Below are 144179 nucleotides of genomic sequence, written 5' to 3'. Positions count from 1 at the left end.
GTTTGTGCATACCCTTTTTGGCAAAAACAACTAAAACATACCTTATAATTCGTAAGCATCTCAGGTGACTTAGCATGTTGCTTCTTACACAATCCCGAATTTTCTACATCCGACGTAGAACAATTTGTGTCACTTAGAGCAACTGTTATGTTGATCTCAGTCCACATCCGTCATCGTAACAACAAACCACTTTTTACACATTTCTTTTTAATATTTCACTAGGGTCTCAGAGCATACGATCTGGCTAAAGTCACCCCCACAACTTTAAATTGCAAAATTTCAGAGAAATAATGATAAACGTACCAAACTCATCTCCTTTGGGTAACATATTTGTCTAGAGCACACTGTATGTATATGTGTGTACAACTAATAACTAGTACAAACACATCTTCAAATACTTGGAAGATTATACGAAATGGACAAGAAAATAAGAGTGGCAAACCTTGCCTTTTCGCCCTTTTGCTTTGAGAAAATAGTGGCGCCCAACGTTTTATTGAAAATATTTGTTTCCTTTCCGAAAAAGTATAAAACTGATCGTTTTAAGTAAAAATCAAATAGTTTGACAAATATAAAATAATAATAAATACCTGGCAAAAATCTGTCGGATATTCTGTTTGTCTGGAACATAGCTCATCACCACCTTAAATTATTTATCGAACGATAAAAATTTTAAATTGGCATATCTTGCCATTAGCTTACTTACTTTCAATAATTATAAACTTGTCACCATTACTTGGTATTCAAAAAGAAAACTTGCACTTTCCCATAGAACTTTAAATCAAAGCCGTCCCACCCCCTTTTTATATAAATTAATAAAGTCATTAAGACAATTTCGTATGCAAAAACAAAAAACTAAATCCGCCGGACTTTCCTAGTCATTAACTTGGGGTTTCATGTGGGAAAAATGTGGCAATTTTACACTCGCTCAGTAAGAACAACAACTGAAACTCAACTGCTGGTTGATTAATGCAAATATCCAACTAATTGACCTCTCTCGCTCTCTCTCTCTGCAAAAAAGCACGTTTTAACTTTTAATTTGATTTTATTGACCAGTAAAAATCCCACTTATTGTTGTTGAGCACCACCCGCATTTATGGTTGTTGTGTTTTTTGTCTGAGCTCTTGTTCTGGTCACTATTGAACTATTAATTACTGAACTTGAACAAAGGAATAAAACAACCGGCAACAACAAAACAAAGTTACAGAACAACAATGCCATTAACTTTGTTTTTTTTACCACAATCGAGTGCTACTTGACGATAACAACAAACACTAGATTATAAGTTAATATAGTGTAACATATAATTTGCCATATACGCCAGTGGCAGTTGCAATTGCCCACTGGCTATTAAAAATTTGCCTACCACCGGCGAGAAGCAAAAAATAACAAGAACTTTGAAAATCCATTTTTATGAATACTTAATTTACAATGGTCATTTACAGTAGGGGATAAAAAAGGAACAATGTTGCAGTGATTTAAAGATCAGTTTGACCAAGTGAACTAGGAAAGAGGAGGTCTTGCGACATGAGCGGGTTCCTTCCAAAATTAAAATACTGTTATAAACGTTATACTGTCATATTGTTAAAGAATGAATCTGCTGACTCGCAGTTTATTAAGATTTGGTAAAATTAGTAACTTTTCTTTGGCTACTTTCCCATATAAAATGTTTTAATTTTCCTCCCTAACTTCGAAACATCTCTATCACTATCTTTACCAATATACATTCCAGTGGCGCCCAACGTTTTTTTTTAAGTTCGTCAAAACCCAAGAAGTGTTGCAATTGGTTTTTTTGTTTACGTTCCCATAGAAAACCTGTTAAACGCCTTCCCCAACTTGGAAATTTAGCCTTACTTACAATTCAAACTTTCAGTGGCGCCCAACGTTTTTACAATTTATTTATTTATTTATTTTATTTATTTTTTTTTTGTCGTAATTTTTTCGCTAAACTAGCTTTTTTGGAAAAAGGAATCTTGGCCAGGAATATGGCAACGAATTTTTAAGTGACGTTCCTAGAGAAAACGATTTCATCTTCTCAATAACTTTGAACCATTTCCATAAAAATAACTTTCTTTAAATTTAAATATTCAATGGCATCCAACGTTCATAAAAATTCAAGAAATATGGCAACAACTCTTTGACCTACATCCCCATAGAAAAAGTCGTAATTTTCTTTCCTATCTTCAAGCTATAGAAGCTATAGCTACAGAATCATTCCCAAGCATACGTCGAAATAACTTATTTTGAATTCAAAGACTTTCTTTACAGTTCATCAAAATCCAAAAAATGTCGCAATATCTTTTTAGGTTATATTCTATGGGAGCGTCTTAATTTTCTTCTCTTCTAACAGTATCATTCCCAAACATACATGAAAATAACTTTGCTAAAATTTAAATATTCAACATTTTTACAGTTTATCAAGTCCAAGAAATGGCTAGCAATAACATTCCTAAACGTTCATAAGGCACATATTTTTAGAATGTTACTCAATTGCATAGATTTCAATCTTCAACGGTGCTCAACGTTTTTACTATGGAACTTCATAATTAATAAAATACTGCTATTTTTATACCCACAAGTGTTGATTTTTTTGTGACTGCTAATTCACTACAAAATGTAAATTTACTGCTGCAAGTGAATTTTTATTGTAAAACCTGCAAAAGCGACACGAAATGCAGCACGCATTCACCATTCCAACAACAAACAGGAAATCTGCAAATGGTGGCAACAAAATTTGCAACATCACGACCACTGAACCTCCTATTTTATATACTTTTCGTTTATCATGCAAATCATAAAATGTGAAAAGTTTCTTGGGATTTTAGTTAATATGATTGACATAATTACATTAACTAGAACAATATAACACTATACCTTCGTTGGGGTATGAAAACCATCGCTATCTTCATTGTGTATATTTATCCTTAATTAAATATCCATTCCATTAAATATACATGATGAAGATAGCGGCTTGTATGCACAATTAAAACGTGAAAACAAATATATAAGCATTTATTTTTATTTTAACTTTCCATACATCCATATTTAATGTTTATTAGTGGATACACTTTGGGCGTCACTATCACTATAGTAGCCGAACGTCATTAGCAGATGGTGGTGTCCATTTAAACTCTTTCTTATCACTTATTAATCTTTTCAAATATTAATATACACAATAAGTTGTAATAAATTTTAATTTGTGTGGCGCCCAACGGGGTGTCCTTTGTATTTTTAGAAATATTGCATAATGATTTTTTTAGGATTTTTATTCTTTTTTTACAGCGTGTGAATTATATGCATTCTTTTTATTGAATATTCCGTTTCGCTTCTAAAACGCTTTTTTCGGAATGACTTTAATTTAGTGACATTCTTTAGAAGTTTTATCGGCCATATTTAGAAGTTAATTTTTGGTTCCTTTTTTGAACGTTCAACTCATATAGTGAGCTGCTAATTATATAAATATTTTTTTAAAATTTTCTAGAGCATACTATCGAATTAAGGCTATTGTAATTCATAATTACTGTTCGAAAATGTTCTTCATATCCAAAATTATTGGTGGCGCCCAACGCGGGGTCATATAAACATTATAAACATTCGTTTATTTAGTGTTCAGTGTCATATTTTTATTGAAAGCAACACTAGCGTTTATGGCACCCAACAGAGCTCATTTTAACCCATAATTGTTGGTGCCCAAAGCATCCCCCGAAAAGTCAATTCATTATTTTTATTAAATATTCTACAGCATTTCTTGCAAATAATGCCAACCAAAGCCGTTGCAGTCTTTCAAATTATAGTTTAAGTGTTTAGTGGCACCCATGCGGTGTCATGAGTTTCTGAAGGAAAAATGGAATTATTTAGTTTTCGGCTAATTCGGAAGAAAGACTTTCTTGTTCCGTGGTGTTGGCGGGTATTTTAAAAGAGTGGTGTAAAGAGTTTTTGGATGAATGAAGCAATTCATGGATTAATTTTAAATTTTAGCCCGACTGAAGTTTAGTAGAATACCTCCTGCATTCAATACTAAACGACCTGCGAATTTAGGTATGGATCTTCCATATTACACCAAAGATATTTTTTGTTGGTCAGTATAAAAAGTTCTTATCACTGCAATATCTGCCTTTTTGGTAAAAACGAAGCCATTAGCTTATTATGGGCAAGAATCTCAATTTCAGTCATGTCAATAAAGACTACAAGTATGTAGAAAGTCGTCAAAAAACCCATCAAGCATTGAATGAACACAAACCTTGAATATAGATTTTTTCCACCATCCGTCTCCACAAAAAATTTTGGTAGGTAGATTTTACCAAAGTTCTATATGAACCATTATCATGATCTTAAAAGAATTCAAAAAATGTAAAGTCTGGAGGTCAAACTTGGCTAATATTTCGAATTCCAAGTGAGTGCTGCAAAACCCACAGTAATAATATACGCCTCCCTCACAGCATTCAGGACAGGGGCATGGGAAACACTTGTAATTAATTTATTTTGTTATCATTGAACTTGAAAACCTTTGTACAATTATAGCTTACATCTCACTGGAACACATATAAACTAGCGAAGCAACGGACCAAAAAAAAAGTGAGGACACATGTTCCGATACGCTCGACAAAACATAATTAAATGTTTATTAGAAAAATACACACACACACCCTCTCACAAGTGAAGGCAAATAAAAAATGTTACACCCTTAATGATCATTACAGACCAAAATATCCTCGGGGGATGATTTCCACACTTATGGAAAGGTAACACACACACAGCCACATAAATAAAGGCTGGCAGAGAAAACAAAAGGAATCCTAATACAAAATGTCCTTTCGACTAAAGCTCGCTCAGGGCAGGTCAGGAGGCTATATTTACAATAAGTGTGTGACAGTGTGTGTATGTCTTTGTGCGTGTGAAATGAAAATTGCAAAATAAGGATTTCATTAAAAAGAAGAAACACGACAGTAGCGATTGAAATCTCTCTCACCACCCCCTTCTCCCCAGCAATTGTAAAATTTCAAATGTTTAATTTAAACGGGGAAAAAAATTATCTGCTTTCTCTGATAAAAGGTATTGCAAAAGAGTTTCCAGTATACGCAAAGAACTAAACGGTTATTTGAATCCATCGACCCAACCGAAAAAGGGGTAACGTTTTAATAAACCCGTTTCGCATTGCCTCATTTTGAGTGCCTTGTTGATTTTAATATCAATTTTCATTTCATTGGTGTGGTGTGGTGTGGGGGTTTTGAAATACAAAACTCTCGCGCCCAAGAGAAATGGAAATTGAAAAACGCTTAGACATTATGCTGCTGTTGTTGTTCTTGTTGTAAATAAACACACAGGGAAATTTGTCTTAAGACGTCTGTGTCTGAATGGAGTTTTAAAATTAAAATGTAAAAAAACTCAATTCAATGCCATTAAAAATGATAATTTATTTGTTTTGTTGTCCGCTGATGTTGTTGTTTTATTTATTTATATAATTTGTGATATTTGTTGTTGTTGTCGTTGCTATTTCTAGCTTTGTCTCCCTCCACTGCTTTCTTTAGTTATTATTTATTCATTTATTCTAATTATTATTCCATAGCTGTTTTGTTTTGGGTATTTTCTCATCAGGCGTAGAAGACGCAGAAGAAGAAGAAAAAAACATTTGGAATTTTTGAAATTCCTCAAATGTAACGCATCAGCGTCGTCTGTCATTCAAACTGGTGGCAGTCAACCAGTTAGTAGTTAGCTAGGTAGGGTCTAGTAGCTTTACAAACAGCTTTATTTTGTAAACCAACAACAAAAAATATATTGTTTTTTATTCCCTTTAAAAAAAACGCGGTTTTGTTTTGACTATTTTCTGTCTTGTTAGACAAACATACGCTTAGTCCGTCTGTCTATCTGACGTCCAGCCATTCAATTATGTATTCTTCAAAGTGCCGTTTGTTTTTTGTTGTCATTCACCTGATTTGCTTTTTTAAATTCCATAAACGTTCAAAAAATCAATCTTCAATTTGTTAACTGTTTCTTAGCATTTTGCTGAGACTTGCGTTCTGACTTGGTATTCATCAGATCGAACCTAAAGGGATTGGGCAGAGCTGGCTGTAAAAGTAACAACAGATTTAACCTTATTTGAATAACACAAACGTTATAGCCATGCTCTGTTAACTGGAAAGCAGAATCACCTGTAAATTCTGGACAGCGGCATGAAACGAGAATAAAGATGGGAAATAATAGAGAAAAACGACAAATCATTATAATTTTTCTAAATTTTTAGCTACAAAATTCGATAGGAGACTGTAGGAGGTGTCCTGTCGATGCAAGCCGGTTACAAGGCGTTTTTCCTAAAAGAAATCTTCTGTATATAGTACATTCAGAACGTCTTCACCTCATAAAAGACCTCCGGAGGGTCTTCTTTCCATTAAAGAGTTTTAGAAGGTCTAAGAAGTCTTCCAAAGGAGGGATTTTTGAAGGACTTCTACTTATATAGAAGACTCAGAAAATCCTTGGTCTATTGGAGACCTTTACAAGTCTGTCTAAAAGGTGTAGGCAAGAGGCATATATCAATAGAAAACCACAACATTGTCCTCAGAAAACCTGTAGCCAGTCCTTGGAAAATCTACAATAATTCTTTTGTCCATAGAAACCCTGGGAAGTCCCCTCTGTCCCTAAAACAATCTTATGAATGTCTATAAAGAATGGGATACATATAAGACCGTTTAAAAGTCTTCTGTCTACAAAATACCTGTCTGCCTATACTATATATATTTTCCCAGAACACTTGTGAATTTCTTCCGAATAGAAAATTTAAGTTGACTTGGATCATAAAAGATCTTTGGGAGATCTCTGGTCATTTCAATACATTTCAAAAAAACTAAGGGTTCCTTTTTCGACCAACAAGCTTTCTTAATCATTTATGGACATGGCGTTAACTTAAATCTTGATGGTCTCCAGTCCACAGAAGACCTACAAAAGGTCTTCGGAGCTCTGAAGAGCTTTAGTTTTTTTAAGATTATTTAAATACTTAGATCTCCTATTTTCAATATTTGTAAGGAATCATTTTTATAAGATCCACAAGGCCTTAAATCGTGGATTTTAAGAAATATCCAAGGCCATTTATTGGTTAATATTGAAGAAATTTTTGAGGAATCCCTTTGGACTTTAAATATTGAATTTTTAAAGACTTTTATAAGAACTCTCAAAGGCCTAAAATCGTGGAAGTTAAATTTTTTTCCCTTTTAGACAATTTTTAAGTACACCTCGAGATTCTCTTTAGGGCTTTAAATCGTAATTTTTCCAAGAATTTTTAGACTCAAATCTATAATTTCAATTTTTAGCATGAAGTTTTTAAAGAGCTTCCAAGAACCTTACTAAAGTCCTGTTTCATGTCATTTTAGGGGCTTAAATATCGGATTTTTTTTAAGAATTTCCCAGGACTTCTTTAAGGTCTTTAATCTTGGATTTTACAGAAATTAAGGACTTTTTTGTAGCCTTAAATGGTGGATTTTAAGGACTTTTTTGAAGTCATAAATCGTGGATTTTTTAAAGACTCTTGTTTTAGAAAATTTTTAAGACTCCTCAAGGTATTTAAAGCAGTTGTTTTTAAATAGATAATTTTACATGAATTTTTACAGACTTTTTAAGACGTCTAATCTTGGATTTATCACATAATTTTAAGGACTTTTTTAAGGTGTTACATTAAGATTTCGAAAGGGGTTTTAAAGGCACTTGTTTTCGAACATTTTCAAGGACTCCTCAAGGCTTTAAATCATTGTTTGTAAACAAGACAATTTTTTAAGAATATTTAAAGGCTTCTGTAAGGATTCGAAAGTAGATTTTGAAACGGTTGTTAAGGACTTTTTGAGGGCCTTAAATAGTGAATCGTGGATTTATAATGAATTTTCAAGGACTCATTTTAGATAATTTTTAAGGAAACTTCACGACTTAAAAAAACTCCTTTTAAAGTTAGTACTGGCTTTAATCATCAATCATGTATTTTGAAAAGAGTATTTAAGGACTTTTTAAGACTTTATGTTCTTAAGATTTTATATCCTCAGTTTGTAAGTGTTTGTAACATCTTTATTTTTTTATTCTAAGGAGATATGATCTTTAGATGGAACGCCTTTGATCTTACATTATTGAAGAATTTTTAAAGACTCCTTTAAGATCATTTTCAAAGTGTATCTCAGAATTTTCAAGGACTCTTCTAAGGCCTTAATGAATTTTGAAGGAATCTTTATAGGACCTGGATTTTTTAAACTTTCCAATAGCATTTTTAAGGATCTTTTAAATGTGTCTTAAGGCCTAAAATCATCGATTTTTCAAGGATTTTTGAAAACTTATTTAAGAGTTTAAACCGTTTTCTAACCATAGATATTGTTTTTAGAGTGATCAATTGAAAACCTTGATAATTTTTTGTATCCATACAAAAGACTTGGATGTCTATAAAGAATAAGAAATAACCATTATTTCGTCTTTTGTTTCCTTCTCTCTCTCTCTTACTCTCCCAACCCCATTATTTTTATACGACTTCATAATCAACCGCATAAATCTTTCAGCTTTCCACCTTCTACCATGCAATATATCAATATATCGTTCTCGAAGCACCACCACCACCAGCTACCCCCCATAAAAATTATACATATAGAATACTAAACTTGATTATTAAAAAACATTTTTGCATAAATTTTGCAAAAACAATGTATTGTTGTGGTGGCGCCAAAACAGAAGGGGAAAGACAGAAACTCCTAAAAAGCCAAGACCAAAAATGGTAGTCTAGTTTTTGCTTGGATCATGGACAGAGGTATCAGACGCACATAAGCGTTTGGAAGCACAGCAATAGATATACCTTAAGAAATAGTAGAAAACTAGAATGGTCGTCTCCAGACAACATTGTAAAGTGCGTAGTCGACTTTGAAGCGTGGATGGACTGTCGTTTAGATAACCAAATACTCTTGACTTCAGCACCAAACTCTTTTACTAGAACAAATGAAAAAAAAAACAAACCAAAGAAGCATTAGAAGCAACAGTAAAAAAACCGAAAATAATTTATTCATTAGACCAACTTATTGTTGCTGCCACCAGGGCAGCTACTGTTGCGGCTTCGTGTTTCTTTTTTTCTAAAAGAAAAGTATTTTTTTCCTTTTACAAAATACTTCTTTCATACATGCGAGTATGTATGTCTGTATATATGTCTCTGATATGTGTGCCATGTTGCATATACAATGTGGGGGATTGTTTTCTATGCAACAAATAAAAACCAACAACATTGTCGTTTTGTGTGTGTGTTCGAGTTTGAGTGCTGACTTGAATATTATTGCGTTGTGCTAAGTACTTCATTTGTTGCTGTTGTTGTTATTATTTTCGGTGTTTTTTTCTTCTCCCCAAATTCAATAACTTTCAACAATGTTGCCAGAGCTGCTGCCCCATCTAAAAAAAACTTTACACAATGCCATACATCATTGTCACACATTTGCTGACACCGGTTATGGTTGAACGAAGTTGTACAACCCTAACAAACAAAACCAGACATTATTTTACGATTTCTTAGTTGTTATTGGAAAATTTTCATGTGAGATTAGAGGGAAATTTTGGAAAAGAAGATGAAATTGTACCTGATGCCTGAAGGTCGAAAGAGCTGTGGAAGCTCATGCTGGAGGAAATGTCCCATATGGTCCTTTCATTTATTTTCATTATTTTTTATAGTTTTAATGCGATTCTTTTTAATTATCTCAATAAGTAAAATCGGGGAATTTACCAAAATTTAAATTTTTAACAAATAGAACAAATGGATTTTTTATAATTTTCCATTTCAATTAATTTTTTTAGTTTTAAGATATATTTGTACACCCTCAGCCATATGAATAGAGAGGGTATATATCATTTGATACTGCCAAATCGTGCCTCATCGAAATACGGTTTTAGACCCTAGGTCTGTTTGGACTAAATCCGTTTCAGGATATTTGAAGTCAATCTAGCGATGTCGGTTCGTCCGCCTGTCTGTCGGGCTGACTGGTGCGCACGATAACTCTCGAAGGGAGTATCCGATTTGGTCCACACTTGGTACATCGTAATATTATATTGTCAAATTTAGTTCGAGTACGGAAATGGGCAATATTGGTCCACTCATTCTAATACCTCCCCCACAAAAGGTCGACATTTTCGAAGAAAATATTTCACTGTACAGAAAGGAAAGGCTAACCCGATTTTGTTCCACCTTTGCAAATCCTTATATTTGCATCAGTTCAACGTCAGGCGCAATATACAACAACATTTTGAATAATTATACCTCTTAAAAAAGAGTTCCATTGTCATTAAATTTCACACATCAAAATAATTTTATTTACCCAAGGTCTGGTGTGAAGATGGAATATATCGGTCCACTCCTTCTGGTACCTCCCCCACAAAGGCAAGGGAATTTTGAATATCCATGAAGCTCATAAAACACGAAATTAACAATCTATTTCATTCAGACTTGGTAGATCTCAACATTTTCAATAACACAAGATCTATTATAAAGATGGCAGAGATCGGACAATTTTTTTGGTACCTCACCCATAAAGGGTCAAAATTTTGAATAACCAAAAACATTATTAAATCCGAAATAAGCATTTAACTCTCTTCAAATTTCACACATCCAAACATTTTTGTTAACGCAAAATCAGTTGTAAAGATAATAGATATCTGCCAAACCGTTTTGGTACCTCAACCACAAAGGGTCACTATTTCCAATACTTATATCTGTCATAACTTGCGAAACAAGTCGGCGATTCTATACAACTTGCTATATTTAAATGTTACCCTTAGCCAGAAATCTGATATGAATATGTAATTAATCGAATTGGACAATATTGGTCAACTGCTTCGGAACCTCCCCCGTTATAACTCAAGCCTGGGGGTATACATCTGTCGGCAAAAAACAATAACTCTATTTAAATTATTTAAAAAAAAATGTTCGGGGTTTGAACTTTATTTAAAATATTTTTTGTGAGATTTTTCAGACCTTAGATTAGGTATTTACTCGTATTTTAGAATCTTTCCAGGCCCGCTATCGTTTATAGAACTATTTAACATTATTTCAGGCCTAACATCGCGGAATTCTTAGAAAAGTTTTAATTTTTAATTTGTCTGTTAAATATTTCAAATATTTTTGGCTTAGAAACAAATTTTACACATTTTAGTCTGAAAACAAAGCCATCCTAGACACTAATAGCAATCCCAATTGAAATAACACTACTTCTATTTTTTTCTTCCTTGTGAATGGCCTATTCATAACTCTTAAGTTAATAACCCAAACATTTCGTAGAAACGTGACGGGCATATTAAAATACAAACAATTATTAACCATAATCATAGAGTGAAGTGACAAGAATTTTGATATATAGCAACATATTCAGGCCCTACCTATATTTTTTTAAATAAAAAAACATTAAGTTTTTATTGCTTTGCCAACATTCCAGGCCTATTTGCATACGTCATTGTGGTAGTGACTAATATTTTCAAGACGCTCAATAATTTTTGTTTTCTATGAGGAATCAAGAAATTAATTTTCAAACCCCTTCCATAATCACTAAGAGCAAGGCGTTTTTAAATAATGTTTATAATATTCCCAGAGGTTGGATAATACTTTGAGAATTTTCCCTTGTAGAATAAACATTTTCATATAATCATTTTTTTATTAGGAATTCTGTCGACTTTCATCACAGCTGCCTTTTTACTATTATTTGTCATCTCTAAACGTTATTTCTCATATAAAATATATATTTTAGAAATATTTTCCCAACAAGTTCAACATCCATCATTTATACAGTATCCGAATCAACCACAAAATTAATGGAGTGCAAATTAAAACGGATTTAAGCTCTCTAAAAACCAATAAGCCACCAACCAACCAAACGCGGCAGCGAACACAAAGTAAAAATCTCAAATATGTGGCATTAGAGTTATAAATAATCGTTTCAAAATGACATTTTGCAAAAAAAAAACTAATAATGTCCGGACATCGGTTGTATACGTGTGTGTGTATGTCAGATGTCCTTTCAGATTATATTCACACTCACACTTACAACACTCTCCATCATTTATAGGATTTAATTATACATTTCGTTTCGTTTCAACACAGGCGTTATCGTAAAATTAAAATGTACTCAACTGAAATGCCAATAACAATTATTCTGTTTGGAAGGCGTTTAATAAACGCTCAATAATAAATCAAATGATTCGAGAGGGAGAGAGAGAGAGAAAAACTCGACATGAAAATAGAAAACAAATCCTTAAATTTGTGTGACTATCACATACACACACACACACTTCATTGCAAATGTGTCATGGGATGTTTGACAAGCAATGAGGGGGGAGAAAGTGTGACATTTCTGTGACTAATATCTAGATATAAATGTTTGGTACATGTCCCATACCCAATCAATCCACACATACATTTCGGTGTAGTATTGAAATTGCCCTTACTCTGTGTGACACTACATCAATCAAGGATCACAGGGACGTGACAAAGAATATATTTTGTTGCATTGGACAATTAATTTCCCCCCATTTCGTATATAAATGAATTTTCCTTCATTATGCCGAAATTCCAAAAATTTTATATAGAGAAATCATAATATCTAGTTCTTTCTCAGATTAATTGACAGATGTCAATATTATTATAACTGTGCCGAATTTAGACAAATGTCACATTGACTTGAAGTCGAATTAACAATTTAACAATTGGTTAATGAGAGTCATAAATACCAAAAATTATTTTCATTAGAACTAAAGTTTACTCAAATTTAAAGCTAGGAAGTTTCGCACATATAGGAGGCTATGCCAAAAATTTCGGTATTTTGGACCAGAATTTTTTTTCTTCCAAGGAGCCCATAGCAGTCATACTGACAAGATGTCATAACGACTGGATGTCGTGGTGACTAGAAGTTATAGTGACTGGAGACATACTGACAGAATTCATAGTGGCTAGAATTCATACTGACTAGAAGTCATAGTGTCATAGTCATAGTGGAAGTCATGGTGACTGGAAGTCATGGTGACTGGAAGTCATGTTGGCTGGAAATCATGTTGACTGGAAGTCATGATGACTAGTAGTCATAGTGACATGGGAGTCATAGTGACTAAAAGTCAATGACTAAAAGTCAAATGACTAGAAGTCATACTGACTAGAGACCATAGTGACAAGAAGTCTCATAGTGACAAGAAGTCTCATAGTGACTAGAAGTCATAGTGACAAAAAGTCTCATAGTGATTAGAAATCATACTGAGTAGAAGTCATAGTGACTGGAAGTCATGGTGACTAGTAGTCATAGTGCCTGGGAGTCATAGTGACAAAAAGTCAAATGAATTTTTTTTCTTCCAAGGAGCCCATAGCAGTCATACTGACAAGATGTCATAACGACTGGATGTCATGGTGACTGGAAGTCTTATAGTGACTGGAAGTCATAGTGACTAGAAGTCATACATACTTGTGACTTGAAGTCATACTTACGTATGACTGTACTAAACGTAACACATTGTCTGGAAGTCATGCAAACAAGAAGTTACACTGACAAAAAAAAATAATAGCGACTTGACGCGTACTAGGAATGTAAACCCAAATAACTTAAAGTCTTCTTCTTGCAGGAGTCAATAAGAAATAAATTCCTCAATTTGCTCTCACAAACTGTGCCGACCGACTCATCTAAATATAATCAACCCCTTGCCTCTCACTATATTCCACCATTAAAATCATTGTAATTTAAATAATATCTGCATTTTTCTATCGGGAAATGGCCCCAATAATAAAATTAAATAATATCATAAATTGTATTTTGTTTCCCATTTGAAACTAAAAATACATCCCTCGAATATCTCACACAACAGTAGAACAGTCACCCATAGGCTAAGCCTTATGTATGCACTTACGTATGCGTGTGTGTGTGTGTTGAAGTACCATCTATCACGTCAGTGATAAATGTTGTAATCACGGTATTTTAAAATGATACCGCCGCGTTTTTGTTTTTTTTTTGGATAAATTGCACCCACAGAGACAAAAGCCAACAACAACAAAACAAATACCGACAACAAAACTGTGGTTTAAATTAGTTGCAATTTGATAGCTCTTCGTATGGTCGGGGTGTGTGTAGTGTGTGTGTTGAGCTCCAATCTCTGTTGCTGTTGGTCTCCATTCAACTCCACCTTCTCCTCTAGATCCCTTTACTGCTTGGAAATAAATTGTCAAAAAAGTGCATCCATCCTATATATACGTGTGTTTGTGTTTCTGTGTGCAATACTCTTCATACACACACACACACACTTTTCAACATGGCAAAACCACGAAAAACACATTGGTTTCGGCGTGTTTATGCTGCGGTCCCTGGGTCTGGTTGTTGTCACGCTTTTATGGAGGAAAGAAGACAAAAAACTGCATAGGCCCACCAAACTCATGCATAAAATGCGGAGAGGTGTGCATTTCATATGGAAATGTGGGTGCCCGGACAATGGCGTAGATAGGTCTTTCTACAGACAGGATCAGATCATCCTTGATGTTATCAAACTACACTTATGTCTGATGGTGATATTGGTTTGAAAGAAGAGTTTTGATGGGTAACATATTTTGGTCTGTTTTTTTTTTTTTTGTGGGATATACATAAAACATCAAAAGGTATATTGGTGGAATAGAGTTGGCCAGACTTGTCGGATATATTTTTTGATGACTGTCGTTGGCACTTTTACTTTTTTCTGTTTTTTTTCATACGAGGTATGTTAAGTAAATCAAGGAAATTCACAAAGAATTGTGTCTGTCATACTTCTAAGAAACCACTAGGGAAGAATAGCACATAAGTCTACTCGCTCTGCACTGTCAGTTAGTCAGTCAGTCAGCCAGTTGTATGCAAAATGTCAGCTCGTTTTTATGAGTTTACACACAATGTTCGCCGACAACATAAAAATAATAAACAGGATATCCTTGCTCCTCAGCTCTTGTTTGATATACAAATGCAAATAACCACCCACAATGTCACGCGAAGAAGCATGGGTTCCCATGAATGTGTCCATGCATGTGCGTATGGCATTTTACAGGATTATAAATTTTACCAAATAGTAGTTTGTGATTTGTTTCATTCAACATTCTTTACATATTTGCGGTTTATGTTTTTCACATCAGCATCACATTCCTTTTTTGCGACACATCAGAACAACTGCAACAGCAATAACAACGACAAGAACTATGTTGCACAGTTTGTAAATCAATGTCAAATTTTTGGAGTATATGGGTAGACTTAATTTAATTTTGTTGCAGTTATTGTGATTTTTTGTTGTTGTATTTGTGATTGCCTTTTAAATAAATGGTTTTAAATGTTAATATTTATATATATTTTTTCTTTTTTTTTTTGCAGACGGTATAGTCGGCCCTGGCACAATAACCTCACCGTGGACGCCAGTGAGCGCCGGTCCCCCAGGAGCCCTGGGACCGGGCGACTCCAATGGCAGTATGGTTGACAGTAAAAATCTCGATGTGGGCGATATGAGTGATGTAAGTATGAGAAAAAAAAAACAAGTAAAAAAGCTGTAAGTTCGGCCGGGCCGAACTTTTAATACCCTCCACCATTTAGACCGAATTTGAAAATTTTCGAAAAAGATAACATTCGCCAAAAATTCTGTTAACATTTTAAAAATACAGAATACAGCCGTTATATTAGGGCCCGTACGACGTGCACCTCTGCATAGGCATTGTTTGTCACAAGCCATTACCATATTCAAATTCGAAACTTGAAATAAACGGTGAATAATGTAGCCAAAATCATCAAAATACCGTACTTAAGGAGGTATCGTTATATAGAAGCTATACGAAGACCTGGACCTGCATAGAAAATTTTCTATCACAGGCTGTAGCTTCCATTACTAACTTAAAATACGACATCTCAAACAATTTCGGTGAGTATTGTACCTAAAATCGTCAAAGTACCGAATATAAAGAGGTACTGATATATGGGTCTCATACGAAGACCTAGACCTGCATAGGCAATTTTCTGTCACGGACTGTAGATCCCATTACGAACTCAAAATACGTAATTTGAAAATAACACGGTGAATAATGACGCTAAAATCATCAAAATACCGAATGTTGGGAGGTACCGTTATATGGGGGCTATACGAAGACGTGGACCTGCATAGAAAATTTTCTGTCTCAGGCTGTAGTATCCATGTCGAACTTCAAATACCAAATTTGAAACAATTCCTGTGAATAATGTCGCTAAAATCATCAAAATACCGAATATAGGGAGGTACCGTTATATGGGGGCTATACGAAGACGTGGACCTACACAGATTAGTTTCTGTCTTAGGCTGTAGTATCCATTACGAACTTTAAATGCCAAATTTAAAACAATTCCGGTGAATAATGTCGTTAATATCATCAAAATACCGAATGTTGGGAGGTACCGTTATATGGGGGCTATACGAAGACGTGGACCTGCATAGAAAATTTTCTGTCTCAGGCTGTAGTATCCATGTCGAACTTCAAATACCAAATTTGAAACAATCCCTGTGAATAATGTCGCTAAAATCATCAAAATACCGAATATAGGGAGGTACCGTTATATGGGGGCTATACGAAGACGTGGACCTACACAGATTAGTTTCTGTCTTAGGCTGTAGTATCCATTACGAACTTTAAATGCCAAATTTAAAACAATTCCGGTGAATAATGACGCTAAAATCATCAAAATACCGAATGTTGGGAGGTACCGTTATATGGGGGCTATACGAAGACGTGGACCTGCATAGAAAATTTTCTGTCTCAGGCTGTAGTATCCATGTCGAACTTCAAATACCAAATTTGAAACAATTCCTGTGAATAATGTCGCTAAAATCATCAAAATACCGAATATAGGGAGGTACCGTTATATGGGGGCTATACGAAGACGTGGACCTACACAGATTAGTTTCTGTCTTAGGCTGTAGTATCCATTACGAACTTTAAATGCCAAATTTAAAACAATTCCGGTGAATAATGTCGTTAATATCATCAAAATACCGAATATCGGGAGGTATCGTTATATGGGGGCTATATGATAACTTAGACGTAAATGGCCCATTTACGAACTTAACCTGCCTACTGGCAAAATATACATGTGTGCAAAATTTTAGCCTTCTATCTCAATTTGTTCGAAAGATAGCGTGATTACAACAGACAGACAGACGGGCAGACAGACAGACGGACAGACAGGCAGACAGACGGACGGACGGACATGGCTAAATCGTCTTAGAATTTTACGCTGATCAAGAATATATATACTTTGTTAGGTCTGACATGAGTATTTCGAGGAGTTACAAACGTAATGACAATATTAATATACCCTCCAAAGTATGGTGGTGGGTATAAAAAACAAAATTATAAATAGGCAAATTAAAGAGTATCAGTCGATTTTGTCAATAGATGTATACTCTCAGCCAATGTGTAAATAAAACCTAAGAAAGATTAGTTAAATATAATATAAATGACCGTTTATTGAGACGTTGTGAGTGTTTGTCAACCCGAGTCGATAGATTACCTTTTTATGCGAGAGAGTGTCAATAAGCTAACAAAGTCGCAATGCACCAAGGTGGCTGGAAGCAGCGATGCTTCCCGGAAATCTCTAACAGCAACTCGGGCTGAGAGAGTACCCAGAGAGAGAGTTGTAGAGAAATGACTTGGAAAAGCTGCCTACGGTCCGAGCTGTGCGAACGTAGGTCCCATGGAGAGTTGTAGGGAAAATCTTCAGACTAGGAAGGCTTTCTCCCTACGGTCCGTGCCAAGCGAACGTAGGCTCCAAGGGAAGTTGCAGGCAACCTTTTAACCCAAGAACATATCTCTCTACGCTCCGTACTAAGCGAACGTAGGCTCTTTGGATCCTTTGCCAATATGCAATTCTAACTTAAATACTTACTAAGAGTCATATTTACTGTTAGTCATATGGACTAAAAGTCATATTTATTAGAAGTCAAATTGACTAGAAATCATATTGAGTAAAGTCATTGAATAAGAGCCGTATTGACTAGGAGTCACATTGAACAACAACACATTGTCTGAGATCAATATGATTTTATGTCTATTTTAATATTTGAAATCAAATGAATAAGAAGTCAATTTAGCCATTGATTCGCAATCAAAAAGAGTAGCACTGCAATTTATTTGTAAACAACTTAGCCCGAAGTAATGTTGGTTATGAGTCAATTTGATCAAAAGTAAAATATGCAAAATCTTGTCTAAATTGACGCCAAAATGAAGCCGAACTGACTACAAGGTTCAAAAGAAACAGGAGTCATATTGGCTATTGAATAGAAGACAAATTGAATATTAATAATTTTGGCCCATACAGGGTGAGATAAAAAAATTCAATCAACTTCAGACTGCTGTCATTTCAAGGCCACCTGTCCGACAGCTGTTAAAATTATTCCAGTGACAGATCATTATATTTTTTTCAAGCGTACAAAAGCATTTTGGTGAGAATTTTCCAGAAAAAAAAGTTATTCGTGAAGAAATTTAAGTGTGATTTCTTTATATTTGGCTGGAAAACCACATGTGGCTATCGTTAGAGAACTCCAGCATTTAAATCTTTTGTGTCTCGTACCATCTCTCGTTACCGTAGCGTAGCCCGACGTCAAGGAAGTGGACGGACGAAAAGTGCCACATCTGCAGAAATGTTTCGAAAAGTAAATAAACGGCTTGATCGAAACCCGCGTCGCAGTGGCCGAAAAATGCCTCGTGATCTGAACATATCGCAATATTCCATTCGGTAAATATTAAAAAATGAGCTCGGGGTAAAGCCATTGAAATTCCAAAAAGTGCAAGAACTTACACCGCAGCAGAAAGAAAATAGACTTCAAAGAGCTAAAGAGTTGCTTTGCTTGGCCGAAAATGGGTGAACTGCCGAATTTGGTTCTGGAGGGTGTATTAAAGCCTTGGGCACCCAAACATTTTGGCCGCCGACCATGGACATTCCAACAGGACTTAGCACCCAGCACACTCAGCACGCGCCACCCAAGAATAGTTACAAAATGAGGTTCCTCGCTCCATTTCCAGCCTACAATGACCCCCAAAATCTCCGGATACCAATCCGTTGGACTATTGTGTCTGGTGTATTTTGGAAAGCAAGGTTGGCACTAAATAATGCCAAAGTGTCGATGAACTCAAGCAGGCGCTTCGCCGGGATGGGGCCAAAATACCGCAGAGCAACATTCGGACAGCGTGTGACGGTTTCATTGGCCGTTTGAAGGCCATAATTCGTGCAAATCTAAACTTATTCTAAAATTTGATGCTATTTCCGACATATATATATATATATATATATATATATATATATATATATATATATATTTATTTATTTATATACAGGGTGAGATAAAAAACTGTAACAAAGTCAAACGCCATAATTTTTATATATTTTTTTAATTTTATTGAATGAGAGCAGAAAATGTCGGAAATAGCATCAAATTTTAGAATAAGTATAGATTTTTATATATATATATATATATATATATATATATATATATATATATATATATATATATATATATATATATATATATATATGCCTCTACTTAAAATGCTCCAGAGTCCAATTAACTAGGACCCAATTTGAAGTCGATTATGGGCAGATAGCTCATAAAGGTCGTCTTATGTTCTCCCATTAAGAAAGGAACCATCTAAATCTGGGCGACCTCACGGAAAGGAACCATCTAATTCTATGTAATCTCATAGGAAGGATAATAAATCAAGGCCATATTGAAAATACACAAGGCATCTAATAACAATTGATTTATTATCAAAATACACCCCCCCCCCCCCCCCCCCTACTTTCTTAAGAATCCAATCAATTCGTGAAAATATCTCTTGTTCCGAATGTGTGATTTTCACACATAGACACACACTTGCCTAGACAAATAAATTAATAAATGACAAGGTACTTGAAATTACACTCCTTTGTACTTCTCTCTCCCTCCTTAAGACTCACACACCATTCACATTGTATGTCCTTTAGGCATGCCTCTAAATAGTTTTGAAGATATCGAGACTTTCTTGAGATAATATTCCTGTTTAAAGCAGCTTCTTCACACATCATACAAATCAATATTAAGTACTCTCACTTATTCACTTTTACTCTGAGCACAAGACCAAGGATATTACGATACAATATGTGGGTACGTCCATTGTGTAGAGGATGGGAGTGGGGGGGGGACGTATAATGAGAATAGCATTTCATTGTCAGGATAATAACAACGCTGCCGTTGTTGTTCTTGTGTGTAATATGAAACTTTGTTTTCAAAATTTGTGTGTTGCGTTCATTGTTATTGGTATCAATGAGATGCTTTGTTGTTGCTGTAAGAGGGAGAGAGAGAGGTATCTATATACACATACATATATGGTTCAGTGGCAGGTTTAATCCTCAAAAAGACTTCCTTTTCCGACCGACTCACTACTGTTGCAGCCTGTTCCTCCTTCCAACATCTTTTGTCCCTTCCCCTTTGTGACAGTCAGCCAGATTCGGTAGTCAGCGCTATTTTCACTTGACTTCCCTCGAACGTGGAGTACAACGAAGCGGCACAAGCATTGCTTATTTAAGTACTTTTATGTGACACTTGACAATTAAAAATCACTTGTAATGGCAGTCAAGTGTATCGTGTTCAGTCTTTTGACACACCAACGCAGAGTATGTGTCACTGTGTTGCTCTTTATTAATATCGACGAAGTTTTGGCTGGTTGGCTGGTTGGTTGGTTGGCAGCCTAGAGAACTTGTTGGCCATCCTCTTTGAACGAGGTGGAGGAAAGTAATTTATCTTTAAATCGAAGGAGCCATTGCGTCAGCGAAAAGTCCACCTCTCAATTTTAGATTCGTTCCAACAGTTCGTGTTAGGTCTTTTTAGAACTCAAACTGCACATTTTTAATCTCAACTTTATACATCGTACTAAATTTTCAGACTTTCAAAGTTTTATATATTAGCTGTATTCAAGATTCTCCTTTTTGCGGAAACAATAATAGGAAAATGTTTATCTTTTACATGGACGTGTTTTCAAAATCTTTCGTTTTGACTAGAACCATTACACAATGAACTCACATCCATTTTTCTGTCCAAAACTATTTAAAGGTCCCAATATGTAACCTCTACAAAAAAAACCGTTCCATATCTCAATCCTAGACACCAACAGTTATCACAATATAAAATTTCGCGTTTGCATTACTATTCCTTTACCAAAATCCAAAATTAGTTAAATTGAAACTTTTCGAACAACTATAGTAGATATTTCCAAAACCACCTCCTTCTTTCTACCCTAGACATCAACAGTGATCCAAAATTAGTACCATTCAATACTTTTCGAACAATCATAAAGAGTGATTTGTTAAGAGCTTGATAACTTTTTTTAAAAAAAAAACGCATAAAATTTGCAAAATCTCATCGGTTCTTTATTTGAAACGTTAGATTGGTCCATGACATTTACTTTTTGAAGGTAATTTCATTTAAATGTTGACCGCGGCTGCGTCTTAGGTGGTCCATTCGGAAAGTCCAATTTTGGGCAACTTTTTCGAGCATTTCGGCCGGAATAGCCCGAATTTCTTCGGAAATGTTGTCTTCCAAAGCTGGAATAGTTGCTGGCTTATTTCTGTAGACTTTAGACTTGACGTAGCCCCACAAAAAATAGTCTAAAGGCGTCAAATCGCATGATCGTGGTGGCCAACTTACCGGTCCATTTCTTGAGATGAATTGTTCTCCGAAGTTTTCCCTCAAAATGGCCATAGAATCGCGAGCTGTGTGGCATGTAGCGCCATCTTGTTGAAACCACATGTCAACCAAGTTCAGTTCTTCCATTTTTGGCAACAAAAAGTTTGTTAGCATCGAACGATAGCGATCGCCATTCACCGTAACGTTGCGTCCAACAGCATCTTTGAAAAAATACGGTCCAATGATTCCACCAGCGTACAAACCACACCAAACAGTACATTTTTCGGGATGCATGGGCAGTTCTTGAACGGCTTCTGGTTGCTCTTCACTCTAAATGAGGCAATTTTGCTTATTTACGTAGCCATTCAACCAGAAATGAGCCTCATCGCTGAACAAAATTTGTCGATAAAAACACATTTCGAACCGAACACTGATTTTGGTAATAAAATTCAATGATTTGCAAGCGTTACTCGTTAGTAAGTCTATTCATGATGAAATGTCAAAGCATACTGAGCATCTTTCTCTTTGACACCATGTCTGAAATTCCACGCGATCTGTCAAATACTAATGCATGAAAATCCTAACCTCAAAAAAATCACCCTTTATTACACATTTTGTGCAAGTGCAAATCAAACCACCTCCTTCTCTACACTACAGACACCAACAGTGGCATTCATAACAATTTGAGGATTTCCGTTCTATCCCCTCACCCAATGTCAAATATAGTAGTATTTAGTTTTTTTTTTTACAGTTTAAGTGCGAATTTTCAACACTATCATCATATCTCAACTCAGACGCCTACAGTTATTTGAATGTGAATTTTTTTTAGTACCATTCGTACACTTATAGTTCACATTTCCAAAACCTCCTCTAATTCTCAATTCCTGATTCAAACAAAGACCTTAATATAAAATTTCGGGACTCCAGCTCATTCTCTTCAACCAATAACCAATTTAGTACTTCTTGTACAATTATAGTACACATTTCCAAAACCACCTCCATATCTCAATGCTAGATACCAAGAGAGACCTTAATATGAAATTTAAGGTTTCCAGCCCTATCCCTTCAACCAATACTGAATTTTGACATTTCGTACAATTATAGTACACATTCCCAAAATCACCTCCTTATCTCAATTCCAGATATCATCACAGACCTTAATATCAAATTTAAGGATTTCAGCCCTACCCTTTCAACCAATACCAAATTTAATACCATTTAGTACTTTTCGTACAATAATAGTACACATTACAGCAACAACAGCAACCCTAATACCAAATTTTAAATTTGAAGCATAATCTGTTCACCAAATAGCAAATTGTACCAAATATAGTACCATTTAGTACTTTCCGTGCACTTGTAGTACACATTTTCAAAATCACTTCATTATTAGAAACTTAACACCAAAAGGTGATTATCCGTTCACCCTAAACAAAACTGTTCCAAATTTAGTACCATTTAGTATAGTTCGCGCACTTAGTAATCATTCCCAAAACCACCTCCATATCTCAATACCAGATACCAACGGAGACCTTAATATGAAATTGAAGGATTCCAGCCCTATCCCTTCACCCAATACCAAATTAAGACATTTCGTACAATTATGGTGCACATTCCCAAAACCACCTCCTTATCTCAATTCCAGATACACAGACCTTAATATCAAATTTAAGGATTTCAGCCCTACCCTTTCAAACAATACCAAAATTTAATATCATTTAGTACTTTTCGTACAATAATAATACACATTACCGAACAGCAACAACAGCAACCTTAATACCAAATTTCAGATTTGAATCCTAACCTGTTCACCAAATACCAAATTGTACCAAATATAGTACCATTTAGTACTTTCCGTGCACTTGTAGTACACATCCCTAAAATCACCTCTTTATCAGAAACTTACCACCAACAGAATGTCAAAATTTCAGCTTCATCCGTTCACCCTAAACAAAACTGTTCCAAATTTAGTACCATTTAGTACAGTTCGCGCACTTAGTACTCATTCCCATAACCACCTTCATATATCGAACTAAATTTCCAACCGTGATCAAATTTCAAATTTTAGCTGTATCTGTTCAAATAATACCTAATGGTACTATTTTTGGAGTTTAGTACCATATTAGAATTTTTCGTAACCGTAAAGTTTGTATTTCTAACAAACCCTTTGGTACATCTATACTGCACTCCATCGTTGGGTCTGATTCTAAATTCTAGCTCATTCCCATTGTCAAATGGAAAGTATTCAACTTTTTTTTATATTTTAGTAATTTTCGTATCCTTAAGTACGAATTTCCAAAAATCCACCAAGTCTGCCCCTCGCGCAAAAATTCAAGATTCTACCTTAGCTACGTCTGGGCGTTCATTTTCTCGGTTGGTAATTTTATCAAGCCTGATAAATTAGGAAACCCCAGAAGGTCTTCCAGACCTAGTTCGCCCGTTCCTGGAATTTTCAATCTTCCTTGAATTTGTGCATGGTTGGAGGTGTTCAGCCGTTTCCTCCGCTTCTTGGTTTCCGTAACTGCGTAAGGAGTTATTGTGCTTATCAATTATGCCTACCAATTTCCCAATTTCGTTGGAGGTGTTCAGCCGTTTCCTCCGCTTCCTTGTTTCCGTAGCTGCGTCAAGAGTCATTGTGCTTACCAATTATGCCTACCAATTTCCCAATTTCGCAATTTGTATTGCAAGGTTCAGTTGATTTTTTAAAATCCGAAACCATGTACGTATAAATATTCTGTATGTAGATTTTGATATTTAAAAATTTCGGTCTTGAACTCTGAATTTCGGTCTTAAATACTCCCATTGATATTGCGTCTGATGGACTTTGGCAGTTTGTTAAAAGCTGTTCCGCTCTAGCTAGCCTAGATTTTTGCTACCAAAAGGCTCCTAATGACCTGGGTCCAAGAACATCTCAGCTTTGAGGTAAATGAATGTTCTTTTTTTCTTCAATTTAAAAATATCCCAACGTGACACACTATACCTTCCTCGTAAATTGCCTATAATAATCTCCAACAACAACAAGCCCTCTTCTTATGCGTGAGAATTATATTGCAATCTATTAATCTAATACTTAAGAAATGGTACACCATACTGACGATTACACACTTGCCAATGCATATGTCTGAAAATATATGACAATTATTGACAATTTACGATGATTTATTGTATTAAGGATCATTTAATTTGATTTATGATTGCTGGTATGTAAGTGTGTGCGTGTGTGTTTAAAATACCATAAAGGAACACCTTACATGAGTACTTTCTATTACTGATAGTTTTTTTCTATTGCCTTTTTCTTTGCAGGACGAAAAAGATCTCTCAAATGCCGATGCTGAAGGTGTTTGGAGTCCAGACATTGAACAGAGTTTTCAAGAGGCCCTCTCCATATATCCGCCATGTGGTCGACGAAAAATTATACTCTCAGACGAGGGTAAAATGTATGGTAAGTAAAGTGAAAATAACCACAAGAATAGCTAAGAAGAGATAGTTCCACCGAAGTTACTTCGGCAGAGACATATAAAATATCGAGTTTGGGGTTAAAATTTAAAACCAAGAAACTTTATTAAATTCAAGTAAACGGGCTTTCCTAAAAAAAAGTCGGGCTCGGAAATTTCCCATGGAAGGAAAATTGCTTAGTATGAGTATGAGGCTTTAAACGAGCTTATATCCTTCCCTTCAAAAGGTACGTTTCTAGAAAATTTTCACTGTCGGTAGATTCCATGAAACAAAACCAACTGCTCTCCTCAAATACGAATTGACAGATTTGTATCGATAAGATATGAGAAAGTTAATTAAGGTAAACTTAAAAAAAAAAAGAAGAGAACCCAACGCAAAAAAAAATCATAAATCAAAACCAAAAAGATACAGTGACATCATGCCTCCATGCCGCCAGTATCTCCGGTCTTTAAACCCAAGATATGATTAAGAGCTGAAAGAGGGAGGAGTAGAGGAGTTATGGTAGCAGTAGGTAATCGTTTGAAATGCAATGAAGTGATACCCACGTAATATATGTCATTCTATCCTTGGCAGACAGACTACAGACAAATACAGCGACTTTCATTCATGCCTCCTCATCCATCCATTGTCATATCAAACGTCGTGTGGTAGCTCGTTTGTGATCCGTGCCGAGATTTCCAACTCGTCTTTAGTGTTTTTCGTTTCTTCTTTTTGCCATTGCGTGCACATGATTGCATTGCCTCGAATTTCGTCGGTCTTCATCAACTTCTCATTACAAGCAGCGATTTTTGTTCCTCTTCAGATGGTTATCATCATTGAGGCAGATGAAGCAGCATGGCCTCTGCAGCACTCAGTCAGTTACTACCTTTACAGCAATGAATGTGATGTGTAGCTGCATTTCCATGACATGCAATGAGCTCTCTATCTCTCTCCCTCTCTCTTTCGGCTCGGCGCGAGGGCTTCAGCTGCTGCGGTTGTTGTCATTGTTCTTGTTAACTTGATTCCGGCTGTGGGCCATTTTTCGTATTCATTCTATCATCGTTGTTGTCGGTTTATTGTTTTCCATTTCTTTACGAAAGAAGCAACGAAGGTTATGCATATGTCTGTGTTTTATACTAATTATGTCTCCGAAATAAATCTCAATTTACCTGTTGTCTGTCTGTCCATCAATTTTCATTGATAGACAGTCCGTTTTTCATGTGGCTGGTATCATGGGGAGTGTTCTTTAATTTTTTTCCCATAAAAACGGGCAGATGCATCTTACTTTTATTACACTGCCAGTGTTGCCAAGGAGTGTGAGCGGTGGCCACTTAAGTACATTTTTTCTGAAATTTGATTTTCATGGTGATATGACCAGTGATGGGTATGTCTGTATCATATGTTGCTGATGAGGCCATCTTTACATCATTTACAAGACATTAGTCTCATATTACATGGGGCAAGTGGAGAATTGTAATTCTGACTTGATGACTGCATTTTGGAGAAGAACGGTTTATGAGAACTTAATCGATTTTTAAATAGGTAATTATAAGGGGAGTGGTGCTAGCGCCACAAATTACTTTATTCACGAGATTTGGAAAAAACTTGTTTCAACTTCTAGGAGAAAATGTCATTCCCTAGATAACGTGCATCGACAATTTTTGTTAATTTGATAACGTGGATGAGCCATTTTCATTAGCTGGTTAGACTTATTAACCAATTATATTAAATAGATACGTTTTTAATTGTTTGGAAAATGGGAAAAATGAATTAATATTTCTTCAGACAGCTCACGTGGGGACTTGAGGTGTATTCATTCAATTGGATAACTCAGATAAACTATTTTTATTTATTATGTAGAGTGGATAAGATGTTTTCATAATATGGATAAATTGGATAACTTGGATAAAAATTGCAATAAACTTGACAGCTTGGATATGTTTTTTTCTTTGGATGAAGTGAAGACTTTTATTTATCCACACCTTTAAAGTGAAGAATATTATTTATCCATTCCTTCAAAATTAAGACTTTTATTTATCCACACCTTCAACATTAAGACTATTATTTATAACCGTCAAAATGAAGGCTATTATTTATCTACGCCTTGAAAATTAAGATATATATTTATCTACGTCTTCAAAATTAATACTCTTATTTATCCACGCCGATAAGACGACTATCCACGTATCCAAAATGAAGAATTAAATTTCAATGCAATTTATCCACGCCTTTAAAATGATGACTATTATTTATCCACGCCTTCAAAATAAAGACTACTGTTTACACTCATCTTCAAAATGAAGATTATTATTTATCCACGCCTTCAAAATGAAGAAAAATCCACGTCCTCAGCATGATGAAAATAAGTTATCCACGGCATCAAATAGGGAATAAGTAAATTTAGCATGGTGGATATAAATGATCGACGTCATCGAAATTAAAAGATAATTTTATTCCGCGAGTTCGAAATGTATAATATGTCCGTATCTGAGTCTACATTTGCTACGACCTTGAAATGACAAATATCGTTTATTCATGTCCTTTAAATTCAATAAAAGGATTATCTACATCATTCCGATTGTAGATTAATAGTATAGATTTTCTATATATCTTTCAACTACAAATATAGACTAGCCGTGCCCTTTCAACTACAAACATAGATTATCCACGTTTTAGTTTTTTATTCTTTCCAAATATAGGTCCTTTTCTTATCCACGTCGTTCCGATTGGAAATATAGATTATCCACGCCCTTTTAATGACACATATAGATTATCCACGCCCTTTTATTGACACAAATAGATTATCCACGCCCTTTTAATGACACATATAGATTATCCACGCCCTTTTAATGACGCGTATAGATTATCCACGCCCTTTTATTGACACATATAGATTATCCACGCCCTTTTATTGACACAAATAGATTATCCACGCCCTTTTAATGACACATATAGATTATCCACGCCCTTTTATTGACACATATAGATTATCCACGCCCTTTTATTGATACATATTGATTATCCACGCCCTTTTAATGACACATATAGATTATCCACGCCCTTTTAATGACACATATAGATTATCCACGCTCTTTTAATGACACATATAGATTATCCACGGCTTTTTAATGACACATATAGATTATCCACGCCCTTTTAATGAGACATATAGATTATCCACGGCTTTTTAATGACACATATAGATTATCCACGCCCTTTTAATGAGACATATAAATTATCCACGCCCTTTTAATGAGACATATAAATTATCCACGGATTTTTAATGACAAATATCGATTATCCACGCCCTTTTAATGAAACATATAGATTATCCACGCCCTTTTTATGACACATATAGATTATCCACGCCCTTTTATTGACACATATAGATTATCCACGCCCTTTTATTGGCACATATAGATTATCCACGCCCTTTTAATGACACATATAGATTATCCACGCCCTTTTATTGACACATATAGATTATCCACGCCCTTTTAATGACACATATAGATTATCCACGCCCTTTTAATGACACATATAGATTATCCACGCCCTTTTAATGACACATATAGATTATCCACGCCCTTTTATTGACACATATAGATTATCCACGCCCTTTTATTGATACATATTGATTATCCACGCCCTTTTAATGACACATATAGATTATCCACGCCCTTTTAATGACACATATAGATTATCCACGCTCTTTTAATGACACATATAGATTATCCACGGCTTTTTAATGACACATATAGATTATCCACGCCCTTTTAATGAGACATATAGATTATCCACGGCTTTTTAATGACACATATAGATTATCCACGCCCTTTTAATGAGACATATAAATTATCCACGGATTTTTAATGACAAATATCGATTATCCACGCCCTTTTAATGACACATATAGATTATCCACGCCCTTTTTATGACACATATAGATTATCCACGCCCTTTTATTGACACATATAGATTATCCACGCCCTTTTATTGGCACATATAGATTATCCACGCCCTTTTAATGACACATATAGATTATCCACGCCCTTTTATTGACACATATAGATTATCCACGCCCTTTTAATGACACATATAGATTATCCACGCCCTTTTAATGACACATATAGATTATCCACGCCCTTTTAATGACACATATAGATTATTAACGCCCTTTTAATGACACATATAGATTATCCACGCCCATTTTATGACACATAGATTATCCACGTCTTTTAAATTTGCAAATATAGATTATCCACGTCCTTTCAATAGCAAACATGTATTATCCACGTCAATTTAATTCAAAATAATAATATACCACGTCCTTCCAATTCAAAATATAGATTATCCCCGCCCTTTTAAAAGGCAAATATATATTATCCACATCCTATGTAGTTCAAATATCGAGAATCAGGAATTACAAACTTTTTAAATTAAAACACACAATTAAATTACCTGCCTGTAACTTTACATCAAATAATTGTCAAAAGCTTTCAACAGAACTTTTCCTAACAGGCTATCTATATACATCAACAGCTTAAGGCACACACACAATTTATTTTAGAACATTTGTTGACGAATTACAAACCATGTTTAAATAAAAGATTAAAGATATGTATCTCTACCATCCTAAATATTGAGAGTACTCCACAAGAATATCATAGCAAGAAAAAAACTTAACCTGAGATATGGAAGACGTTGTATGTGGTCGTTTATCCCATAAGCGATTTGAGGTTTCAAACAACGCCCGCCCACACATTTCCTTTGTTTGGAATTGTTTTTTTGCTTAGTTCAAATAAACTTTTTATTATGCTTAATTTGTTTTAGTTATTTGTCAGAAACTACACCAACCAACCAAGCAACCATCCGCCATAGGTAGTAAAATCAGAGTAAACATTGCCTAGTAAATAAATAGCATAAATATGACTAGCTGCCTAGGATTAGAGACATATTGTCAGTGCTATTGCAGTGATTAATTCTTATTGCACAATAATGTTTGGGAGTCTGCCAACTCTCTCCCCCACCACTCACCAGCTCTCGGACTGGTGCATTCGGAGTACAAAAATCTATCCAACAGCCACCGTTTTAACGAAAAACAACTATTTATTATAATGATGATGAGGAGGATAATGATGATGTGATATCATCACAGGCAGAGAAGGAAAACAAGAAAAACCCATTCATATGACAGCAATGCTAGCTGCTCGAGAAAACAACAGCAACAGTTTTCAAATTGCATTGCAGAAGTGCACCCGCCTTTTAGCATTTTTAACGATTTGTCTTTTGGCCTTCCTTGTGTTGTGGTCGTCCCGTCTTCGGTATCTGAGGTTTCTGCATATTAAACGGCCAACAACAATGATATGATGCTTTTGAGAAACATTTTTCAAGTTTGCTGTTTTTTTTTTTTTTTTTTTTTTTTTTTGTGGAACTCTAATAGTGCTGGCGGCGGGTGTTACTCCATAGGTTCATTCATTCATCTATGTGTCCATCCCAGCGGATGGTAATGGGTTTTTTTCTTCTTCTCCCCTGCTCCAAGACAAATGGTCAAGCGTTAACGTGGTCTTTTGCGGTGGACATTAAGCGGGTTAGCTGGTCGTTGGCTTTGTGGTAGCATAAATTTTCTTCCCAAATGACTTTTGTCATAAATACCAGTTAGGGAGTGTATTTATGCTAATTCATACAGTTTACACAATGTGACGGTGTGGTTTCGGGTATATTATTTACAGCTGAATACTTGAAATTTGTCAAATAAATTTGTCACAAGTAAGCGAAAAAAAAATAATAAGCAATGGGTTATATATTTTAGTATTTTAATATATTTATACCCTCAGTCATATGGTTACATGGGGTATATATCAATTGATACGGCCAGAACGTGCCTCATCGAAATAACGGTTTTAGACTCTAAGTCTTTTTGGACCAAATCTGTTTCAGAACATTTGGAGTCGATCTAGCGATGTCCGTCCGTCCGTGCCTCTGCCTGTCTGGCTGGTCCTCACGATAATTTTGAAGGGAGTATCAGATTTGGTCCAAACATGGTACATCGTGATATTATTATCAAGCTTTGATCGAGTTCGGAGATGGGCAACATTAAATAAAATATATTTTACTGCGCAGAAGGAGAAAGGATAATTCGAATTTGATCCAACTTCTAATGTTTGAATCAGTCCTACGTCAGGTGTGAAAATGGGCAATATCGTTCCACTACACCAAGTACTTCCCCCACAAAGGGCCAACATTTAGAATAATTATAACTCTTATTAAAATATGATGTAAGAATCTAATTGTCTTCACAATATTTTTATAAGCCCAAAGTCTGGTGTGAAGATGGTATATATCGGTCAACTCCTTCCCGTGCCTCCCCCACAAAAATGGTCAAAATTTTGAATATCCATGAAGCTCATATAATGCGAATTTAACATCCGATTCCATTCAGACTTGGTGCATCTTGATATTTCCATTAACCTAAGATCTGTTATAACCCCCACCCCCTCATAGGGTTCAAGATTATGAAAAACTAGAAACCTGATATGAATATGGAATTTATCGGAATTGATGATTTCGCATAAAATTGGATATAAATCTTCGATTTTCTTGTAATTTTGCCGGTACCAATATTTTTATCCTTATGAAAATTAAATACTTCGATCGACTATATCCGGCACCTAACGCACATTTTCTAACGCACATTTTCTAAAATTATCACATATCTCATATAAAGTAAAGAAAGTAACCGATATAGTTCAAACCTAGCACATCGTAATATTTATATCATATTTTTTATGTCCAATACGAAATGGACAATATTGGACCATTCCTTCGGAGCCTACTCCATAGAGGGTTAACAATTTGAATAATCATAACAGAAGTCAACATATATTTAAAATCTACATTGCTTTCATTTCCCCCTTCAATATCTAAGGAGATCCGTTTGCCATAATGTGCTGCATCATAAATCGTTTGTATTTCCTTTCTTTTTAGATGGCTCCAATAAATGAAACTCTTAAATCCTTTTGTTGAAAAATAAAATGAAAGTGTCAAGTCATTTGATTTGTAAAAATGAAAACATTTTCCTGTAGAATTTTACAAATTGTTATTATTGTTGTCCTCTTTCTTCTCCTTGTTTTCCTTAATAAATACATAGGCAAATAAAGGCGAATATGTTAAACAAACAAGTCTGTCAAGCACATCCAAAAAAAAAAACTCATAGAAATTCAACAGAAAATGATAGGCAAAGGATCAAAAGGCATTCAAAGGACACAGATACACATTCAGCAGGCTTCGAACGCACCATTGCTGGCATACTCAACATGACTTTTATATTATTGGCTTTTGGGCATGTCGTGCCTTATGGTGGGGGAAATGGTTATCCTGGCTAGGCAAGTGTATGTGTCTGTCTAAAGGACGAACAGCAACAGCAAAAAGTGTGACAAAAAAGTATTTAAAATTTATAACTTGTAAGGTTAAACAATTTTCAGCAAAACTATATGTTTCAGTGGAAATACAATGAGACATGGATTGCCGGAAAAGGACAATACCATGGCACGACGACCATTACACCACCACCAGTACCACCACAATGCCAACTTGAATGGATATAACTGCTACGCAATATAGTCCAAAAGAAGGAGAGATTATGTGTGTGTATGTGGCCAAAATCCAACATGTCCTTATAGCATAATACATATGCAAATGTGTGAAAACTTTTATATTACACACACTCACACATAGACACTTGCTAGATAACATTACCAGCCACAGATACACACACAAACACACAAATATGTACAATAAGTATTTCCTTGCTGGCTTTGCAACTCCGAATCCTAGTTCCCAGGAAAATCCGACTATTTGTGTCTTTGCCTGGCAAGCGGGTACCCCAAAAAAAGGATATCTGTTATGGGTATTAAAACAAAATACTTTCTCTTTAACTCCATCCTCTTGCTGCCCCTCATGGGCCTTAACCATATACCCAACGACTGAGTTTGTATAATTTATGTCCTTTTTCATTTAAACATTCGTTTTTCGTTTCGTTTCGTGTCTTTTTTTTTTTTTTTCATTTCATTGAAATGCTCTAAAAGTTTATGCACCAGCACCAATATTACCAAAAACCGACCAGCAGCAATGGACGGAAATGTTTTGTTTTGCGAACGCCAGCAAGGATATACGCCATGCTCAACACATACACATGCAAATTTAAGTGACTGCTTGGTCTAAAATGGAAAATTTATAGCATAAATTGTTAAGGGTTTTTGAATTTGATTTTTATGGGAACAATTTTCGAAAGAAGTAATTAATTTTACAAAGTTCAAAATTGTGGAGAAGAGGGTAGAGATGGACTGGAGTTACCTCTAATATATGAATAGGTTTTATAAGGAACGACTGGTTAAAGTTAAAACTTGGGGAAATATGGAGAAATTTCCAATGCAAACAAGTAAAAAGCTGTAAGTTCGGCCGGGCCGAACTTTTAATACCCTCCACTATTTGGTAAAAATTTGACAATTTCCAAAAAAAAAAAAAAAAAATAAATAAAATAAAATCCCTTAAAAATTCTGTTACAATCTTAAAAATACCGAATGCCTATACGACTACGTGGACCTGCATAGGCAACTTTTGTCATAAATTATTACAATATTTAAATGCGAAACTTGAAGAAAAATCTATTTATAATGTAGCTAAAATCATCAAAACACCGAATATAGGGGGTACCGTTATATGGGGGCTATACGAAGACGTGGACCTACATGATCCATTTTCTGTTTTATGCTGCAGAATCTATTACGAACTTCAAATGCCAAATTTGAAACAATTCCGGTGAATAATGTCGCTAAAATCATCAAAATACCGAATATCGGGAGGTACCGTTATATGGGGGCTATATGATAACTTGGACCTACATGGCCCATTTACGAACTTAACCTGCCTACTGGCAAAATATACATGTGTGCAAAATTTTAGGATTCTATCTCAATTTGTTCGAAAGATAGCGTGATTACAATAGACAGACGGACAGACACACAGACAGACAGACGGACATGGCTAAATCGTCTTAGAATTTTACGCTGATCAAGAATATATATACTTTGTTGGGTCTGACATGAGTATTTCGAGGAGTTACAAACGGAATGACAAAATTAATATACCCTCCATAATATGGTGGAGAGTATAAAAATAGAGGAGACTGTTGCATATGTGTTATACTCTGAAGTCAGAGTAGGTTTCTAGGTTGCCTAAGATGCATTAATTACTCGGAAGGGAGAAGCTCTATACAACCTTACGAGTATAGATATTGGGTTCTTATGTATTCCGGGACCTACCGTATAATCTTATCAGAAATAATTTTTTGGAATATTTTGACTTGCTACGATTCAGTCTAAATGGAGGTTGTAAACATTTTTAGGAAAAAAGATAGAAGTTTATTTTTTTTTACCAAAAAAAAAATATCTTCTTGCTATCAGCACTAAATGTATCGACTGACCGATAATCAGAAACAGCTGAAGCTAGAATCTTGAAATTTTGACAATTGGCCTGTCGCGGTTTTTGGAAATTCGTGTCAAAAGGATACAAAAATTACTTACAATTTAATACTTTGTATTGGACAAACGAAATGAGCCGGATTTCTGAACTTTAGAATGAGAGTCACTCACGGAGTGCAGGATGCATGTACCAAAGGGTTTTTGGAAATTCGGACTGAAAGATTACGATAAGCTCTAAAATTATACTAAACTTCTAAAGTGATACTATTTGATATTATTTTAACGAATAGGTCTAAAAGATTGTAATTTGATATGAGAATCAATGTTAGGTCAAGTAAGTTTGACATTTGAAGGTAGTTTTTTGAAGTGTATTATAATTTTACTAAAAGAACTAAATTTGGAACAGTTTGGTTTAGGGTGAACGGATGAAGAAGGCTTTTTGGAAATTTTTATTGAAGTCCGTATTGTTGGTTGTTTTGTGATAAAGAAGTGGTTTTCGAACAATTTGGTATTAGGCAAACAGATATTGGTGGTAGGTTTATAATAAAGAGGTGGTTTTACTTGCTAGTAGAATCAAAATTTGCTTCAATTCCTAGTAATTCAAAAAAAAAAATCAAAAACCTGCAAATTTTTAGAGGAAAAAAGTGCGAATATTGAAAAACTATATACGAAAAATGCTCATTAATTTAAAACCATAGTACACTTTTCGGTTTGTATCCCAAAAAAATTGCCCACTTTTACGTTTCTCCCATTTTACAAAGAATATTGTTTTCGCTTCTCAGCCGGGTGTAAATGTTGCTTTTACGGTTTTCACTTCTTTTAATTTAATTTCTCACTGCTTAACTCTCCCCTGCTCTTCTTTCTTCATCTCCCCTCCCTTAGCAATGTTTAGTGGAACATGAATCTGATCCCAGTCAAAGTTCATTCATTCGTTTTATAAAAGCCAAAAAGTTATTATAACAAAATGTAACGAAGAACAGATCCTTTGGATGGTTGGGGTGAGAGAGAGAGAGAGAGGGAGTTGGGGGCAACTGTTGCCAAAGGTTGCTATCATATATTGTTGTTGCTGCTGTTATTCTTGTCGTCACCATCATTGTTTGTTACTTAACTTCCGTTTAGTTTTCACACCTTTTCATACATTTCACCCCTTTTCGTTTCCTTCCCCTCTTCGCTACTCATTATCCTGCTCTATACAAATGACGTTGACATCCTGGCTGCCGTTTGCTGGTACGCTTGTTGGCAATGCCTATTAAGGAATGGCACGGTTGGCCATCTTCCTTTCTTGTTCTACCAATCTACCATCTACCGACAGAACATGCTTTTGTTTGTGTAGCCATCTCCCCTCTGTACAGGTCGTAAAGCCATTTTCCGACCATCCAACCAACCTCTTTGGCACGCGAATGAACTGAGAACTTCTATGTTCGCTCGGAAGTAGAGAAGGAAAAGTTTAAAATTTTGTTTACTTTTGTAATGATAGTCTTTTGAGTCGTCATATAAAGGAAACGGCCAACATTGTTTGCTCATTGTATAAAGTTGCCAAAAGAGGATTTTTAAAATACTGTAATTGTTTTTACCAGTTTTATGAGAGTGTATACACAAATACACTGACACACACACACACGCATTCAAATTAAACACAGACAACAATGGGACGTAATACGGGAGCCATAGCCGTTCATCCAATGTCGACATTATGAATGTCTCTACTACTGGCCCCAGCCATTATGCTCTAATCCATGGACAAGTGCAAACCATTATCACCATCTACCCTACCCTCCCCTCCACACCTTACCAACTCCTTGTCAATGTTCTTTTGTTGTTGCTACTGCTGCCGCTCGGCTTGTTTTGGGATGTGAAAGTGTAAACAATTTGTGCTGTTTTAATGTCTGACTTTTTGTTTACATTTATGTTGTGTAAACACACATAGTTTGTTGTTCTCTGACTTCATCCTGTGTCTTCCTTGGGCCTTCGCCCCCTTTTCCTCTTTCTGCCAATATTTATTGCTATGAAATCTTGGGTGGGTGACCCCTTGCTACTGGTGTTGTTATGTCCAACTATCCTTGTTTTTTGCTCCTCATTTTTTTTTATTTTGCATGTAAACATTTGGCTAGTAGTAAGTTCTTAGTGCTTGCTATTGTAGCAGCTTGCAACATAAACATTAACGCAAGAAAACCTAGAGCGAAAAACGATCAACTTAACTTTATGTAGATATTTTTGTTTAGTATTTGTGGCATGTTCAAGCGTTGTGTTCTACCTACCAAGTACAGTGTTATGGCACAAATGCTCCGTCCGGTAGGGACAGCGATTCGGGAAATAATTTATTAAGTTATTGGATAAGAAATTTTGAAAATTTGCAATGCGAGACTTTTTTTAATTTATTGAAAATTAAAAAATGTATCTTTATATCAAATGTACAGGGTGAGATTAAGAAACTGCAACAAAATCAAACGCCATAATTTTTACATTTCTTTTTTTAATTTTTATTGAATAAAAGCAAAAATTTCGGAAATAGCATCAAATTTAAGAATAAGTTTGGATTTGTTCGAATTGGTCACCTTTGTTACAAATTATGGCATTCAAACGGCCAATGAACCCGTCACAAGCTGCCCAAATGTTGTTCTGCGGTATTTTGGCCCATTCCCGGCGAAGCGCTTGCTTGAGGCGATCGACACTTTGGTATTTTTTAGCGCCAGCATTGCTTTGTAAACATTTTTAGGAAAAAAGATATAAGTTTAATTTTTTTACCAAAAAAAAAAAAAATATCGTATTGCTATCAGCACTAAATGTATCGACTGGCCGATAATCAGAAACGGCTGAAGCTATAATCTTGAAATTGTGACAATTGGCCTGTCGGGGTTTTTAGGAATTCGTGTCAAAAGGATATAAAAATTACTTACAATTTAATACTTTGTATTGGACAAACGAAATGAGCTGGATTTCTGAAATTTGGAATGAGAGTCACTAACGGAGTGCAGGATACATGTACCAAAGAGTTTTTGGAAATTCGGACTGAAAGGTTACGATAAACTCTAAAATTATACTAAACTATTTGATATTTGTAACGGATAGGGCTAAAAGCTTGAAATTTGATATGAGAATCATTGTTAGGTCAAGTAAGTTTGACCTTTGAAGGTACTTTTTGGAAGTGTATTATAATTTGAACGGATGGAGAAGCCTTTTGGGAAATTTTTATTGGAAGCGCTTGCTTGAGGTGATCGACACTTTGGTATTTTTTAGCGCCAGCCTTGCTTCCAAAATACTCCTGAAACAATAGTTCAACGGATTGGTGTCTGGAAGTTTTGGTGTCCATTGTACGCTGAAAATGAAGAAAGGAACCTCATTTTGTAACCATTCTGGGGTGGCGCGCTGAGTGCGATTATGCTGAGTCCTGTTGGAATGTCCAAGGTCTGCGGCCAGATTGTTTGCGTGCCCAAGGCTTTAACACACCCTCCAGAATATTTTCGCGATAATATTCGGCATTTATTCTGATGACTCGATTAATACGAACGGAGTGCGACCATCGGCTGTTATGGCGGCCCACACCATCACCATGGCCGGCGCTTGAGTTCTGGTAACCAACAGAAGGTGCACATTTTCAACTGACCTCTTTGGCAAGTAAACACGATCATTTTGTCTGTTTAAAAACTGCTGGACAACGAATGTTTTCTCATCCGAGAAACCCAAATTCGGGAAACCCAAATGCGGCCAAGCGAATTAACTCTTTAGCTCTTTGAATCTATTTTCTTTCTGTTGCGGTGTAAGTTCTTGCACTTTTTGGAATTTCAATGGCTTTACCTCGAGCTCATTTTTCAATATTTGGAAAATTCCCACCAAAATGCTTTTTTATATAAAGAGCCCTATGACAAAATTTCCACTTGGAATTTCCCATACCCAAGGTTAACTGCCGCACAGTAAAGTTTTAAGAAAATTCGCATTGGGATAAAATGCAAGATTTGCCGATAATGAAAAAAAAAACTTTTTTTTTTTTAATTAAATATTGTGGGTGATTTTGACTCTGATTAGAAATGTATTATTAAGTGTTTTCCACTTGTCACATATACATTTCTTATCTTATTTTCTTACAAAATGATTATACTTAGATATATATTTAATTTTGAGAGTTATGGTGAAATTTTTTTAAATAATATTTTTTTCTTTTAACACTTTCTCTTAAAAACGAAGTTTTATGCACCAACTCGGTAATAAACGACCCAAGAAAACTCATCAAAAAAACATTTCCGCGTTTTTAGGCAAATATATTGCAAATATTTTCTTGGTATTTAACGGAAATAGTGATTTCCCTTTTTTCATTAACTTATAGTGAAATTTGTTGAATAATATATTGGTCTTTGGCTTCATCATCCTAAAATGATGCTCCGTTGGGGAATTTTGCATAAACTCAAATGAAGTATGTCTTTAATCCTAAAATATATTTGTAGTATTTAGTAATTCCCAGCGTCTAGGTAAGATTTAGAATTTCATGGGAAATCATTTTTTTAAACAAGTTTAGCTACAATCCCGCGTAAAAGTACCTTTTACCGATTCAAAAAAAAAAAAAAAACTTAAATGAACTTGGTACCAAATTAATCCTAGTGCTATAATATTGCCGAAGACTCGTTGCTTAAATTCAAAGATTCCATGGAAGCTTATCCGTTCAATTTTCAAATAATGTGGAAGAGGGCGAAACTTGTCCCCCCTACAAAACTCCTCCCAAATTGCAATCCCTAAGTTTTTTTCTATTTGCAAAAACTTGTTTTGTTTTCAATCTAAGTGGTTTTGTTTGTTGTCTGTCCTTCTGTTTGTCTGTCTGTCTGCCTGTAATCTTGTGTACGCGGACTATTTTCAAAATTGTACAAGAGGGCAGAACAGTCAACATAAAAGTTCTGTACTTTGCTCTGCTGCCATGGTGTTCTTCGAGTGTCTTAGATTTTGATTAATTTATGAGTTTTTCAAGTTTAATTGTTTTTGTAAATAAACGAATTGTCGAGTCGTGAAAAAAAACTGTGACTGGCAGGAAGAAAAAGAAGGGAGGAGGGATAACGCAAGGTTTTTATGGATAATGGCAATTTTCAACTTTAAAGGAAATTTAGTTTGAGCGCAAATGTCAATATAAATAAGTTTTTTAGGTATACATTTAAATTGAAATTTAAATTTGGTTTAATTCTTCCAGATGATGATGTAAATTTTGAAGAGGCCTAAAGATTATAAATATTTGTTTCATATAATTTTTTTATTTAGAAAATGTCCTGAATCTCTTAGAATGAATTATGATAAAAGAAATAAATAATAAATCGTGCTTTTAGGATGAGACATTAACAAACAATAGAGCATTCTTCCAGGCATGTTATGTGTTGCCGTCTCTATTCTATATACTCTTCAATAAAAGCTATTATATATCATTCTAACACAAATGTATATTAACCCTTGACGCCTCCAATAACAATAGAAGTTGGTAGAAAATATTGATTTATGTTATGCTGAAATAAAATGAGGGATATCATTTGAGGTCAATAAAAAAATATTTTTTTCAAGGAATGAAAACCGAACTTCTTGGTTGAATTGGATGTTTTTATACCCTCAGCCATATGGCTATAGAGGTTATATATTATTTGATACGACCAAAACGAGCCTCATTGAAATAACGATTTTATCTTTGGACCAAATCCATTTCAGGACATTTGGAGTCGATCTAGTAATGTCCGTCCGTAAATTCATCTGTCTGTCTTGTTGGCTGGTGCGCACGATAACTCTCGAAGGGAATATCCGATTTGGTCCAAACTTAGTACATCGAAATATTATCAAACATAAATCGAGTTCGGAGATGGGCAATATCGGTTCACTCTTTCTGGCACTACCCCACAAAAGGTCGAAATTTTCAAAAAAAAAAAATATTTTACTGCATAGAGAGGGAAAGGATAATCTGATTTTTCTCCAACTGTGCAAATCCTAATATCCGCATCAGTGCTCGTGAGGTGCGAAAATGCCAATATCGGTTCACTCCATCAAGTACCTCCTCCACAAAGGATCAATGGTGATCCTTTAGGAGTGCGATTGTCTTCAAATTACACACATTGCAATACTCTTTTTAACCCAAGGGGTCAAAATTTTGAATATCCATGATGCTCATAAAGCGAAGTTGACATCCGATTCCATTCAGAATTGGCAGTTCTTAATATTTCTAGAGATCGGACCATTTCTTCCGGTATCTCTCAACTCCAACTCTCTTCAAATTTCACACATACAGACTTTTTTGCTAACGCAAGATTTGTTGTGAAGATAATCTATAAAGGGACACAATTTTCAATACATTTATCTGTCATAACTTGCAAAACAAGACTCATATCACAATCGCATATATCATAAAAAGTAAAGAAAGTTGTCGATATAGCCCAAACCTTACACGTCGTAATATTTATATCATATTTATTTAGGCACGATACGAAATGGACGAGATTGGCCCATTCTTAGTCCATTGAGGGTCAACAATTTGGTCAACATTGGCTGAGGATATACAAACTTAACTTGTTTTTACACAATCCACCATTAAAAGGAAATTATTTGCGTTCTGTCATAAACTCGCTGGAACTCATTTTTCGCTTTTTTCTTTTCTCTGGGGCATTTTTACGTTATTCTTCTTTTTTGCATTAAGACTTTCGTATTTAATACAAAAACAACTACCCCCACACTTAATATTCAGTTCTGCCTTTGGATAAATGTAGACATAATCTCCTATGGAGGATTGTGTGACCAGAAGAAAATTTTCCACTAGATTATAATAAATAAAATTAACAAATTTTCCAGCAAATATGCCGCTCATTGCATGGCTATCATTGCAAATACACATATGTATGTGTGTGGAAAAATCATATAATATGTGTGTGGGGGCAGCATAAACAATATGAATTAAATAAGATTACAGCACATTTCCTCATCAACTTTGTTGTCGTAGTCGTCATCATCATCGTCGTCGTCGTCGTCGTTGTCGGCGTCGTCATGATCATTGTCTTTGTCGTTAATGTTGTCGTCATATTCCAGCTTTACTATATATCTGTTTTGTGGTGAATGGCTTTGCCTTCCAATCTACCTACCTACCTACCTAGTTTCTTTCCTAAGACTTTTGTTGGAGTTTTAATGCAACACAAAACATGGCCAAAGTGACAGATTGAATAAATGAATGCATGAATGTATGCTGCAAACATTGTCTATCATTTGTTAGATGTCTTGTTGTCTCTTGGATTGGTTTTGCCCTGTGGACCGTGTCTTTCCCGACACAACAGCAACGACGAGTATGGATCTTGTCATATCTATTGCAGGCACATTACACAAATCCCATCATATCATAACAGCCATTATGAACTCCTACGCTGCTGTTAGATGTTTTGTCAATGTTGTTGTATTTTTGTATTTATTCCTTAACCGACTGTCAGATTTCTTCTATGCCGTTTAACTTACTTTTTTTACTTTGGGTGTTTTCTATGCACTTTTGGTGCACAGAGTTTAATTCGATGGAAACAGCAACAACAACGAAATGTCTCCGAGAAAAAAAAAATGGAAAAATTACTTCAATGGATTAATGTAATCTACTGGCTTCTTGATGTTTACCAAAAAAAAATAAATTGCTTTTTAATTAATAAATCATTAGTAATCGAAAAATAATGAAGATAGTATAGTAAGAGAGGTAGTTTCGATATGTAATAAAAATAATATTCTTTTGGGTCAGAGTTATTTTAGGTCTTCAAAATATAATATTATTAAAAATCGTGTCTCTTTGAGTAAATGGTTTTTGAACGCCTTTCAAGTATGTTACAATGAATTATTACAAGGAAAACACACATAGATAAAGCATGCTTCTAGGATGTGACATTGGCAAGCAATAGAGTACTCTCCAGTATTCTAAAGTACTGGCTTTATTGTTTAAAATTATCTCCTTCAAAAAAGTGGAAAATACATAGTCCCTAATCGGAGCTATGATGTTCCTTCACAAGTAACTGATGGATTTTTTCTATAGAAACATTTTCTAGAACACTTTCAAGTCAAGCCTTTTTCTATGGAAACATTTTTAAGGAACAGGGAACAGGTTATAGCCCATAGCCTCCAGGATATTGTTTTTTCCATAGAAAGGAGAAAAATTTTCAAGGTGATTCCGAAAAACTCATAAACATTCCTATACAAATATTCTGAAAAATCCACAATTGGTCGCTGAGAAATATTTCTAAAAATCCATGATATGTCCTTCAAGAATTCTTTAAAAATCGCTGATCAAAAATATTCCTTAAAATCTAAAACTGCATCTTCAAAAAATATTCTTAAAAAAATCAAGGTTTCTTCTCAAAAAATATTTTTAAAAAATCCCTGGTTTATTCTTCAGAAAATATTTTTAAAAACCCATGAAAAGCCATTACGAAATCAAAGATTTGTCTTTAAAAAAATTGTTCATAAAAAACCCACATTTGATTCTTTAAAAGCATTCTTAGGAAACATTCAATATTAATACTCTATAAATATTCAAGGCTAATGCTCTGATATTTAATCAAAATTCTTTTTTTTTTTAAATTGTGCGAAATAAAAAAACTGCAACAAAGTCAATCCCCATAATTATTACATTTTTTTAATATTATTGAATGAAAGCAAAAAATGTCGGAAATAGCATCAAATTTTAGAATATGTTTAGATTTGTTCGAATTGGTCACCTTTGGCACTAATTATGGCCTTCAAACGGCCAATGAAACCGTCACACGCTGCCCAAATATTGCTTAGCGTGTTTTGGCCCATTCCCGTCGAAGCGCTTGCTTGAGGTGATCGACGCATTGGTATTTTTTAGTGCCAACCTTGATTTCCAAAATACTCCAGACACAATAGTCCAACGGATTGGTATCCGGAGATTTTGGATGCTCTCGAATAGATTAGAGGATTGAAGACAATCATATAGACAGGTTTCAATATGGGTCCAGAGGACGGAAACTTGTAACCATTTTAAGTTTCTGTACTCTAAATCATTGCATACTTTCAGGATCAAAAAAATGCGAAATTGATATTATAACACATTTTAGATTCTACTATATTATACTTTTAGGAAACGAACAAAGTAGTAGACTCAGCTCCTCATTCATTTCATTTCATTTTTAATTAATAAAAAAAATGATCACCCCCACCCAGCTTTTGTTTAGCGCCAATTTGTTTCCTAATTTTCTTTACAATATTTGCAGTGAATTGTTCTCAGCAATGTTAGATATTTCATGCTTGTTCGCACACACACAGCATAGATGTGATAGAATGATTTTAATTTACACCATCTAATCAAAACGACAAAAAGCAAAAACAAAAACAGAATACAACTGAACAGAGGTCATCATTGTCTTCTATGAGCTAGGCGGCAGCACGACACATAAAACTCAATACAATTGAATTGAAAATTCAACTATCCCGAGCAGCCAGCTATTTCGTTTGAAAGAGGAAGCATTGAAGGCAGGAAAAATCAGCAAGCCAACCGACCAACCAACAACACTAAAAACATTTGTTTGAACGTTTGTCTCGATGAGGCAATATCCACAGCAGACATCAGACATCTATCTGTGTTCATTCAATTCAATTCATTGATACCCTGAATAATGGTCAAAGTGGACTAGTCCGTCTAACGAGAGATAGAGAGAGAGAGAAGCAGCGAGAGCGAGAGATCATTGAAGGGGTTAATTGGGATTTCAATTAAAAACGAAGTGTTGGCATTCTCAATATACTGAGTAGATATACATATACATATACACAACCATGTATGACTGGTTCTGGGTGTATAAATTTAATCAAAACTAAAGAGTGTTTTTGCAAAAAGTCAACACCAACAACAACGTCGGGTTGAGTGTTGGAAAAATTGAAATCTATGCCGCCAATTAATTTTTGCACTTTTATTTAGCTGGAAAATATTTAGAAATTGCAATTAGTTGTTTTGTAATTTGGAGAGAAATTTAGTTATAACATATTACAGATATTGAAAGAGTTATAACAAAGTATAGATTGATTTACCAGTAATTTTAGGAGCATACTTTCAGGCTTGTGTTGTCAGTTGTCTCCGAACCCTATTTTTTAGCATACATCAGTAGTATTTGTTTTATAATAAAAACCAATGCATACTTTTAGGCTCTTTAGTTGTGATTATATAATTTAAAGCATACAATTGGGAGTTTATCTATTTTAAAAATAATATCTCTTCCACATCTTTAAAGGGACATATTTAAACCAACTGAAATTTGCAATAGCTGCTAAGAAATACAGCATACTTTTAGGTACTTTAATTTTTCGCCCAAAAGTAAAGCATTATTTTAGGACCCCAAAAAACATGTTTTTATTGTTCATATATTTTTTATATGACATATTTTATTTCCAGAATTCAGCAAAGAAACAGAAAAAAAAAATAAAACAGAAACCCTCCTTTTAGTCGGAAAAAAACAAACTTTTACTGCTAATTAGCGGTGTTTTATATTATTTTCAATTATTTACACTAATTATAAAGTTTATGACGAAAAAATTTCACAGAAAAAATATCTTTGGCTCATCAAAACTGTACTCTTTGCATTTTTTCATCTCAACGCTGATGGCGACGACTGCGAGGATGTTGATGCTACTACTGCTGCTGACGATGATGAGACTCCGTTGATGATACTCAGGCTAACGACAAAAACTTCTTCCTTTTCATTCACTATTATGACACCTTGGTTCTCTGTGTGTATGTGTAGGTTTTTTCAGCTATTTTTCCGATGCGGAATATCTGTGGGGTCGGTAGAAAATGGATGGAGAAAAAAAGACGACAAAAACACAACTTTGTTTTTGTGTTAATTACAAAACAATTTTCCGCTTAACACGGAAAGTAGAGAGCAGAGCAAAAGACAGAACAACAACAGAAATTGCCGGAAAAGCAGGGAAGTAAAAGAAAAATTCTTTGTAAACTTCAGGAAACTTTTGACAGTCATTATTTACACATACACAGTCAAGTATAACCAGCCACATTCGTTTATATAGATTTTCATAATTTTCTGCAATGCACTTTGTGTACGAGGGCGGTTTTAAAAATAACGATTGAAAACCACATCCTGGGCATTTTTTTTTTTTTTTTTTGAAAAATTTTCTACGATATGAATTATTTATTAAAAATTTTATGGCGCCATGGAAATGGTCCCAGAGGACATGGATTTTTCTATAGAAAAATTTTTATAGTACATGGATTTGTTTTATAAAAAATGTTTTTGTCTCCAGGACATGAACTTTTCTCAAGAAAAATGTTCATGGCCCCACAGGAAATGGATTTGTCTATAAAAAATGTTTCATGGTTCTGCTCAGGACATGGATTTTTCTATAAAAAAATGTTTCATGGTCCTGTTTGGGACATGGATTTTTCTATAGAACATTTTTCATGATCCTGCCCAGGACATGGATTTATCTATATAAAACATTTTCATGCCCCAGCCCAGGACATCGATTTTTCTATAAAAAAATATTCACGACCCGGAGCAGGGCATGGATTTTTCTAGAGAAAAATATTTATGGCCCCGAACAGGACATGGATTTTTTATAGAAAAATGTTGTTGGCCCTGAACAGGACATGGGTTTTTCTATACGAAAAATGTTCAATGTTCACCTCCAACAATAATCCATCTTAGTAGCCGCCTCCACATAAGCTATCAACACTTTTAGCACCTCTACTCCACATATCCACAATTCATTCACATGTGAAAATATGAAAGAAGATCCAACAAGAACACTGCATAGGCCAGCCACAAATATTTTCCATCATGTTGCACTCAACGGTTCTTCAGCGAAATATTCGCTAAAAACTATTGGCAACATCATTATCAACAGTAGTTCCAACACCACCATCATCCAGACAGATTATCAGGTTGTCTTTTAACCATATATCAGCGCCACATTGCCATCGACAACATTGTCGACATGGAGCGCCGAAAAATATGCACAGGAGTAGTTTTTTTTGGCATCGCTTATTTTTCGCTCAATCTCCCTTAAAGCTTATCTATCCCTTTACATCCGTTCAGTCCAACCATTCGCTTCTCTTCGCCCTTCTCCACACAAAATGATGTTTTCATAATGCATGTGGTAAATATTTCATGTGAAGCACTCTACAGTTTTTTTTACAAACAGCTGCCTGCCTCGCTTTATAGACCATCAATAGACCAACTATTTCCTGGAGTAGATCATCCATCTGTGTGTTGTTTGTGTAGCAGCAACAGCGGGAAAAAATCATAAGAGATAATTGAAATTTTTATTATCATCCTTTTAGTTGAAAGCCAACAAGAACAGCAACAAAAAACGGCAATAACATCATCATCATCCTTACTAAAGGATGTGTTAATATGGATTTTGCTGAAGTGTATATTCACTGCACTTCACTGTCAAAGGGCACCATATAAGTATGTGTGTATTTATGTGTTTGTGTGGAATATGTTGTGGTTATACACCTCCCTCCTCTGGGCCCTTATTCCTTCTTGGGTATTATAAAACTTGACTGCTAACCACATTTGTAAAACCATATCAAGCAACACTTTTCATCATCATCACCATCGTCGTCGTCCTCGTCATCAAGAATATTGATTTATTAGTTATCACAAATATTTTTGGTAGCATATTTTTAGGGTTGGTTTTTTGGTTTTTCTTCTTTTATTTCGAGGCTACATGGGAGGTTTGATTTAATTTGAACATATTAGAGGCCACAAAAATTGTAGCGCTTAATTTACCCTAAATATTTACCCAAATTTTGAGTGATTTGGGGAAATAACTCAGCAGGATATTTTTAATCAATTAAAATATATATTTTTTTTTTTTAGTTTTTGTGGATCTTTCTATGAATTGTATATTTGAAAAATGGATTTCTCACAAAAAGAGACTAATAGGAAGAGATTTTTAATTATCTAATTATATTAATTAAAAATATTTTTTTAATTAAAAAATAGGGCATACTTTTAGGATATGCATTTAAGTAAATTCTATTGCATAGTTATGGAGACTAGCGCTAAGTTTATAGACATTAAATATATAAGTTAGAACAAAATAGTTCGGCCGAAAATTTCGAATAACATTCCCCATTTGCTTTTCAAGGTTAAAGTTTCTAATGGACATTGCATACCTTTGGGGTAGTCATGTGCAATTTTTTCCACAAAATATGTTAATGAGGTATTATTCTGTTTAAAATTAACTAGAAACGGTATTACAAAACCAAAAAACTTAATAAACATTCTAAATGAGTGCTAACTCCAAGACGTGAAAAATATTTTTTTGGATTATAGATTTTAAGACATTTAAGATTGTATCACATTTGCGCATCAGGAGATAAGTTAACCTAAAACCAATTGGATAATTTCATAAACACCGCAGGACAATGAAAAATGTAAAATTAAAATAAAATTGGAAATGTGCATAATAGTTGTTCGAAAAATACTAAGTGATACTAAATTGTATATTGAAGGGATAGAGCTTGAATATCAAAGATTGGTATTGGGATCCCTGCTGGTGGTAGATTTAAATTTGATTTTGGAAATGTGTACGAAAATTACTACATTGTACAATTTGGTATTGGGTGAGCAGACAATGACTGAAATGTGAAATTTAGTATAAGGCTCGCTGTTCATGTGTTGCCTTGGCATATGGAGGTGGTTTTGAACGTATATATTATATTAGTACGAAAAGGACTGAATGGTACTATATTTGGTATTGGTTGAATGGATAGGGCTAGAATCCTCAAATTTGATATTGAGGTCTCTGTTGGTATCTGGGATTGAGATATGGTGTTTTTAGAAATATCTACTAGAAATGTGCAGCATAATTATTCGAAAAATACTAAGCGTGACTAAATTGGGTGAAGGAATAGAGCGGGAATTACGAAGTTTTGATATTGGGATCCCTGGTCATTTTGAAACGAATAAAATGTGCTAAGATGGGCTTTTCACTGACGAAATAGCGGGTAGTTGCTAGTAGGCTCATAAAGGTTTTTATAATTTTTTTACCATTAATTTTACGATTCTCTCCATTGACATTTTTGAAAATTTGAACTCCATTTTCCTTTCCGATTTTTTCCTTTTTAAACCCGCCACGTTTAAATTTAATTTAATAAAAGATTTATTTGAATGTAATACCATTTTCCTTTCTTGCCTTAAAATTAAATTTTCACACTACATACACTACCAACAACAATACCCATTTGTATTGTTCACAAAGACTAAATAGAAAAACCGCCTCCATCTCTTCCCCTCCTTCTCTCTACCAACACAACATAAAATTCAATTTAAATAGTTGTCCACTCGATTTATTTCAATATTCTAATGTCCTTTATTCGAGTTCTTTTTTTTTTTTTTGGTCCACAAGGGTTCACAGAAAACATTCACTCACATCCATGCACCCACACACACACATATACATTGGCATTGAGCTGCGAACATCAACTCAATGGAATATGTTCTCTAAACTCCTGTCATACACTTTACATTACCAACCAATTGACCCTTACCATTCTCTCAAAAGCATCAGTTTGTTATATAGAGAAGAAGTAGTTTGTCTCAAGGGTCTAGAGAGAAAAAGGATTGCCATCGTTGCTGTAAATATTCGTAAAGACATTTTGGGGCAGAATATTTTCTCAATTGGAATTTTCTGAATAAAACGAAGTTTTTTTTATAAATTTCATGAACCAACCTGAAAAAAACTCGAAGAAAAATCCATGAAAAAAGTAAGCATTATCGCTGTTTTTGGCAAAATTTAAACTAATATTTTCTTGATATATTATGGAAACTGACATTTATTTTCGTTAGCTACTTTGACAATTAAATTTTTGTTTTTGACCTCATTGTTCTATGGTGATACTGTCGTAATTTTTCTAACTAAAATTACCAGTCCACCAATTTGAAAATTAGAAAATTTTTAAAAAATTTAAAATTCTCAAAACAGAAACGGCAACTCTTCCCACCAAATGTTAACTTATGCAAAAATTAAAAAAAAACTTCATCACGTCCAAATGATTTTCTATTATACTCCACTAACTTTGAATGTATCTTCCGTTTTCCATTTTATTTATTCTTCATCTTCTTTTTTTCAAAGTCAAGTTATGTGTCCTTTCGTATTTTATTAGAATGGGAGAGATGGAGGAGGGGAAGAAGCAAAAAATCCAAAACGTTTACGTCTGAAGGATCTAATATGCTTGTACCTTATTTCTTTGCCTTAGGGGGTAGAGAAAGTTTTTTTTTTTTTTTTTTTGTATATAAAATATGTGTATGTGTTCGTGCCTTTGTATATTATATTTTATTTTTTACGCTTTTTTTAGAATTTATAACACTGGAAAAGTTTCAGTAAATGTTGGAGTTGTTAATGGCAATCATTAGGTTCTTGATGATGATCATCATCATTGTGTTGACAATGACCCTTGTCCAAGTCCTTTCGTTTGGTTGTTGTAACTTTAAAGTTTAAATATCTAAAAGTTTATCATAAATTTTCAAATCGTTAGAGAGAATTATTGATTTATTATATTTCGCTGCGTAAGTAATCAATAAATCTAAATTATATGGATTTATTGATTATTTACGCAGCAAAAATACCCACTGCAAATCGGATTTGCAACCTATTATTTTAACAGGAGCTAATCGCATTAAAGCCTTGGGCATGCAAACATTTGGGCCGCAGACCTTGGACATTCCAACAGGACTCAGCATCATCGCACTCATCACGCGCCACCCAAGAATTGTTACAAAATGAGGTTCCTCGCTTCATTTCCAGCGCACAATGGTCACCAAAATCTCCGGATACCAATCCGTTAGAATATTATGTCCTTACTGGACCTTACTTGAGTGTCGACCACCTCAAGTAAGTGCTTCGTCGGGAATGGGCCAAAATACCGCAGAGCAACATTCGGGCAGCGTGTGACAGTTTTATTGGCCGTTTGAAGGCCATAATTCGTGCCTAAGGTGACCAATTCGAACAAATGTAAACTTATTCTAATATTTGATGCTATTTCCGACATTTGTAAAAATTATGGCATCTCACCCTGTATATATATATATATTTGGAATATAAATTTCTTAAAAACTATGAGATATGTGGTGTATTCTGAGAGTTATAGTTAAATTTTGTATAAAAGATTTCTTATTATGAAATTAATATTTTATATTATTTTTATTAATTAAATCGGAAAAAGTTGAAGAAAATTTCATTTAAAAATTAGGAAATATTTTCCTTCTTTTTTTGCAACTTTGATGCATATATTTTCTTGATATGTAATGGAAATAGAGATCTCTCTTGTGTGAAGACTTATTTATGAAATTTGATAAGGAATATTGTTGTATTCGAAGTCATCCTCCTAAACTGATGCTTTATGAGAGAATTTTGCAAAAACTGTAATGAACACGATGGAAACTAGATCAAAAAATTAGGAAATGTTTTAGCGTTCTATGACAAGGTTGATGCAAATATTTTCTTGATATATAATGACAGATATGACAGAGATTTCTTGTCTTTGGTGACTTACAGTGAAATTTGATAAGGAATATTTTGGTCTTCCTAAACAGACGCTTTGTAGGATAATTTTTCAAACTCATATGAAGTTGGGCTTTAACCCAAAAATGTGTTTTTAGTATTTATGAATTCCTGCCCGTTTAAATAAGTTTTTAGCTATATTTTGAAAAATATAAACGAATGGAAGGAACTTGAAAATTTAAAAAAAAATCCGTCAAAATTACCACTTAAATGAAAACTGTTATATGGGGACTATACGAAGACGTGGTCCTCCGTAAATAATAGTTTGGTCATACTCTGTTGTACCGATTCCGAACTTCAAATACGAAATTTGAAGCAATTCCTGTGAACAATTCCCCTAAAATTTTCAGAATACCGAATATCGAGTGGTATCGAGATATGGGCTATACGAAGACGTGTACCAGCATTCGCAATTTTTTGTCATAGGATGTAGTACCCATTACGAACTTTAGATACGAAATTTGAAACAATTGTGATATATAATGTCTCTAAAAAAATTATAAAAATACGGAATATTGGGAGGTACTGTTATATGAAGGCTATACAAAATCGTGAGACTGCGTATGTTTTGTCATAGGGTATAGTACCCATTAAGATCAAAAAAATCCGTCAAAATTACCACTTAAATGAAAACTGTTATATGGGGACTATACGAAGACGTGGTCCTCCGTAAATAATAGTTTGGTCATACTCTGTTGTACCGATTCCGAACTTCAAATACGAAATTTGAAGCAATTCCTGTGAACAATTCCCCTAAAATTTTCAGAATACCGAATATCGAGTGGTATCGAGATATGGGCTATACGAAGACGTGTACCAGCATTCGCAATTTTTTGTCATAGGATGTAGTACCCATTACGAACTTTAGATACGAAATTTGAAACAATTGTGATATATAATGTCTCTAAAAAAATTATAAAAATACGGAATATTGGGAGGTACTGTTATATGAAGGCTATACAAAATCGTGAGACTGCGTATGTTTTGTCATAGGGTATAGTACCCATTAAGATCTTCAAATACGTAATTTGAAACAATTTGATAAATAATGTCGCTAAAATCATCAAAATACCGAACATTTGCAGTTACCGTTATATGGGACTATACGTGGACCGACAAGACGCATTTACAAACTTAACCTACCCACTGGCAAAATACATTTATTCGCAAATGTTTAGCCTTCTGTCTCAATCTCTTCGAAAGTTAGGCTTCTATTCTGACCTTAACTCCACCTAACTGTAGAACGTGATTACAATTAAATATGGACAGACTGATGGACGGACACACAGAGCTCGGCGAGATAGGAATATCCATACACCGGATCCTATGTCTTGCACCAATATTTCGAAGTATATATTTCATATTTTTAGGCGATCCCTACTTCCATTTGAAACAAAATATTACATTCCTTGGGGAAGTTATATATTAAATTCAAACTAGTATTGCATAATTTTAGGAATGAGGAGCAAACAATCTGATAAGATCCATCATTTTGTAATATAAAAACCAAAAAGAAAATAGAAATATTTTACCTTGCCTCCATCTTCAGCATTTCATTTTGTGTTCTTTAAAAGAAAAATATGCAGCTACCCTTTTTGCTAACTTACCTTCTTCATATTTTTGTTAGCCTGCTGTTGGCAGATTTTTACATAATTTACATATTTTTGTTTACTTTTTATTATAAAAAAATTTCTTCTCTTCCTCTGACAACCTTCCAAGCCTTTCCTTTTTCCCTCTGACTCTCGCCCTCGCTTCATTAGAAAACATAAAATGTTATGTTTGTCTATAACCTTTTACTCACACACACAAAACATGGACTTTTACATAGTTTGTTATTTGTTTGGTAGTCTTATGATGAATATTTTGTTTTTCTTGTCCTGCCACAACCTTTACCTGGATGGCTTCCTGGCCGATGGCCAGCTGGCCAAAAGAGGAGAAACCAAACAAACAAACTTTGTTTCATACTTGGTATTTTTACATAGCCTTTAGAATAAAAACAAAAGAATATATTTTATGTTTTCTTTTGTTGCTGAAAGACAAAAAAGAAAATAAATTCCTTGCTGAGTGGTAGAAGGGGGTTACCCTTTCTCTACCTATTAAAATATTTAATAAGAGCAATGCTTGGTCTCTATATTAAAAAAAACATATAACTTTTATTTCCATATTTCCATTCATTCATTCCCCGTTTTTCTCTTTCTTCCAGGACGCAATGAACTTATCGCCCGTTATATCAAACTGCGAACCGGTAAAACGAGAACCCGCAAACAAGTCAGTTCTCATATACAAGTTTTGGCCCGTCGAAAATTGCGTGAAATTCAGGCGAAAATCAAAGTTGTAAGTCCAACTGTTATTGTCTGAATTGTGTCTGTATTTCAGTGTCTCCATCATTCTTCGTATTCATTTAAAGTTTTAAATAAGAAAAAAAATACTCCTTCCCATTCCCCTGTCCATTCCAAATATATTCTATGTAATCATATTTATTTATCATTTATCAAATATATATTTTATGATATTTAAAAAAAAATCAAAAATCAATTTCATTTTATTTATCAACAATAGTTTTGTATATTTTATGTTTCGTCCTCTCGATTATCCTATCGTTCATGCTTTTTTCATCCTTTATTCATTTTATCGTTTATTTATTTGTTAATATTTTTAATAGAGTACATCGTTATTAATGAGAAAAAGCAAGTGTGGTTATAAAGGCTTTATTTTTGTAAATATATTGCAGCATATTTTTAGGCGCCAAAGAAATAAAAAACTAAATTTAAAAAGTTCATTTATTAATACCAAAAAAATGTCGCTGTGTTCAAATCATGAAACTTTGCTAAATACATTCTGCTGAGATATTTTCTATTCATTGACGAAAGTATGGAGTAGGAATTCTGCAAAAACTTGGAAGTCGTATAAACCGAATGGCCGATGAAAAGTTCATGTACATAAACTACCTTCCGCATTACCAAAAGGTTAGGAATAATGGATTAGTCTTTAAGAAATGACCAAACAAGAGAACAGTAGCGCAGGATGTAATATGCTTTACTACAAATCAAAGGTTTGGGAGTTCAATACCAGTAGTGGACGGAGCAAAAAAGTGGGTTCTACAAATAAAATGAATATTTTTTCAGTCTTTCCATGTATTTTTATAAACAAATTACAGGTCGAATATTCCGCAAATCATTTTTTTGGTCCAAGGACAAACCCCTGCAGTACTTTTCGTAAAATAATTGTACACATTTCTGAATCCACCTCCCCAGCGACCCAAATACCAAATTCCGCATTTCAAGCACTATCTCTTCACCCAAAATGTCCAAATATAGTAGCATTTAGTACTTTTCGGGACACTTGTAGTACACCGCCTTCTTGTCACAAACCTGCCATCAACAGGTACTCCAACACAAAATTTCGAAATTCCAACGTAATCCGTTCACCCTGAACCAAACTGATCTAAATTCAGAATCATTAAGTGCAGTTCACACACTAAGAGCACATTCCCTAAACCACACATCACACTTACTATCGATCCTTGATTGTTGTAACAATTTCAAGTTTTTAGCTCTATCCGTTCACATAATACCAAATAGTACCTCTCTAGAAGATTAGTACCATTTTAGAACTTTTCGAAACCTTAAAGTTCGATTGTATCCTTTGATACATCTATCCCGCACTCCATCAGTGACTCGTCAATCAGCTATTTCACTATTCTTTTATAAATGGTGTCCCAATTATATCCCAAATTTTTAAAATTAATATAAAACACACATATTTAAGAAAAAAAAACAAGTTAAAAGGTATCAGTCGGTTCTGCCGAAAGAAATATACCCTCAGCTAATGTTCGATTATTTAAATATATTTTGACTTGTGCTATCATTATTCAAATTTTTGACTCTATATGGAGTGCGTTCCGAAGGAAGTAAATAAGTATGATATAAATATTGCGACGTGCTAGGTTTCGACTGCCTTGGTTATTTCCTTTCACAGATATGTGATAAATTTAGGAAAATCGCAAGACAGATAATATTATTAAAAATAGTGGCCCTTTCTGGGTGAGGTACCAGAAGGAACCTCTCTCTTTCTGTTCAGTAAAATATTTTTTTTTAATTGCGGTCTTTTGTGGGAGAGGCTCTAGAAGGAATGGACCGATATTGCCCATCTCCAAACTCGATCTAAGTTTGATAATGACATTACGATGTATCAAGTATGGAGCAAATCGGACAGTCCCTTCGAGAGGTGCGCGTTCGTGCGCACCAGCCAACCAGGCACAACTCCAAGTGTCCTGAAACTGATTTGGTCCAAAGACACATGGGTTCTAATTTTAGATGAGGCACGTTTTGGCCGTGTCAAAAAATATACAGTATTTTTTGCTTACCTGCACAATCAAAAATTGCATGACATCTTGTGCAGCAATGCCCAAAATGCAGGTAGCTTCATTGCACTTATCTGCACAATGAAGCAGGTATCTTTAATTTTACTTACGTGCACAAAAAGTGCAGGTATCTTTAATTTTCTATTCGTATGTATTTGAGCATCAGTGGTGTTTTATCCAGCATAACCATCTTTTAGTGTGGGAGAGGAAGCGAGAATATGTTTTTAATGCATGCTCTTTTCTTGTGTTGTTATTGTTTTTGCGAATACAAAAACAAAAACGAAGTGGTAGTTTTTAGTGTCTTTTTTGAGTTTGCAAAAAAATTTCTTGTGCAGATAAATACAACTTTTGTAACCAAATTAAAAAAAATTAGCAAATTTTCGAGGCAGGAATGTCCAATGTGCAGCTATCGATTGGGCACTTAAATACAATTCAAATGAAGGGATTCAGAAAAAAATGGCATAACAAAAGTTTTTGGTCTGCAAAGGCCAATGCGCAGCTAATGTTGATGCAGGTAAATAGAAACCACTGTATACCCTCTCTAACCATATGGCTGATGGTACAAAAATGTGAAACTTTATTATATTGTAAAGTAGACAGAATGAGGAACAAGATCCTATTCCTCTTTTCAGGCTTGAGTCGTCCAAAGAAAAAAATTGAAGTGTGTTGAATCGCACTATCTGGACACTTAATATTGAAATATTGTTGCGTTTTGCATTTGAAAATTTCCACCACTTTTCCTCTTGTCATTCAATGAACTATATTTTTCGTTATCGGCCCATCGTTGCCACCATAATTTTCTTTGGTAATTTCAACATTTTTGCACTTCTTGTGATGTTGTATTTATTTACGAAACATTGTTTCTATGGCTTTAAACAAAAAAAAAAAATAATAATACAAAATGCTAAAATGAAATTGCATTTTACCAACGTTATAAAGTTCACAGAGAGCGAAAATGAGAAAGAAAGAGAACACACACAGAGCGAAACACTTAACTTACTTTGATATTTCAAAAAGCAAAGATGTCAGTCAGTACTATAAAATACATATACCAATATACAAAAAATATACAAATAACAATGGAAATATCTATGTCGGTATGTAATAGATATGGGTCACAATGATAACTGAAAAATAGTGTTAAACATTTTTAAAAGCGTGTTCTAGTAAAAGAGATCATTTAAGAGAAAACAAAAACTCTATTTCTCTTTATATTTATCGATTCAATTTAATTGTTTCTTTTTTTTACATGAATGTGGCCCAATATTATTTATAAAAAAAATAGAATAATGTTTCAACACTTATTGTTGATAATTTATAAGAACCAAGAAGAAGTTAAAAAGTAACAGTAAAAGTACACCCTCAACCTATGTTCGATTATTTAAATATATTTTGACTCCTGTAATGTTTATTCAAATTGTTGACCCTATATTGAGTAGGTTCAGAAAGAATGGGCCAATATTGTCTATTGGGCCAACATTGTCGGACAACATTTGGACTGCTTCCTTCACTTTATATGAGAAATATGATAATTTTTAGTAAATGTTAAAATGTCGACCGACGTTTTCTATTCTAATACTTCATGAAATACAGATAAAAATATTGGTATGAAAAAAATTACAAAAAATTGAACATTGATATGCAATTTTATGTGAAATCATAAACTCCGATAAATTCCATGTTCTTCTCAGATTTAAGACAAGTAAAAGTATTAAAAATTATGACCCATTGTGGGTAAGGTGCCGGAAGGGGTCCGCAGATATATATCATCTTCACAACAGATCTTGTGTTAGCAAATATGTTTGTATGTGTGAAATTTGAATAGAATTGGATGTATATTTCGCTTTTTAACGCTTTGCGGGAGAAGTTTCAGAAAGAGTGCACCATTTTCAAAGCAGATCTTCTGTTAGTAAAAATAATGGCATGTGTGAAATTTGAAGAGAACATAATCTATATTCTTATTTCGATTTGTATGATCATTTTGGTCATCCGAAATTTTGACCCTTTGTGGGGGAGGTACCAGAAGGAGTGGACCGATACATTCCATCTTCATAACAGATCTTATGTTGATGGAAATATTGAGATGTGTCAAGTCTGAATGGAATCGAATGTTTATTTCATGTTTTGGATTGGGTTAATAAAAAATATTGTGATGTTTATAATTTGAAGACAATCTTATATAAGATTTATGTACTTGGTGTTATCCATTTTCGCACCTAAACTAGTACTGATGCAAATATTTGGATTTTCAAAGTTGGAACAATATCGGATTATCCTTTCTCTTTTTGTGCAGTAAATTATTTTTTGGAAAATCTCGACGTTTTGTGTGGGAGGAGGAGGGAGGAAGGAGTGTACCGATATTGCCCATCTCCGAACTCAATATAAGTTTGGTAATAATATTTCGATGTAGTAAGTTTGGACCAAATCGTATATTCCCTTCGAGAGACAGACAGACGAATGGACAGACAGACATCGCTAGATCGACTCCAAGTGTCCTGAAACGGTCTAAAGCCGTTATTTCGATGAGACATGTTTTGGCCGTAACAAATGATACATAACGTCTGTAGTCATATGGCTGAGTGTATAAAAATTGGGCTGGAGAGAAAGCTCTTGTTCTTGACCAGGCCTGATAGGGCATAATCATTTATTAAAGCTTTTAACAATTTTCATTTGATTGTTGGTCTCTGGGAATAGATAAATATCCATTCAATTTTGTTTTTAAATAAAACTCTCTTTCAATTTATTGGAATGCCCCATAACTCCCGTCGGACTTGTAGTTTTGTGCATATTTGTTTAAATAAATATATAAAAGTATGAACACAAAACAAAAAATACACAAGCAAACAATAAAAAAGACCTTTAAAAACAACTAAAAACTCTTGTAAACTTTACACAGAGAGAATGCATTTAAAGAAGAAAAAAAAACAACAACAACAAACAAAACGCACAGCACAGAAAGATCAAAGAGTATGGGTGCTGCAGATGCAGCTTCTTTTGCTGGAGTGGGGGTAGTGGCGGTAACTTTGAGTAAAACAGGGGTAAAAGAAACAAAACGTCGCGGTGATGGTAATGGTAATGCAGACGAGCTGGATGTGGAGGAGGAGGGAGAGAAAGAGGAGCCTGGGCTTGCTTACACAAGTGCTCAAACAGAAAATGAAACAAACGAAAAAAAAATGAAAACGAAATGAAAGTAAAGTGAAATAAAATTCATGTATTTCTTTTTGACTTTTTGCAACTACAAATACCAAAGGAGGAAAAGGAGAAAAAACCATGAAGAGCCAAGTATTACCCTCACTCTCATTAAAAAAAAAAAACAAAAAACACAAAACAACAACAACAGTAGTATCCCTTCAAATCAAGCCATAAGTATGACGATGATGATGAAAAAATATGTCCGTCCTTCCGCCAGCCCGCAACCGAAACAACCGACCAAATGAAAATGCAATAAAATTTATGCAATGTTGTTGGAGTAAGGGGTTGGGGGTGAAAGGGAATTTCTTTCGACTTGCTATCACACATTCTCTGTTTGCGCGCTATTGCTTGGAAATTGCATACAAATTGTGCGTTTTAGTTCTGTGTGTTTCTCAAAGGACCTCTCAAAGCTTAAAGGCAACTCCTTATCGTTGCTCCTTTGACATTTGTGGCTACCTTTTTTGTTTTTTTTTTTTTTGCTGAACACATAAAGAGAATTAATAAACTAAAGGCTACAACAAAATGCTTTAAGTATAATCCAAAGAGATTGCAATCGATTTTGTGTTTTTTTTTAAACCCCAATAATATCCTTTTGGATTAAATATTGAAATCTTTAAACGAAACGAAACCAATTGCAAGTTAATATCCCGCAACAAGCGTACACAAGTCAAGGTAAAATGAGAAACCAAACACCTTGTGGATTTTTGATTGAATTTTTCAATTTGTCTTCCTTCCTCTCCTTACACCCTATTCCCCATTTGTCAGACATTGTCAAATGAAATTCTTGGCTTGTTGATATGTCTGATATGTCCATGTCCTTTACGAAATGGGTCATATTTAACATGATTGCTTGTGTTCTTTTTTTTTGTTTTGTTACGGATAGCGTCAGCAAATCCTTTGGTCCTTTCACAACACGCAGGTGTATCAAATATTTGTGTTTTTCCACAAAAGGACTTTGGTACATCTTCAATATCAATAAAATGTCGCCAACCAACCAAGCAACCTATCAGCCAACCAGACATTCAACCAACCAACCAACAAGAATTGTAGTTCGATTAAAACACACCACAAACAACAACGTCAAATATCACACATTTTACCACCACAACTTACACAGGATCTTATAGTCGGTTTGTATTGAAGAAATAATACAACAGCAAAAAATGCTTTTAATCGAAAAGCTTTTAAAACCACAGCCAGCCAAATGGCATTGTTGTTTTCTCAAATATACCTCTCAGGTTATGCGGCAAGGTGGGTGGTATATGCGCATTTTTGTTCAATAAGACTTATATGGGGTATTCGATGAAGGGTAAAAGAAACAGGATACTTGTTTGAGGAAAAAAAGTCTTGGAATTCTAAAAAAGGGAAATTATTCTGAGAAATGTTTGTACTATGAAAAGCTGTGCTGAATTTTGGAATACCTTTTTTTACAGAAAATGTTAAAAAGGCGATCGCAGTTCCAGTAGGCTATATTCTATAGAAAAAGTTCGTTGGAATCTTCCATTGAAAAAATCTTACCTCAATTTTTCTAAAGAAAAAAAAATCTGACCTCAATTCCTGAGCGATTTTTTGTACAGAAAAAAACTTGATCTCACTTCCTGAGCGATATTTTTGGTATAGGAAAAAAACTTGACCTTAGTTCCTGAAAGATTTTTTTCTATAGAAAAAATAACTTTACCTTAGTCCCATAGCAATTTTTTTTCTATAGAAAAAAATTTACCTTAGTTCCTGAGCGATTTTTTTTATAGAAAAAAATTGACTTTAGTTTCTGATCGACTTATTTCTAAATAAAAACATCTTGACCATAGTTCTTGAGCAATTTTTTTCTATAGAAAAAAACTTAACTCAGAGCTTGAAGAATTTTTTTTATAGAAAAAACCTGACCTCAGAGCCTGAGGAATTTTTTTGCTATAGAAAAAACCTATCCTCAGAACCTGAGGAATTTTTTGCTACAGAAAAAACTTGACCTCAGAGCCTGAGGATTTTTTTTTCTATAGAAAACCCCTGACCTCAGTGCCAGAGGATTCTTTTCTCTAGAAAAACCCTGACCTCAGTTCCTAAGTGATTTTTTCTATAGAAAAACCTGACCTCAGTTCCAGAGGATTTTTTTTCTATAGAAAAAAACCTGACCTCAGTTCCTGAGGAATTTTTATAGAAAAAATTTACCTGTGGTCGTTCCAGAGGAAAAAACCGATCTTAGCCACTGAGAATTTTCTCTGCTATAGACAAGGATTTTTAGCTCCTGAGTATGTTTTCTATGGAATCATAAAAACAGTAAAATGCGTCTGCATTAAAAAATAAATAAATAAAATAAAAACTCTTACCGAAAATAATGTAATTTGGGTATATCCAACATTTTGTAAATACTGAAATTAGATTATTATTCACCACATTACCACAAGGCTCCAACCTAACAAAGGGGGTGGAAATAATCAACCCCCTCTGCTGCTGCCATGCAAATCCATAAATATCTTACACTCCATGTCCATATATCCAGAAAAGAAAATTATATATCATTCACTTCACAATAACTCCCGAACACCCAAAAAGGATTAACAACATTTACACAAACGGATCGCAAAACAAACATTAAAGGATCATCAGAAGAATCATTCATCTCATTTACAATTTTCCCGATACAAAAGATCTACAGCATCATCACATCACCTCATATCACAACAACAACACCAAACATTGTCCTCTCTTGTGCCTTTGGTCTACAACAGAAACAACACTTGACACAATGAATTTTTAATTTTGGTTTTCAGGAGCCTAACGGAGTTATAGGTGGTCCCGGTTCAGCCAACAATGCTGCCGTCTTGCATTTACTTAGAGAAAAGGAGAAAACCTTACAGGCCATGTCGGGCATGACAAGTTCCCAGATCGTTTCCGCACAGGCGGTAAAAGATCTATCACTGTCCCTTACTGCCGGTCTACATCCGCATGCTGTGCATCCACATCACACACATCCACACTTAAATCCCCATCATCTCCACCACCACCAATCCAGCCACTTACACAGCCATTCGGCCACCACCTCCGGAAACCACCCACAACATCCACACCACCTACACAATCACCTTCCGTCCAGTGTAGCCGCCGGAGCTGCTGCCTCCGTCAATTCTTTGGTTCATCCCTTGCGCTCCGATATGAGTGGGTCAACGACGACACATTTAGCACCACCCCACCCCCATCATCAGCAAGCGGCAAATTCGGTTAGTACCATCAATACTAGCAACAACAGCATCCACAATAATAGTCCAGTGTCGGCAGCAAATGTTAGTAGTTTAAGTGCCATTAACAGTCTGAATAGTAGTCCCACCACCTCCCATTTGACTCAGCATGCGGCAGCTTTGAGTTCAGCGTATTTACAGCAGCAGCATCATCTCCACCACCGTCATCATCAACAATTAGCTGCCGCAGCTGCTGCTGTGGCGGCAGCCTCAACGTCTAATCCTCCCGCTTCGGTGGGTCCAGCTGCCCTGCCATTATATCCGGGAGTAAGAAAGTCTCTACCTACTTCTACTGCAACTACTGCTGTGAAAACAATAACTAAAATGCGTGTTTATCATTTAATGTCCTTGTCTGTAACAGTCTGTGTCTGTTCGTATTAGTGTTCGATAATCCAAATCGAGACTATGTATTATTATATATCTAGCATAGCATATTTGTGTGTATTGGGATCTTGAAGGTCTCAGAATTACTGCGACTTGTACATATATTTCAAGAGTAGTCAAATTCTAAAGTTACGAAATGTGTGTCATATTAAAATATGACGATCGTATGTCCGCAGGGATTATATGGCTTTTGCATGGCGTGCCTGCATAAATAACCCTTCATTTCAGCATGATCTAAAAACATTTCTATAGAATGTAAATGCATATGACATAATGCGCTTAAAGCTGAAAAATATTGCATATAGAAAGCTTTAGAAGTATATATTTGATTCTGTTGGTAGTTTAGAAAATTAGAGTTGAAGTAAAATACGCTTTATGCCCATTGCCATTTAAAAATGGTCTAATATGTATACCCTACAGAACACTGTGCTCATGGTATAATGTCTATGTGCATTTGTTGTAATATGGAGAAGGAAGCGATGATCTGCATAGAAAGTCTACTTATGTATATCCGTCTGTCCATGTATTTTGTAAGCAAAGTACAGGTCGCATTTATTGTCCGAACGAGATGAAATTTTGCACAAATTATTTGTTTGTCCCAAGGACGGAATCGGAGATAATCGGTCTAAATTTATATATAACTTTCATATACATCTTCGTCCGGTTTTCCTTTTAATGTGCACTCATGCGTAATAATAGACCAAATCGAATGTAATTCGGCACATACGACCAAATTGAGCTTAGAAGCAAGTATGCCAGGTTTGGAGGGAATCGGTTCAGGTATAGCTATAGCTCCCATATATATATTGTTCATCAGATTTATTATTTTCGTCATCCACATCCGTAATATGCACTCCGTTACAATGATATTCGGGAATATATATCAAATATAGCTCAGAAATATCTTTGCCAAATTTTATGGATACCGGGTCAGATTTGGATATAGCTCCAATGGTTAATATAAGTCCGAATTAAATGGATTCCTGCACGGACGAAGGTGTATCAAATCGGTTAAAATGTAGCTATAGGTCTCTTATATAGGTTTCATCCGGTGTTGTACTTAAGTCTCTCACTCCCGTAAAATTCTTTCCACAACAACGACATTTTGTCCAAGCTATCAGATGCAGGGACCTAAAGTATCTGGTCCCAGCTACCAGATACTTTAGGTCTCAGAATACATCAAAAGGCTAAATAATATCAAAAAAGCGAAATACGAAAATATCCTCACTTCATTCATTCATTGTGAGTCTCTGAACAAAGGAAATTTGTAAACTTAACCATAAAAAATTCCATCAATTTTGGTAGATAAAGAACCTGTTTTATTTTCGACGAAATAAGCACCTTTTCCGAATTCCCTGCTAATTTTCATACACTTTCATTGTTTAATAGCCACTCCACTATGTAGAAAATTCAAAGTGGATTTTATAGTACTCGGTTTGTAGATCGAAACATTTAAAGAGTTTCACGATCTCAGGTCAAGCTTTACATAGCCTTGATTATAAATAAATGAAAACGCTTTTGGAGTTTTGCCTTTTTGACCCAATACTAAATAACTCTATCTATATATGAAAACTCTTTGTTTTATCAAGACATTTTCTATAAACTATAATATTCAGAATATGAACTTGCTTTTCACATAAAGCTCTAGAAACTACTTCGACATAAAAAAGAATACCAAAAAAGCGTTTTTTTCCAAAAAAAAAAAAAGAAATATATAAAAAATCCGCTTCATTTAGGCCCGGTGTTAATAATTCTAATATTATGAATGAATAGAAAATTTTTGAAAATTTACTTTGACATTCTTCAAAAATAATTTCAACTGTTGGATTATATGAAGCTTTTAAAAAATCACTTAATTAACTTGTTAGAAACTAAGTAACTTATGGAAGAATGAAGAACTCATAAACTCAAATGTATTAAATAATACAAAGGCATAAAAAGCTCTTGACTAATACATCAGTTACTAAAAAAACTAAATTATATTAAGCCGCTACCCAGAAAGCTCTGAAAAGAAAATAAGATATTTAGACAATTTTTTTGATTCCGAACACAACAACAATACTCTCAAATCCATGCACAATCTTCCCTAGACTCGATTTAAAGCAAAACTGATATCATGGCGCCATAACTTGCTTTTTCTTATAATATGATGTTTTAAACGATGTTTAATTGCCTTTCCATCAAAACCTTCTTACTAATTGGAAAATTTCCTTTTCTCTTCTTTTTCTAAAAAAATAGCAATTTTGGCAACCTGGTCTCCAGCCCAGCACTTCACAAGAGTAAGTTATCAGGCATATACAGTCGAACATTGTTATAATGGAAATTATTTTGGGAATCAAAATTGATTGTAATACGGCTTTTAAAGTTGCAAAATTTTTCTCCCTCTTTATAACCCTGTTCGACTGTGATTTTTTTTAATAAAACTTCAATTTTTCAAACATTTATCTGATGGCATTGACCCTTAAAGTTTTTATGATTACAGTATAAAACCATTTGCACAACAACCATATCCCGCCGGTAAACCATCAACAGCTGTATCTGGTGATATTGAAGCAGGTCTTCCACCAGCCCAGCTGCCGTGGGAGGGACGGGCGATAGCAACGCACAAATTTAGATTGTTAGAGTTTTCAGCGTTTATGGAAATGCGACGAGATGAAATTGTAAGTATGGGATTTTGATATGAAATCCAAGAGCGGTATTTTAAAAAATGGCCTTTTATGGTTAAATTAATAAAATGCATATGATAATGATTATTTTATTTCTGTTTCATATTATTAATTCGATTTTCAGTACCACCGGCATTTGTTTGTACAGTTGGGCGGTAAACCTTCCTTCTCGGATCCCTTGCTTGAGGTAAGTATCCAACTATTATGTCTTATGCACAACCTTTTAACCACATATTTTCTTTTCCCCTTTGCAGACCGTTGATATCCGACAGATCTCTGATAAATTCCCTGAAAAATCAGGTGGTCTTAAAGATCTCTATGAAAAAGGTCCACAAAATGCTTTTTATTTGGTTAAATGTTGGGCCGATCTTAATACCGAACTCACTGGTAGTGAAACTGGTGATTTCTATGGCGTTACCAGCCAGTAAGTTTAGTTCGAATCGTCCTCATTTTGAATATTTATCTCTAATCGTTTCCACTTTTTTCTCTTTCAGATATGAAAGTAATGAAAATGTTGTCTTAGTGTGTTCGACAAAAGTCTGCTCCTTTGGCTCACAGGTTGTGGAAAAGGTTGAAACAGAATACTCACGCTTAGAAAATGGTCGCTTTGTATATCGTATAGAACGCTCGCCAATGTGTGAATATATGATTAATTTCATACAGAAATTGAAAAATTTACCTGAACGATATATGATGAACAGTGTATTGGAGAACTTTACAATATTGCAAGTAAGTAGTGTATTTAGAATGAATATATTAATAGAGATGATTACGATATGATATTATATGTATACTAGCAAGTGCCCGCTATTTCGTCAGCGAAAAGTTTTTCCTTTTTCTTAATAGGTCAATGTTTACCTTTACACAAAAAAAAAATCTCCCAACTTTTTCATTTTGAAGTTTACCATCCTCCTTGGTAAACTTCCAAATTAGTAAAAACATTGGACATTGGACACACATCTAATCATTCTGTCCAAAACTATTTCAACGTATCCATATGTAAACCCCAGAAACCAACAAACCAATTTAGTACCATTTAGCACTTTTCGAACACTTATAGTACACATTTTCAAAACCACCTTCATATCTCAACCTATAGAAACCTCAATATCAAATTTGAGGATTCCAGCATTATCCCTTCACCCAATTTAGTTCCATTATATTACATTTCGTACAAATATAGGACGCATTTCTAAACCACCGACAAATCTAAAACACAGATACAGTCAGTATCTATCTCCATTTGTCCAACAAAGACCAGATTTAGTACCATTTAGTTTTTTCCGTACAATTATAGTACACACTTCCAAAACCACCTCCCACCTCCATATGTCAAGACTACACATGAACAGCAACCCTACTAGCAAATTTAGATTTCAAGCACTATATTTTCACCCAATACCAAATATAGCACCATTTAGTACCTTTCGAACAGTATTCATACTCATTCCCAAATCCACCTCCTTCTCTCAAACCTAGACAAGTTATCCAATATACAATTTTACGGTTTCAGCTCTATTCATTCACCCAAAACCAAATATAGTACTATTTAGTACACAAAACCACGTCTTTAGTACAAACCCACCCCAATGCAAACTTTCAAAACGTCAGCTTCATCCGTTCACACTAAATCAAACTGTCCCACCTTCATATATCAAACTTACTATCCAACTTTGATTCTCACATACCGTTCACATGGTACCATTTAAAAAGTTAAGTGCCACTTCGGAACTTTTCGTATTTCCAATGACTCTCATTTCAAATTACAAATTACCAGCTCATTCCGTTTTCCCAATGCAAAGAATTAAATCTTTAATACTAGATAAATCTCGACATTGTGCAAATATGGCCCAATGGATTTATTTCAAAATCCCCAAAATCAGAGTTTAAATTTGCTCGATTTCATACGCGAGTGAAACGTACTCACGAGAGGGAGTACTTTTTTTACATGAAGTTTACTCTCCGCTGTTTGAAAAAGGAGTGGTAGTCAATATGCTTGAAATGGAGTAGGCGTTTACTCTAGGACTAAAATCGTGTCTACATCATTCAATGGATCAATATCCAACAGAAAGTTTATATGCTTCAGTATCTAAAACATTAGTCGAAATTTAATATAATTTATAAATAATAAGATTTTTTCGAGTTTTAGGCCATTTTCGGATTTATTTTATTGATTACAATAAAATGTTCCCAATATTTCGCAATTATCAAATTGCATCTTCAGGGGCAATATTTACATAAAATAGTCAGATTAAGTAAATCTGACTAGTCAGTAAACCTGACTATTTTATGTAAATATTGCCCCTGAAGATGCAATTTGATAACTGCGAAATATTGGGAACATCTTATTGTAATCAATAAAATAAATCCGAAAAAATCTTATTATTTATAAATCAAATAAAAAGGCCGACAAACAACCATATCTCAAGATTATCAAGAAAATATTTACATCAATCTTGTCAAAAAATTCGGAAAATATTTCTCATAAATGAATTAACCCTAAAATATGTTTTTAATATTTATGGATTCCTGGCATTTAGATAAGATTTAGACTGGGACCTATGGTATAATTTCGATAAAAAGGGAGTATTTAACCATATTTAAAAATAGCAACCAAAAAGATCCAAAATAACCAAAATTATCCTCTTATATAACTAGAATAAAAGGATTCCAAAGAATCTTTATGCGAGAGATTCAAATAAAATTTAAGGAGAAGTTACTTTTTAGGTAACTTTACGCCGATACACATGTCTTCTATTTTTAGCTCTACTTTCATAAGATACTTGGGTTTACCGTAGTTATTGAAAAAAAAAATAATTTTGTCGAACAGTATATATTATAAATTTACATATATACTCATGTACTCCTATTAAACTACATACATTTTTTAAAAGAAATATATTTCCCCTAAATCAAATAAATTTTTTAAACCAATTCAATTATCAAACATGTAATTTTCCCCCTTTTACTTCCAGGTAATACAATCCCGCGAAACACACGAGACCTTACTCTGTATAGCGTATGTCTTTGAGGTGGCTGCCCAGAATAGCGGAGCTACACATCATATTTATCGATTAATAAAGGAATAGCATGAACTTCCCTCCATCAATGACAACAATACAAGAAACCCAACAACAGCAACAACACTGTCCACAACACAACTTAATGAATTTAACAGCGGCAGCAACAACAATAACAACAACATCAGTAGCAATGCCAATAGTGTTACTGGTGCCGGAGCAGGGGGAGGCGGTGGCGGTGGCGGTGGTAATAATAGCACACACAACAGTACAACGTCAGCAATGGTTGATGGTGATATGGGTGGTGACAACAATAGCCAACACTTGCCCAATAGTATGGGCCTCGAGGAACGCAGTGTCATAATCGAACAGAAAGATGTAAATCGCAGTCGACTGTATTTGAGTGCAAGGGCAGATAGCAGTGGTGGTGGGGGCCAGCTGCTGCCCACAACGACGACGACGACAATAATTAAACAATCACCCACATCACCACCTAATCCAATGGATGTTCAACCGCCCGCAGCAGCCCATCCACATCATACAACTCAACATCATAATTCAGCACATCATCATCAAAGTCTTGGCCAAAATGCCGAAGGTCTATACTCAGCGGCAGCAGCAAATGATAGTCATGCGAGTGCAAATTTAGGCGACAACATGGATTTATCAACAACATCGTCACAGCAACATCAGCAGCATCCCCACCATCAATCTCACCACCACCCCCTGCACTCACAGCATGCTAATTTGAGACTAAGCAATAGTTCAACAAATCCCAGCAGCCATCTTTTGGATAATTGTCCTTCGACGACGACGAATATCGGCTCATCGTATTCCTCAATACAACGGCATAAACAGGAATTACCTTTACCCCTAACCACCTCCTTGGCCGAGTGTCAACTTACGCCCACAGCAACCAATGATGAAGAAATGGTTTTGGCAGGCCATTCTGCCTTGGGCGGTGTTGGCGTTGTTGTTGAACGTCCTCCCCCACCATCATATCATGCCACCACAGTGGCAGCGGCAGCAGCTGCTGCTGCAGCAGCCAAAATTTACAATCCCAATTCGTCGTCATCATCGTCGGGTGCAACTGCAACTGATATGGATACAATAGCCGCGGCAGCCACTGAAGCATTAAATGCTGCCAACCCCGCCCGTCTCAGTGCCTATGAACAATTTCTGAAACTTTCAGCCCAGGAATATACAACGGCAGCGGCTGAGAATGCAGCTCTTAATTTAAGTTCAGCAGCAGCTGCAGCGGCAGCCATGGCCGCGGCAGTGGTCAATGCAACTGGTGGTGCCGTGGCGGGAGCTGTAAGTACAACAACGGGCGTTGTTGCTTCACCCCTAGTTGCGGCAGGTGGCGGTCTAGGGAGTGGTGGTGTTGTTGTTGGTAGCAATAGTAGTGTATTAGGTAATAGTAATAGTATTGGTCATAGCAATAGCAGTAGTTCTACGGTGTTGCTAAGCACTGCAACGAGTAATAATAATAATGATTTGTCCAGTTCACATCATCATAATTGTGAACGTAATTAGGCGGCGCCCATTGATAATTGGAAATTTTAAGATTAAGAAAATGATAACAATAAACAAAAAAATTAAATTGCAAAGTAACTGTATTAGATTCGAAAATATTTTAAAAGAATTTGTATTTTTGTATTTAGACAATAAATTACACTGGATGTAATATTATAAAATATCCTCAAGAAAGTATCAAAGAAATAAACATAACTTAAATCAGCAAGAGTTGCACTGTTATGTTCTCACAATTGTGTTACCCTCTGATTACATTGTTTTTTCAATGGGTCCAACAAAGACTAATGAATATATGGACAACGGTTGGCTCTCGCCGCTTATCATCGAAAAAAATTGGATCAGCATATGTCGTCTAAATTAGTTTAGGGGTAAGACAAAAATACTGAAGTCACTCAAGACACAATTTTAAGTTCTTTGCCAGTTGAAGACTGTTCTATAATGAATGTTTTTGAAGTGGGATAGGTCGACTCTTGACCTATGCAAAAGCGTGCTGATAACCATCTAGATTAAAAGACAAAACCAGCATTCCGTTGTTATTATATTTATTAGTCTATGGGTCTAATTATGAGTGTTGTGAGAGAATTACGTTCGGTGAAGTCTCAAGGTGCTACATTTTCCTGGCCTTGATTTAAATCACAGACTCCTGATTTTATAGAATGAATATACCAGCATCAGCGATGCTGACAATTGTCCTATGCAGAAAAGTTCCATGAATCGTTTTGTGAGTCTTTTCATTTTGGCATTACCTTGCGCTGGGTCGCATGGTAAATTTTGTTAACTCCCAATACGTCCTAGATGTAACATCAAGAAAATGATTCAATGAAAAAATATATGTCCTATGATATCCTTTGTTGTTAGCATTTCAAGTATTGGGAAGAGATTTTTTTCTCTCGAGTAATTTTTAACAAATTTTAATGCCCTCTGAGGAGTTCCAATCAATGAAAAGTTGGTGTGAGTGGGACACGTTTTGTGAAGTAGCAACATTTTGAAGCAATGTCTGGGTCCAAATTCACACGAAGAAAATGTACCTTAATGAAAATCGAGTTTTTTGGAAAAGAAGGGAGTTGAAGGAGTACATATCGGCACTTTAAGCACAACTTCATTTGGGTGTACCAATTAACTTTATTAAACTGAATTGAAATATCAATGTTCATTACTAGATTTTGTGTTGTCGAGTACTATAAAGTCAGACTTGATTTGAATTGAAGTCATAAAATAAGACCGCAAAAACATATTCCCGAACCAATTTAACATAATTTTTTCTGATAGCCATATTTTCGAATAATTCGACTTTTTGTTAAATTCCAAATTAATAAAAATCCCAACTTTGTTTGAGTTAATGCCTCTCCTTCCAAATACGCTTAGTTACTTCAGAAATTTAAAAAAAAATCCACAGCGTACATTTTTGCCAAATCTCAATATAATTTTGTTTTAAAAGTATTCTAACAATTATTTTTTTCCATTAAGAGGCTGAAAATGGTTTTGAGAAAAGAAGTATCGAAACAGTTTGAAAATAAATTTTAAATTGTGTTTCCCAATTTATTTTATTTTCTCTTCTAATACAAACAGAAATTTCCCAATCCCTCCCATTTATCATTAAATGTATGAAAACAAAATGATCTCAAAATAAATATTGGGAAACACCAACAACCATGGAAAATGAAAATCTTAAAATTTCCTATTATCTGGCAAAAAAAACCTCTTTTTAAGTGGGACAATATATGACGGCAGGATGTCCGAGGTCGAGACTTTCAGTTGGTCTAGACTTTTTGCAACCCCCGCCTTATATTGACCTTACAAATTTTCAAGTGTTATCTTTACGTTACGTTTCTACTAATATAAAAGAAAAAAGTTTTTGTTTTTTCTACATCAATACAAATACATATATATACATATACATATTTTTATTATTTGAAAATGTTTGTAATACAAACACGCAAAAAATCAAGAAAATTTTCATTAAGTTTATAAATATATACATATGTTAAAATATTACATATGTATAAGTATAAGTTTTATGATAATAAAAAAACAAGAAAATTCAACATTTAAATGGAGCAACAAATAATATAATATTGTGTAATTTTGTTTTCTTTTTTTTTAATTTAGTGTAAATTATTAGATTTTTATATATATTTGAAATATATATATACAACATTACAATTAATTGATGATGATGAAGAAGATTACAAATGTATGTGTATGTGTAATAGTATATAAAAATATCAATGTAATAATTCTTTTTTAAGATTTTAAATCATTAAAGAGTTTCAATAATAAAATAACAAAAGCAACAAAATTAACAAATAAATTTACATTAGGCAAATAAAAAAAAATAATAAAGTAATAATTTTAACTATTTAATTAACAAATAATATTATTGTGTAATTATTGTAAAAAACATTTAAAAGTATAAATAAATAAAAATATATTAAAAACACAAAACAAAAACAAAAGTTAAGTAAACTAAAATTGATCAAAAAAGTTTAAAAAAAATATATAAAAAAATTCATTAATTATGAATTTTTGTGAACCATCCACCGTTTTTCAAAACAAATTTAAATTTATTTTAATCTAATGAAAATATAAATAATTTTTTTTAATTTAGTTGTACCTTAAAAAGTAATTTTATTAATTTAACCATTATTAGTTTTTAAAGTTATTTTTTTAATTATAACTATTTTTACTTGCAAAATATCTATCTCTTCTTTTAATTTAATTTTGTAAAAAGTATTCTCTTTTCTAATTTTAATGCTAAATATTTTTTTTGTCTAAATACTAATGTTCGCTACAGATATGTGCAAAGAATCATATTTTAATTTCTCATAAATACAGTGGTGAAGAAAAGTTTGCATTACTTTTTATTCCTTTGGGGAATTCGAAATCAACTAAAAACAATTTTTTTCTAAACAAAATGGTAGTGCGTTTTTTATTGTGCAGGATTAAACAAATGTAGTAAAATTGAGATTTAACAATTTTTTTATATTAAACAAATAATTCCTTACAAGAAGGTGGTTGCCCCCAGTAAAAACTTTATTTTTTAATATTTTATTGGGTATTACCCCTATGACCCCTATATCTATGAATCGGATTATTAGAAATTTGGCCTCAAAATGGTCTGTCATTCAAAATTAGAGTAGATCGACTCGTTCTCATAAATCCACTAAAGTTTTTGAATAGAATAGAAGAACTTTAATTTAAATTTCACATATAAAAATATGTTTTTGGTTTTGATTTCCCAAAAAATTGCGGTTTCAGATCCTGCAAGAAATTTATAATTTTACTTTGATAACCTTCATGGTATCGGAAGACCATATGAGTTGTAATAAAAATAAATGGTTATTTTTCTTTCGACTTCACTTTCCAAACGTCATACAGGATAGGCCACTAGAAAAATATTCAGAATATCTTAAAAGAAAAAAATCAAGGGCCACTTTATGTATGAAATTCAAAAATTTGGAAAAAAAAATGCAATGAGTGGATATTTTTCATTTGAGTTTGAATTGACAAAAAGAAACAGGCCAGGCCACTATATGTTTTTTTTTTTTTTTTGAGATCCATTGATATCTCCTTTCCTCTCTTGTTTGGAAGAAATTCTAAAGTTCTGTCATTCCATTTGCGGCGCCTTTTAAAACCCCACTGAAATCACATAGATCAGATCAAGTCAGTATCTCTGGGCACAGCACTTCAGTGTGGGGTAACTATGCGGTATAGTTCCGTTATACTTTTAATCTGAACTTCAAAAATCTTTCTTAGATTCCAGTAAAGAGAGAAACTCGCTCGATGTTGAGCGGGAGCACTCTTTAGAGTAGGAAAAACCAAACGAACAAACTTTATTTTTCGATGTCGTTCATAGTGAGAGCAAACATCGCTCGAAACCGAACAGATTTTACTTGTGCGGAGCACTCTCAGTTTTAGTCGTGTTCGTTCGTTTTTGTGTTTGTATGTGTATTCTCGGTTCGAATCAACTGATGTCGCATGTGTCGTTCAGGGGTATGAAGGAAAAATATTGAAGTCACTCAATTCTAAAATGTTAAAAATATGTACCACTGAAGGATAAATTACGTGAGGTCATCGAAAAATACGGAATAATCAAGTAGAGTCTTGAAAAAGTAATGAAATGTGTTTTCGAATTCGAGTAGGTCGACTGGCTCTCCATCAGCACGTTGACTATGCAAACATTCCGTTTTCTATACATATATTTATTAGTCTATGATCACACCAACAAACGAAACAAAACCAAACATGTTGAAAAGCATTGTCGCCAATCTGTACCAACAAAACATGATAGTGCTGTTGGGTTTGCTGTATTTGTTATTAAAATCCGCCCGCCCCTTGCTTTACCGGTTTTCTTTTCTTTGATTTTGTTAATATTTATTCCCGCGATTTCACTCTTAGAGCAAACTCTCACTCTATTTCGAGCGATGCGGCTGCCACTCTAATCCCACTCAAAACAAGAGAGTGAAGAGTAAACTTCGTATAAAACTTCATCTCTTCGAGTAATCCCACTCGCAAACAGTTTTCACTCTCGAGTGAAAACGAGCAAATATGTCCTATGATTTTGATGTTTTCAGTGGGGTTTTCCAAACCAAATAAGCAGTAATTGTATGTTTCATGTTCTCAGAGGATAAAAGCTCTTCCTGCAGAACATTTACAATATATGACCCCCTTCTGGTGTAGCCCTTATATATAGTAGGAATGCCTTAATTTGAAGGTTTCAACCAGGTATTGGCTTTCTGTTCTCATTTTAAAAACTCCCTTTATTCTTGTGCACATGAAAAGTATGTAAACTTCTTCAAAACCAATAAAAATTTTAATTTCCTTTGAAAAAAATGCTTACACTCTGAAAAAAACTAAATGCTTGAAATTGACATTTTAATCAACAAACAAAAAACCGATTCTAAAGAAGAAATAAAAACATAACTACCATAAAAACAAAACAACAACAAAAAATAATAATGAATAATGAAAAAGGGTAAACAGTAACAATAATTTTTTTACATCTCTATATATACATACATATACATAATAAAAAAGAAACTACAAATCATAAATTAAAAAATATATATTTAAATTTATATATATAATAAAAAGAGAAAATTCATTAATGTTATTGATAAATGAAACAAACGAAAAGAAAAATTTAATAATAAAAATAAAAACCTTAAAAAACAACAACTACATATGATTCTTAAACTCAACTACTAAATCATTATAAAACCAAACTAAATATGTCCTTTTTCACGTTTTTATTTTGCCAAGATTTCAAGAACCGAACAAATTAAAAAAATAGTGCCTAAAACATTGTCGTGAATCTAACAAAAAGAAAAACACAAAAAAAGAAATCCCAAAGAGTTTATATTTGAAATATGTATGGATATTGAAATCGAAAGCACATAAAAACAAACAAAAGAAAAAATCAAATAATTAAAAACATGAAACGAAACAATTTATTCTATAACATTAATGTGGAACAATGGAACAATAATCTATGTACGTACATATGTATTAACATCTTGATAGCTTTCTCTTTACTTTACTTTTTACAACGATATGATATTGAATTCCTTTTTTTTTTTTTTTTTTTTTTTTTTTTTTGTCAAACAGGAAATTAACGGCATCAACTTTTTTTTTAATGTGGGTTGTGTAGGCAGATTTATTACGTTAGACATGGTTATTTGTAACAGTATCAATAAGTGATACTATTTTTATGCCCTACACCACAATGTGGTCTGGATATTATGTCTTTGTGCATTTGTTTGTAATAGGCAAAAGGAAACGAGATAGTGCCATAGTTCCTTTTGACGATCTTCATAGAAACACTTTTTGAGTCGATTTATGCATGCATGGAATTTTGCATATACGACCAAATTAAGCCTGGAAATAAGTATGCCAAATTTGATCAAAATCGGTTCAGATATAGCTATATCTCCCATATATTTTGTCCATCCGATTTGATATTGTTGTCCTCCGCAGCCGTAATATGCCCTCTGTAACAAAGATATTTGGGAAATATATTAAATACAGACCAGAAATACCTTTCCTAAATTTTAACGAAATCTGTTCAGATTTGGATAAAGCTGCCATATGGTGCATCAAACGTGTAATATTAACCCAAATGAGATGGAATTTGAACCTTACGATCAAATCGAGCCTGGAAACAAGTATGTCAAATTTGCGGAAATCAGTTCAGTTATAGCTATAACTCCCGTAAATATTGTTCAACCGATTTGTTATATGAAGCTCTACTAAATATACAAATGGATGTAGGATATCATAAAGTCGGCCCGCCTGTCTTTTAGACTATCTTTACTGGTTTTTGTTTTATTTATTCCTTGACGATCCATGAGTGAAAAGGAACCTTTGATATGTCATCTTCACCAACCATTCGAAATGTCTCATTCAATAATTCATCGACATATTTAAAATGCTATCGTTTCAGGAGTATGATTGGAAATATTAAAATCAATCAAATCTAAAATATTAAAAATATCAACAACCGAAGGATAGTTGACAGATACATGACTTTCCTGTCATATGGATAAATATAAATGATGCCATCAAAAAATCAGAGAATTATCAATTGAAGTTCAACAAAAAAAAAAAAAAAAAAACGAAATGTGTTTTCGAAGTCGAGTAAGGTTTAATCAGCATGTTGACTTTGCAAAAGCGTGCTGAGAACCACCTGCATAAAAAGTCAAAAATAAGTTTCCGTTATCTATATACTCGTTAGATTTTGCAAACTCTCAACCAAGGCGCAGATTTGCTCACCCAGCAGTCCGCAGGCCATTGCAATTTAATACCCATCCAAATGTATGCTATTTTGTCAATAGGAAACAAATTAAATGACAGTGTTTAATAGCATACTATTAGCATCCGATTTAGATGAGTCGTATTGCTATTACATTGTGAAACAAAATCCGTATTAGAATTAAAGAACAAAACAAAATATACTAAAATGTGTCCATCGCACTTGCATCTGAATCGAATGTCGATAGATTTCGAACCCATCCAGCCTTCGATTACAATGTCGGTAGATTTCGAACCCATCCTACATTCGCTTACATTGTCCACATTCTTTAATTTTTTGTATATTTTCTGAAATGGTTCCGAAATGCGTCTCAATGTACCTCTCTGCTACAGAGGATATACACGATTTGGCATGACAAAAATATGCTAAATCAAATTAACGGTTATGGATAGACTCAAAGGTTTTGTTCCAGAACTAAAAAGTTTCTACTACTTTTGCACAATCTGCAAAAATTTCTCTTTAAGCAGAAAAAGGCGCTTCCTTTTCCTATTTGTATGTTCAAATAACCAAATAACTTATAGAGCTCAAAAATACCACCAAACAAGTACTTCAAATTTGAAAATCGGTTCAGATATAGCTATAGTTCCTATATATATGTTTTATCTGATTTGGTGTTAAAGTCCCTCACAAGCATAATAATCACTCCACAACAATAATCTTTGCTACCAGATATCAGATGCAGCTCAGAAATAAGTGTTGAAAATTTTGTCAAGATCGGCTCAGGTTTGGATTTAGCTCCTATATATACCTTTATCCGATATCAGGTTTATTATGCCCCAAATGAGTTATGTCAGTCCAAAATAACTGAATTTTGGCACTTCCTACGGAATTCACTCTAAAAGCAAGTGCTTAATTTTGGTAAAAACCGGTTCAGATATAGCTACAGCTCCTATATATGTTTCATCCGATTTGGTGTTAAAGTCCCTAACATCCGTAATATGTTCTCCACAACAATGACATTCTATACCGGGCATCAGATACTGCTCGAAAATACCTCTGCCAAATTTTGGAACTTCCGACGGAATTCACTCTAAAAGCAAGTGCTTAATTTTGGTAAAAACCGGTTCAGATATAGCTATAGCTCCTATATATGTTTCATCCGATTTGGTGTTAAAGGCCCTAACATCCGTAATATGTACTCCACAACAATGACATTCTATGCCGGGCATCAGATACTGCTCGAAAATACCTCTGCCAAATTGTATCAAAATCCGTTCAGATTTTTATGTAGCTTTGATATACATTTTCATCCGATTTTACGGTTATTGCTCACCATATATTTAATATCAGCCCAAATTGAATAGATTTTGTCATATTCCACCAAATTTTACCATTTGATGAAACTCGGTCCGGTATATTGCTTATTGTTAAATCGTTGACAAGAGGTTTGTAAATACCACAAAGGTTTCAAAAATTTCAAAAATTTATATCATTATTCTATGATGATTCTAGATTTTTGGTCGTTTTGAATTTCCTCAAGAAAATCTTAAAAATCAAATGTTTCTATTTATTTCTCTTTCTATTTATTTAATTTCAATAAATAAGATGTAAATTACATTAATTAACGTAAGAAACAAAATATAAAAATTCAAAAAAAAAAAATAAATTACATAACTTGCAATCTAGGCAAAAAATAATAAAATCTAAATAAAACAAAAAAAAATACAAAGTTTTTAAAATAATAAATCAATTCAATTTTTTTTTTTAATTCTCAATATTTCTTCTATGTATAGTCCAACTTTTTGTGTATTATCTTAAACCGCATAATTAAAAAAGTATTTTTATATAATTAAATTTATTATTTTAAAAAATTTATTTTAATTACAAAAAATACAAAATTTCTAATAGTTTTAATTTTTAAAGTTAAAATATAAGCAATATTATTTTATGAAAATTGTGTTTCTTCTTCTGTCATTTTTAATGGCAAATTTACTCTACCAATTGTTTTAAGCAATATTTTTTAATTAAATTAAACATTTTTTTTATATAATAAAAAATGAATGTCAAAAAAAGGAAAAGAAATTGAATAATTGTAAAACACAACATCATTATCAACAACAGCAAACAACAATAACGAAAATAAACGAGAATTAAGCTTTTATACATTAAGTAATACAAAAAACCATATAAATTGCCCTCCCATCATCATTGTATCCCCTTAAGTTGTTTTATTTTTAATGCATAATTTTAATAATTACATATAACGATAAGTTTTAAATTACATTTTTTTTGAACATTTTGTTTTAAAATATCGATGAGAAAAAAGAAACGCCGAAAATTGTGTCATTGTATGATTTTTTTTATAATAAAAAACCAAGAAGAAAAAAACATGTTTAAATAAAAATAATTTTACAAAAATTAAAAATACTGTTGTTTTATTTTTTTTTTTTTTAATGTTCTTTAAATAGTCTGCACAAATCCGACTCATTTCTTTCGGTCTACTCGATAATTGTGGTTCCTGAATTTAGGAGCAAAGGTCTATTAAAATTTTCTCATTCGATAGCAAACAATTTTTGATCGGAATTGATTTTGGCCTGCGCATTTGTAAACAAAACAAATCAGCTGTCGCAAATATTCGAGATGACAGATTATAATTATTCATAAAAACCATCGATGCCGTTACGAAATGTTAGTATCGACGCCGACGATTATGTTAAAAAAAACAACACTTATAGTATATATAATGTGACCATTTATATTTTTCGTCAGAGCGGGAAGCCTGCGGAATTTTGTAAAAAAAAAAAATTATGCATTTAAAAACAAATTTTATTCAAAAACGGAGAGAATACGTATAAATCTAATTTATGAAATTAATCTTATGTCTAAGTATTTGTTTTATATTTGTCAGCAGAGCAAATTAGTTTTAAAATATCGGGTCTAGTTTTCAAGTAGGAATGGAGCTGATTACATTGTTTGTTGATGTTAGTCTTAGTAATTAAAATAGCTTTTAAAACTGTCACACTTAACTGCGTTTTTTCACTTGTCCATATTTTATTCATTAGGGAAAAAACTCTTTCGACAGGTGCGTTACTTCCAGGCATACATAAAACATACTCAATAATTGTGCGAAAGTTTGTGCAGTTGAGATTATTAACACGGAAGTGTTTAAACAGCTCCACCCAACGGTCTTCAGTAGCAACATTCTCATCGTTCCAGCTTTTGATTTTTTCAACTGTGACGTAACTGGAAATAAGCGAAAACTCATCGAACACCTCCGTATCTTGGCTACTGCTAAGAAATCTTTGTGTGATCAGCAAATCCGTCACATTCTGTACGTCTTCCCAAGTAGGGACTTTTCTCAAATTTGACCATTCAAATACTGCTAGTTGTGCATTGAACTGGCACCACTGTTCCAAGTATTCTTTACTTGTCTTATAAAAATCCGCTGCCGCAGTTTTCACATTCTGCTCATCAACAGCAACGTCAGTTTTTTGTAATTTTACCAGTAGATTGCGGACGGAATGAGGAAGGAAAATCGAATTCTCTTTAAGTTCTAAGTTATCTCGGAGACGATTAATTTCATTCGCAGACTCTATTGCGGACACGTTTTGTCCCTCGATTTTCAACACGGCTTGATGAAAAATCGCTGTCTGTGCCTGCAAAAAATATAACCACAATTCAGACCTGGGATTTTTGAAAAACGTTTTTAAAATAGTAGGGCATTTATCTATGCTCAGAAAATAGGTTTTCAAAGGCTGAAACATTTTTAAAATTCTCTCAAGCGCCGGCATTAAAGCAAGCCACCTTGTTTTACTCTAGCCCAACAGTTTCTGATACTCTGTGTCGGTGGAATCACAGAACTCTTTCAGAACATCTACCCGAATGCTGTAGATGTAGAAGAATAAATAAATTTTCACAATGATGCATTCGAAGTCAACAGGGAGACAATCTGCGGCTGTTTTGATAGCATTATGAATTATAGGGCTCCACACCCAATCCCAATGAGCTGCCTTCCGACGGATAAGTTCAATTTCGCGTAAACATTATTTATCCCTTTTCTATTCTTTCCTCCGAAATCGCAGTTTGTATTGTCTGCACAAAATGCCACAATTTTCTTATTCAAATCATTGCAAGATAATACTTCTTTCAAATAATCCACAATTATATCAGATGATTCGCCTGGCTGCTTTTGAAACTCTAAAATCCTGACTCTCACGCCTTCGTATGGTACAAAATAGCGAACTAAAACAGGGAATAATTTTATTGAGCCGTGATTGGAAGCATCGGTTAATAAAGATATGCAGTGGGCTTCGTGAAGGTGTTCTTTCAATTCGTCCATCGCCATAGGTGACAGCACATTTACAACTATAGCTTGTGATTTTGTGCGGGCACATCTAAATTTTTGCTCAAAACATGTTTGTATTAGATTTGAAGCACAGTCATTCGAACGAAAACTGTGGTTTTCTTGCACTGTGTGGTACGCCCACGCACCCTCCGCTGCAGCTATATCCAAGTCTTTGGAAGTCGCCAAATTTGTTCTTTTAAAAAAAGAAAGCATTGACGAGCTTGAAGCGGCAGCTTGATCAGAAAGCTTGTGTTTTTCCGATTTTAAATGCTTCTCAATATCACTGGCACCACCATGTCCAACACTAAAATCAGTACGACATTTTTCACACGTAACGTCTGATTCACCACTTCTTTGTTTTATAAATGGATACTTTTTTTGCAAAGAAATGTTAAAAGTAAACTTGCGTTTAGGCATTATTGTAATGTTACAATCACTAACATTGAAAATAAATTGTTTGACTTTGCTCGCCTTCTCCGACTCCGCGATGAAAAGATACCAGAACAATTTAGAGCGTCTATGCTTAGGGTACTGACAGAGTGACAGAAACTTTTTCTGTTTTTATAAGCATTTTTAATTTGGTGATTTCCCTTGTTATGCTGGAGTTAATGTCAACGCCGTCGACGACGCCGAAAAAGTTGAAACAGATTGAACTTTTTCGGCGTCGAATTTCTTACGGCGTTAAGATTAACTGCTCTCATAAAACTTCATACGATTCAATTTTTTTGACATTTGACGCCGTCGACCACGTCGACATTAACTCCAGCATTAGCATTACAAAATCTTTCGAGTTAATTTTAATGTTAATGTTGCTTGAAAAAAACTATGCAAATAAATTATATGTTCACGGGGAAAAAATAACTCATGTATTTTTCATCAATATCAATATCCAGTATTTTCGAAAGCGGGATATTTTTGCTCTCGCTGGGGACAGCGGGACAGATAACCTCAAAGCGGGACTGTCCCGCCCAAAGCGGGACGTATGGTCACGTTAAGTATATATGTTCCTTCACTTTTGCTAGTGTTGAGAAAAAAATTCATGTAAAATTTGTAACATTAGCTCAGAGATAACAACTTAACAGTAAAAAAAGTAACGGAAAATGTGAATAACGGAAACGTGAAAACTACACTTCAGTCCGTCGAAATGAATATATCTGCTAATCGAAAGCTGGTAATCATGATACAATTTTAGTAGACCAAATTTGTGTATCAAAGAGAACTAAAAGAAAAAAAACAGATTTGTGTTTATTGTCTTAATTTTATCTTGCCCTTCCTGCAAGAATTATTCTGAAACTTCTTTCTCAGTAGTTTTATTATCTTTGGCAAAAAAAACAGCAGAGAATTGATTTGTTAAAACCACAGGCTATAGTCGTGCGGAGACGACCATGTGATACCCTACAACACTACAATACATGGGAAAACCACCATACAGTTTTGCACAAATGTTACCTTTGGTTTTTGACCGGGGCATTTGCATCATATTTATCCCTCTCTATCGTGCTGATTGGTATTCAAAATCTCTATACAAAATTTATTTTTAATTGTGACCCGTAAAGCGACTGCAAAATCAGGAAAATTTTAGTTTGTTGGTCCATTTGAACCCCTAAATACAGGGTGAGATAAAAAAAAACTGCAAGTCAAACGCCATAATTTTTACATTTTTTTAAATTTTATTGAATGAAAGCAAAAAAATGTCGGAAATAGCATCAAATTTTAGAATAAGTTTAGATTTGTTTGAATTGGTCACCTTTAACACGAATTATGGCCTTTAAATGGCCAATGTGTCACACGCTGCCCGAATGTTGCTCTGCGGTATTTTGGTCCATTCCCGGCGAAGCGCTTGCTTGAGGTGATCGACACCTTGGTATTTTTTTGTCCCAACCTTGCATTCCAAAATATTCCAGACACAATGGTTCAACGGATTGGCATCCAGAGATTTTGGTGGCCATTGTGCGTTGGAAATGAAGCGAGGAACCTCATTTTGTAACCATTCTTGGGTGGCGCGTGCTGAGTTCTAGTGGAATGTCCAAGGTCTGCGGCAAAATTGTTTGCGTGCCCAAGGTTTTTTACACCCTCCAGAATATTTTCGCGATAATATTCGCCATTTATTCTGCTGCCACGGTCGATTAATACGAGCGGAAAGCGACCATCGGCTGTTATGGTGGCCCACACCATCACCATGACCGGCGCTTGAGTTCTGTGCAGCGAACAAAAACAAACGAAACGATTAATGTACCCCTCTTCCAAAGACACAAACTTTAAATTTTTGCTTTCAATCGTTTTGTACTCCAAACAAAACAACACCACAAACATTTCAATGCCAGAAGTACACAAACAATACGATTGCCTTAATGTACATCGGCTGTGAGTTCCCGAGCTGTATCGTTGGCGAACGAATCAACGGGAAACGTTTGCATTAAGAGTTGTTATTCTTAGTACTGTTTTTTTTTTTTGAATTTTTCAAATTGTATGATGGTAAAGTAAATGAATAAAAAGGAAAAGGATTGGTCCACAATTGCGACCTGTAGCGTGATTAAAATTTAACTTGGACGGACGAACATACATTTCTAGAACGACTCAGCTCGGCGAGATAGGAAGATCCATACATAGTTTCCTATTTCAGAAAACAATATTTGTAGGTGTTACATAATGTTTGGCCCCATCAAACTTATAAAACCCATAACACATAGTGTTGTAAGTTATAAAAAAAACAACGAGATTTGTGATTTCTCAAGATATAGGAGGTAAATAGCTTGCACAAAAATTGTCGGACAAGGAGTCTCATTCTCTCAGCAAAAGAACTGTCGAAATGTATTTTTCGAATCGCGAAATAATATAAAAATATATTCATTGAGAAAAAATAGAAAACAATTATATTTTTGTTTTTGTTTTTATTTTTATTAAATTCTTTTTGTTCACTAACATTGGTACAACGTTACATTTCAATTGCAGTGAATTTAGTTACAAACGAACTTGGCAGCATTTGCTACTTTTTTCTGCACAGCGCCATCTATCAGTATGACTATTAACAAAGCAGTTTATGCAAAGACATATAATATAATAAGATGGGACATTACATTGTTACTTTTCTTCAATAGATGGCGTTGGTAGTGGAAAAGTATGTTATGTCACGATATCGTGACATAGCATTATGTTATAGTTTAACAGAGCTGTCGCTTTTTAAGGGTTGTTGTTGATTTTATCGATTCAATGTACAAGGAAATGCTCTGGAATAGATTTTTCAGAGCATGTCTATCATACCTGATATTTTTTTTCGCGTATTTCCGCCATATTTCGGCGATATCGGAATAGCATATTTTTCTAAAATTTCCAATGCATTTCTGTTATGTCGCCTGCCATCTGTTATCTGATTGAAGAATTAAAGCCCATATGCATTTTGTCCAATCTTTATAGTTTTATGTCTTTGCCATATGCATAAACCAAAGACATAAAACTATAAAGATTGGACAAAATGCATATGGGCTTTAATTCTTCAATCAGATAACAGATGGCAGGCGACATAACAGAAATGCATTGGATCGGTGATTCGGCACAGTTGCCAGAACAAAAAATCACATAATTTCCATAAGCAATTATTAATCAAATATTACAAAATTTAAAAATCAATTTTTTCTTTTTTTGATTTTTTTAAATAGAACCACGATTATCGGCCAAGATGTCTATTAAAATTAAAATAATTATTTTTTAGTTTTCCTTTCCCGTATGTTCTGGCTAAGCTGCTTCTTCAACGCGGACTCCTTTTTTGATAAAAATATACGTTGATATTCAACATTGTGAAATACGGTTATGTGTTTTCATCCTTTCCAGACGAAACGGCTGAAACTAGAATTTTGAAATTTTACAAGAGAGTACGAAGAGTTCACTTCGTATTGGCCAAGCGGAATGATATGGAATTCTGAAATTTGGAATAAAAGTCACTGATGGAATGCAGGATTGATGTACCAAAGTCTTTTTGGAAGTTCGAAATTCAAGGTTACAGATTGTTCTGAAATGCTGCAAAACTTCGAATTTCGGAGAACGAATGGAACGAAATTTAAGGTTACGGAAAGTGCTACAAAACTTCGGATTTCGGAGAATGGATAGGCCTCACAACTTGATATTTGGTATGAGAGTCGAGAATGGAAAGTAAATTTGATGTATAAAGATGGTTTTGAAAATGTGTAATAAGTGCGCGAACTTTGCTTAATTTGGAACGTACTAAATGGTACTAATTTTGCATATATTACTAATTTTGAGTATTGGGTGAAATGATAGCTGAAATTTGGTAATGAGTGCAGTGTTGGTTTCTAAGGTTTCTTTTTACGAGCTTCGTGGGCATTCAAAACTTTAACCCGCTGTGGAGAAGGTAACAGAAGTAGTGTACCGATATAATAATTTGAAATTTGAAGACAATCCTATTCTTCACATTTTATAAGAGTTATTATTATTCCAAATGTTGATTCTTTGAAGAAAGGTAGTTGCTGGAGTCGGCCCATATTATCCATTTTCCCACCTGACCTTGCACCGAATCGAATGATCCTTTCTCTTCCTATGAATTAAATAATTTTCTTTGAAAATATTGACCTTTTGTGGAGGAGGTACACGAAGGAGTGGGCCGATGTTGCCCATCTCCGAACTCGATCTATGTAGACAATATTGTTGCTATGTACCAAGTTGGGACAAATCGGATACTCCCTCCGAAAGTTATCGTGCGCACCAACCCTCCAGCCAAACAGACGGACGGACCCTTGGTCGATTTCAAATGTCCTGAAACGGTAAAACCGTTATTACGATAAGGCACGTTTTGGTCATATCAAATGATATACCCCCTCTGTAGCTATATGGGTATACAAATGTGGAAGAGGGCGAACTTACTCACTCTATTTATGTTACTTTACAATGGAAACCTTCTTCTATTTATAGATCTATTTACCTAATGGGGTTTGCCTGCAGTTATGAAACCTTAACAATTATTGAAGAAGTTATGTCTCTAGAAAATGGTTTTTAGAAATTGTCAAATATGGACCACTGTCTTCACCTAGCGGAATATCTCCGGAATTTGTTGAGCTACGTTGATATATTTAACTCATTTATATTTATTCATTTTAGGATTCAAAAAAATGAAACCATATATTGTTTGGTTTTATTGTATATATCATTTTTTATTTTATAAATTATTTCAGCTTAGATATTTCGACAAAAAAATTTAAAATAAAAATTGTTTGCATTCATTGCCGTCGAAGGTGTGGTTTTATTATTATTATTATTTTTTTTTTTTTGGTTATTTAGATTGGTAATATCAGTTTAATAATAATATTTTTTTTTGATTTTTATTTTATTGTTTTAAGACTTAATGAAAACAAAGCTTATAAAATTTATATAAATAGGATTGATTACACAGTTGATTTTGTTTTTCTTTTTGTAAATATGCGTTTCATTTGCAACTTTGCAGGCTTCTAAAAAGAGTTATGCTCAAAAGAAAAAAAAATAGAAGAACAAAAAAAAACATATTTATTGCAATTCTTGTGGATAAATGTTTGTTATTATTTGTTGTTTTTTTTTTTTTTTTTTTTTGTATATTTGTATATATATATAAAAAAACTTAAACAAAAAATTTAAGAAAATTACATAAAATGTATTCATTTTATTTTGAAATAAAAATATTGTTTATTTTTAATACAAACAGAATTACTTTCATTCACATTTCCATGTTAAGGAGCACTACTAGAAAACGGAGGATGTTTGTCAAATACATACATATTGTACACATATACACATGCGAGCATGTGTGTTTGATTCATTGTTGGAATTATGAGTATGAAAGTGTAGTTGGTTGGTTGGTTGGTTGATTGTTGTACATGGTACATTTTACTTAAAAACAAATAAAATTACAAATACAAGGCAGAAATAATTATTAAAAATAAAATACTAGATTTAAAATAATTAATTTGCAAATTAAAACAAATTTATTGTTTTTTGTTCGGTTCACAGAGTGGGAATAAGAAGTATAGAAAAACATTTTGCATTACGAGTCTGTAGCTCAGTTTTCTGAAAATTTCCAGCTTTTTTTTGGGCTTTGAATCTCGTGACTTTGTCTCGGTTATGCAAAACAGTAGTGGCTCATAATTAAGGAAAACCGCTTATGTTTGCAGTCTTTTTAAAATCTTAACTCCAAGTTGTAGAAAACTGATTATTGTTAGATTTCTATAGAAACTGAAAATCAACCTTGGACCCCGAACCAAGTTATAAATTTGAAGGAACAGAATTGACAATTCGCTTGAAATGCTTTGACAGAAATTTATAAAGAATCTTAACGGGGGCACAAATAGAAAAATGTTTTAGTGTTTTTTTTTTTTTTTTTTGTTTTTCTCTTCTGAATGTATTTCCGTTTTAAATCTGTGTTTTTATTTTAATCAATAAATATGAATTATGTACGTATTTGTTTTAATATTTAATTTGCATTCATTGAATAGAAAAAAGTAAAACACAAAAAGAGATAAAAGTAACATAAAATCATATATTTATACGTATGTATGTATGTATATGTGGTTGTTGTATGTGTGTGTTTGTCGGTTGTTTTTTTTTTATTAAATTATTACAGCAATTGGCAGCAATGAGTTTTGGTTTCATTCGGCTTACGTTCCACGGTTTGTTGTTGTTTTTTACGTGTTGATATATCCCTGATAAGATCATAAAATACCTAAATATTTTGGATTGAAAAAAGAGAATACACAATTAATAGATGTACGAAAATTTATACTAATTTTGACTTTGTTAATAGAGTATTTACAAAGTTATTATGGCAATAAAGAGAAAATATATTTTGAATAGAATGTAGACAATCTAACCAACCAACAAAAAAAAACATGAAACCCAAAAAATAATGAGATGAGGAAAGAATAATAAAAATGATTGAAACACATTTTAGCAGTTTAAAAATTAACAATAACCAAAACACAAAAACAAATACAAAAGCATATTTACATATCAGCCCATTTATTACGCAAGCAAACTGTATATCCATAAGCTAAAAGCATTATTGGACTTAAATTTGCAAGAGTTAGTTAGATTTGTTTCAAAAGTTTATAATTTTTAGGGATTGTTTGGTATAAGTAGAAGTAGTATAGTAAAAAAAGGGGCTAGAGCAACTCAGCCGTAGGGGACTCTTTATAGACGCGTCAGACAGACTCTTTATAGACGCGTAGACTACATGGACGAATGGCCTTTCGTAGCCCAACTGAAGAGAATTTTTGCAAATGAGTTAAAGGGTGTCTTTACAACATAGATGATCAAAATAGTGAAAAATATATTCTTAAAAGAATTTTGAAATAACTTTCCATCATTGAATTGTAACTCACTTAATAATTGTTTTATAAAAACAATTGTTGTTTTATGTTTTACTCATGACATCTTATAGACCAGAGAATGGACGTTCTAATATAGACCAGCTCAAGACCGGTCTTATACAGACAAACTAGCTGAGAGCAATATTTATACATCAGCTCAAGGCCGGACCTTATATAGACTAACTAAAGTCCGGTCCTTATAGAAAATATCGAAGGTCGAAGGCGTAAAGACCAGCTCTGAAGGCCGGTTTGAAAAACCAACCAACCAAATTATTTATAAACCAAACAGCTGGGCCAGCAGCTGTCAAATGAAAAATATTATATTTTCATAGAACAAGAATCCAGCACCAGCTTTCTGAAAGTCGGTTTTTATAGGACCAACTGAAGACCGATCTTCATAGACCAACGGAGGGACATCCAGTTAGTTGAAAAACCGGTCTTCCAGCTGAGAAGACACGTAGAAGGTGTTATAGACATAGAAGACCTATAAAAGGTCTTCCAGCCATGGAGGACCTGCGAAAGGTCTTGTAGCCATAGAAGACTAGCAAAAGGTCCTCTAGCCTTAAAGGCTTAAAGGAATCTTAAAAGGTCCTTTAGGCATAGGAAACCAGTGAAAGGTTTTCCAAACATACAAGATCTGTGACCGTAGCAATTATGTAAAAGGTCCTGTAGCCTTAGAAGACCCTTAGAAGGTACTATAGCCATAGAAAACCTATAAAATTTCTTCCTGCCATGAAGGACCTGCGAATGTTCTTGTAGCCATAGAAGACCTTTAAAAAGTCTCCAATCCATAGAAGACTATTGCAAGACATTCCAACCATAGAAGACCTGTATCAAAGCTATTAAAGACGTGTGAAAGGTCCTCTGGCCTTAGAAGAACTATAATATGGTCTTCTAGCCATAGAAAACCTTTGAAAGGTCTTCCAGCCATAAAATACATGTAAAAGATATTTAAGCCATAGAGCACCTCTAAAAAGGAGTTCTAGCCATAGAAGACCTGTTAAAGGTCCTCTAGTCTTAGAAGACATATACAAAGTCCTCAATCCATCGAAACCCTGTAAAAGCTCTTCTTATAGCCTTAGGAGGCCTGTAAATAGTCTGCAAGCCATAGAAAATCTGTAAAAGGTCTAGCCATAGAAGACTGTAAAAGGCGTCCAAGTCATAGAAGACCTGTTAAAGCTATTGCAGCCCCAGATCTGTGATAAGTCCTCTAGTCTCAGAAGACCTGTAGAAGAAGACCAGCAAAAAGACACCTAGCTATAGAAGACCTGTGAAAGATTTTCCACTCAAGATTTTCCTTTAGCCTTAGAAAAAATGTAAAACTGTAGATTTATATGTACTGGATCTATGGTCGCCATATAAAAGATTTGTGAAAAAATTAAGATTTCCTCATAGGAAAATTTAAGATAATTTACAATTGGTGATAACATTTGTTTAACTTTTAATTAAAGCTATTTAATTTATAATTTGATAATGTTATTTTATTTAATTTTATTTAATCAAAAAAAGGTTTAAATATATTAATAATAGCCACCTCTACCCCAATATAGACCTTAAATTAGAAGCAGAAAAGTAAATAAACAAATAATTTTATAAAATAAGTGTTAATGGAGGTTAACAAATGATTATAAATGAGTTTGATGTAAATTAATAAATTTGGTATCTAATCAAAGCTACAAAACATGAATGAGTGATTATGTGTGCGACGTTATTGTTATAAATAAATAAATATGGAAAATAATAATATTAATACTTTTAGTATAAGATGAAAAAGAAAAATAAAAACAAAAACAAACCAAAAATAGTAAAAATAGTAACAATGTATTTATTTGATATGCACCTATTGCCTAAAGATGTGTACACTTCAATCTCCGTTTCTTGCATCTGTCTTTTGCTCGCCCGCTGGTCGCTTTCGAATCTTCAGTTTTACGTGATCTTATTTCGCGCATCAGATCGAAAAATACCTGTGGCGTTAAAGGGTATGATAAGATCCCCGGCACGGATAGACAGACAGAGTAACACAACAACAGATGGAACGGGCAAAATCGATCGACCGATCAATCGTGTTTTTTTTTGTATTTGGATTAAGCAAAAGAGAGAGACAAAGAAAATTTGTAATGCAGTGGTAAGTAGATTGATTGTTTGTTTATTTTAGAGCACGTTACGGAAGAGTAATAAAGGAGAGAGAGAGAGAGAAAAAGGATAGAAATTATATTATTTTAAATGGATAAAACATATTAAAGCAATTTATAGCTAAGAACTCTAAAATTCTTGGTATCTTAACAAGAATCTAAAATTGAAGAATCATTTTTTACTAGTTTTAGGGTGTAAACTAAATTTGCAGCAAATCATAAGTTAGAATGAACCAAAAAAAGTAAATCTAAAAAAATCTAAAAATTGTACAGAAACATAAAGGGTGGAACTTTTTGCTATTTTATTAAACAAAAAACCTTTTAATTAAATTCACCAACAATGCCCCAAATCGTGGGGAAATAAATCATGCAAAAAGAAGTTTTCATTCTGGGGCCTACTATGTGCTGGGTGGTGTGTGATTTTACTCTATGTTCATTTAAATATTATAAAAAATTTTCTAATTTTGACGAGTTTTTAATTTATACGAACGTAACGATTTCGGCTGTGTGTGTGTGTTCCTATAATTAGGATAAAAAGTATTATGTTTTTGGGTGTATTGTTTGTTGGAATTTAGTTTTTCTGAGTGTATTTTAAAAAGCAATTCATAACGTGAAATTCTTGCAACTGGCATTGTGTTTGTAAAATAAAAAATAAGAAAACTTATGAAATATAATCGCCAAGGCATGAAATTAACATAGAATATTTAACTTTACGATGACTAAAATATTCCGTCCTTATCGACAGAGAAGTTAGTAGAAATTCCGAACATTTTATTTATTAACTAAAGGGAGTATCAATCTATAGATCAAAGATTACCTCCTATTACAAGAACAGCTACACTGTGCAACACAATAAATAATTATGGGAATAACTCAGTTGATTATGAAAGAAGAACTAACAAGTAAAAAAGGAGTAAGTTCGGCCAGGCCGAACTTTGAATACCCTCCACCAATTTGGAAACCAATTTGGAAATTTTCAAAATAATAAAATCCATGCTGTTAAAATCTTGAAAATACCGAATATATTGGGGTCTATACGTGGGCCTGCATAGACAATTTTTGTCATAACCCATTACAATATTCAAAAATGGAACTTGAAAAAATCCGTTGAATAATGTAGCTCAAAACATCAAATCTGGTACCTCTGGTACTGAATATAGGGAGGTACCGTTATATCGGGCCTGTACGAAGACTTGGACGGCCATAGACAATTTTGCTGTGATAGACCATAGTTCCCATTACGAGCTCCAAATACGAAATTTTGAGCGTTATGATCGTTTTGGTTATTCAAAATTTTGACTCTTTGTGAGGGAGGTACCAGAAAAAATGTTGCGTTTTATGATATTTTTACACCAGATCTTGTGTTGCTATACATATTAGAATGTAGAATTTGTGGACCGAAATGTCTCGTTTTCACACTAGATCTTATGTTGGGTTAAAAAAGAGGTTATGCCAAATTTCAAAAGAATCGGATGCTCATTTCGCATTTTTGAACGTCTAGTTTATTCAAAATTTTGATCCAATGTGGAGGAGGTACCAGAATTAGTTGTCCGTTCTATCATATATTCATACCAGATCTATGTAGAGACTCTAATTTTACATTTTGTAAGAGTTCTCGTACAAAAAATAGCATTAACTAATTTAGAACGAAATCTAAATATCCTTTCTCTTTCTATGAGGAAAATGATTTTTTTTGACCTTTAGTGGAAGAGGTACCACAAGGAGTGGGCCGAGATTGCCCATCTCTGAACTCGATCTTAACAAAATCGCATACTCCCTTCGATAGTTTTTGCATGCACCACTCTCCCAAACAGACAGGTGGATGGGCCACACTAGATCGACTCCCAATGGCCTGAAATGGATTTGGCCCAAAAAGACTTGGGGTCTGCCAAATATTTTATTTACTTTCATAAACTACTGGATAGTAGTTTAATTTAACAAATTACCTGCTCTTTCAAAAAAAAATGAATTTTGCCGCACAGTGTTATCAATATAGATCCATGTTTTGGTATAGAGCTCATATATGCAGATACCTCCGATTTAAGTTACTTCGTTTCTCTTGGCTATATTTTTCAAAATACTTATTTAACATTATTAATTTATTATTACCCTAACTGATTATATTTCCAGACGTTGTTCCAATTTTTCTGTACGCGCATGTCATGCAGGTATGGTGTAATGTCCTTTCAAAAAATTAAAAAAAACTGGTTATGAATTCGAATACGGTAATGAGATAATGGACTATAGACCAGTGACAACACAATTGCAGTTTTATTTCGTTTCAGTGTAGTTCTTCACGAAAAGAATATTGCATTTCCAAATCAAGAAAGTGTAGGGGAGAATTTAATGCAACACAAAACAAATAAATGAAACTGAAAAAGGGGGTTCGAAATACACAACAAAAAATAAAGAGGTGTGTATGTGTTTGTTGGTACTGAAAAAAAAGAACAATCAAATGTGTTTCACTGGATAAGAGAGCAACATCAACAATAACAACAAACAACAATCTTTATATAATGATAAAAGCAACAACAACAACAATAAAAATAAAAAAACAATAAGAATGGCAACAAAACTCAAAAGAAAACAACAACAAATTTAGCTGCATTTAGGAAAAAATAAATAAAACTTAAAAGCAACAACAAGAAAAAAATACAAGGAAATGAAATACAAAAATTTCTCTTAAAAGTTTCCCTATTTTTGTTCGATTTGAAATTACAACAAAGAGTTGATTTCATCGAGGATGGGCTGGAGGAGGAAGGGAACAATATGGTTAAAAGTTGGGAGAGGGAAGTATGAAAAGAAACTCCAAAAATCAAAAGAAGTCTTAACTATACCTTATCGACATTTTCACGTGTTTTAGCCGACGTTTCCACATATGGCACCTGCCATTGCTGGGCTCGTTGCTGACACTCGGCCAGGGGCACTCTGCGTATGCCATTTAAATCGCATTTGTTACCAACCAACAGGAATGGTATGCTTTCGTCATTTTTAACGCGCAATATTTGTTCCCTGTAATGAGAAGAAATAAATGGAAAATAAGGAATTAAGATATTAACAAATGAAAGGGAAAAATAAATGAGAATACAGAAGGAATAATGTAGAATGTGGAATACGTAGAAATTTGGAATGTTTGCCGACAACTATATATATATATATTTTTTTTTTTAATTTTTTGGATAAAGATTTTTTGTTATTATGGTAAATGGTGGATATCAGCAATATTTCTCAATACAAGGATAATTTTGGTCACATTTTTTAACCCTCGAGCGAGTCATCAAAGGGTCTCTTTTGGTCCTTTCTCAAAAAAAAGAAAGACTTATCAAAAAAAATAGGATTTTTTTTTAGCATTGATGCTAAAATTTTCTTGATCTATTATGAAATTCAAAAATTTTTGTCTTTGGCGTCATCCATCAAAATTGATATTTTGCAGGAGAATTTATATAAACTCAAATGAAGTACGACGTTAACCCCAAAATTTTCCCAGCCGTTAAGGTAAGATTTCGACTTCTTCCAACTTATAGTAGAATTATATGACAAATAATTTTGTATAATACAGGGTGAGATAAAAAACTGCAACAAAGTCAAACGCCATCATTTTTACATTTTTTTTACTCCACATTACTCCAGACACAATAGTCCAACGGACACAATAGTCAAGAGATTTTGGTGGCCATTGTGCCCTGAAAATGAAGCGAGGTACCTCTTTTTGTAACCATTCTTGGGTGGCGTGTGCTGAGTGCAATGGTGCTGAGTCCTTTTGGAATGTCCAAGATCTGCGGCCAAAAAGTTTGCGGCTTTCATACACCCTCCGATAATATTCGGCATTTATTCTGATGCCGATTAATACGAGTGGAGAGCAAACATCGGCTATTATGGCGGCCCACACCATCACCATGACCGGCGCTTGAGTTCTGGTGGCCAACCGAAGGTGCACATTTTTAGCTGACCTCTTTGGCAAGTAAACACGATAACTTTGTTTGTTTACAAACTGCTGGACAACGACTGTTTTCTCATCATTCGGCAGTTCACCACTTTCGGCCAAGCGAAGCAACTCTTTTGAGTCTATTTTCTTTCTGTTGCGATGTAAGCTTATTTTTCAATATTTACCGAATGCAATATTGCGATATGTTCAGCTCACGAGCCATTTTTCGGCCACTGCGACGAGGGTTTCGATCAAGTCGCTTCTTTACTTTTCGAACCATTTCTGCTGATTCTCAACAAAATGCTTTGGTACGCTTGTAAACAATATAATAAGCTGTCACTGGAATAATTTTAACAGCTGTCGGACGAGTGGCTTAGAAATGACAGCAGTCTGAAGTTGGTTGCAGTTTTTTCACCTCACCCTGTATATTGACGATCCCATGTAAAGGGAGGTTTTAGCCATATTTTCCAGAGAGGACCAATAAGACCCCTTTGTTGACATTCTTGAGGATTAACATTTTATCGGTAATATATAAAAAAAATGTAGTGAAATAACTGACTGTCCTACAAACAACGCTCAAACGAAATGGCTGAAGGGTAGGAAAAGTACTAAAATGTACTAAAATTTGAATAATTTGTATTAGACAAATGGAAAGAGTTGGAATTCTGAACATTGGAGCAAGAGTCACTGAAGATAGATGTACCAAAGCGTTTTTGGGAAATCCGAAATTAAAAGTTTCGAAAAGTTCTAAAATGGTACAAATTTTTTAAAACTGTACCATTTGGTGGTATTAGGTGAAAATTCTGAAATTTGATGTTTAGATAACTTTTGGTATTTGAGGTTCAATTTGAAGGTGGAGTTGTTCGAAAAGTACTAAATTCTGTATTGGATCAAGGAATAGAGCTGGTATCCCGAAATTTCATATTGTGGTCTCTGCCGGTTCTGGGTTTGAGATATGGAGGTAGTTTCAGAAATGTGAACTATAATTTTTCGAAAAGTAGTGAATGGTACCAAACAATATTTGTTGAGATATGGAAATTGTTTTGAAAATGCATACCCTAATATTACAAAAAGAACTAAATGATACTAAATTTGGTATTGGATGAAGCGATAGAGTTGAAATCCTGAAATTGGATATGGATTTCAATGTTGGGTTTTCTAGTTGAGAGAAGAAAGTGGTTTGGAAATTCGAACTATGAACGTGCGAAAAGATCTAACTGCCGTTGGGTGTTGGGATGGAGACGGAATTCTGAAATTTGACATTAAGGTTTCTGTTGTTCCAAGGATTTACATATGGACATGTTGTAATATTTTTTTGGACCGAAAATTGGGATGTTGGTCCATTTTGTAATGGTTATACTAATTTGAATTTGCCTTTTGTGTGAAAGCTAACTATTTTCCAATTATACTCTCCGAAAAAAAAATAATACATAAAATCAAGAAAGTCTGAGAATTTAGTAGGATGTATGAAGTTTTGATTTAAAAATAAATTTGTTTTGAGTATTCAAATGGCCGGTTGGAACTAATCCAACATTTTAAGATGGACTTTTCGCCAATGGACTTGCCAATCAGTAATATTGCCAATAACACTGTATATCTATATTTAGGAATCTCAATCCTACAATCTCAAAGAATGTGGACGAAGGGGGAACATGCCCCCCCTATATAGGTTACTTGGCGATGTATTTATGGGTATTTTGTTGCCTAGTTTATTTACACATACAGTATAGAATCTCCATGACAGAGTATAAAACTAAATCATTTCGCATAAAAAACATAAATAATAAATGCAAAAACACATCCCCATGCATATTATTATAATCTCATATTTTTCACATTTTCATTTATGTAAGAGAAGTGTGTATTCTACGCGGTTTCTTCATCCAAATGTGTGTGCATGCCTTTCGATTGCATACATTAATGTCATGTCCTCATTTACCTAGTTTTTTACGACTACTAATGAGTGTCTCATAAAAGCCGAATAGAAACAGGGCGCGCTAAGAGCTCTATATAATAGGTAGGCAGGCAGGCTGGCTAGGCTAGGCAGCTGGGCCGGCCACACACAGGCATAAGTTCCACAAAACTATTCCAATTTTGAAACATATAATGAATGGACACAAGTCTACAAGAATGGACACAAGAATGGACACAAGTCTCTTTTGGGCGCGACAATAAACTTCATGGTGGGCTCAAGGGAATACAAAAGCCCGACCGACAACTGTAAAAATTAATGTAAACATAACACGCTAACTGTAGGTCGTTTTTAGTTCCAATTCCCCTCCATGTCATACACTCTCTTTTTCCTCTTCAATACTATAGTTACAAAACATCTAAGTGGAACTCATACTCCTACCTTTAGCTTCTCAATGTGGTGGAATAACACTTGTAATCCCTGCAAGAGTTTGTCCCAAAGAAACTCTCTTATACATTTCCGCAAATGTGCATATTCATTAGAAGCTTTGGTATGCTTTTTAACGTTCTGCTTTTGTAGGTCGTTTGCTAGTCAAACGAGTAAATGAATGAAATATGTTTAATGGCGAGGTGGTGTATGGAATCAAGGAGTTAGGTTTAAAGGCGTAAGCATGGAAAGACACATGTTCATGAATCCATAAAAAATACAGGGAATCAAGAATCCTTTTTTATTTATTTTTAAGGAAGGGAAATATCAATTATGAAAGACATTTTTGGGGGAAATTTATGTATTTTCTTTTGTATTGGTTAGTTCAACGTTTATAATGGAATAACAAATTATAGTTTGGCGCCAAAAGTCTGCTTGAAATTACGTAATAACTTTGACTGCTTCACTTTCATGACTGCCTAGACGGTGTCACTCGTGTCTCTCGGCAAAGTTAGACAGGAAAAATTAGAACATTTTCATTAAATAAAAATTGACAGTAGAATATTGCGAACTGTTTATGACCCCAGTCATGGGGAAAACTGAAATTACACTGTACAACACAAAAAATAATTAGAAGACAAACTCGTTAACGTAGAAGATAGCGTTTTGAAATTTTACATGGCAATGTCAACAGCTTTGGAAATTTTTGGATTAAGATTACTTGGAATTCTTGTATTTTAGATATCGTCAGCAAAATTACTAAGAACAAACGGATTATGTTGATCGACAATTTTAACCCTCAAATGAATCAAAACAAGTAAAAAAGCACTAATTTCGGCCGGGCCGAACATTGAATAACCTTCACCATTTGGAAAAAATTTTCAAAAAAAAAAAATAAATAAATAAATAAAAGCCGTTAAAAATTCTTCTAAATTCTTAAAAATACCGAATATAGCCGTTATATTGGGGTCTATACGAAGACGTGGACCTGCATAGTAATCTTTTTTTTTGTCCCAGGCCATTACAATATTCAAATACGTTTTGGCCGCAGACGTTGGACATTCCAACAAGACTCAGCACCATCGCATTCAGTACGCACCATCCACGCTACATTCCAGCGCACAATGGCCACCAAAATCTCCCGATACCATTCTGTTGGACTATTGTGTCTGGAGTATTATGGAAAGTAAGGTTGGCACTAAAAAATACCAAAGTGTCGATCACCAAAATACCGCAGACCAACATTATAAATTCTATGTTCACATCAGATCTCTGGTTAAGAGAAATATTTAGTTATTTGAGGAATAAATTACTTGTTTCGCTAGTTATAAAATAACTTTTTATGGGAGAGGTACCAAAACGGTTTGGCCAACATTTATCATATTCACAGAAAATCTTGTGTAAGTAAAAATATTGGATTATTGGAATTTCACGTTTTTTTTGAGCTTCAATTTTGACACACAAAGGGTGCACGATGGAGTGGACCGATATTGTCCATTTTCTCACTTGACATAGTACTGATACAAACATAAGGATTTGCAAAAGTTTGCATAAAATTAGTTTATCCTTTCTGGTTCTATACAGTGAATTATTTTCTGTGAAAATATTGGCCTTTTGTAGAGGAGGTCCCTGAAGAAGTATACCGATATTGATTATCTCCGACCTCGATCTAAGTTTAACGATTATAATATATCTACGCCCTCTTCGTGCGCACCAGCCAGACAGACGGAGGGAGGGACGGAAACCCCTAGATTGACTCCAAATGCCCTGAAACGAATTTGGTCCCGTTATTTAAACACGTGTAAACAATTTCAAAGCCCTGTCCCCTTCAGCACTCAAAAACTATACCATGAAAGCACCTCATAAACGACAAACTAGACTCAAGATATAAATTCCGATAGGAATTAAAATCGTTTTTAATTACTATTCCAGTTTCTTGGACTGTTGTATGTGGTTATGTTTTCTTTTGTTTAGATAGTTTTTTTTTTAATTTCGACAAACTATTGTTTATTTTTTATTTCAATGTAAGGCATTGTATACAAACAAATTCTCCCACAAGTGCCAAGATTTTCACCAACATTTCATTCTTTGGTGCCTCCAAATCCAAACAATTCATTTGTTTCCCATATGCTTGTATGTATGTTGGTATTACGAATGCGTGTGTTTTCACACAATTATTTTCCACGTTAGATCCGTATCCAATCTTCCTATCTCTCTAGGGGTGTCGGAAGAAAAAAAAAAACAATTGACAAATGAAAAACTTGAGGCAAATGATGACAGATATGATTCTATAAAAGTTAACCGCAACAAATTTTTTAATGGCAATAGAGACTTGAAAACTATGTACTAGCTTGTTAAATAATTACACTTTGGAACATCTTCGTTGGCGAAAAACTCAAAAATTGTGTCACATATGAACTCTAAAAAATTAAAAAAATGAAGATTTTTAAAATTAAATTCAAATTAAGGAAATTTTTGGATTTCATATTCCAGTATATCGAATAAATATTTTCTATATACCACTTCAACCACAAAATACATTTTTTGGCTAAATTGTTTGATATTGATTACCGGTTAAATGTATGACTCATACTCAAACAAACACCTGATAGCAACAACCACATATCGAAACCACTAAGTCGATTTCTCATCCAACCATTATTCGTCATTTGTTTTGTGTTGGCCGCCACCTCACTCGCTCAACACTCCCTCCCGTCCACCAGCCATTAAATATTTGCTTAATTTACAAAAAAAAAAAAAAAAAAATAAATAAAAACAACACAACTGCAACAAATTTAAAATACTTTCAAAGTATTTATGTTTCGTGTATTTTTCTCATGTCACCCTACCATGCCTCTCCTCCACTGCGCTAGACTATAAATAAACGATAGTTTATTACAGGGTTAACTAATTACTGATAAACAATTCACAATTGCCACAAACGACAACAACAACTGTAATATAAGTGTTTTTTATTGTTTCTATGAAAATTGGACCGCTCACGCGACCATTTCACTGGATATCAGAATTCATAGCAAAAACAATTACAAAAAAACACTACGACACTGAAAAATAAACCTTACACTTGATATTTTTTGCATACACAGAAAAGGGTCAGTATAGAACTCTAAAGCATGGATGAATCATACGCAATTACTGGCTTACGTTATATATATTTTTGTTATAGGCTGTTCACAGGGCTTGGAATAATAACAGATCTCTTATTTTTACAGCTTTTAACGAAATCTCCTATACAAAATATGCCCTTTCGAAGTCTCTGGGTCTTTTTTACATGTTTCTTTTTTCTTTTCCTTTATACATAGAAGTTCCATAAATAGAAGCCACTGTGCATAGAACCCGTTTACAACACTTCTACAAGTTTAGGATAAAAGGTATTGTGTGCACCGATTATAGAAGTCCTTTTGTTAACTTTCTCTGATGGATTTATATCCCCTTAATTAACAATAAAATTATATATTACAAGTGAGTAAAAGCTATTTCGTCAGCGAAAAGTCCACTTTAAAATTTTAGATTCGTTCGTGTTAGATCTTTTTAGTACTCAAAATGCACAATTTTTTCAGTTTGACAAATTTTCTTCATTAAAACTTCATACACCGTAGTAAATTTTCAGACTTTCGAGGTTTTATTTATTATTCAAGGGTTTCTTTTTCGGAGAAAATAATAGAAACATGTTTACCTTTTAAACAAAATCTTCAAAATCTTTCATTTTTAAATTTACCACATCCAATTTTTCTGTCCAAAACTATTTCAATGTCTCCATATGTAAACACTAGAAACCAACAGTTACATCAATATCAAATTTCCAGATTTCAGCTCTATTCCTTCACCAAATACCAAATTTAGTAACATTTAGTACGCATATCCAGAACAATGTACATCTCTCCATCGTGACTCCAAAAGTGATCCAAAAATAGTACCGTTTAGTACTTTTCGAAAAAAATACAGGATGAGAAAACTGTAACTAACTTCAGACTGCTGTCATTTCCATTGAAATTTCAAAAAGTGCAAGAACTTACATCGCAACAGAAAGTAAATAGACTCAAAAGAGCTATATAGTTGCTTCGCTTGGCCGAAAGTAATGGTTTTCTCCGATGAGAAAACATTCGTTGTCCAGCAGTTTGTAAACAAACTAAATGATCGTGTTTACTTGCCAAAGAGGTCAGCTGAAAATGTGCACCTTCGGTTGGCCACCAAAACCCAAGCGCAGGCCATGGTAAAGGTGTGGACCGCCATAACAGCCGATGGTCGTTCTCCGCTCGTATTAATCGACCGTGGCATCAGAATAAATGCCGAATATTATCGGAGGGTGTATGAAAGCCTTGGGCACGCAAACATTTTGGCCGCAGATCTTGGACATTCCAAAAGGACTCAACGCCATAGCACTCAGCACGCGCCACCCAAGAATTCTTACAAAATGAGGTTCCTCGCTTCATTTCCAGCGCACAATGGTTACCAAACTACCTAGATACCAATCCGTTGGACTATTGTGTCTGGAGTATTTTGGAAAGCAAGGTTGGCACTAAAAATACCAAAGCGTCGATCACCTCAATCAAGCGCTTCGACGGGAATGTGCCAAAATACCTCAGAGCAACATTCGGGCAGTGTGACGGTTTAATTGGCCGTTTTAAGGCCATAATTCGTGCCAAATGTGACCAATTCGAACAAATCTAAACTTTTTCTAAAAATTGACGCTATTTCCGACATTATTTGCTTTCATTAAATAAAATTAAAAAAAAAAATGTAAAAATTATGGCGTTTGACTTTGTTGCAGTTTTTATTTTTATCACACTCTGTATAGTATGTATTTTCAGGACAATGTCCATATCTTAACTTCAGCTACCAACATTGACCTACCTTAATATCAAATTTCGGATTTTCAGCTCTTTAATTTCCCCCATTACAAAATTTAGTACCATTAAGTGCAATTATAGTACGCATATTCGATTCTCTCATTCACATATACCAACAGTGACATCCATATTAAACTTGAAGATTGCACTTTTCCTACACTCAATACCAAATTTAGTACTATCTAGTAATTTTCGTACAATTATAGAAAACGTTTCCAAAGCCATTGGCATATCTCAATTCCAGATGCCAACACAGACCGCAATATAAAATTTTTATTTACCCAATACTCAATTTAGTGCCACTCAGTACTTTTCGAACGCAGTACACATTTACAAAACCACCTCTTTATCCAATACCAAATATAGTACTAAATTTGGTATTGGACAAAGAGCTGAAATCTAATAAGATGTCAACTGCGGTTAAGATGTGGAGGTGGTTTTGGAAATGTGTACTGTGTTCGAAAAGTACTAAGTGGTAAGTAGAGTGGTAGTAAATTTCGTAAAATTATAGCACATATTTCCAAAATCTCCTCCATATCTCAATTACAGGTACCAAAAGTGACATCAATATCAAATTCCGAAGACCTCAATACCAAACATAGTACCATTCTGTACTTTTCATACATCAATCACTAGATTTTAACCCAATTCCAATTTGTACCAAATATAGTATTATTTATTTCTTCTCGTGCACATGTAGTACACATTTCTAAAACCACCTCTTTGTCACAACCCAAGCACCATCAGGAACTCCAATACACAATTTCAAAATTACAGCTTCATCCTTTCACCACACTGTTCCAAATTTAGTACCATTTAGTACCGTTCGTACACTTAGTACAAATTTTCAAAACCAGCTTCATGTATCAAACTTACTTTCCAACAATGATTCAAGTATTTAGCTCTATCCATTCACATAATGCCAAATGGTATCATTTTAGAATTTTAGTACCATATTATAACATTTTGTAATTCGAATTTCCAAAAACCCTTTGGTACAAAGTATTACATTGTTAGTACATTATAGAACTTTTTGTACCATTTTAGAAGGAATTTATAAAACTTGACGTCATTATTCTGAAATAATGCCTTGTAGGAAATAAACTCACATGAAGCAAGATTTGAACCCTAAAAAGTGTTTTTAATGTTTATAAATTCCTCCTTTCATTCGTCTTTGAAATGATAAATTTCAAAACTACGATACACGTATTTTCGGTAATTTTGGAAAAAAAAATAATTTTGTCGCACAGATCTTGAGTGAATAGAAGATATTAGATAAGTGTTTTTATTTTAGATTTCAGTCTGTTTCTACAGATCTTCTGTACTTAAAAAAGCATATCATTTCAATGATTTAAAGTTAAAAAGACCTTATACCTTTCACTTGTCATTCAGATCCCAAATCCGTAACCATCGCACAGAGGTCGCTGCCATTGGCCAAAATTCAAAAAATGAGAATCAGATATTTATTGTCAAATGTGTGCAAATGAACTCTTAAGGGGTTAAGCTTTTTAGAAAACACAATAATCTTGGCTTCATTCTAACGGGACACTTCGAAAATAGCATCAAAAAAGAGAAAATGTAGTTAGTTGTTTTTTTCAGTGGGATCAGAGAAAAAGTGGAGTAAAAATAGAACTGTATTACAAAATTAAATACATTTTAAAATTACAAATCTTGGCATTATTGAAAAGCAAGGTATTAACTTATTTTTAGTCCAGTAATTTGTGTGTTTAATATATGTGTATAATATAGAAGATGTGAGAGTTCTGAGTTGCCTTTAAGATTAATTTTGAAGATAAAATTGGATTTCAGTTAAAGTTTTAATTGTTTTCCCCCCTGAATCCTCCAATGTGATTTTTTTCACGCCATTAGTAATGGTCCTAAGATTCTAAAAGTGCTAATTTAACTTTCAGATTTTGTCTGATGTGTACATTATGCCCAATGAAGTGACTTCGCTGCAATTTTGTCAATTCTATGGTGCATGTGACAAAGAATATGTTTTTGTTGTTAGGGATTGATAAGGATGTAATTGAGGTGTGTTCAATAATGTTGCAAGCATTGTCCTCTGGGTATAATAATAAGGCCTTTGCACTGGAAACTGCTAAAGAGTTAACAAATTTATATCCATGGCACTATCTTCCAAGTTTCGACTAAATCATGCCCGAAAAAATTCTCGTGTTTCAACAAACACAGATCTTATTAACCGTCTTCTTCTGAGCTCTGACCCTTTTATAATGGGACAGCGAACCTTACCAAACAATAACCAGTAAAGAAAGTCTTAAAGTCGAGCGAGGCCGACTTCATGATACCCTACACCACTTTGCATATTTAGTAGAGCGTCACAAAACAAATAAAGGTTTTAATGGGGAATTTGTGAGAATTAAATCATACCAACAATGTTTATAGTATAAGTCCAAAGGAACTAATATATGGGAGGAATATCCTCCTCTGAATCGATTTCTATTAAATTTGTCGAGGCATTTGCGCCTTTTCAATTCGGGCTTGTATTATCCATTTGGTGCACCATTAACTTGAAATCGGATAGATATATATGAGAGCTATATCTAAATTTGATTTGGGCTAATATTACACGTTTGGTGCACAATAAAAGGCAAATCGGACGAAGATATATATTTGAGCCATGTCCAAATATTAACAGATCTCGATAAAATTTAGAAAGGGTATTTCTGAGTTATATTTGATATATTTCCCCAAATATCGTTGTCACAGAGTGCATATTATGGCTGCGAAGGACAAAAATAACAAATCGGATGAACAATATATATGGGAGCTATATATCTGAACCGATTTCGATCAAATTTGGCATACTTATTTTCAGGTCCCATCTGGTCGTATTCCATATTCCATACTATTTGGGCTGATATTACAAGTTTGGTGCACAATATAAGGCAATTTAGATGAATATATATGGAAGCTATACCTAAATTTTGACCGGTTATATCCAATTTCAATAGGGCCTTAAGTCAAACTAATTATTTGTGCAAAATTTATCTTTGATATAATTTTACATTAAATTGTGATTTTATTTTGTTTACAAAAAATAATCAAATTTGGACTTGATTTGTATAAAAACTGCTTCTATTTTTGGAGCTACCTTACAAGGGACTCTACCTGATGGCGGGCTGTTCCAAATAATTTTCAGTAAGATTATTTTTTAGCTCCTTAGAACGTAAAATGTCAAATAACATTACAATCTGGTGTAGAAATGTGACAAGAATTGGGCAAATAACCCTTATTCGGGAGGTACGTTATATGGGGACCATGCCAAAACATGCATCGACCATATCCATTTTGTCACATTTTTTATATTTATCCCATCAAGGTACCATAACCAAAGATTCATATTGATATCTGCACTGAAAGTATTTTTGGCCGCTGTTCCCATACGACCTCGAGCTCTGTGCATCGTCTACCAATCGTAAAGCATGTCCATTTAAAAGATTAACATCGCCGTAATAAACACATACACAACATAATAATTGTCACCTCCACCTCAACGGACGACCATCATGACGGTGTTAATTAGTAAAGACTTTGAAATTAATACGACAATGTTCATTAACATCGGTCGGTGGTCGGACGACGAAGCGACGGACACAACAACAACAGCAATAACAACGACATTATTGCTGAGAAAGTGTTAATGAAAAGTAAGTTTCAAGAAAATGACAACTGCAAAATTTGTTGGCAAAGTTAATGTACGAATTGGTCATGAGATGATATCTCAAGCCGACAACAACCTGAGACAACGACATTCACCACAAAATGGACATCCATCCACATAATGACAGACAGTGAGAGGTTGAAAACCAAAAACAACAAGAAAAAAACATCAACGCAGAATTCATACCTCCCATTTTAACACTGGGCGGCTAAGCCAAAGCAAAAATATTAAATTTCAACTACTTTATGAACGAAAATAAAAATGGAAAGCTGAAATGAACGACAGGTATCATTCGGGTAAATGTCTGAGCCATGATATAGAAGACAACAATGACAACAACAAGAAATGAAAAAAATGAACAAACAAGTAACATGAAATGTGAGTAAGTAAAAGCGGAGTTATTAACAATTAGGTCAAATCATCGTATAGGGATTGTATTTCCATAATCAAATCAGATGGGTGGTACAAATATCCTCCTACTCTGTGCATAGTCAAACCTTGAGAAAATTTCATTCGTGACATTACTTTTAATAGTAATTTTCAAATAATGTATAACAACAATTTGAGTTCAAAATTTTTCGGTCAATAAAAAACCGTATATCGAGTACGAATTGCGTGCAGTGCCAATTAATTCAAACCAGAGCTACGATGTGCTTGACTTGACTCGGAAGTACAAGTTTTACAAGAAGCTTGCACTCAACTCTTTTGTTTTATGTGGAAGTGCTCAAGAGTATGTTTAAAGTAAGAGTTTACTCTATCATATAGACATATAGTGTACTCACACTCAACTAAAGCATACTCGCTCTTATTCGAGTGGCATAGGAAACTTGGTTGCACCCGATTTCGTGAATATGTCCGCCTGTGGTAATGTCTCTAAAATATTGGTCATACCTATGTAATGCCTGACATCTTTTATAAGATCGAAAGTTGGACCATGTTTTCGTATAGTCCCCATAGAAAGTTATATCCCAATATTCGGTGTTTTGATGTTGTGACCACATTTTTCAACGAAAATCTTTGAAATTTGATATTTGAAGGACTTAGTGGACCGATCCATCAAACTGAACGTGATCTATACATGTCCATGTACTCGTATAGCCCTCTTATAAAGGGGCCTCCCGATATTTGTTTCATTGGTGAATATAACCTCATTTTCCAACGGAATTCTTTGAAATGTATTTTTTAATCTTTATAATAGCCAACACTTTTTTCCTCCAATGACATTGAAATCTGCTATTTTAGGCCGGTAATAGCTAGCATCTGGCACCAAATTTACCTCACCATTTTTAGATACGTTCTTAAAAGAGTTGCTTTCGGAATGGTGGAAGGAATTCAAAGTTCGCCGCAGTCTAACTTAACTGTTTTTTTAGGAGGAGGTGTACTTCCGCTCGAATTCAAGTGAGTTTCACTCACTACTCGAAATCGACCGAACAAATTCCGAGCTCTGATTTTTAGAATAAACATTTAAAAGTTCTAACTTAATTTTTTTTTCAATTGAAGCTACAACGACAGTTCTCTCATTGAAAGTGTTTGTCAACAAAAAAGAAGTCCTGAACATAGTCACTTACCTAAATTCTTGTGTAGCCTGGAAGCTTTCATCGTCTGTTATAGAGAAAACACACAGGAAACCTTCACCACTACGAAAATAATTATCACGGATGGCAGCGTAGTCTTCTTGGCCGGCTGTGTCCAATATATCTATTTGTACTTCTTCGCCATCTAATACAACCTGAAAGAAGGGGGAAATTATTTTATTAGTATTGGCAAGAAATAAATAAAGGGCATGACGTATTTGAAACTAAAATAAACAAAGATTATTTTTAAAACAAAAAACTTTTTTTTAAAGTTCGACTTTTTTCGGTATACCTATATTACAAAGAAGCCAGTGGGAAATGGCGTGGAGAGTAAACTGACACGTAGCAATATTTATATCTATTTAGGTCCGACACGAAATGAGCAATATTGGCACATTCATTCAAAACCTACTCCATAGAGGATCAACAAATGTATATTACAGCCAATTCAATAGGATATTTTAGGTGGGTCAATCCTGTGAGAATCCTGCTGAATCCTTAAAAATACCAAATATAAACTTTAATGTACAACGAATGTTTTCTCATCGGAGAAAACTAAATTCGGCTCTTTAGCTCTTTGAGTCTATTTTCTTTCTGTGGTGGTGTAAGTTCTTGCACTTTTTGGAATTTCAATGGCTTTACCCCCAGCTCTGGAAAATTCTTACCAAATGCTTTTGTATGCATGTAAATGATATATGGATATAATGAGCTGTCACTGAAATAAATTTAACAGTTGTCGTACGAGGGGCTTAGAAATGACAGCAGTCTTAAGTTGGTTGCAATTTTTTTCGTCTCACCCTGTGTGCTGCCTATACTCTGATTACAAGAATATACGGACAGACAGACATCCATAAATTGACTCAAAATGTGATTTTATGGAGATCACCAAATTCAACTACTGTGGGTATATCTCTTTTCATTTTTCATGTTACACAAAAATGCACAAACTCTATATGATCTCTTTCGAATTTCGAATGGATAGTTTAAATTTTAATGAATTGCAAAAAAGAAGTATCGAATTACAACTAAAATGTTTCGAATTACACACAAACAATCCAATAACAACTTACCTTTTTTCTATAACTATCAGCTTTGGTTGGTTCGTAGTCCTCGACGAATTCATCGTACATGAATTGCAGGGTCAGCGCTGATTTACCAACACCACCACTACCAACCATAATTACTTTGTGTAACGCGGGTCCAGCTGTTGGTTTTTTACTCATTTTTGTAAAGTTGCTGTGATGTTGCGATTGTAATGTTTACAGTGAGGGATAAAACGTTCTGGCCGTTTATAATCTAAGAATACGTTAAGTGGAGTATTGAGAAAAGGAAAAGTTAAGTCAGTTTGCGGCTGTTGTTTGTTGGTTCTTCTCAGGTCGGTTTGGTATGATACAGGGATGCGAGAATTAGAGTATTGTATTGTTATGTATGGAAAGAATCAATCCACCAGGAATTATTGTTTGACAGGTCTTGATTTAAACTGTAATGAGAAAAGAGCAAAAAAATACATTAAAGATAAACGATATTTTGATATTCAAAATAAAAGTAAATAATTTTAATTTTTTTACAAAGAAATTAAAATGATGACCATTTGAAAAATGTACACCAGACCAGTTTTCAATAACAGTAAATCCAGTCTACATGAATAAAATGGCATTGGGCCAAAATATACGAAAACCATTCATTCATTCATTCATTGCTTCCAGACAGCCATACACCCATCTACCTACCCATCGTCATCATGCAAAAATAAATGGACACCACCACACGTCAATAGCGTGTTTGATGTGAGTACGAAAAACGCCCCGTCAAACGTCAAAGATTGTAGATGAATTACTTGCTTGTTTGTTTGGACATTTGAAGTATTTGTTGCCGTTATCGTGCGTAATTTTCCTACCAAAATACTTTATAAAATTTGACCAAACAAAAATCCATAATTTGAAATTTTCTATAAAAAATTTATTCTGGGGTCCAAAGCGACTATAAATTGTGTCACAAAAAAATTACAACAAGAAAAACCGAGTAAATTAAGAAAGTGGAGCTAAAAATATGAGACTCGTATATCGGCGTTTTGGAAGTTTACATCGGGAGATAATCGACATAGGGCAAGGAAGTTCAGTGCATTTTTACATTTTGAAAATATTTGATTAAAGACTACTTGCAATCCATGCATTTTAGGTATAGAATATCTGGGGTAATAGTAAAGGCAAAAAATCAGGTGAATATTTTTCCAGCTGTCGTGCCATTAAAGGGTTTGTTCTTCAACGAGGTTCAAATTTAATCGTATCAGATTAAAATATTCCGCAACATTATATAAGTAACAATTTTGCAGAATATATATACATTTTAAAATTATAAGACTTTGTGCAAAATTTTTAGACAGTTGTTGGTGACTTCAAAATTTAATTACTAGACAGACGACCGACAATTGGATCTATGTCACAATAATATTGGCTTCTCACCATCGTCATTCAACAAATACAGGAAGGAAACAATTTTTTGTTTGTTTACCATAAATGATGTATGGTTCATTTGAGTTATTTCTAAAAGAAAAAAAAGGAAAAAGGAAACTTTAATAAAATCATTGGAATTCAAAAATGCAATCCAGCGGCTAGTAATCCAACTTTGGAAGTGATCCACACTAGATACCAGAAAAAGACTGCGATCATAGTTCGTAGGCCAGATCTTGTTCTAGACTTAGTTTTCCCACATCGAAGAGGGAGACCTCATTACCAAATAATGGGTTTCCTAACTATTTTTGGCAGACGTAACTTCTTACAAGTTAATCTACTAACCAAGTACTTATAAAGTACAAATCACCCGAAAATAAACAGAGTGTCTTTGACACTAAAAGCGAACAAAGATTAGATTCATTCCATCAGTTCGTGTTAGACCCTTTAGTAATTAAAAATGCACAATTTGTTCAGTTTCAAAAAATATTTTAATCAAAACTCATATATCGTACCAAATTTTTAAATTTTCAAGGTTTTATATATTATTCAAGTTCTTCCTTTTTGGGAAAAAGAATAATAGAAAAATGTTTAATTTTTACACCAAAAAACACAAATCTTTAAATATGAAATTTACAGAGGGGGAAATTAGTAAAACTATTGCACAATGGACCTACATCCAATATTTCTGTCCAAAACTCATTCAACGTCTCCACATGTAAACCTAGAAACCAACGGTGACCTCAATATCAAATTTCAGCTCCATATCAATTTTAATAATATTTTGTACGAATACAAAAACAATGTAGTTATTTTCGAACAATTATAGTACGCATTTGCAATACCACCACCGGATCTTAGCACCGGATACCAACAGAGATCTCAATATCAAATTTCGGGATTCTAGTTCTATACATTCACACAATATCGAATTTAGTAACATTTAGTACTGTTCGAATAATTCAAGTACTCATTTGCAAAACCGTTCCATATTTCAATCCTAGACACCAACAGTTATTGCAATATAAACCTTCACGGTATCAGCTCTATTTCTTCAACCAATTTAGCACTATTTAGTACTTCTCGAACAATTATGGCACATATTTTCAGGCCCACCAACAGTTATCTAAATATCAAAATTCCGAATTTTGTGTCTATCCTCTCAACCAAGACCAAATTTAGTACAATTTAGTACTTTTCGTACAATTATGATACACATTTCCGAAACCACTTGCATATGTCCAGGCTACACATGAACAGCGATACTAATAGACATTTCAGAGTTCAATCACCCCGTTCTCCCAATACCAAATTGTACCAAATATAGTACTATTTAGTAATTTTCGTGCACGTGTGGTAAGCACTTCCAATATCACAACTTTATCACAAACCTACCACCAACAGGGACCCCAATACAAAATTCCAGCTTTATTCGTTCACCTTGAACCAATCTGTTCCAAATTTAGTACCATTTAGCAGCTAGCTCATTCCGTTTGTGCAATAAAAAGTATTCAATTTTTAGTACAGTTAAGTACTTTTGGTACACTTTTAGTACGTATTTCCCAAAACTTAGACTTATCATACGCCTACGCAACAAGACTGAACTTCGTGCAAAATGTCAAAATTCTACCTTGCCATTTCGTCTAAGCGTTCATTCTCAGTCAGTCAATCTGTTTCCCTAGTCTTTTATATATACATATTTACATTTCTGTAGTTTCCTTTACATAACAATAAAATGCGTGATTGCACACAGATAGATAAATCAAGTTATCAATTTTGTTGACCAAAAAGCAAATCCGCTTTGATTCAAATCGGTTTTTATGTAATTTCACACGTATTCAGTTACTACGATATCGACTTTGGTCCCAAAAAATGTTGTGATACAATTTGTTGCTGTTTAAGACAAAAAAGATACAGCACAAACAACAACGAATCCAAGTCCACACACACACACATGAAAAGTTGAATGAACTTTATGACTGATTTTATTTCCAAAGAGCTTTAACCCTTTCGCTCCATTGTATCCATATGGATACATTGAACTTTAAACTCATCTTGCAATTTCGGAATCGATGTTTTGGCCTAAGTATATACAAATACTTGTTATTTGAGGCTTTCTTAACAAGTTTCAAAATAAATTGTAGTTATTCTTAACAAAACTGACAAAAATATAGCAATTTAATAGAAACAATTTTTTCCGTATTTTTTTTTCGTAAAAATGGTTATTTTATTTTCCAAAATACATGCATAAATACCAATATTATTTTTTCTACAACTTAACAGTTATAAAGAGCAACGTTTATTTTATCTTTCGCCATTTACAATTTTTGATTTTAAAACAAAGGAAAGCTCTGCCGATTTTTTAAAATTGTATGTATCCATATGGATACAAACGAGAGTTGTGGTAGTAAACATTATCCACGCAAATCATTTTGCATTTGATGTTGATACGATACAGACGTTATTTTTCTGCACTCATACAATATTAAAACATAAAAAATGGCAAACAGGCTTAAAAATTCTGAAATTGAAAAAATTTTAACCAATTTTGATGATTCGGATATTTCGGATGAATCGGAAAAATCTGAACTTATAAGCAACTTGTACAATGCTTCTGAAAATAATAACAGCTTTTTAGTAGAAGAACTTTCAAGAGAAGGTCCATATGAAATTATCTTACAAGATATCTATGTTGATAACGATAACGATGCAGGCGATGGAATTATTGAGATCGAGGAACGTCTTGCAGCAGAGGTAACCGTTAAAGAGAGTCCAATAATTTCCGAAACTCCACGTTTTCCACATAAAAAGGCTGCACAATTTCGCTGGAAAAAAGATAATTTGGCTAACCAAGATACTTCATTTTCTGAAACATATCCCAAAAAAAATATGAAATCGCCTGTCGAGTATTTCTCGGAGTACTTTACAGAAGACTTCCTTCAACAAATAGTATATTCAACAAACCATGCATCAATGGCTAAATGTGGAAAGTCTCTAAATTTATCAAAGGATGAACTAATAAATTTTATAGCTCTAGAAATACTGATTGGTACCATTGGATATCCGCGTTTGGATATGTATTGGAAATGGGCACCGTAATACCATCATTCCCAGAAAATATGAGCAAGAATAGATTTCATTCTTTGCGAAATAATTTAAAGTTTACAGTAGACCAACCAGCAGACGACAAGCTCTTTAAGGTACGTCCTATAATAAATATGTTCACAAAAAAGTCTTATCATATTCCAAAAGATGAAAATCTTTGTGTGGATGAAATGATGGTCCCTTTTAAGGAAAGAACTTCATTGAGACAGTATATGCCTAAAAAACCCATCAAATGGGGAATGAAAATATTTTGCCTATGCAGTTCAAAGGGTATAGTTTATGATTTTGAGATATATCAGGGAAAAGGAACAATACTATCAGGCGAAGGGCTAGGTTTTTGTTCTGATATTGTAATTCATCTTGTAAAAACTGTTCCAGAGGAAAAGAATCATAAACTATATTTTGATAATTATTTTACGACTCTTAATTTGTTATTATATTTACGGCATAAAGGAATTTGGGCTACTGGTACTATAAGAGGAAATAGAGTCGGCAAAGTTGAATTAAAATCTGAAAAGGATTTGAAAAAAGAAGGACGTGGTAGTTTTGACTACCAAGTAGAAAGAACAGATAATATTTTTCTTCTTCGATGGCTTGATGGAGGAATTGTGCAACTCGTGTCATCAATTCATGGCCATGAGCCCATTAATAAAGTGTCCCGATTTTGTGTTGAAAAAAAGAAAAGTATTAATGTAACACAACCACACATTGTATCAGAGTACAACAAGAATATGGGAGGAGTAGATAAAATTGATTTTCTTCTTTCGTTGTATAGAATTTCGATTAGAACTGGAAAGTGGACTCTGAAAATATTTGACCACTTTATTGATTTGGTTGTATGTAACTCGTGGTTAGAATATAGAATGGACCACGAGAAAAATAATATGAAAAATCAGCATGTGGACTTACTGTGCTTTCGAAATGATATTGCTGATGGCCTTTTAGCTCGATCAAAGCAGCAGGCAAGTTCTCGTGAGCGTGGACGCCCAACATTATGCCAAAATGAAGAATCTTCAACTAACGCAATGACCCTCAAGAGGAAACGTCAAGCCACACCTTCAAATTCTGTTCGATATGACGGTTATCAGCATTGGCCAGAACACATGACAAATAAAGGTAGATGTAAAGTCGAAGGATGTAAAGGACAAACACGATTTAAATGTTCAAAGTGCAATATTTTCCTGTGCATTCCCAATGGATCGAGAAACTGCTTTAAGCAATACCATCATGTGAAGTGAATAATTTTTTCTTTTCAGATTATACTTTATATATTAAATATGGATTAATAATTTATTTTGTGTTATTTTATTGTAATGATATGAATTATATTTTTACTTGTTTTAGTTTCTACATAAAGCAAAATTTGCTCTTAATCAAAAAATTAATTTTGTATTTCAAAACTACTAATAAAAATAAAATTTCAATAATTAAATAAAATAATATACCAGCATTTTTATTTACCACTCAGTACTTTTGTATCCATATGGATACATTCTGAAAAACACATTTAGGATTAAAATTTTTAAAATGTAAGTATTGATTGTTATTTACACAGCAAATAATAGTAGAAATCCAAAAAATTCGATTTTTTTAGCAACCCAGTAAAAACTTGTAGCGAAAGGGTTAAATGCTCGAGTTTTTTTACAATAATTTGCAGCTGCAGGCAGATACAGAGCAGAAAGCAAAAAACAACAAACAAACTAAAGACAAATAGCTACGACGATGACGCTAAAGATACGAGACTATATGTTTGAAATGTAGGAACTAGAGAAGAAAAACAGAAGTAGCATTGGTAACACACTACATACATGGCTTACACCGAAATACATAAACGGCATAAAAAGAGGTAGGTAATGACGATGACGTTTGAGCCAAATTCACACAATATTTTCAAAAACATAAAAAAAATAAACTGTTCACATACAACAACATCGTGAAAACATTACGAAGACCCAATTTTATTGAGGCATTGGGAGATACAAATATTGGAACTCCATTTAGTCACACACCGGTTTATTTTCAGTGAGCAAATAAGCATCAGAAACGGAAGGGGGTAGATAGGGGTTTATAAATGTGTCTTTTTTTTGCTTTCGGCAATCTAGTCTTCTGATTGCGATGACTCTACACTGAGTCTCCTCCTAACCTAGTTGCTTGGTAGACTTGTAGTTTTTTCCATTTAATGTTGTTAAGGTATTAGTGTCATCTTTTTCCATATTTCTTTTTGGCTTTTTTTATTTTGATACTAATACGTTGAAACTAAAAACAGCTGAGAAATGTGTTTATAAAATGTATATAAATTTGTTGTACTTTTAATGTTTGTAAATTGTAACGCATTTCCCAGTTTTGATTTTCAGAGAGAGAGAGAGAGACAAAACTCGAATGGTACAAATTGTATACTACACTAGAAAAAAAAAAACGAAACAATAATAATAATCTTCACTAAAATGATAGCACAAATTCTTCTTAAAAAAAATATTTTTTTAAAAAAGATTGAAAGAATAAGTCAGTAAATACACTTAAAAATCCAAAGCTTTGAAGTCTTTAAAAAATATTTTTCATTAGGTCCTTAAAATAACCTCTCATAGATTACTGATGATATCTGTGTTTGGGTTTAGGCGATGGTTTGAAATGCGTCCTACACCTGAACGAAAAGTAGGAAATGGAACAAATTTAATATTGGGTGAAGGTATAGGGCTACAATCCTCAAATTGTATATTTAGATCTCTGTTGTTATCTGAAATTGAGATATGGAGATGATTTTGGAAATGTGTACTATAACTGTACGAAAAGTACTAAATACCACTAAATTTGGTATTGGGTAAAGGGATAGAGCTGAAACCATGAAATTTTATATTACGATACCTGTTTGAGTCTTACTAAATTTGGTATTGAGTGTATACATTCCTGGAATCCCGAAATTTGATATTGAGGTCGCTGTTGGTATATGGTGTTGGATTTGCAAACGCGTACTATAATTATTCGAAAAATACTAAATTTTTCTAATTTTGGATATTTTTTTCGATATTCGTACTAAATTTGGTATTTGGATATTAAGGTCAATGTTGTTTCTAGGGTTTGCTTATGAAAACGTTGAAATAGTTTTGAACAGAAATATTTGATGTGGGTCCCTTTTGCAATAATTTTACTAAAATCCTCCTCGGTAAATGTCACAATAAAGGATTTTGACAACTTTTTGTTGTAAAAGATAAACATTTTCCTATTATTCTTTCCGGAAAAGGAAAAACTCGAATAATATATTAAACCACGAAAGTCTGAAAATATAGTATGATCTATGAAGCTTTGATTATAATTTGTTTTCAATCTGAACAAATTGTGCATTTTGAGTACTAAAAAGGCGTAACACGAACTTTTGGATCGATTCTAAAATTTTAAGGTGGATTTTTCGCCGACGAAGTAGAGGGTACTTGCTAGAAAAATATATATACAGGGTGAGATGAAAAAACTGCAACCAACTTCAGACTGCTATCATTTCTAAGCCACTCGTCCGACAGCTGTTAAAATTATTCCAGTGACAGCTCATTATATTGTTTACAAACGTACAAAAGCATTTTGGTGAGAATTTCCCAGAAAAAAGGTTATTCGTGATGGAATTTAAGCGTGATAGTGTGATTTCTTTATATATGGCTGGAATACCACAAATGACTATCGTTAGGGCACTCCAGCATTTAAATGCGAATAAATCTTTTATGTCTCGTATCATCACTCGTTACAGTGATACTGGTGGCGTAGCCCGACGTCAAGGAAGTGGACGAATGAAACAGCAACATCAGCAGAAATGGCTCGAAAAGTAAAGAAGCGACTTGATCAAAACCCGAGTCGCAGTGACCGAAAAATGGCTCGTGAGCTGAACATATCGCAATATTCCATTCGTCAAATATTGAAAAATTAGCCCTGGGTAAAGCCATTGAAACTCCAAAAAGTGCAAGAATTTACACCGCAACAGAAAGAAAATGCACTCAAAAGAGCTAAAGAGTTGCCTTGCTTGGCCGAAAGTGGTGAACTGCCGAATTTGGTCTTCTCCGATGAGAAAACATTCGTTGTCCAGCAGTTTGTAAAGAAACAAAATGATCGTGTTTCCTTGCTGAAGAGGTCAGGTCAGAGTCAGAAGCGACGGCCATGGTGATGGTATAGGCCGTATCATCATCGTGGCATCAGAATAAATGCCGAATATTATCGCGCAAATATTCTGGAGGGTGTATTAAAGCCTTGGGCACGCAAACATCACCATCGCACTCAGCACGCGCTACCCAAGAATGGTTACAAAATGAGGTTTGTCGCTTCATTTCCAGCGCACAATGGCCACAAAAATCTCCGGATACCAAACCGTTGGACTATTGTGTCTGGAGTATTTTAAAAAGCAAGGTTGGCACTAAAAAATACCAAAGTGTCGTGCCAAAGGTGAGCAACTCGAACAAATCTAAACTTATTCTACATTTTGATGCTATTTCCGACATTTTTTGATTTCATTGAATAAAATTTAAAAAAAAAAATGTAAAAATATGGCGTTTGACTTTGTTGTCGTTATTTTATCTCACCCTGTATATACCCTCTGTAACATTAGGTCTAAGGTTATACAAATTTTAAATTCTGAAAATTTTCAAAATATATATAATTCAAATATGTTATTATACAATTATATATTATACAAAAGTACCTCTAAGAGAAGTTGTATGGGACAATTTTAAACCATGGACTTGAGATTCTTCCGTGACTTGATATTTCATCCTCATTCAAAAGTAATTTGAACATAGATTTTTTTGAGTGTAATCTTAAGTCCATAACTTATAATTACAACACACTTGTGGTCATAAATCAAATGTAAAAACGGGGAAAGTGATTTTTTCTCATTTGAAAATGGAAAACGCAACTGGTAGTTGAAAATCTTGTATTGCTTTTAAACACGTTCGTTCTATTTTTAAAGCATGGAGATCGACTGCCTTCCTTACAAAATTGTGTGTGATAAGAACAAAGCGGCTACACATTTTCCGAAAAGACTTTTTACATTGTACAGTAAAGTGTTTTATATTTAAAATTTAAGCTATCCAAGAAGTACAAATAAGATGTTTATTTACATTTGAAGACCATAATTTTTTTTAAATACATGCATCTCCAATTCTGTCCATCATCGAACAGAGGGAATTTAACAAATATTTAAAAAATTTATAATAATCCAAAGAGTTGAAATAAAAGACCACATAATTACAAGTATCAAAAATGTTTTCACATTTCTTCGTCATTCAAAGTTTTATTTTCGATTATAATTATTGAGATCTCAGAAGACCCTAAGCTTGAACAAATATTGTCCCCAAACATGCGTAAGGCAAAAATATCCCCTTGGCATTTCATTAATTGCTCAGATGAACATCTGTTGCCTTAGTGCAAAACAAATCTAATAACGGTAGCTTCAAGTAAAGAACAGGGGAAAAACTAATAACAAAAAAACTATCTATAAGACAAAGATACCCCCTGAAGCTAAATGTAAACACACCTTTTGAAGTACCCATCTCTCCCTATCTAATAACTATCTACAAGAACTACAATAAAATGGAGCTAATAATAATGGTGTTGGAAATAAAGATTACTCAAACTGTTCTATGACACATTTGTTGTGCGACTTGGCAAGGAGGGGCAGGGCAGGGCAAAGTATTGCCCATCTTTGTTGGCATCAGAAGCATAATAAAAAATTTCAAGTTTTTTTATTTTATTCTTTATCCACATAAAACGTGCAGTCATGTGATTTGTCTTCTACCTACCTCTTCTCTTTTCTGTTCTATATTTTGAAAATGCGATGAATTCAACAATTTGTGTAAATGAAGTTGTGAATTGTTAATAATCTAACGTTTGTGTTTAGCGAGTAAATAAAACACAGTTATAATTGCTTAGTAATGGGGGACTTTTTAGAATTGAATCCATCAAGACCAACAAATGAATGTTGTACGGGTTGTGAATATTACCACTGCTATCTACATATAGGCTCTTTAACGGTATTCGATCCATAGAAGATCCGGTGAAGGTCTTCATTCCATAGAAGATCCGACCTAATTCCATAAAAGTAACGAAATATGGTTCAAATTTGGTTTTTGACGTTCTCAAATATATACCAACAACTGAACAAAAAATTGATATACGGTCACGTTTTTAATATTTTGGCGACTTCAATTGCACATTCGCAAACCTATTTCCTTGGCATTTGCAGTTAAAATGGAATTAGTTCGAATATTTAATTTAGATACTTTCATTTCTAAAGTTTCTCTTTACCTTCTATAAGACGCCCCACATACAGGGTTGCCCATATTCGACGGACCTTTGGGCCCATTCCGAGGATTGTCCACAGGCAACATTCTTTGCGTCAATTGAATTTTACACGGGAACAAATGCAAATCAATGCGAGTAATCCATCCGAGCCATGCCCAACTGCTGAGAACGGCGTTTTTGGGATGTTCTTGGGGACCTCTCAACACTGGCTCGTACGGCAGCGATATTCTCGGCCGATCGCCTTAGTCGACTTTTATATGGCCTCTTCGGATTAGAAAGAGCCTTACCAGTCGAAAATTTTTCTTAGAAGGCGCACTTCTCACATTTTTTAATGTTTTAAAAGCACGTTGAGTTTTCACAATTGACTTCTTCTGTTGAATGTAAATATCAGAACGATCGCGTGGCGTGTTTTGGTTCATGGTAAAAATCTGCTTGGACTGACGCTTCAAATGCGGTATGTCATTAATCGATGTGACATCTCTGTCAAAAGTTATGGCGTTGCCAGATGGGTCCGTCGAATATGGGCAACCCTGTATATAGTCAGGCTGAGCGAGTCTTTGTACCAAATCCGTTTCAGGACAATTGGAGTCGATCTAGGGGTGTCTGTCCATCCGTCTGTCTGGCTGCTGCGCCCGATAATCGAAGGTAGTTTCCGATTTGTTAGTTTATTATTATTAAACTCAGTTCGAGTATGAAGATGGAGAAGATCGGCTCACTCCTTCTTGTACCACATTCCACAAAACGTCAAAATTTTTACTGAAAATAATATAACTTATAGAACAAGAAAGGATTATCCGATATTATTTAAACTCTACAAATCTTGATATTTCTCACAACGGGCCGAAATGTGAAATAATCTTAACACTCATAAAATGTGAAATCAGAGCCCAATTGTCTTGAAATTTCACACATCCCAATATTACTAAGAACTCTATGTCTGGTATGAGAGTGGAAAGGCGGGCCACAAATTCCGGTACCTCCCCCACAAAGTGTCAAAATTGTGAATAACCAAGAAGCTCATAAAACGCGAAATAAGCATCCGATTCCTTTCAAACTCGGTACGTCCCAATATTCCTATCAACAGAAGATGAGGAGTTAAGATATAGTATATCGGACCACTCCTTCCGGTACTAACCCCAAAAAATGTCAAAATTTTTACTGATTTTTCGATTTTATTCAAAATCTGCAAGTCCTAATAGATGCATCTGTGTTGGGTAATGTGCGAAAATGGACAATATAGACATTTTCCTTCTAGTACTTCCCTCACAAAGAGTCAAAATGGGGAATATTCTTAACACTCATAAAATGTGAAATCAGAGCCCGATTGTCTTGAAATTTCACACATCCCAATATTACTAAGAACTCTATGTCTGGTATGAGAGTGGAAAGGCGGGCCACAAATTCCGGTACCTCCCCCACAAAGTGTCAAAATTGTGAATAACCATGAAGCTCATAAAACGCGAAATAAGCATCCGATTCCTTTCAAACTCGGTACCTCCCAATATTCCTATCAACACAAGATGAGGAGTTAAGATATAGTATATCGGACCACTCCTTCCGGTACTAACCCCACAAAATGTAAAAATGTTTACTGATTTTTCGATTTTATTCAAAATCTGCAAATCCTAATGGATGCATCTGCGTTGGGTAAGGTGCGAAAATGGACAATATAGACATTTTCCTTCTAGTACTTCCCTCACAAAGGGTCAAAATGTGAAATAATCTTAACACTCAAAAAATGTGAAATCAGAGCGCAATTGTCTCCAAATATTTCAAACAACTCTAGGTCTGTTATGAATGTGGAAAGTAGGACCACAAATTCTGGTACCTCCCCCATAAAGGGTCAAAATTGTGAGTAACCATAAAACTCATAAAACGCGAAATGAGCATCTGATTCCTTTCAAACTCGGTACGTCCCAATATTCCTATCAACACAAGATGAGATGTGAAGATAGAGTATATCGGACCACTACTTCTGGTACCTCTCCCACAACGGGTCAAAATTTTGAATAATTATATCTCTCATAAAATACGAAATAGGCATCCGATTATCTTTTATTACCCTGGAATACCGAAATTTGATATTGAGGTCGCTGTTGGTATATGGTGGTGGATTTGCAAACTCTACTATAATTATTCAAAAAATACTACATTTTTCTAATTTTGGATATTTTTTTCGATATTCGTACTAAATTTTACTAAATTTGGTATTTGGATACTGAGGTCAATGTTGTTTCTAGGGTTTGCTTATGAAGACGTTGAAATAGTTTTAAAAATAAATATTTGATGTGGGTCCCTTTTGCAATAATTTTATCTCTCTCTAATTATATCTCTCATAAAATACGAAATAGACATCCGATTATCTTTTATTACCACAAGATCTAGTGTGCAGGTGGAATATATCAGTCCACTTCTTCTGGTACCTCCCCCAAAAATGGTTTAACATTTTGAATTTTCATGAAATTCGAAATAAGCATTGGATTATTTTTAAATTTCATAGACCCACCTCAGCCACAAAGATCAAGTTTTCAATACTTAAATTTCTCATAATTGACGAAACAAGTCAGAGATATCGATTCAAACTTGATATATCTAAATAATTCTATCAACCACAAACTTCACAATATCAATAGGGGACATGAGTTGGGTCTCTGAGAGTACCAACAGACGGTCTTAAGGGGCTCTCTATAGACTGTCTGAGGAATATCAGTATGTAGGCAGTCTCTGTAGACGGCCATAGGCTATTTGAAAGATGTCTTTATAGACGAACTGAGGAAAGTCCTTGAGAAAATATTTTTAAAATTCGTAATTTCTGTGTACTTTTTATTTCCAAAAAAAAAAAAAAAAAAACAAAATAAAAATATTTTGAAGATATACATGGAATTTGGCAATTGATGCCAATACAAACGAAATTTGGGAATACAACATTGTTGTCTTTTTTTGGATTTCTAATTGAAAATCATTTAAAAGCAACAAGCTCTGGCCATAATGGAAATATCAGCAAGTTACAGACACATTATTCAGTAGTGTAGTCCAAACAAAAATAAAATCTTAAAATATATTTTCTTATAGAAACATTTATGGATTTTATGGCAAGAACCACAACCAAAATTTCACTGTTTTTTTTTTTTTTGTTTTTGAATTTGTTTAACCCCAAAACTGAACATTTTCAAAAAAAAAAACATCAAAATCGAATTCATTGTCTGACGTCACTAGATTGAAGAACCAAAGAAAACGCACGATTCTAGAAGTGTTTTGTGATTTTCCGAATTTATCGAAAAGCTATTAAACAACGATAGTGGTGATGATAGCTCGTGAGATAGCAAAGAAAATATTCTTTTTTTCATTTTCAGAAAAACAAGTTGGGTGCTTATTAATTTTAATTCGATTGATCTCTTCAAATAGAACACTTTTTTCCAATATTTAATTATGAATTTCAATAGCGTGATGGAAAATCTGCTTAGAACAACACGATAGCATTGGACTCTGTTCACTTATATCATATTTTTTATTGAAGCTGCAAAAAAAATTTACTTCGGTTCCGCCTAAACTTAACATCCTCAAGGCGTGAAGCCGACAAAGGAAGCCATAATTTATTTGCGTTTTCATAAAAATTGAAATTTATTGAAATAGACTGACCTCAACAGAGGACTACATTTCACAATATTTGGTCGTGGAATTTTCGACGTTTGTATTCAACAAATAACCCACTTTCGGTCATTCAATTGTTTCCAATGAATAAATTTATTTTTTTTAGATTTTCGACTCTGGTGATGTGAAATACATACAAAATAAAACTAGATGAAATGAACAATGTTCTACAAACGGAGATAGAGCCCATTTAATCCTATAAATAGCGAATATAGAGAGATACCACTATATGGGAGCTATAGGAAAACGTGACACATGAGTTTGAATCAATTATGAACTCTAAATGCCAAATTGTAAATAATTCTGTTAGAAAATGGGACTCATAGTATGGTCAAAATACTGAATATCGAGCGGTACAGCTTCTGGGAGATATACACACATCAATATTTTTATTAACACAAGATAGGTCCATTCCTTCTGGTACCATCCCCAGAACGAGTCAACATTTATATAATTATAACTCTCATAAAATGAAAAATAAGCATATGATTTACTTCAACATTTCACTCATCCAAAGATCTGGTATTAAGATGGCAGATATGGACTCACTTCTTCTGGTACCTCTTCCGCAAAGGGGCCAACATTTAGAATATCTAAAAGGCACATAAAATGTAAAATCAGTTTCCTATTCACTTTCCACACTTCCCAATATTTTTATTAACACAAGATCTGACGTGAAAATAATAGATATCAGCCTACTCCTTCGGTTACCTCCCGAAAAGGGTCGCAATTTTAAATACATATATCTATCGTAACTTGCGTAACAAGTCAGTGGTTCCGTTCAAACTTGGTCAAATATTTCTCTCGACCAGAGATCTTATGTGAACATGGAATTTATCGGTTCTCTACTTCTGATACCTTCCCCACAAAAGGTTTTAGTTTTGATTATCCGCATAAAATTGGAAATAAATGTTCGACTTTCTTTAAGTTTTAGTTTTTTTTAGTTTTTCTTATTTCATTTTTAATAGCTGTGCACAAAAAAAGAAAACATGCTTCTTCCCACCCATCAATTATAATTTAGCTTTATTTGCTTTTACTTTTCATGTTTATTTCGCATCTGTAAACATTGTTGGTCGGAACCACATGCAAACATATGGCGGCGGCGGAACCATATGTCTTCAATTGGCAGTTCGTCGTTGTTGGTTTTCTATACTGCACCTTATCAAATTGGTATAACTGGGCCAAATTCAAAATGGTTTTTTCTCTCTTTAAATATTTGAAAACAATGGAAAAAAACATCAAATCGTGCAAATAATATGGAAAACGAATGCAAACAAGGCATACATTGGATAAAAACATGGAAACAAACCATGTAAAAAAGTATCAGTCGGTTTTGCCGACATATATATTCTCTCAGCCACTGTTCGATTCTTATAGGTTCAGAGCCTCTATGGAGTAGGTTCCGAAGGAGTGGAACAATATTGTCCATTTCGTTTCAAACCTCAATAAATTTGATATACATATTTCTATGTATCAGTTTGGACTATATCACTACTTTTTGCACTATATAAAAGATATATGATCGTTTTTAGAAAATATAATGGACCGAAGTATTTCATTTTCGCACATCATCTAATGCAGATAAAATATTGGCATGGGAAAATTATCATAAATCACAAATTTCATATTCACATTTCTGGATGATTGAAATATTTATATACAATATAAGTTATTTCGCAAGTTATGACAGATATAAACCAGAACCAACCAACCAGAAGGGGCTGGCAGATATCTATCATCTTTACAACAGACCTTGTGTTAGCAAAAATTTGTAAAATTTAAAGAGAGTTAAGAGCTGTTTTACAAATTTTTGAACCCTTTGTGGGGGAGGTACCAGAAGGAGTGCGCCGATATATCCCACCTTCACAGCAGATCTTGTATTAGTATAAATAATGGGATGTGTGGAATTTAAAAACAAACGAATGATTATGTTATGATCGTTTTAGTTATTCAAATTTTTGACTCTTTGTGGAGGTGGTACCAAAAGAAATGTTCAGATCTCCACCATCTTCATAACAGATCTTGTGTTGATAGAAATATTGAAATGTGCTGAGTTTAAATGGAATCGGGTGTTAATTTCGCGTTTTATGAGCTTCATGGATATTACACATTATGATCTTTTGTGGGGGAGGTACCAGAATTAGTGGACCGATATATCTCATTTTTAAACCAGATATTTTATTATTGAAATATCGTGTGTGACATTTGAAGACAATCCTACTGTTATGTCATATTTTATGAGTTACAATTATACAAAATGTTGACTCTTTGTGGGGGAGGTACTTGATGGATTGGACCGATCTTATCAAATTTCGGACTTGATGCAAATATTAAGATTTGCAAAGTTGGAGTAAAATCAGATGATCCTTTATCTTTCTGTGCAGAGAATTTTGACCTTTTGTGGTGGAGGTACTGGAAGGAGTGACCGATATTGTCCATCTCCGTACTCAATCTAAATTTTATAATAATATTACGATGAACAAAGTTTGGACGAAATTGGATACTCCCTTCGAGAGTTCTCGCGCGCACTAGCCAAACAAATATCGCTAGATCGACTACAAATGTCCTGAAACGGATTTGGTCCAAATAGACTTAGGGTCTAAAATCGTTATTTCGTTGAGGCACGTTTTGGCCGTATCAAATGATATATAGCCTCGTTAGCCATATGGCTAAGGGTATAAAATTAGCTTAATTAAGCGGAATTTCAGTCGTTTCGTAGTGGGTTCTTTGTAAATTATGTTACAAGATAATAAAATCCATTTTTCACATTACTTGAAAAGTTCCATGCAAACACATTTGTAAACGTTTGAAGTAAGTAAGATAACACAATTCAATATGAAAAGATGACATATATTTGATGCTTTTCTATACTAATTTTTTTATTGTTAGTAAAAGATTTGCTCAACCTTCTTTCAATTCCCTTTTTTTATTTATATACAAAAAGCACTTCACAACATTTTCTTCTTCCCTCTCATCAGGCATTTAGTTTACTCTGTTACGATTTTGTTGTGTTCAAATTTTTCCAATTCAATTCGTTTTTTTTTTCTTTTTCAAACTATGTATTCATGATGATGATTAATTGGAACTTGGTCATATGTTTTTTCAGCTTATTTATTTTTGTTTGTGGTTTCTAACCAAAACGTTGGTGTTTTACTTTTTGTTATTGATGGTATTGTATTGAAGTGTATTTTTATCATCGTCTGATTTATATTTCAAAGTTAAATTTAATTGAAGGTTAATGTATGGTTAGGCTGGATAAAATAACATATAATACTCCCATGAAAGTGGGCGGGGATTTTGAATAATTTGTATATTTTATAGATTACCATTATATAAATAATATAAGTTTACCTGAAATAAAAAAAGAGAAAATTTCGTATAACAATAAAAATATTTAAAATGTTTAAAATTTTACACTAATTTTCTATAACAGCCATGATGTAATTCATGTACATACTTAATAAAAAAAATATCTTAATATTTTAATGAAAAATTTCGTAAACAAGATTTTTCTAAAGAAATGCAGCCGCTAACAAAATTTTCTACGATAAAAAAATTGTACCACAAAAGCTATCGACCACTAGATTTTTTAGAAAATATTTGCCGAAAGCAAAAAAATAATGTCGATAGCGATAGCAATATTTTCTATAGAAAATCTTGTCGATAGCAATATTTTCTATAGAAAATCTTGTCGATAGCAATATTTTCTATAGAAAATCTTGTCGATAGCAATATTTTCTATAGAAAATCTTATCGATAGCAATATTTTCTATAGAAAATCTTGTCGATAACAATATTTTTTATAGAAATTCTTGGCGATAGCAATATTTTCTATACAAAATCTTGGCGATAGCAATATTTTCTATAGGAAATCTTGTCGACAGCAATATTTTCTATAGGAAATCTTGTCGACAGCAATATTTTCTATAGAAAATCTTGTCGATAGCAATATTTTCCATAGAAAATCCTGTCGATAGCAATATTTTTTATAGAAAATTTTGTCGATAGCAATATTTCATTTAGAAAATCTTGTCGATAGCAATATTTTCTATAGAAAATCTTGTCGATAGCAATATTTTCTATAGAAAATCTTGTCGATAGCATTATTTTCTATAGAAAATCTTGTCTATAGCATCATTTTCTATAGAAAATCTTGTCGATAACAATAGTTACATAACTCTCAAAACGCACCTGCATTACAACTGCATTAAAAAAATATAATTAATCAGCATTTAAAATGGTAACATTATTACTAATCTTTTATTTATTGGTTTATAATTATGGGTCACTGTGGATTAACATAAGCGGCGGTTGTCCAGACAACCTAACTTTACGTGCGACAATGGTCATGCAAATCACAACTGATTACAAACTAAACCTTATTACATGTCAATAAAGTATAATATCAAACTTCAAAACTAAATTAAGCAAGAAACTCATCAATGAATCGTCCTCCACGTGGTCAAAAATACCGCCTCATTGCAATGTTTATAAATCCAGTACCATAGAAAAACAAAAACACAAATACACAACAACAACAATACAACTCACAATATTTGGCTAAGAAAACCTTATGAAAATATTTGTATAAAATGTTGTAAACATACAAAAAGATAACATTTGGTTAACCAAAAAAAAAAAAAAAACAGCAACAATTGGCACATAACCGTATGGGGCGGCATTTTAAAATGTCAAAAATACCAGCTTCTAACATTTAACGGTGTAGTGGATGTTGTCCATCAAACACCAAATAAAGTAGCATTAATTTACCAATAGTGACGGAAAGAGGTTTGTGTAAAATTCCTGCCTCTGTAGTTGGTTAAAATATTTGATTAAAACACAACAGAACCCACCTCTGCAACTGCGAGAACACGTTCCAAGTGATTCCAATAGATAACAATAAAAAAACTTGTGTGGGAGTGTTTGAAAGAAAACTAAAGAGGTGACGAGATAAAATTCAGATGTGCGTGATGCTGTCACTTTTGTTGGAATATCATAACTAACTTGGAATGTTTTGCGGAGCACTAACGAACGCAGTTTTAAACATTATGATAAAGTAATAAAAACGGCGATTTTCTGAAATAGAACCAAATCAAGTTGTGACAAATGGTCCATTACAAAATAAACTAATGGAAATGTGGTTTATTAAAATCAAGGTGTATTTAATAAGGTGTAATTGACAATCATATGGTTTATAATTTTTTTCATTTCTGTTTGTGAACCATATTTTAAAAAGCAATTTGTGTCGATAACAACATTTTTCATAGGAAAAATCATCGATAACAAGAACATTTTTAAAAAATATCGTCGATTTCAGCAGTTTGTACAGAAAATGTAGGAAACAAATTACAAAATCTTGTTGATAAGGATATTTTCTATAGATTAATTTTCAATACTATCCATAGAAAATGTTGTTATCGACAAGATAACAAAAATCTTGTCAATGACAACCATTTCCATATTGAATCCTTTCGATAACAACATTTTCTTGTCGATAACCATATATTTCGTAAAAAATATTTTTAATACAAAATCTAGTGATTACCAATATTCTTTATAGAAAACAATATTTTCTATAGAAAATCTTGTCGATGACACAATTTTCTATAGCAAATCTTGTCGATGACACAATTTTCTATAGCAACTCTTGTCGATAACAGTATATTCTATGGATAATCTTGCCGATAACCTATAGAAAATCTTGTCGATAACAATAACAATATTTTTTATAGAAATCCTTGTCGACGGCAATAACAATATTTTCTATAGAAAATCTTGTCGATAACAATATTTTTTATAGAAAATCTTGTCGATAACAATATTTTTTATAGCGAATCTTGTCGAAAACTATAACAATATTTTCTATAGAAAATCTTGTCGATAACTGTAACAACATTTTTATAAAAAGTCTGGTCGATAACAGTATTTGCGAGAACATTAATTTTCCCCATTCTCCAGCAAAAAATTCTCTACATTATAACCCCTATTAAACACTCTCTGTTAAACAATGTCAACATCCATAGAAACGCCATAAAATGTGCCAGTTCCATGCCCTATTTATGGCAAATAATTTACAAACCAAATGACATTTTAATTTTATTTCAGAAAAATTCAAACCTGATATGATGGCTAGGAACAAAACCAGAAAACTCCCACCATTTTTAATTAATTATACAAAAATCCCACAAAATACCATAATTTAAGAATTATGTTGTTTATTTTGTGTAAAATCGTGGAGTTGAAGGTAGAAATCTTTCCGCTTATGTTTGGCTTACAATGGCGGCGGTGGTGGTGTTGAGTGATAATCATCTTCGTTACTTGCCATCATTAGGCTTTTATATAAAGTTATTATAATTATATTTGTGTTGTTATTTCGAATTCCCAGGGAATGTTTTATTTTAGCCAACAGTTGGAACGTTTGTTGTCGGTCCGTCTGTCTGACTATCACGTGAAAGAATGAGACAGGGTTTTTTTGCCTTAAAGCTGTCATGTAGTTTTCTTGTTTTTTGTAATGTATTGTTCTCATGTTTACTTCCGTAACATTTAAGTTCAGTAAACCGCATAGTAATTGCTATGACTATTACCAGGCAGACGACTGCCGCAACATCGGGCTTTTGTTGTGAGCCAAATACCAAGCAGCAGCAATTCAACACCACTTTAAGAAACATCTTCACATTTCTTCGGCGGCCATTTACTGCAGTCGCATTTGGTCGTTGGCTATGGATGAATGCAGTGGCAGCGTTATACACAAACCAAAGAGGTTCACTACCTTTCGGCGGTATTTTAAAGGAGGAAAAAATCTCATTAGATTTTTGTTATTATTCTTGTGTGTTCGGAGGGAAATATGTTAGTTACAGTAATTTTTATTGCAGGTTATTTAATGTTGTTTTCTTAAATTTTATTTTCTTTTGTTTCACACATTACGATTACCTAGATTATACTGTTAATGTCGCCGAATCTTTACTATAAAATTATTTTATATTGTAATAATTTCTTAAGAAAATCTTGTCGATAACACAACTTTCTATAAATATTGTGTCGATAACAATATTTTATTTAGAAAATCTTGTCGATAGCAATATTTTCTATAGAAAATCTTGTCGATAGCAATATTTTCTATAGAAAATCTTGTCGATAGCAATATTTTCTATAGAAAATCTTGTCGATAGCAATATTTTCTATAGAAAATCTTGTCGATAGCAATATTTTCTATAGAAAATCTTGTCGATAGCAATATTTTCTATAGAAAATCTTGTCGATAGCAATATTTTCTATAGAAAATCTTGTCGATAGCAATATTTTCTATAGAAAATCTTGTCGATAGCAATATTTTCTATAGAAAATCTTGTCGATAGCAATATTTTCTATAGAAAATCTTGTCGATAGCAATATTTTCTATAGAAAATCTTGTCGATAGCAATATTTTCTATAGAAAATCTTGTCGATAGCAATATTTTCTATAGAAAATCTTATCGATAACAATATTTTCTATAGAAAATCTTATCGATAACAATATTTTCTATAGAAAATCTTATCGATATCAATATTTCCTATAGAAAATCTTATCGATAACAATATTTCCATTAGAAAATCTTATCGATAACAATATTTCCTATAAAAAATCATATCGATAACAATATTTTCTATAGAAAATCTTATCGATAACAATATTTTCTATAAAAAATCTTGTCGATAACAATATTTTCTATAAAAAATCTTGTCGATAACAATATTTTCTATAGAAAATATAACTTTCTTTTTAATTCACGTAGCCGGATATGCCCTAAAGTTTAGACCAAAAATTGTCGTGACAAAATCTTGTCGATAACAATATTTTCTATAGAAAATCTTGTCGATAACAATATTTTCTATAGAAAATCTTGTCGATAACAATATTTTCTATAGAAAATCTTGTCGATAACAATATTTTCTATAGAAAATCTTGTCGATAACAATATTTTCTATAGAAAATCTTGTCGATAACAATATTTTCTATAGAAAAACTTGTCGATAACAACATTTTCTATAAAAAATCTTGTCGATAACAATATTTTCAATAGAAAATCTTGTCGATAACAATATTTTCAATAGAAAATCTTGTCAATAACGCTATTTTATATAGAAAAACTTGTCGATAACGCTATTTTTATATAGAAAGTCTTGTCGACAACCATTTTTTCCAGGGAAAAATCTATAGAAAATCTCGTCGATAAACTATTTTGTGTAGAAAATATTGTCGATAACGTTACTTTTTAAAGAATTTTTTTCATATAAATAATTGGCAGAAAAAATATAACTTTCTTTTTAATTCACGTAGCCGGATTTGCCCTAAAGTTTAGACCAAAAATTGCCTTGACAAAATTAAGTGAAACCCCTGTAGGTTGGTAAATAAATCTTCTAAATTCGCCTTTCTATGTCATTAAAGAACAATAACATTTTGTTATGAATATTAACAACACACTGAAAATTTATATTTTGTGCTTTAAAAACATCATTAAAAATATAACCATAATTAAAAAGTGAAATTTTTTGTTGCAAGTTTTAAAAAGTGAGGAAATTAACTGGTCTTTAAATTTCATTTCATTGGCGAGACAATAGAAGAAAGCCAAGAATGAATGCTGTTTGGCAAAATTTCCAACATTTTAATTGTTGTTGTTGTTCTCACAGTCTTTTTTCATTTTTGTTTTCGGCGTCTGAATTTAATTTATGCGTCGAACATTGAGAGAAAGACTTAGAATTGTGTCATCATCATTTGTTTTGTGTAAAAAACAAGCGTGTGGAAGAGAAGTACAACAATGCCAATATGAATTTGTTAAAAAAAAAACAATATTGAAAATACAATTTAGAGAATCACACAGCGAGCTGACAACAGAAATCCAGTCATATTCTAGTCAGAGGTAAAAAGAGTCAACATCATTACTCATCCCCCAAAAACCAGCTCCGCATTGAGCAAATGTCGACGTCATTTGTTAAATTGTAGAGCAGGGATGGGATGTGTGATTTTCAGGAAAGGGTTTGCTGTAAAAATAGATTTTTAAGCAAATAAATTTAGAAACCTAAATCTGGGCATTTCACACCGTTTTAGATTTAAGAATCTGTCGCCAAATTCTCTCTCTTCAATTCTTTTATAAAATTAATAACTTTTATAGCTAAATACATTTTTCATTTAGTAATAATTTTTGTTCTTTCCTTACTGCTTAATGTTAAATTTGAACGAAAATTGTATCCCATCCCTGATTTAAAGTCTTCCCTCAGCCACAGCTGAAAATCGGATATGTGTCTAGCATACTCAGTTTACTAGTCGTAAAATTTTAAATAAAAGCTCAAGTGTTTTTCATGTATGTAAAGAACAAAACCTGAAATAATCAAAATACATCTTATTAGTATAACAACTTCAAAAATTGGCAAACAAACAAACAATGCAAAAAGTTTTTGTTTTGAATGATAAGATTACACAAATGTTATGTATAATCTAAAAAATCAAATATTATGAATGTATCACGAATAACGTAACAAATAATTAACGCCATTATCAGTGACAAAAATAACAGTAGAAAAATGAAAAAAAATCAAGACACTTTTTAAAACTTATATTTTTGATTGACATACAAACGCAAATTTAAATATTTCTCTTTAAAATTGATATAATTGATTTTTCGCTACTGGTATAATATTATATATATATTCAATCTATTTTTGTCAATTTATCATTGAAAATGTTAATTTTTTCCAAGAAGCATTTCATTAAAAATTTTGCTCACGATGTATTTTCAAACAATTAACATTTATGTGCCAATGATGCCATGAATCATTCTGTTTTATTTTTGAATTCTTGCGGGTATAGGAATTTCCAGAATTTTTTTTATTAAAGTTTGAACGAAACATATGTTTGTTTTTTAATTGTATCGAAATAGTTCTAAAACATTATGCGGGTCAAATCGTATGGATTTAGGGAATTCTATACAATATCACCACTCTTGGCAAAAATCCATGCACATGCCACACAACACGCGTAACAATGGTTCTATTGAGAGTCAAGTTCGATGAACATTTCAGTGGCGTTTAGAAAGGCCAAATACAAAAATACCAAACATACATGCGTATGACCAAAATTTTAGCCATCTTGGTGGATTACAATATTCTAGGTAATGAGACAGCAGACGAATTGGAATTGCGAATCAACTGACATTAAAGATGAGAATTTGGTTAGACCACTCCGATGCCACTTCTTTCGTGCAATACACACAATAATGTCCCTAAGAAAATCTGATCTATAAACTTCGAGAAGAGAACAAGACCGCTAAATTCCATGGCGAAATCTAACCTAAAAATTGAGGTGGGCTTCGTCACAGGTCACTGCAGCGCGAGAGCCAAGACTTCTAAATAGTGTAATGGCGACATTGTTTACTGTAGGATCTGCAATATTAGGAAGAAATTGAGAGAGTCGTACATGTGCTTTGCCACTGTCCAACTCCCACCAATGTGAGACACAGGTTTGTAGGAGAGCAAAAATCAAACGATCTGTCTCCATTCTCTAACACACATCCTGCAGTAATTATTCAATTAATCAGATAAGTGGCTAAAACAACGACACGATAAAGTTTTTCTCATGGACTACTATTTAATTCTATTATTTTTCCCAAATTTCTTCTCGAAACTTTAGAGAAACTTTAGAGGAATGGCTACCCTAAGTAACCGCGCGTTCTCTAACCTAACCTAAGGTAACTGAGTGACAGGCGAATATAGGGTCTTATATAATTATTGCGGTGAGTTACAAAATGCAGGAAAAACTTACAATACCAGCCATACTTTGGGAGATATGAAATAACCTGTAATGCGCAACTAATCTTAAGGTAAAAGAAATGTTTAAAGCATATCTTCTTATAATATACATATAATATTACGCGGACACAGACACAACATAACAAGCGACCTCCCACCAAACAAGGAGAAGATACATTTGTAGAGAATTTCGAAAGGTTCTATAAAATATTTCTCCATTTATTTAAAACGTATAAAATATTCAAAAACGGAAACATGATCTTTTGATCTTTTATTTTATTTGAAAGCAAAGTAAACAGAGTTGGTAACTTAATGTAAAAACTATAATTCTACGGAAAAAACTTTTCATAGCAAACGAAGACTTGGGCTAAAATTGGCTTCCTGCAGATAGCGACATACATTAAGAATTTTCAAAATCAAAAATGGTATTCTAGGCATTAGCCTAAATTCTTCAAACCCTACGTTCTGTGATATGTATGTACTTATATAGAGTATATGTTTGGGGTCGCGCTTGAATGATTTTATAAACCTTCAAACACATTGGTCTAATATTAATAAATTTCCACTCCTAAATGTTTTCAATTCCAATATTTACTATTTTTCCCCCATTTATTATCGTATTCACATAACCCTTATCAAATCATATTAAAAACAAACAAGAATAAACATACGGCAACACTTTTTAGGACATACGGCAACAAAAGGACAAAAAACAGGAAGGAAAATATGACAGCAAATAAATGAGGAACTAAGTTCAAATAAGAATTCTGCGGCGAGAGAGAGCAAACATAGGAGAGAGAACAAATAGGAATTTTTCGTTTGACATGTGCAATAGACAGCAACAAAAAAAGCACATCATTAAGAGGGGGTGGTGAAAAGAAATACGTCATCAATGATGCAAAAAAAAAAAAAAAAACAAGAACAAGAACGGAGGGAAGACAAAAAATAAACTCATTCAAAGGGCTGCCGCCGCGACTTCATTCAATGACATTAATAGCAACTAGACTGTGCTCTGTGCAGCTGATAAAATTAATGGGCATTGATTAGTGAAATGAATACTTTTTGACTGACACACAACGACAGCGACAGCAGTAGCTGCTGAAACTAAAAGAGAAGGAGGAGGAGGAGGAAAGTAAATTGCCACAATACTCCAAAATGTGGATACACGCGAATACACACACCATATAACACCATAGCTTGCTCATAAAAGGGAGTGGTATGCGGCGCAACGGGGAGCGGGGAAGAAGAATCCCCATACAATGTAACGTCAGTTAGTCGGCCAAACCAACCAAAACAATGTGGAACAAAAATTGCTATTCGAAAAGAATTCCACAAGAGGCGTTGTCTGTACTCGAACGGATGGATGGATAGATGTTTGGTTGGTGATGATATTCACAATAAACATACCATCTAAATTAGATGATGCAGAGCATTAAAACACAAAATATTGAAAAAATATAACACCATGTGTATGGGGAAAGTAAAAACTATGCAAAAATAAAAACTTCCAATTGGAACTGCAAATTGGCAAAGGTTTGACAGGCAGGGCTGGGTGACAGGGTGTTGTTATCTATTTCTGCTTGAACACACACACACGCTCGGCGGCTCACAACACATTTTTAACTTTTACCATATGGGTGACTTACCTCTTTTTATGATTCTAGGAGGTCTGCTGGAATGAATAATCCTTAATCCTGACAGTGACCGAATGTATGTGTGCGATGAAACGCTTGTTGTGGAATTTCTATTTCTTCGAAAAGGGTTTATCATACAATTATTTTATATAAAAACGGGCGTTGTTTTCTTTTTGATGTTTGGTAGAAAAATTTCACTTTCTTCTTTAGTAAATGCTTTTTTCACTAGAAATTTGTCACAATTCTTCTTCACTACTCTTTTTTCGGAATATTTTTTGCACAGAGATTTGCGCGTTTTCTCTTCGTTGATTTTTGTTACTGGTGCTTCAGGTTTTTGCTTTCGCGTTTAAACGTCAAAAAGTTGGTAATATTTAATAAAAAAAATTTTAAAATTTTTATTATTAAATTCTAGTTATTGTATAAATAAATGCAGATTTTATTTTCTGCAGTTTTAATCAAGTATTTATCAAAATTCACCTAAGTCTTGTTTTTTCTTCTTTCAACGAACGAATGATTTCTACTCACACACAGGGATATGCAGGTCGGTTTTCGACTAATCGATTTATCGACTTTTGGTGTTGAAAATCCAAAAAGTCGATGTCTACTTCTTTATGTGGTGAAAATCGGAATTTCAAGATTACGTAATCGATTTTAAAACCAGTGTAATCTTGTAATAATATCTGCAAAAAGTGGAATTTCACTACTTTTAACATAATATATCCGCAAATAAAAAGTTTTTAAATATAAAATTTTGCATTCATAATTTGATTTTTTCCTTTTTTATTACACTTTATTTTGACATCATTGTATCATTGGGTTGTCAGGGTTGTATTTTTCAAATTTAATCATTCTGTCCTACCGTGTAAGCATGGTAGAAGAATGATGTAGATTCAGGTAGATTCATCAACGCTTGGGAACATTGATATGTCAAAAAAAATTGAATATTTCTTCAAAAATAAGTAGACTTTTATATGTTTTCCTACATGACGCCAATCGAAAGTCGTTTTGCTAAGCAGTTTTTAATAATATTTAAAAATTATAATAATTGTTCATTCAAATATTTCCATTCTAAAATTGGTTTGACAGTTCAGTGTCCCAGCAACTTTGTCCCCGCCTTTATCTGCTTCTTCTACCATGCTTCTTCCTGAAATTATTTGCAAGTCTTTGTCTTTCTATTTTGGAATTCGTAAGCCTAATTGTTATTTTTTTTTTTATAAAAAAAGCTAAATATTTGGGTGCTTTCTTTCTTTTTATGACGGACAATTTTTTTTTTTTGCCTTGACAGATCAGATTCACAGCTTGATTACTTTTCACAGCTTTCTTGCAAAAGAGCATAAAATTCCCTTACTCCCTCAGCAAGTAGTTACGAAAAAATTTCTGTAGGAAAAGTAACCAAACATACCTAATTTTGGACGAGCCCTATTCAATTCTATAACTTAATTTTTCAAATAATCAATTTTTATTTATAAACCGAATATAAGCAATGACTGAATTTGTGTTAACGACAGCATGTAAAACATTAGAGAAAAAAGATCTTAACGAAGCAGAAGGGATTCCTAGCCATGATATTTTCAAAATAGAAAATATAACCGTTATAAAGCCACCGTTATTGAAAATTTTCTATTGGCAAAAATTTGACATTGATGGGTAATAAAAAGAGAATTCATTCATATTTTCATGAAAAAAGTAATAAATATGTTTTTATTCTAGATTTAATGAGAAACTGTCCTCGGATGCGAATCACATTGAACATAGCTTATATCTGCCAACTCGTCAATTGCAAAGTAAGCCCCTGAAAATAGTTTTCTGGTTACGGAATTTGTCATCCCATCACTCCTTGACCATAACTTTGAAACGTTTACAAAACTGTCAATGTGTGCCACTTGAGACCAGAGTCGGATTCAATCAATTTCGTTATTTATATCATTGTCCCCATAGACGATTGATAAATATTTCACAAGAAATCCTTCATTTACGGCCAAATGATTTGGTGGCCATGTCAATGGTGGCTTATTTTTATCTCTATGGATCGTATATGCTCTCCTACGAGATGAGGTTAACTAAGCTAAATTTATCTTTAATTGTGAATCCCATTTTTTAAACTCAGTTTGCAGTTGTTCGAATTCCCGTGTAATTATATGGAATTTTCATTTGAATATTGTCACTATGGATCCAATTGAAAGCGTCTTAACACGTGAATTGCTGCCAATTAATGTCAAGGAATATCGCCGCTTATCCCAGGCTATATGGATACGTAATATAACGGCACAAAATTTACAATTTCGTTTTAAGGCAAGAGACCGAGGCTTTTGTTTAATCAACTCCAATATGACAGTGCCTAGACAAAGTGTTTGGCCATTGATTGTGGACTACAGACCAAGTGATTTTGAAAATGATGTAAGAATTCAGGGAATCTTTTAGTGGCTTTAGTGGTTGATAATTTATTTCAATAGCTCTGTCTAACAATGTCGATTGATGGATTTAATTATAATATTACCTTGTCATGTAAAGGTACCTTGGATGATGAAAATGCTCTTGTCGAACCAATCGTTCCCATCAATGATTATGAATGTTCAGATTTTTTATATGTTTTGTATCCGAATAAACTAAATTTTTTCATGGAGCCAAATGAGGAACGTTCCCAGATGGTGGCTCTACATAATCACAATCAAATGTGCATGGAATTCAAATGGCAAACGTAAGCTTTATATACACATAGATTAAGGAGCCGTTCTGAACCTCAAATTATATTAATTCGTTTCCAAAATTAAGATTTTTATTCTTTCTTACTGCCTGAAGAAAAATCTTTCCAATTTATTAATCCAAATTACACGCACTCTTTAACTCTAGCTATTCCATAAATGGCTATTTCATTTTCACATTCGAACCCATACAATTCACTCTGAAACCACATCATTCCAAGCTGTGTGTTGTTCATTGTAAAACCTACGACAAGCCGTTGCATTTTCGCAATATACCGGCTGTGTTGGAAGTTCATCGTATATTGGATAAATCAACACAAATAGCCCAACAACTGTTGACGGAAATTGAATCAATTGACGATCCAAAATGGAAAGAGGATAGCTATATGGAACATGTATTTCTACATATAAATTTAAAAGTGAATTTTGCTGAAATTAAACCCATTGTAACCAAATCAGTGGAAGAAAAAACCGAATCAGTGCCATTAGTTATACCCATAGATGATGATTTGGCATTACCTCAAAATTCCAAAATAACAATATTTGAAAAACTTTTTTGGTGTTACCTATCCAGATCAAATCATATGCGCAATAATGATAAAATACCCTGTAATTTAAGTTACGACGAGGTTCTGCAACGTTCCCCAATTGATAGTAATGCCAGCAGAAAAATCAAAGATCGTTTGTATGTTTTAACTTTTTAATTTAATTTTTACTTTAAACATAGTTTAATTTGCTATTGTTCCTATATTTTTATAGGAAACTAATTTCCTTTATGAATTTCATTCTGGCTGAAAGCTGTCGTGACCTTTCAAAAAATCACCGTTTTGTACCTCTGGAAGTTTTGGATACTCCTTAAAATTTTCCTCTAAGATTTCGCATATACAAAGAAAATGGTAGCATCGAATCTCTTTGCAGGCATGATTGATGCGTTAAGCTGTGAGTAAAAAAGGAAAAAAATTAAAATTCTATATTTTTTTAACAAATTAAATAAATAATGGCATACTTGAAGTTTGCCAATCTTAAACGTTCTAAATAACGATCAATGGCAACAGCGGGTAAGAAAAGCTTACGAACTTCCTTTGGAACCTTGTCGGAAAGATTACGAGCCTGAAAAATTGAAAAATCTTAGTATAATTTAAAGATGATAATAAGAATAAGAGGAATGACTGTTTTCATACAGAAGTTCTGAAATTCTAATTATGATGAACACTATTTATATGGAACACTATAAGATTCCAGAAGAACATGGAATTCTTATGTTAAAGACCAGAGGTTGTGAATATGGAAAAGTCTACTTATAGATCTTCTTATAGATAAATTGCAAGACCATAGTATGTTGGGCCAACACATTATCACATAACAAATGGCCAGGCTAAATAGCATTTTATAAGGTTTTTTAATGAAAGTTAATGTGTTTTAGTTCAAATTATCTCAAGGACACGTTAGAACAAAAAACGCAGAATTCTCTTGGATTTCTTTCCCTGTTGATGACTTTTATATAAAAACCCTATATCAATAATTCCTTACCATTTCTAAATGTTGATGTGCCACTGTTGCTACTTCAAAAATACAATCTTCGACACCCTTATCATTTGCTTTCGCACGCAAAACACGCTCCTGACTTACACCATTCTTAATTAGGACTTCCTGTGGTATATTTAAGGCTTGACTACGTTTGGTATAGGGCACTGACCGCAGCAATGTAACAATACCTTGTGCTTTTCCTAAATGTGAGGCAGCATGATCCACGTTCATATCCTTAACGCCAGTTAATTGCACAAGCAGATATAGAAGAGAAGAATACGTTTGTTCTGCATATGTTTCCAAATCTTTTATTGTTACAAACGGTTCATTTGGTGCACGGTCGCGAGCGTTGACTAGACGTTTTAAATATACCTTATTTAATTGGAAGCTATCTATGGTCTGCAAATAAATCAAATTAACAAATTGTTTTATTGTGAGGAGTTTACATACCTTTTTCAACTCCCTTAACACCGGCTGATCCGACACATACGATTTTTCTTTGGCATAACATTTTTCTATGGAATGAAACCAGAATTTCAAGCGCATCTTTGCTATATGGTCCTCTGAAACCTAAATAAAATTTCCTAAAATGATCAAATGAAATTGTCCAGTTTTCTAACTGCTTACATTTGACGAGCATTTGGCCACCTCTACATTGAATGCTCTCAGCGCAAAGGCATGCCTACGATGGGCATTGTCCAACAGCAAGGTACACAAATAGTTCTCATGATCATTTTTCCTTAAAAAAATAACAATTTTTATATAATCACAAATGACCAACAATTTTTTTAAAAATGCACTACTTACTCCACCAAATTCATACAATATCTTTCAGCCGACTTGCCATTATTTGTTTGCTGATTCGTACCATGCTGTCGCCTTTGCTGCTGTTGCAAAAGAATTCGTAAATTTCTTAAAGAAATTTCAAAATTTGTACATTTCTTAAGAAATTTCATTTCAAAAATGAAAAACGTGAAAAACGTCCCAACGAAGCGAATATAAAGGCCAAAAAGCAATACTCGATAAAAAATAAACAGAAAGCAAAGACCCCGGTACTCTGTTGTTTACGAATGAGTGTAATGCATAACGCCCGGGTACTCTGTTGTTTACGAATGAGACATGAGAGAATTGAACATCTTCACTAAAGAGCTCGGAACTAGCTGCTACTTTTCCGAGTGATTAATGTATAATCAGCTGTCTTGGAAGGGGTGTACTTAGGCCATGGTAGAAGAATACAGGTAGTCGCATCGACACAGCTGCTGGGACAATGAACTGTCAAACTGATTTTGAAATCGAAAATGTTGAATGAAAAATTGTTGAAGTTTGTAAAAATTTTTGAAAAATACATATTATATCAACCTCCGATTTGCGTCATATAAGAAAACATATACAAATCTACTTATTTTTGACAAAACATTTTGAAAATTTTTACATATCAATGTTCCTAACCGTTGATGCATCTACCTATATTCTTCTACCATGACTTAGGCCAAGCTATCTGTCGATAAATCCATAATCGCCAGTGCCTCTTTTGCGATAACAGGGGTCACCATGTGTGGGCGAGGTTGACAGTTGGAAAGGAGAGGCTATGTAATCGCATCACTTTCCCATAAAACCCCCATCTAAAACTAAAAATATGATAGTTAATAAAGAAAAAATTGTATATGGAGAACTATGTATAAAATGTATATACAAAAAAAAAAAAAAAAAAAAAAAAAAAAAAAAACAAACACTACAATACAATTCAAATTCAAACACTACAAATCCAATTCAACAAAGATAACAAAAAAAAAATATTTACAATTCGAAAGTATTTCAATTCAAAAAAATAAGTAAAATAAACTACACTAACTACAATTCAACAATTAAAAATCAAAAAAATCAACAACAGAACAGAAGAAGATATTGAAAAAAAAAACAAAGCAGACACTATTAGAACAGAAATACAGCGTTGCATAGTAGACATTATTCAGTGGGCAAATGAAATTGAAAAAAAAACATAAATAAATTTCTATTAATTTCGATTGGTATTAAAAGGTTGTGATTTAAAACATTTCTCAGACCAAAAAAATGCACGATCAAGAGATCCGGTTAGTGTGATAACATAATCGGATCTTGCCTTAACATTAATTAGTTCTACAAAGGTAGGTCTTCTCCCACAACGTTTTCTAATCTCAATGAAATCACTTTCGAGGGATTCATTCATACAATTTTTAACTATTAAATTTGGATACTCCATAAACAGAGAAGACAATGTTAATAAACTAAATTGGAGCATTTGTGGAATGTTGCCGCATTCCACATGCTGTAAGAAATCAATGGCTTTATTAACTATTGAAATTAGTTCAAACTGTTCAATTCTTTCAAAGCAAAGTCTCACAATTGGAACCATCCCAGATATAAATTTTTTCGTTGCCTCTAGACTCGATTGTCTATCTTCGGAAAAATCGGAAAAATCAACTATATTGAGAGCATGAACCACATTTTGGTTAAAAAGTGCCGCAATTCTCTCCATAGGATCGTGCTCGAAGTTATATGACTTGTAATAACTGGGACATAAAGTGGTTTTTCGCAATTGTGGACTGTATTTATCGTTATAATTTAATTCGGAATCTAAATTGAAAATATGTAACAAAAAATCAGGAGATGCGACGTCCTGTTTTTTCCCCAGCATGTTTTTTATATATAGACAATGTTCAAAAAAGTTATTAACTAAGGAATTAAGCATGTGGGGAATGTCGTATATACAACGCGTACCGTCTTCGGCGTTTGGAGGAAAAGGAATAATGGCAACATTCGAGCCACGATATTGCTCAACAAATTTATACTGGACGGGATATCTGTCGCAAATGCAGATAATTATATTCAATTGCAATGGCTGCAGATTCTGGAACGCCATTAAAAGAATTGATTCCAGTAATAATGTGTTGTATTCCTTTGTAAGAACGAATCCTTCAAGCAACCTCCAATCACTATTCAAGCCAACTAACTGCAGTCCTAAAGCATATGTAACGGTGTTATTATCGCCAGTGTCTGTAACTTTAAGTTGGTCAAATTGCAAAGCGCAATGACGTTGCTCTTCCGTCATATCATTGAAAATATTGCGCAAAACACCAATTACGTTGTCATCGAATCCTATTGCCAGAGGTTTAGTTTGACGACTAAAAACGTAATCAGGACTGAGTAGGTTAAATTTCAATATGTTTAACATGTATGCATACTGACTCTTTGAAAAGAGATACACATGTTGTAAAACCTTAATTTCCTCAGCGGTGTTTGGAGATGTAGAGCAGTTGCAAATGACACGTGAAAATGCTTTGCTCGAATTACTGGCATCTGTTTAGGGGAAAATGCCAACACCACGAAGACTATCAATTTTTTTTTTTGAAGATCCCCGATTTTTTCTTCACAAACAACCACAGTGCCTTTAAGACTTTCGTTTTCTTGCTCGAGGGAACGAACTTTGTCTTGAAGAGAGCTGTTTTCATTTCTAAGGGAAGAAACCTCTGCTCTGAGCATTTTAATTTCATCCCTTAGAAGTTGTCCCTTGGTTTCTAGTTTTTTATCTTCTTCCGATCTATATTCAAAACTACATTCTGCGTTATATTCTAAATTAGGTACACTTAAACTTCCATTTGCAAATCCTGACGTTTTCTCCCCATCACTACATACTGTGGGATCATCTAGAAAAAACCCAATTTAAAATTAGTCTTAACTAATTTAATATTCTATATAAATCGTATTAAAAATTACATTTGATTTTTATTTCATAATGCAAGTGTTAGAGTTATATGTCCTATAATATTATAATATAATGTATATTTTATTGGATTTATAGTGCTAGAAAATCTTGAATAGAGCCACATCCCTTTTTAATGTTTTTCCATTAATTAATAGTAAAAAAAAAGTTCACATTGAACTGCAGTAAAATTTTATATTAGAAAAGTTTAGGAATGGAATTGAATCACACAACGTCATATCGATATTGATACTAGTAATAGAGTCAAATCAGTGGCTATTTCCGATTCCTGTTAAACCATAGTTGTAGGTACAGAACTCGAAACAAACAATTTAATAAACCAAATAAGCCACGTTTCTAATTATTTATTGTATTATTTATTGTTATTGTTAAATCATAACAATTTTTAAATCATAACATCAGTCCTTACCGACGAAGGTGGAAACCCTGTTTCACTTAAGCCGAGTTTTCATAAGTGAACCAGCGTTTTTAACTTTAAATGCAAATAATGAAGAATATGACTAAAAGGGGGCTAAAAAATGTATTTATGAATATTTTGAAGTTGTTGGAGTATATGTTCCTAATGGCATGACTTCCATATTTACATAAATATATTTTATATACAATTTGATATTTAAGTCTCGTCATAATATAACATGACTTATGAATCCATATGTACTTCGGTACAGGTAGTACTGATGTACAAATAAATAAATATAAATATATAAAATAAAATAATCGATAATGATTTTCCTTAATATTCTCGATTTCATAATCAAAGAACTACTCGACTTACATTCATCGATGGTCATAGCTGTCGTCTCAACATCTACTGTATTGAAGGCAAGTGGAGGTGGCAACTGCAGACTAGGTACTGCTGTCGATAGCAGACGCTTGGATCCAGTCATCATATTAGCATACATGCTTGCCTCAAAATGTTTTTCGCAGATTTTTGAGCCACCATTACAGCTTATTCCATAAAGATTTTTCAACATTGGTTTCCATCCATTTTTTACAGCATGGAAAATGTGTTTGCTGTTGCCATTTTTTGAATTATCGCACACTGGTATGCAGCAACGTCTTGGAGGTGGCATTCCTTTGAAAATGAAATACAACGCAAAGCTTAGTAAGAACCCAAGGAACGCTTATAGTCATGATTGAATTTGATTAACGAAGCACTGCTTCGCCTCCAGTTTAACACATGATAGCATGGCCTACCCCCCTTCCAAGATAACTGTGTCAATCAAGGAACAAAAGATAAATAACAAATGGTCCCTGTTTTACCGCAAAATATGAAAATATGCATCTGCTGTTTATTCAAAACAAATACAAAAATGTATATGGATTGGCAGAATATGGACCATTGTGGTCATTGTACCATGTCATCCCATATCATGGGACATGGGGCACTAAAAGAAGTAGAAGTAGCTTTGTTTGGCTGTGTCGTACATTGATTTCATTCACTGCAGTATACGGTTCCCCTTCCAAGCCTACCAAATTTATGTCAAAATGCAATTATTGTGATTGAATTTAAAATTTTCTATCGTAGTTTGACAGACATGGTAGAAAAAGAAAAAAGAGGAAGGTAGTCGCCTCGACACATGGCACTTGGTTTCAAAACAGTATTTGGAATCCATGATGTCCAAGGCCCATTAAACCCATTAAAAGTTTACATAGTCGTTTAAGTCGCACTAAAACTACAATTGAGATCATAATGTCTGTCAAAGTGTTATAATTATATTTAATAATAATAATAATGACATGTAAATCGGCTGTTCGTATCGGATGACATGCTATGGATACATATTCAATAGAACCGACCATTAAAGAAATCTTTCGTCCTGTTTTTAATGAAAATTTAAAATAAACAAGTAAGCA

The 144179-nt window shown here is 33.7% G+C and overlaps 6 protein-coding genes across 14 annotated transcripts in view; 3 read left to right on the top strand and 3 right to left on the bottom strand.

The window, feature by feature from the left end:
• Nucleotides 1–68029, top strand: part of LOC101901791 (protein scalloped) — a 415109-nt gene extending 347080 nt beyond the window's left edge. For 4 of the 7 annotated variants that reach the window (XM_059127348.1, XM_005180246.4, XM_020035645.2 and 1 more), the window contains exons 2-11: nt 15342–15478; nt 24949–25087; nt 53281–53411; nt 61401–61847; nt 64488–64528; nt 64717–64909; nt 65040–65102; nt 65170–65339; nt 65410–65644; nt 67891–68029. In XM_059127348.1, the coding sequence (XP_058983331.1) occupies nt 15342–15478; nt 24949–25087; nt 53281–53411; nt 61401–61847; nt 64488–64528; nt 64717–64909; nt 65040–65102; nt 65170–65339; nt 65410–65644; nt 67891–68004 (1670 nt within the window). In that variant the 3' untranslated portion in view covers nt 68005–68029. The remainder of the gene's footprint in view (nt 1–15341; nt 15479–24948; nt 25088–53280; nt 53412–61400; nt 61848–64487; nt 64529–64716; nt 64910–65039; nt 65103–65169; nt 65340–65409; nt 65645–67890) is intronic. The other 3 variants (XM_005180247.4, XM_005180249.4, XM_005180248.4) reach the window with 3 other exon arrangements.
• On the top strand, nt 68006–69471 carry LOC101889230 (serine/threonine-protein kinase minibrain-like). Its single transcript, XM_011292887.2, has 2 exons — nt 68006–68052; nt 68094–69471. Exons 1-2 carry the CDS (start codon nt 68006–68008, stop codon nt 69469–69471), a joined length of 1425 nt encoding a protein of 474 aa, XP_011291189.2.
• Nucleotides 69472–85700: 16229 nt separating this feature from the next.
• On the bottom strand, nt 85701–134861 carry LOC101887670 (ras-related protein Ral-a). Of its 2 annotated transcripts, XM_005180250.4 has the most exons (6): nt 134346–134861; nt 107506–107915; nt 106430–106590; nt 92883–93057; nt 89754–89877; nt 85701–87267 (listed from the first exon to the last, which is right to left on the bottom strand). In XM_005180250.4, the coding sequence occupies exons 2-5, from the start codon at nt 107656–107658 to the stop codon at nt 89761–89763; spliced, it is 606 nt and encodes a 201-aa protein (XP_005180307.1). In that variant the 5' UTR covers nt 107659–107915; nt 134346–134861; the 3' UTR covers nt 85701–87267; nt 89754–89760. The 2 variants fall into 2 exon arrangements, with proteins under 2 accessions (XP_005180307.1, XP_005180309.1); XM_005180252.4 differs by lacking the exon at nt 89754–89877 and having other exon boundaries at nt 134346–134860.
• An 835-nt stretch (nt 134862–135696) lies between these two features.
• LOC101889404 (uncharacterized) lies at nt 135697–138062 on the top strand. 2 transcript variants are annotated; one of them, XR_009343145.1, is made up of 7 exons: nt 135697–135980; nt 136044–136388; nt 136448–136730; nt 136787–137031; nt 137184–137547; nt 137610–137720; nt 137795–137933. XR_009343145.1 is itself a non-coding variant. In XM_020035646.2 (6 exons), the coding sequence occupies exons 1-6, from the start codon at nt 135817–135819 to the stop codon at nt 137892–137894; spliced, it is 1674 nt and encodes a 557-aa protein (XP_019891205.2). In that variant the 5' UTR covers nt 135704–135816; the 3' UTR covers nt 137895–138062. The 2 variants fall into 2 exon arrangements, 1 of the variants encoding a protein (XP_019891205.2); XM_020035646.2 differs by having other exon boundaries at nt 135704–135980; nt 137184–137720; nt 137795–138062.
• Nucleotides 137718–139592, bottom strand: LOC101889573 (NADH dehydrogenase (ubiquinone) complex I, assembly factor 6 homolog). Its single transcript, XM_011292886.3, has 6 exons — nt 139370–139592; nt 139190–139301; nt 139013–139132; nt 138566–138961; nt 138042–138145; nt 137718–137972 (listed from the first exon to the last, which is right to left on the bottom strand). The coding sequence occupies exons 1-6, from the start codon at nt 139516–139518 to the stop codon at nt 137891–137893; spliced, it is 963 nt and encodes a 320-aa protein (XP_011291188.2). The 5' UTR covers nt 139519–139592; the 3' UTR covers nt 137718–137890.
• Nucleotides 139593–142717: 3125 nt separating this feature from the next.
• LOC131804458 (uncharacterized) lies at nt 142718–143777 on the bottom strand. Its single transcript, XM_059127378.1, has 2 exons — nt 143098–143777; nt 142718–142833 (listed from the first exon to the last, which is right to left on the bottom strand). Exons 1-2 carry the CDS (start codon nt 143393–143395, stop codon nt 142823–142825), a joined length of 309 nt encoding a protein of 102 aa, XP_058983361.1. The 5' UTR covers nt 143396–143777; the 3' UTR covers nt 142718–142822.
• Between the last annotated feature and the right edge of the window lie 402 nt (nt 143778–144179).

This window comes from Musca domestica, unplaced genomic scaffold, assembly GCF_030504385.1.
Source record: "Musca domestica strain aabys unplaced genomic scaffold, Musca_domestica.polishedcontigs.V.1.1 44, whole genome shotgun sequence".
Lineage (NCBI taxonomy): Eukaryota > Metazoa > Arthropoda > Insecta > Diptera > Muscidae > Musca > Musca domestica.
Note: the sequence above shows the minus strand (reverse complement) of the source record. Positions and strands in the feature narration are given on the sequence as shown.

Bases quoted from the DNA above. Each gene is read 5' to 3' on its own strand.
- LOC101889230 (XM_011292887.2), top strand. From the start codon at position 68,006: ATGAACTTCCCTCCATCAATGACAACAATACAAGAAACCCAACAACA. The intron at 68,053-68,093 runs GCAACAACACTG...TGAATTTAACAG, and splicing joins ATACAAGAAACCCAACAACA to CGGCAGCAACAACAATAACA.
- LOC101887670 (XM_005180250.4), bottom strand. From the start codon at position 107,658: ATGAGTAAAAAACCAACAGCTGGACCCGCGTTACACAAAGTAATTATG. The intron at 106,591-107,505 runs GTAAGTTGTTAT...CCCTTCTTTCAG, and splicing joins CTGATAGTTATAGAAAAAAG to GTTGTATTAGATGGCGAAGA. The intron at 89,878-92,882 runs GTATAGTTAAGA...TTAACGCCACAG, and splicing joins CACGTGAAAATGTCGATAAG to GTATTTTTCGATCTGATGCG.
- LOC101889404 (XM_020035646.2), top strand. From the start codon at position 135,817: ATGACTGAATTTGTGTTAACGACAGCATGTAAAACATTAGAGAAAAAA. The intron at 135,981-136,043 runs GTAATAAAAAGA...TTTTTATTCTAG, and splicing joins CAAAAATTTGACATTGATGG to ATTTAATGAGAAACTGTCCT. The intron at 136,389-136,447 runs GTTAACTAAGCT...CTCAGTTTGCAG, and splicing joins ATGCTCTCCTACGAGATGAG to TTGTTCGAATTCCCGTGTAA.
- LOC101889573 (XM_011292886.3), bottom strand. From the start codon at position 139,518: ATGAAATTTCTTAAGAAATGTACAAATTTTGAAATTTCTTTAAGAAAT. The intron at 138,962-139,012 runs GTATGTAAACTC...ATTTATTTGCAG, and splicing joins TGTTAAGGGAGTTGAAAAAG to ACCATAGATAGCTTCCAATT. The intron at 137,973-138,041 runs GTATGCCATTAT...TTTTACTCACAG, and splicing joins TTAAGATTGGCAAACTTCAA to CTTAACGCATCAATCATGCC.
- LOC131804458 (XM_059127378.1), bottom strand. From the start codon at position 143,395: ATGCCACCTCCAAGACGTTGCTGCATACCAGTGTGCGATAATTCAAAA.